This window comes from Sminthopsis crassicaudata, chromosome 3 (genome assembly GCF_048593235.1).
Source record: "Sminthopsis crassicaudata isolate SCR6 chromosome 3, ASM4859323v1, whole genome shotgun sequence".
Classification (NCBI taxonomy): domain Eukaryota; kingdom Metazoa; phylum Chordata; class Mammalia; order Dasyuromorphia; family Dasyuridae; genus Sminthopsis; species Sminthopsis crassicaudata.
Genome location: NC_133619.1, coordinates 181,841,778 through 181,959,825, shown reverse-complemented (window position 1 = coordinate 181,959,825; position 118,048 = coordinate 181,841,778). Strand labels below are relative to the sequence as shown.

Below are 118,048 nucleotides of genomic sequence, written 5' to 3'. Positions count from 1 at the left end.
ATGCTTATCTTAAGTAGAATTTTTCATTCTATTTCTTTCTGTTGGATTTTGTAATTATTTATTGAAATGCTGGTAATTTGTGTGGATTTATATTATATCCTGCAACTTTTCTAAAGCTGTTTTAATTTTTTAGTTGATGCTCCAGAATTCTCTAATAAGTGAGATGCTTTGTTTCTTTGTCTTTGCTTATTCCTTTGATTTGTTTTTCTTTTCTTATTGCTAAAGTTAGCATTTCTAGTACAGTATTTAATAATAATAGTAATAATGGGCATCTTTGCTTTACCCTTGTCTTATTCAAATCCACCCTTAGCTTATCCAAATTACAGATAATTCTGACTCATTTTAAGGAAAGCTTCATTTATTCCTATGCTTTCTAGTGTTTTGTTTTGTTTTTAACAGGAATGAGTATTGCATTTTTTTCAGAAGTTTTTTCTCTTCTATAGAAATATTTACTTGATTTTTGTTGGTTTTGTTATCAATATGATAAATTATGCTTACAATTTTCCTAATATCAAACCAACCCTGTTTCTGGCATAAATCTAGCCTACTCTGAGGGTTTTGATCTTTGTGATATACTACTACAAGTAAGGCCTCTTATAAAAATGACATTTCAGATGTACCTGGAAGAAAGCTACAAGCTCTAGGAGGCAGGAATAAAGGATATTCCGGGCATACAGGACAGTTTGTACAAGGACTGGCATGGGAGAAATGTCATATATGTGGAAAAGCAAATAACTCAGTCTGACTGGAACATAGAGTGCATGAGTCTTAGTTATGTGTAAAAAACTTGGAAATGTAAATTGCAGCTGAATTGTGAAAGACTTTAAATGCCAAGAAAATTTGTATTTTATCATTTAACCAATAGAAAACTATTAAAACTTTTTAAGCAGAGGAATGACATGATCAAACCTTTGCTTTAGGGATATCAATTTGGAAGTTGTTTGGAAAAATGATTTGGAAAGGGAGAGATTGGATACATGGAAATCAATTTGGAAGCTATTGCAGTAATCCTGCAAAAAATGAGCCTGGTTTAGAACAGTTGCTATGTGAGTGAAGAGAAGTGACTGTTATGAGATATATTTGAGATGGAGGATCAACAAGAATTGTCTCCTGATTGAATGAGGTATAAAGAAGGAGGAAGAGTGGAATATGATTTTTAAGATTATAAACCTGCATCATTGGAAGAATGGTGATTTTTTTCAGCAGAAATTGGAAAGCAATGCAAAAAAGAGAGGGTATTGTGTAATATTCTCTCTAAAATGTAATAATGTTCTCTCTTGAGGTTTTCTAGGGGTCTCTGGAAACAGCCTTCATTTCAGTTCAGTAATCACCACAAGTGCAGCCAGGGATTAAAGTCCAAATCCTTTATTGTCTCCTTCAAAGTCTTGTCTCCTTCATATGGGGCTCTGCTAGTTTTTCTGGAGGCCTACCTTTCTCCTTGGTTCTGAGAGCTTGAGCTCCTGCCTGCCTTCTCTGGCTTCTAAACCTCCCTGACTTCAAAGGTTAATGCGTCAGCCTCCAGTCACCACAAAGGTGAACGATGGAATGAATCTGTCTCAGCCTCCTGAGAGCTCCTCCTTATATGTTCCACACTGAGAATACATCAATCATTACATCACTAGAAAACTATTATTTGTTGTAGGATTAAATCAATGCTAAACTAGATTTAACCATTGTCTCCTTAATTCCACTTAGTACCTTGTTTCAAGTTCTGACCCATAACATCTCCTTGTAGGATCAGATCAATCATGCAGAATCATACTAAATTAGATGATTATTATTTCTATCAATTCTACTGTCTTAGTACCTTGTAAGAATCCTTTGTTTCAAGTTCAGGGTTCTGGCCCATAACATATTGGGAAAAAGTTAATGAATTCTGTTTTATGTATGCTGCATTTAAGATGCCCATAAAATGTTTAGATGATATCAAGCACACCTTTGGAGATCGAGGACTGGAAATCTGGAGAAAGATAAGAAATGATTTTTTTTTTATGATGATCAAAACTTTATAAAATATGTAAAACTCTTACTATTCTAAGTGTGATTCATATTAAATTCCTTTCTCATAGAGGTTATCTATCATTGTCACATTAAAGAAAGATTTTAGCAGGTATTTGCTTTTTTAGAAGTCACGATCACAACTTATTTCCAATATGTGCATATACTAGAAATTTATATAATTATAATAGCTTGCCCATCTATTTCAACTTTGTCATTTACAAAAGTTATTTCATTTGATATTCACAACAGTGAATGCTGCAAGGAAGTGTTACTATGAGGTGTTCAGGACCAGTTTTTTGTCCTGACACTTCTGGGTATCTAGGGAAATGAGCATCTCTTCTGAGCTCTACAGACTTCCTCTAAGAATCTGGTTTGTGATTGCATTAGCTTAAAACTAAGAACTGTTAACTACAACTGTTATTAAGGCATTGAAAGAATGGAAAAAGGATTTGACATCAGAGAATTTAGGGGCAAATTCCACTTCTGCTCCTTATGGCTTTGGATAAGTCACTGAATTTCAGGACTCAAGTTTCCTCATTTATAAAATTAGAGTAGAACTAGATGATCTCAGAGGTGCTTTCTGACTCCAAACAGAAAATAGACAATTAGGAGAAATGCTCCTAACTGGGAGGATGGATAACTTCATGTCTGGACATAATGGACATTTATTCAATAACTAAGTATGGATTAAGGGCCCGCTATGTGCTCCAGGAATTTTTGGTTTCCTGATTATTTTGACGTCAGAGAAAACGCAGCCAATTACCTCGCGTTCCGTTCTTTTTATTATTTCCTCCCTTTCTCTGGCCAGTTCATTAGTGTTTCTGCTTCTTGTTTATTTTTTTTAAAATACCCTTAAAGCACCACGATCTACGTACATGTTATATTATGGAAGATCAGTGTGGCGAGTTCCCATATAAACCACAAACCCGTGCTGTGCACAAGCCGTATCAGGGCCCTTGCCAGCCTGGGCGGAGGTAAAACTTCCACATTACCAGGGTCACCCAGTCTCAAGGGGAGCGGGCGGGGGCGGGGCGGAGCGAGACTTGCTCAAGGAAACGACCTTGCCTGCCCCGCCCCCTCACGTCACTTCCTGCCGGGCTTCTTTGCTAGGCATTGTGGGTGGCCGGCCGGGGTCTCCTGGAGACGACTATGGCCGGGGATGCGGGAGGTCGTGGTTGCCCAGGCTCGGAGATGCTCCTGCACCCGGAGCTGCTGTCCCAGGAGTTCCTGCTGCTCACGCTGGAGCAGGTGAGGCGCCCCCCGGCCAGCCCTGGGAGCGGGCCCAACTCGAGAGTGGGGTCCTCCGCCCCGCAGGCCGCCGCAGCTCTGGCCCTCGGAATGGGTCGTGATGGCGATCGCAGCCGCTCCCGGGAGCCCCAGCGGGCGTGTTCTCGTGTTCTCGCCCGAGGCTTGCGTGGCGACTTTTGCCAAACCCCTCGGCGTCTGAAATGGTTTTCTGGACGGCGAGGGGGTGCGGGCCTCCTCACTGTCATTCGCTCCACTTGAGCCTCCGGGTGCCAACTGCAGAGGCCCGGGCAGGCCTGCGGAAGGAGGCCTGTTAGGTGAGAATGGAGGTAGGGAATTACCTTAATGCTAAGAGTCCGCCTATCTGTGCACTGCCTCAGCGAGCCCAGGAGGTAGTTGATGCAAGCTTTATATCCCGTTATCCTGGGGAAGAAACTGAGGCTCAGGGTCTTGAGGGAAGGGCTGGTAAGTACGACTGAGTCCTGTGTTCTAGACTTTAACTCCGGCACGTTTTTTTACTGCATCGTGTTGCTTCACGGAAAGAAGGGAGAGTAGGAGCCGGGGAAGAGGGAGAAAGCAGAATAAAAAAGAAAAACTAAGGGTAGAAAAGGGGAGGATGGTAGAAAACTACTCAAAATGTGTCTATCTTTGGGTAGCCTGCTCTATCTTGGCCTTGTGTTCATTCTAGGACTTTCTTCCTAGTGATGCTTTCCAGTTTATCTCGTAGATATCTACTTTTTTGTTTTGTTTTGTTTTGTTTTCCCCCCCCCTGAGGCTGGGTTAAGTTAAGTGACTTGCCCAGGGTCACACAGCTAGGAAGTGTGTCAGAGACCAGATTTGATCTGGGGTCCTCCTGAATTCAGGGCTGGTGCTCTCTCCACTACGCCCCCTAGCTGCCCCAGATATCTACTTTGTACCTGGTAGTTTGCCTCATTTCTCCCGTGACAGATCGTGAGCTCCTTGAGAGGGGACTATCTTACTTTTGTCTCCCAGTCAGTATTTAATAAATTGACTGACACTTGGGGTTATTTTTTTCTCTACCCAATCTTACAGACTTAAATTTAAATAAACACAGTGTTGTAAGGTGAATTGGATTTTAGAAACAGGATTTAGAGTCAAAAAGATTTGGGGTTCATTTCTACCAGTTAAGTTGTTTTGAAACTAGGCAAATGATTTGACTTCTTTATGCCTCCGTTTCATCATAAGTAAGAGGGTAATTTTTACATTACCTAAACTATGTGACAGGCTTGTGATGAAATGACATAACATCTGTAAAACACTTTGTAACTACAGATTTTACACAGTGTGCACTTTTTATATTATGGCATATTAGTGGAGATCTGGAATCCCATGGTGGTGTTTTGTTTGTCTTTCTACTGTTTTTAATAAATATTGATCCAAGTTGATCCAACATAGAGGAAAAGCTAGCACGGAGCACTTTGTGTGCATTTGGAGAAATAGCCAGTAGTATGTTTAGAAGCGGGTGATACTTTGGACAATTGTGTTAAAAGATTGCTGCACTTACAGGCCTTCAAAAAAATGTAGGGTAATAGTACACTTAATTTCACCTTTGAAATTCAGCCTCAATTCTTGAATCAGCTCTGAAAAAATAAGCATTTCAGCTTCTTAGCTGGATTTTTAAGATTTTGAAATTGCTCTGTCATGTCAAGCTATGTATTATAGAGCACAGAGGTTGTAAATTTGAGTGAAGGGCTTGCTTCATTCCTTGTGGCGTCACCCCCCAGTGCTTAGCACAGTGTCTGGCACCTAGTAAGGCAGTTAATAAATGCTTGTTGATTTGTTTAAACTTTTTCATTTTTTTCATCTCATAACTGGGTTGGCAGTTGTGTGGGGGGGAATATAAGGTTCCCATTCTATTGATAAAGGGAAAAACTTATAATAATATCTTGTCTTTTGTTTTCCAGAATAGGGAATGAAGTGACAGAGAGACATAGGTGGGGTGTTCGGATGCTGTGTTGGAAAAAGTAAAACAAAACAGAAAAGCAATTGTTGATAGTGTGTACAGAGCAGATTGCTCTGATATACCGCTGCCAACCTCAGAAATAGTTTTTGAAAGTAGGGCTTTTGATTCTAGTACCAACTGCAGGTACCATTGATGAAAGGAATAATGCTTTTAGAAGCTGACATAACTGCTGTACTAGGTCAGACAATTGGTTGTCCAACACAGAATTGAGACTTTTAATGGCAATAAAAATAGGTTTTTTGGGAGGATGAACTACTCATTGTTAAACTTAGTGAAGTTCATACTATTGAATATTATTCTTTTTGTGTTTGTGTGGATAAAATGACCGATGTATAGTGCTAAGCAGTCTTTTTTCCCTTACAGGTAGAGTAGGTTTTAGGTGTAACTACTGTTTGCAAACTTGATACTGTTACAGTACTTCTTGCATTTTTTCACTATGTGTATCTTGATCTTTTATAATTGTTATTTTTAGACTTTTTTAGGAGAGGTGAGGAGGAACTTTTAGATTATGAGAATGGCCTAAAAGCTTATTTCAGCGTCATTTTAATATTAACAATGTTAACAGAAAATATCTTTGTTCTCTTTTCTGCAGAAGAATATAGTTGTTGAAGAGGAAATAAAGATCAACAAAGATGACCTTACTGATCTCTATGTTCAACATGCCATACCATTGCCACAAAGGGAATTACCAAAAAGTAGATGGGGGAAAATGATGGAAAAGAAAAGAGGACAAAATGAATTGAAAAATGAGCATAAAAGGTACTTTTGTAGTTCTTCTGGTTTTCATTTCATATAGTTTGCACCTTTAAAAACATTTAAAATGTTAGAAAAATGTATGATGTCAAGGTAATATCAAGTCAAATGTCTCTTAGGATTGAAGGATTGGAATTCTATAGAATGAAAGAAGTATGGTTTAACACCAATTAGTGTAAGAAATGCCTGGATGATTCTGTGATTGCAAGCTCAACATGGAAGCTAAAGCTAATAGAATCTTGGACTTCATTAAGATATTGGACATCATATAGGATAAATACCTTGGTTGGATCATAGTTAGAATATTTTCAGTTTTGTGAACTGCATTTTAGGAAATAATTTTTTTGTAGGCTGAATCATGCTCAGAGGAAGTTAAACAGGCTGTTTAGAAAACTGGAAAGTGCTGTAAGAAACCCAGTTAAAGGAACTCTATATGTTTAGTCTAGAAAAGAGAAAACTTAGTGCACTGGAGCTATGTGAGAAGAGACATGATAGCTGTCTTAAAGTATTTGAAAAGGCTGTCATGTGGAAAAGAGATAATGGACCTACGTTAAATCCAGAGCATGGAACTAGGAGCAGTAGGTAAAAGATGCATAGATAGTCATAGGCTCAATAAAAAGAAAAACTGCTAGAAATTTAGGGCTGTCTCAGTTAATGGTTTGGATGGTCAATTGGCAAGAATGTTTTAAAGGCTATTCCTGTTTAGATACAACTTGAACATCTTTGTGCTGACAGAGTTGGGCACTGGAAAAATTGACTGTATGATTGGGTCCATCTTTTTATTTTACTTTTTATTCTAGTTCTATGTGTTTTCATGAGAATCACTTCCAGATTGGTGGGAATTACACCAGAGATGATTGCAAATCATAGAAGCCCTTCTAGCTCTATTTCTGCTATGTATCTTTTAATAAGGGCTGACAGAGGATCATCATTTTTTGGTACATGTTGTATTGTAGATTGTGTCTAATTCAGGAAACAAGGAATAACATTCAGCTTCAGTTATAGTACTTTGATGTTTCAAGAATAGTGCCATTAGTTCATTGAATTAGAAGAATTGCTGAACAACATCATTGTTGATATAATTCAGGAAGTTCTGCTCTGTTTCTTAGCCACAGACTTCACAAGAAATCCTACCTGGCATCTCACAGATATATGCCCTTGATCACAAAGTAATAAGACTTGTAAGGAAATGGTAGATTGATCCACAGGAAATTCATTACTACTATTGGAAAGACAACTGAAAGCCCTTGCCCCAGTTGCAGTGTGTTACCAGAGACATCTTGATAACACAAAATCCATTAAATTGTTAATATTAATATTATTATCTTGGTGTCAAACTGGCTGAAAAGTACTATTCCATACATTTAATTTAATTAAATAGTTAGGTCTCTAAGTGTAAAGCTTTTTATTTGCCTGGTAGTGAACATGTTATTTTAACTCTAATATATCAACCTTTGTCTTAAGAGTGATGAAGCATAGAGGTCATGTGTCGCTATTGGTTCTCAGTAATTTGTAACATATGTGGTGGCAGTCATTTTAGGGTTGTTAATGAAAAAAATTTTTATATACATCTTACTGTAGTTGCCTGTTTTGATTTATGATATCAGTCCTCACATGATTCTGCTCTCTTTTCTGAGCAAAGATTTAATGATAACATAGCTATACTTAAAGAAAATCTGCTATGTGAAAGTCCAGATTTGCACAAAAAATTGATAGGGGGTGATTTTGGTTTATGATAGGCATCACAGTATAGTTTTCTTCAGGTTCTCATACATTTAAAATTATTTGATTTATTAGAATGAGCTAGCTAACCTTTTTTTTTTTTTTTTTTTTAAATAAACAGATTTCCATAAATTTAAACTCTTTATTGTGTTAGCTACACAAATGAATCTCATGATCACTTTACCATTAAATCACTTTATCATTAAATGTATAGATTAGCTACCGTCAATTAAAATATTGCAGACATTGGATGTGATGCCACTAATAAGGCTTTATAGCAAATACACAATTGCTTTGTAGATCTTTTATTTAAGGAAATGGAATTAGTATGATACATTGACGATAGATTTTGTTAACACGTCAAAATCTTAATGTATTCGTATAATTACTATCTAATCTAAACTACTGCACAAGGCAAAGGCAGCAAAAGAAGTAAAACCTATTTCTAAAGAATTAGGAAAGTGTCACTTATCTAAATTTTTGGAGAAAGTCTGATTCTTAGTGTACATTTTCTTTTTTAAGCAATATTTTACTTTACATGCACAATTAAGTTGAGTTTCATTGTGTTGCTCATGTATGTACAAAACATTGGGATAAATTATTGATAATTAATTTTTTACATTTTGCAAATGTAAACCTAGTTTTTAAGTACTAGTTAGACATAGTTTTATAAATTCCCTTCACACATTGTTTCATACCTTCTTTGCCCATTTTAAAAAACAAAATATCTTATTTTGCATTTTAATTTCAGTTAATTGATTTACTAGTCTAGATGATATTTTTCAGGAGTTAAAAGTTAAAAGTTCTGTATTTTTCAGGGATATAAGTGTGGAAGGTTTACGGAAAAGACCCCTCATTGTCTTTGATGGAAATTCAACAAGTACAAGCATAAAAGTCAGAAAGACTGAAAATGGAGCTAATGATCGTCTGAAGCCTCCATCAGTAGGCATTACTAACAGTACTTTTAGGAAGTTATCAAATTCAAATGCTTCCTCCTTTATTCTGCCTTCCACCTTGCCTACAGACATTAAAGTGGAAACCAATAATGACACTAAACAAAACCATGTGTTAATGACTAGTAGGAGTACATTGGCCAACGTGAAATCACCACCTTTATCTCCTGTTGGAGGAACTACTGTCGTGAAATTAAAGAGAACTGCTCCAAAAGAAGAAGCAGAATCAGTGGTAGGTATATGATGGTTTTCATATTAAATAAGGGACCTGAAAAGTGAATGGTGAGGCTGGATGTCACTTGTTCATCTTGGATTTATAATGGTTCTTTTTCTTTCTTATTTTTGGATACTTTGGAAAAGTAAAAAATAACCATGTTTAGTGTCTTTAAAAAAAAAATCTCATTTACTTGTAGTCATTTATAATATGTCTTTACAAGAACTATTTTAGATTTTTTAAAAACTGAATTCTACTCTTAATTCTAATTTCATTTGTTTTTACTAGCAGAGAATTTTTTGAGGAAGGCTGTTTAAAGAAGTCAGTGTTATGCTTATTCAATTAATATCATTTAATAACATTTGAATGTTTAGAATTATCATAAGTTGACAAAGTTGTTGCAGAAGTATAATATACTTAATAATGCATCTGCTAGGATTTTAACTATTAAGGTGAATTTTTTGAGATGGGTTATTTATCTAGCTAGGTAGTTTCTCTTCATAAGAGTTTATTTTGTAATGCTCATGTGTGTATATACATGCATATGCATATATATGTTCACTATTTAGCTTAGCTTATTTCCCTAATTTGTTTCTTATATTTGTTAGAGGTATTTTAATTCACAACAAAGTCTTGTTTAATAAAGATTTCAGATGGGCAACTTGAAGACGGGCAAGAAATCTACTACAAATATTATGGTATATGATGATATAGTCTTAGCATTTGTACAAGTAATATTTTTGCACCCACCATGTAGTTTCCTTTTTGAGAGAGGGAATAAGAAAAGTTCTACACTTGTGATTTTTATTGGTATAGGAAGCTTCTGGTGAGGAAACCCCTTTCTACTCATGCAGATTATTTACAACTTAGTCTTAAAATGTTGTTAAGTGACAGTATATCAAGTTGGATTTGGAGCCAGATCTTCCTTACTTTGAAGCTAGCTCTCCAGCCCTATATCATACTACCTCTCCTTAAATTAGAGTCTGCTGTTAAATTTTCAGTTTTTTTGGTTAACTCTGTTGTGTTTTCCAGTATCTGTGGCATATGCTAAACATGAAATAAAATGCATTTCCACCAGATGGCAGTAGTAATCTATTGCATCATTATCTTCCTATATCTGTGGCTTTTGTATGTGAGCTTTTGTTTTCCATTGAAATACTTACAATAATCTGTTTAACCATTTTTCTTTTCAGAGTGAATTAAAACCAACAGAAGCAAAGAGGAAGATCCAACATGTTACATGGCCATGAATGAATGGGTTTCCCCAAAATGTAAATATATCTTATAACCATAGATTTCATTATAAAAAGGTCACATTTATTGACCAGTTTAAGTACTATATTTACAGGGGTTCTAATTGCTATGGAATTTTCTTAACAGGTTTAAGACTGCCTTGCAGATAAGTTCCAAAAATTTACCTTCCTCTTAAACATTATTCTTTGTAACCCTTCTCTCTCATACACTAGTAATCAAATAGGTAAAAATCAATATTTTTTTATTAAAGACCTGAAATGTCATTAATCACCTTGGCAAAATGACTATTTGCAAGTTTGATAATAGGCTTTCTGATACAGCACAGAAATAGCTTTCACCTAACAACTTCAGAATATGTGACAAATTTCTAAATTTTTGTTCATTTCCCATTCTTTATTATAGACTGGATTTCCTCTGTCAATGTGGAAGAATGTCACATAGATGTATCAGCACATATTCCTAATAATTCCCAAGATATCACCTACTAAGGTGATTTTACAACATGGTTCTAAATATAATCAGAATTTACCTACAAATTGCTGTTGCTTTTATGGTTTCTTTTAGCCATAGGTGACAAAAGGAAGCATCTATTCCTACTTTCATTGCTGGAACTAGTAATAATGGCAGACTGGTTTCGTTATGAATTTATTGGGTATGATAATGTTTAAAATTTACCCCTCTGTGGGAATTTACGTGTCATCCTTTGATCTATTGTCATGACCTGATAGTTGAGAAAATACAGATAATACTCACTGCAAGTGAATTTGAAATTAAAGAAATTTTGAACATATAAAAATGATCAACTCACATTTAATCTAAGGGCCTATTAAAATCGTAGCAGCTGTTGACAATATGTGCTATGGCAGGTACCCCTATTAGACATTGTCAATATTCCTGAGTAAGGGAAAAAAATGTATTAGTTGTATGTAGAGGTAAAGAGAAATAGTGTGGGATGAATAGGAGAAAAAATTTTGGAGCTAGAAATTTGCTACATAGGAAATATGAACTGCCTGATTTAACTCTTAACTAGGTATAACACTGCTGGTTATATTTTAATGGCCTGTCATATGAGTGGCCATTGTCTTAACTCTTTAATCACCAAAACGTATTAATTTATTGAATAATTTGTTTCAGTGGATATGCATATCTGATTTTGTAGTGGTAAAGAAGGATTCACTTTACATTAATATGCTTTACATCTAACTTTTCTTGAAAACATTGCTTACGTAAAGTTACTTGTATGGTTGATCTTCAACTTGGGGTAGGGTTTTTCCACCATTCTGTAGAGTAGAACCATTACCTTTTGATGCTGAGCTTATTTGCTTGAGTTTAGTTCTTAAGGAGCCTTACAAATTGTAATTGGAAAAACATTTTATTAAATTCTAATCCATGATTTCTTTTTTTTAAACATATACCCTCATCTAAGGCTGTATAACCTGTACTATGTATAGTAAAATAAATAAAGCTAGGTGGTGTTGATTTTTGGATATGTGATAATCTGATGAGCTGATTTATATGATCTTGGAGGGCAACTACATTCATAAATGTAAATGAGTATTTACACAATTGGAAATTTGGAGTAGTATGATAGATTATATTCTGTAGTCACATTTAGCTTTCATTTCCATTTCTCTCAGTTGAGTGAAAATTATCCTATTGGCAATTCTTAGTCAATGGAAACATTGTAATTGCTTTTATTACTCGATGAAATTAATTTCTTATTTGTGTGTTTAACATACAGGTTAAGTTGGTAATAACAGCTGAACTGTGTAACACCATTGCTTCAAATTGAAGTTTATATTATGATCATTCAGAGTAAATGCACATATGGCAGCACATTATTAAGCTATTTTTTCTGTTTGAAACATTGTGGAGAAGTCAGAATAGAAGAGTGCCATACCACGTACGTATGTAATATGAGCATCTTCTCAAGGTATAGATGCATTTTCTCTTTCTCCACATAATAATGCACGTTAAAGGACAGGTATTGGGGAGTAAAAAGTGTTGGAAGCTCTGTTTAATTTTTTGTGTAATGTGTTTATGTCTCTTTTTATGATGGTTTTTAAAGGATTTTGGAAAAACTTGATTTGAACTTAGAAGAACTTCTTTCCAGATATTCCTTTATTCAGTGACATTTTTTTCAAGTCTAAGTTTACAACTCATGCTACCATCCATGAGAGCCAGATTCTCTTAGTGTAGGGGTAGGCAATATGGTATTGGTGTCACTATGTTGTGGCCTGATGAAATTTTAGTGGCATTGTGTCACTTCTCTCATCACATAATATCTTTTTTCTTTGATTTTTTTTTTTTTTAATTCCTTTTTCCTTCCTCTTAAGTTTCCTTTCTTTTTCCAATTTTTTCCCTTTCTCTACTGCCTAAAGCTTGAGTCTTTCCAATGGATCGCTTGGGCATTTGACCTATTGATGACATTGAGGGCAGAAGGGATTACTTGCTCCTTCCTTTTCTCTAAGCTCTGGGTGTTGCTTTCATTTTTGAGCCAAAAGGCTCCTGTAACCTACAGATAGCATTGTAAAGAATATAAAATAGCATCACTGGTCTAAAAAAGTAATGTACCATTCTCATATCAAAACCTAGAAAGTTACTAGGCACTAGGAGAAGCTGGCTCAACTAATATTATGACCATGTTCTGTATGTCTTTATTGAAGCTCTTCACAATGTGCTTCTTGGGAAAAGGGTCCTAAAAGTGATCTGAAAGCTCACGAAGTAACAATTATCTTTTTAAAAGTTTACATTAAGTAAAAATACCAATAGATTGTCATAAATATGTATTAGCTTCCTTTCTTCACTATTGTGGATTTTCAATTACATTTAAATGCTGTAAAATGGTCAAAATGTTCTTTTTTAAAAAATGTGCTCTTTTACTAAATACTTGTGCAGGTTTTGTACTTCAGTACAGGAAAGTTTAATATTGTAATGTACATTTTTTTGTATGTAAAGATTCTTTTAAGTAGCCTTATCCTTATTTAAATAAAATTAATTCAACTCTACTTTCAAAGAAGTCTATTATTTGTAAAGCATATTTTATAATATGAATATGAGGTGACAGTCTTTTTTTTATTTTAATAATCCTAAAAAATAAATGCATAATTTTTATAGCATATTTTGTTTAGAATATAGTCCAAGTTTCCTGAAATGCCAGTAATCTTGACATATTTCAAGTCCCACTCTTCAGCTCTCAGTAGAACCAGGTATAAAGGATTGAGAGTAGAAATGCATACAGTGATAGAAATTGTCACACGGGACCTCGTTCAGCCTCTTTATAATTCCAAAGAAATGGACTGGAGAAATGTCTTTGTGTAAACCAGTTTACTCAAGAAAATAATAAAAAATAATTGAGAGATACATATATGAAAGGGAGACAAAGTAAATTATTTGCTCTGCATCTTAATTTCTATTCCAGAATTTTAAGATTAAAGGTTCTTTTATGTATTTTAATTAATTAAATAAGCCTTATAAAAATTCTTTTCTCTCTTCCCTTTGGAAAGGGAAGGAACCTAGTAAGAGATATTCATAGTTGATAATGCCCAAAGTGCTATGTAATTGTGTATATCCTTTGATCCAGCAGTGTCATTACTGGGTCTGTATCCTAAAGAGATCATAAAAGAGGGGAAAGGACCTACACGTGAAAAATGTTTATAGCAGCTCTTTTTGTGGTGACTAGAAACTGGAAATGGATTGGATGCTCATCTGTTGGGGAATGGCTGAATAAGTAATGGTATATGAATGCTATGGAATGTTATTGTTCTATAAGAAATGATGAACAGGCTAATTTCAAAAAAAGCCTGGAAAGACTTACATAAAGTGATGATGCTGAGTAGAGTGAGTAGAATCAAGAGAGAACATTTTGCATAGTAACAAGAAGATGATGTGATAATCAATTGTGATGGACTTGCCTCTTCTCAAACATAAGGTGATTCAAGGCAATTCCAGTAGACTCGGGATGTAATGCCATCTGCATCCAGAGAGAGAGACTTGATGTGGATCAAAGAAAGCATAGTATTTTTACCTTTTTCATTTTTTTTCCCCCATTTGGTTTAATTTTTCTTGTACAATATGACAAATATGGAAATATGTTTAAAATAATTGTACATATTTAACCTATATCAGAATACCTATATCAGAATACTTGTTTTGGAGAGGGAAGAGGAGGTAAGGGAGAAAGGAAGAAAAATTTGTTGAAACGATCTTGACAAGTATTTGGAAAAATGAAATATTATTTAAAATAATTTTTAAAAAACAACAAAAATGCATAGTTGAGCAAAAAAAAAATCCCACATTTACTATATGATTCTCATTCTGCATCCAAGGCTTGGAAATGGATAACATTTTCTCCCATCTTACAGAATTGTGGCCATTGTATTGATCAGAATTCTTATGTCTTTCAAATTTGCTTATTTTTACAATATTTTATAAATTTGATTCCGTTTACCTCATAAGTATAATGAAACCATCCTTATCATTTCTTATGGTATAATGATGTTTCATTACATTACAATTGTGTCAGACTCAGGCAGCCCAGTTCCCTACCCAGCTTGAACCAAATTAAAATGCAAAATCAAAATTGGGAGATGTTTAACAAAATACATAAAAATACAATGTAACACATAATGTTAATTTGAGGGTTTTTTAATGTCAAAATGCTATGGGTTCCAAAGTAAGAATTCCTATTTGAATGTGACACAACTACATTTATATTCATATAATTTGTTCTGTCTTATACCATTTGATAACTTGCCCCCTAGTTTCCAGTTCTTTGCCTCTGTGAAAGAATTACTGTAAATACTTTTGCACATATACATCTTTTTCCTCATATCTTTTGGGGCATAAATCTAGTACTGGTATTGTTGTGTCATAATACATGCATACTTTACTAAGTTTTAGCTAGTTCCAAATTGCCTTCCAGAGTGGAAAGACCAATCATACTAACTGGGCATTAATGTATTTTTCCTGCAGCCCCTCTAATAGTTGTCCTCGTTTTGTTAGCTTTGTCAGTCCAGTAGATGTGAAGTAGTACCTCATAGTTTTAGCTTGCAATTCTCATTATTAGTAATATGGAGCATTTTTTCATATAGTTAAATATGAAGGTTATATTTCTTGCTTTACAAAATTGCTTATTTGTATCCTTTGATCATTTATCAATTGGAGAATGGTTCTTAATATAAATTTAAATCAGCTCCTTATTAGAAATGAGATTTTTATTAGAAAATCTTGTGGCAGAGTAGTGTGAAGGTCCTTTTGTTTATATAAGATTACAGGCTGCTTCATTGTATTCTACATTTTTAGTTTTTTGATGGATCTAGATCCATAATCTTGGTAATATGGCCCCAAATTCCCTCCAGTGGTACAAAGTAAAACACTGAGTTTAATTAACATAGTAGAGAAAAAGCAATATAATGACAAATTAATAATTTAAAATTAATGAAATAAAGCTATTCTTTAGACAACTCATTTATTTTTGTGTTGGAAATTCCTGTCTTGTTGAAATTTAGGAAAATGTCACCAGCTGTACTGTTAGAGAAATATCTAAAACAACTATCATTTATGTAAGCCTATTCCAAATATTTTTTACTTCTACAAAATAAAGTTAACACTATAGTGTTAATTGAAGTTATGATGAAGGAAATAACATTTATCTTAGTTTGAACCTCATTTGAATTTTGACTACATATTCAGAAAAATAGAATGGAAGCCAATGAATGCATAAATTTGAGTATCTGGGAGCAGACATGGTTTTGATGTTTTATGCATTGCAGTGGTTACTTTCTCTTGGTGTTATTTCTTAATACTTTAAATTACTGATCAGGTTATTAACAGGTGAGACTAAAAAGATAATTCCTGCACTGCCCTCTGAATTCAAATCTAGACTCTGTTGCTTAATCCCTCTGTGACTTTAATCAAATTTCTGAGTTCTCTGGGTCTCTTTCCTCATCTGTAAAATTGAACAGCTTGCCATTTTAGCATGAACTGACTGTGATTTTAATGTAAATATCTTAAGAAAAAATTTCAGGTCTTAAAATGTCAGCTCCTTAATTCATATACTATTTTCAAATATGTAGTTTCTAGACTGACACTTGGCTCCCAAATATCAGTAACATCAACAAAAAATTATAAGTATTCAATTCATTTTCTCTTGATCAGTACAGGGGGTAGAGTGCCAGCCCAGAAATCAGGAATTCATTTTCCTGAATTCAAATCCAGCCTTAGCTCCTGGCCGTATGACCCTGAATAAGTCCTTTAACCCTGTTTTCCTCAGTTTCCTCATAATGAACTGGAGAAGGAAATGGCAAACCATTTTTGGTATCTTTGTCAAGAAAACTCCAGTGGGTCACAAAAAGTCAGACATAACTGGAAAAAAATGAACAAAAATTGTTTAAAGAAACTTTAGTCCATCCTCCTCATTTTGCATATAAAGAAACTTGGGCCCAGAGAGTTATACAATAGGTTAGTAGCTACACTGGCATTTTAATTTGAGGTTCTAAGGCCAGCATTCTTTTTTCTTTTCTTTTCTTTTTTTTTAATTTTTTTATTATATAGTTTTTTATTTACAAAACAGATGCATCTTTCAACACTGACCCTTACAAAACCTTCTGTTCCAAATTTAACCCTTCTTCCCCCATCCCCTCCCCTAGATGGCAGATAGTCCAATATATGTTAAAATATATTTAGATCCAATATTTGTATACATATTTATAGTTATCTTGCTGCACAAGAAAGATCTAGAAGGAAAAAAAAAACCTGAGAAGGAAAACAAAAATGTAAGTAAACAATAACAGAAAGAGTGAAAATGCTGATTGTGGTTCACATTCAGGTCCCATAGTCCTCTTTCTGGGTGTAGATGGCTTTTTTCATTACTGAACAATTAGAACTGGTTTGAATCATCTCACTGTTGAAGAGAGACATGTCCATCAGAATTGATTATCGTATAATCTTCTGGTTTTACTGATTTCACTCAGCATCAGTTCATGTCAGTCTCTCCATACCTCTCTGAAATCCTCCTGTTGGTTGTTTCTTACAGAACAATAATATTCCATAACATTCATACACTATAATTTACCCAACCATTCTCCAATTGACGGGCATCCATTCAGTTTCCAGTTTCTTGCCACTACAAAAAGGGCTGCCACAAACATTTTTGCACATGTGGGTCCTTTTACCTCCTTTAAGATCTCTTTGGGATATAAGCCCAGTAGAAACATTGCTTTTTTAGCATAGTTCCAAATTGTTGTCCAGAATGGTTGGATTCGTACATACTTCCACCAACAATGTATCAGTGTTAGGGCCAGTATTCTTGCCACTGTTCTATACTGCTTCTTAATAGCTTATGGTTTAGACTCTTTGCAAGTAATTTGCTCTAGTAGACATTTTTAAAAAAAAGAAAAAAAACTTGAATTTGTTGATTTGAATTAGTTTGCTTCATAGATAAGACATTTATTACTTAGGTAACTAAGCTTCATAGACAGCATTTAAAGGTGACTGGTGATAAGTTGAATTACCAAAGTTAATGGGGAGTAGAAGATTTTAGCATAATAAAATACAAGAAGATGGCTTTGCAGTTATATTCAGAGATATTACCTTGTGCCCAACCTTTACTCTTTAATCTACTATATACCCTTAAAAGCTGGGCAGTGAATGACGCAGATTTCAGGTCTATATAAATTGTGAAACATAACAATTCATAGTGGATTTTAAGCTTACAAAGCACTATGGTAAATTAAAGTTAATTCAAGCTGTATGAAAATAATTCCCATATCTATACCTCTTTCTTCAGCCTGTTCTGAACTCCTCGGTCCTTGAACTATCTACTTGACATCACTAAGAGGTTCTGCTAACAATTTAAACTCAAATGTATCTAAAACTGAACTTCTCTTCCTTTCCTCCCCAAAGCTAATCTTCAACCTCACTCATCTTGTTGATGACACTGAGGAGTCACCCACATTTGAAATACTGAATACAGCAGTTAGTTGATAAATCTTTCAAATTTTATTTTAGAAATATTATTCATTACCGTCTACTCACACTATGACCAGTCAGTCATGTTATGCTTCTTAGTTTATTGTTCCATCTTCCTTACCTCCAGGCTCTTCCTCATGACAATCTGTCTTTCCCACTGCTGCCAAAGTAATCTTCCATATTCACAAGATAATCATGTTACTGTCTTTGTCAAATATTTTTCGAAGTTTCTCATTGCATACAGGATGTAATTCACACTATCCCGGCAGGAGGAGCCTTCCAAAATCTCACCCCAACCTATTTTTCTAACATTCCAGCTAAAACTTATGTCCTAATTTTGATCTTACCCTCTCCCATATCCATGCCTTTGTTTTTGCTGATTACTATCATACTCACTGCTCTCCTTGAACTTGTTTTCCATTTCATATCAGTTCCCAATTCTCTTAAAGCCCAATTTAATTATTACATATTCCAAGAATGCTTCCCTGGTGTGCCACCCCACTGCCCCTCCTTTCCCCCACTAGAAATGTTCCCTTCTCACTAGAATTTCTCACACTGCTCTTTTTGACCTTGGAACATCAGACATTTATTAACTACTCAGCATGTAAAAGATACTTTGCTAAGCAACAGACATATGTAGGTGGAAAATGACCCTGTTCTTCTCTATTGCAGCTTGAAGTTGTATGGGAATAAAGATGTCTTGTGAAAAAAGCACAATAACAATGTAGGGACAAAAAGATTCAGACAAAGTGCCATAAATAATTTGAGGAACCAGAAATTACCTAATGCTGGTAGAGTCAGAGAAGATTTTATGAATGTTATGGCACCTGAGTTGGACCTGAAGGAAGAAGGGAATTTATAGAATTATTGAATTTGAGCTTGAAGATAACTCAATAGCCATCTCATCTTACCCATACCCTAGAGAAACTCTCCACTAATCCTGCTTAAGAGCTGGGGCTACTACATCTAGAGACAGTCCATTTAATTTTTGGAAAACTATGGGCAGTATCAGGAACAATTAGTTTTGAAAAGATATGAAAGAACTGAGGGAAAATAGGTATACTAATGTGGAGCTTCAAACTAATAAAACCATTCTGGAAAGCAATTTGGAACTCTACCAAAAAATCGTCAAACTCTATATATCCTTTAATATGGTTAGAGATCAATGATGAAAAGGGTGCAGAGATACATTTATAGAAGCTCTTTTTTGTAGTAACCCAGAAAGGATAATATGGTGCTAGGTGCTTACAGTATGAGTGGAGAAAGTAATGAATGATATTCTGAAGGTATAATTTATAGTATTTAGTAACTGACTGATGTGTAGAATAGGAAAAAGACATCAAAGTAAATGATGGCTTACCTGTTAAGGAATAGTTAAACAAATTATGGTATACGAATGTAGTAGAATATTATCATGTCTTAACAAACTTGATGGTTTCAGAGAAACTTTAAAAGACTTATATTAATTGATGCAGAGTAAAGCGAGCCTGTGAAAAAGATTTTCACAACATTTTGAAGTAACTTTGAAGGATTTGAAATGACAAACCACCATTCCAGAGGACTGAAGATTCAGAATGAGTCAAATAGTTTTGGACATGGGCAGTGTTGAAATTTGTCTAATGTACATGTTTTATTTTTTATTCAGTTATAGGAAGAGAGATGAAAGGTAGAGAAAAGAATTGCTTAATTGGAAAGAAAGTTATATGTTAAAAACTACAAAAAGACCTCTATCTTCACTCTACTGTTTCCTCAAGCTATTATTCTATATCTTTTCCTTTCTCCTCTAAATTGGGGGGGAAAAAAAAAAAAAAACTACATTTGCTCTACTTGCCTCCACCTCTTTTCCTCTTTCTACCTTTTGCAATCCGAAACTGCTTTCTCCAGGCCTCTCAGTGATCTCTTAATTGCTAAATCTTGCCAATCTTTTCTCAGATTTATTCTTTTTGACTCATCTGCTTTATTTGACCCTATTATCTACTCTTTCCTTTAAGAGGATATTGTATTCTCCTTTCTGGGTTTTAATGACGAGAATTTCTCCTGAAGGTCATACCATAACTCAGCCCATCCTCTACATCATGCCCTGTAAATATTCTCCAAGGCTCTATCTACTCTATATCTTTTTCTCTTCTTCCTTCATACTCCTTTGGTAACCTCATTGGATCCTGAGGGTTTAATTATTATTTCTTTGCAGATGATTCTCAGATTTATATGTCCATTCTCCATTATCTCCCCTGAACTTCAGCCGTGAATCACTAATTATTGAACATTTCAAACTGGATGTGTCAGAGACATCTTAAATTCAATATGCTAATATTGCAAATGTTATTTCCCCTATTCTCTCTCTCCTCCAGATCATCTCTTCTTTAAAACTTTCCTGTTCCTGTTGAAAGCACCACCATCCTTTTAATTTACCAGAGTTAGTAACCTTGCATTATTCTGGAATCCTCCTTTACCTCATGTATTGAATTAGTTGCCATATCTTGTCATTTAACCATATTCTCCACTCACAGCTACTATTTTAATTCAAACCTTCATCACTTCATCTCTAGATTATTTCAACAGTCCCTATCTTATTGTGTCCCTGTCTTAAGTTTCTCTCCATTCTGGGCCATCGTATGCAACTATACATCCAACTTGTGATACCAGATTTTACCAACTCCAATGTGTTCCTATTGCCTCTTGAATAAAATATAAATTCTTAAAACAATCTCTACTTCAGCAGCTTTGTGGATAGTGTGCCAGGTCTTAAGTCAAGAAAACTTATCTTCCTGAGTTCAAATCCAGTCTCAGACACTTTCTAGCTGTGTGGTCCTGTTTACTTAACCCTGTTTACTTCAGTTCCTTATCTGTAAACTGGTGGAGGAAGTGATAAACCATTTCAATGTCTTTGCCAAGAGAACCCCAAATTGGGGTACAGGGTCACACAGCTGAAATGACTGAACCAGAAAATATTTCCAACCTCATGGGACATTACTTCCCTTCTTGCAGTTTGAGATCCAGCCAACCTATCTTTCTATTCGGTACCCAACATTCTGCCTCCTATCTTTATATGTTTGTGCTGGCTATTCCTGAACATCCCCTGTCTGGAATGCACTCTCTTTAACTCTACATAGCACATGCATCAACTTCAACATGGAGATTTTCCTGATCCTCCCAACTGTTAGTGCTGTTCCAACCTTGCTATGTACATATACATATATGTGGATCACATGGAATACATGGAAACCATATAATAGAAATTATGTATTTATAATGTATTTTATATAAATATATATGTGTGTGTACATATATGCACACATATATTTGTCTCCCCTATTAGATTATCATAAGTAAGCTTATCATGAATAGAAATTGTTTTATTCTTTATATGTGTGGTGTGCCTAGCTCATAGCATGCACTTGTTTAGTCGTGTCTGGCTCTGCCACCCCATTTGTTGTTTTCTTGGTAAAGATACTGAAGTGATTTTCTATTTCCTTCTTCAGCTCAGGAAACTGAGGCAAACAGGTTTAATTGACTTGTCCAGGGTGATGCAATTAGTAAGGCTGGTTTTGAACTTAGGTCTTCCTGACTCCAGATCCAATGCAGCATCTAGGGCTTAGCAAATATTAATTGATTGAAGTTTGTTCCAGGAACGGCTTGTGGGAAATTAGTTAGATAAAACATCTTATGTATTACAGGAAAAAACAGTTCATAGATAGGAATTAAAAAGTTGGGAGGTGGGAATAGGGCATAACTGGAATAGTGGTCCATGTAGAATAGGAGTGGTAAATGTCTGGTTCATGAGCCATATAATCATTTGCTGAGGCAACTGCAGGCAACAAGCTAAAAGCTAAGTACAAGAACCTTCTACTGTTTGAGTTCTATAGGTTAATAATTTTGTATGGCCTGTGAATGGTGTTATAAATATCCAATTAGTCCTTGGCAGAAAAAAGGTACCCTACTTCTGATGCAGAGATATCTGTTAGGATAATGGGCCTCAGAATTCAAGAGAGGAGGAAGAGGAAGAGATTGCAGGAGAAAGTTGGAGAAAAGTTACTAGTTAAGTTTTACTAGAAAGTAGAGCGTATGAATGTGAATCAAATGAAATATGATCAAAAAAGGAAAAGAGGAGCATAGCAAAGAGTCTGTGAGGATTTTTTCCTAATGGCCACTGGAGGTACTATTAAAGGTTTTTTGATAAAGGGCATGACATGGTTAACACCTGCACCTTAAGAAGATCATAGGATTAAAGATTTAGAGCTTAATGGTTCTTAGTATGTAGACTGAGATAAGGAACCTTTTTTCTGCCAAAGGTCATGTGAATATCTATGGCATTCCTTTATGGACTATGCAAAATTATCAATTTAACTCAAATAGTGGGAGGTTTTTGTCACCTGCAATTATATTGTCAGGACCAGATCAGATGATTTTATAAGCCTCCTATGGCCCATGGGCAGATGCTCCCCACTCTCATCTAGATGGGCCTGGAGTCAGGAAGGCCTCAAATACTTTACCAGCTGTGCCACTTAATCTGTTTGCCTTAATCCAATGGCCAAAGAAATGGCAAACCAGTTCTTTATTTTTGGATCTTTGATAAAGGAAATCACAAAGAGTCAGACACAAGTGAATGAGTAAGAATTGAAATAGGAGCCACAAAATGATACATAAGGATCCCTGAAGGTCACATATTAACTGAGATAATGATATAGTAACATTATGTCCTATATACACGTGTGTATATGCATGTATGTGTGTATTTGTTGTTTGATGTCAGCCAAAAATTTAAATCTGGTTGGAGTGAATTAGAAAGGAGTATAGGTGGCCTGAGGACAGCATGTTAAACACCTGTGTTTCATTTTGTAGATTAGGAAATGGAGGTTTTCTGGAGGTTAGATTACTTGTACAAAGTTACCCAGATAGTAAGTATAAGGTGGGGTTTTAAACAAAATTTTTTGACTGCAGAGTCAGAAATCTTATTTACTGTACCACATCAGGCTTGTGCATTAGGAAGATTATTTGGGCAGCCATGTAAATGAAGGATTGGAAAGGAGAAGGGAATGAAATAAACAAGATCAATTAAGAGTTTTTTATAAGTTATTTCTAGACTTTTACACTCTTCCTCATCTTAGATTATAAACTCATTGCAGTTTGGGATTGGTAATTTTTATCTATGTATATCCAACGTTTTATAAATAATAAGCACTTCATACATTTAAAAAAATTAAATGCTACATGATTGAACATCTATAATAACTTATATTAAATTGCTTACTGTCTCGGGGAGGGGGCCATGTGAGGGAAGGAGAGAGAAAATTTAGAAGTCAAATAATAAAAATGAATGTTAAAAGTTGTCTTTACATGTAACTGGAGAAAAATAAAATGTTATTAAAAATTAAATGATAAAGGGTTGCTTTTTATTTAGGGCTTTAAAATAAGGTTTTTTTGTTTTTGTAAAGTCACCTGCTACTCTGTATAGTACAAGATAGTGAGATCTAAATGTATAGTTTTCTATTTTCTTATGTTTGTGTGTTTTTAAGTCCAGAAGAAATGAGAAACTTGGGAAACTAAATGGGATATTATAACTCAAAGCCACATAAGAGATAAGCAAAGTTGGGATTTGAATCCAGGTCTGACCCCAAATCTCTATCATGCCACACACCACTTGTATCATCCTGTTTAGTTTTTCAAGTTTATAATTGTCAATTTTGTAACCTTTCTGAACTTGCTTGCTTACCTATAAAAATGAGTGGATTGAAGGGTCTCCAAATTTTCTTCCAAATCTAGTTGTGATTCCATGGCATAAGATGTGACAGAATGATAGATTATAACCTTAGTTCGAGGAATATAATGAAAACTGTCTTGTTTTTGACATTGAATAGAATTCTAAGTGGTGGCTGCTTTTAAAAGACATTATACAGTTATCATACTATTAGAATTTTAGAACTGGAAGGGACCTTAATGGTTTAGCTCAGTTTATTTTACATACCAGAAAAATGGAATCTCAGAGATATTAAGCAAGTTGCCCAATATCATGGGGCTTGTTAGTGGCAATGCTGGTTGCAGAACTTGAGTCCTCTGACTCAGTCAACAAGTATTTATTAAATATTTACTATACATCAGACACTGGGTTCAAGCTTTGGGGAAAAAAGAAAGACAAAAACAGTCCCTATCCATAAGAATTTTCTCAAGGAATAACTAGGTACAAACACACTTAAAAATACGAAGGGGTAGGGGGATACTAGTAGCTAGAGACCCCCAGAAAGGCCTTCTTTAGAAGAGATTTGATTTGAGCAGAGCTTGGAAAAAATTCAGAGAAACTAAAGATAGAGGTGAGAGGACAGAGCATTCCTGGCATAGGGTGTTTGTATGGGGACAGTTAGTGCAAAGGTGCAGAGGTAGTAGATGAAGTATTCTGTTTGAGAAACAACAAGATAGCCAGTATAACTGGCACATAGAATACATGAAGAGAAGTAAGATGTAAGAAGACTAGAAATGTAGAAAGGCATGTGGTATGAAGAGCTTTAAATGCCAGAGTAATTTTTATTTGTTTTTGTAGGTGATAGGGACTTATTAGAGCTCACTGATCAAGGGAATGATATATCATGCTTACACTTTAGAAAGATGACCTTAGGAGCTGAGTGGAAGATAGATTGGGAGCAGAAAGAGGCTTGAGGTAAGAATACCAATTAGAAGGTATGAAATAGGGATAGGAAAAGGAAGTCTTCAATAGAAACCCAAGCCATCTATAGGTATATACAAAAAACAGTCATCTAAATCACCAATATTTAGAGAAGTACAAATTAAAATAACCCTGAGATACCAGTTTATACCCATTGATTGGCAAAGTTACAAAACGAAAAGTGGCAAATGTTAGAGGGCCTATGGGAAAACAAGTACGTTATTGCATTGTTGGTGAAATTGTGAACTGATCTAGCCTTTCTGGGGAGCAGTTTGGAATTATGCCCTAAAAGCTACTAAACTGTGCATATCCTTTAACTCAGCAGCAACTATTAGATCCATGCTCCAAAAAAGATCAAAGAAAGAGGGAAAAGACCCATTTGGAAATTGAAGGGATGGATGCCCATCAATTAAGCAATGACTGAATAAGTTATTTAGTATATGTTTATGATAAAAGGTTACTATACTGTAAAAAATGAAGGAGGTGCCTTTAGAAATGCCTGTATAAACATACATGCAAAATGAGGTGAGCAAAACCAGAAAATAATTTATCAATAACAATACGGTAAAAGAAAAACAGCTTTGAAAGACTTAGGAACTCTGATTAATACAATGAAACCAACTATGGTTCCAGAGGAACCATATTCTTTTTATATCCAGACAAGTGGTAGACTCAAAGTGCTGATTGAAACTTTTTTTTTTTTTTTTTTTTTTTTTTTTTTGTGGGGGAGGCATAGCTAATTCCAAAATTCATTTTACCTGACATACTTTCTCAGTCGCTAAGGGATGAGAAATGGAAAGGAGAGAATTTGTAAATGGAGAGAATGGTTCAGATGTGAAAGCTGTTGTGAAGATAGAATGATAAGATTTGGCAATGGAGTGGATATATAAGGTAAGTGAATAATAGTTGAAAATGATTCCTTAGTTGCGATTCTGGGTGGCTGGGAACATGGTACCCTCAATTGAAATCCTTTCCATGATATTTTCTTTAATTGGATTTTCTTAAGATAAGTGATGTAACACAATGATATAATTAATATTAATCATTAAATTATTATTTTAATATTAAATTTAATATTAAATTCAATATTAAATACATTTGATGTCAGAAATAGTTCGGGCTTACATGTGAGTTTGTGGTATTTCTATTGAACTTTTAAGCATTTAAAATTTTATCTTTCATGAGATAAAGGTGTATTTATGGGGGGAAAACTGGAGCCAACATACACACACAGGAATATTTAGCAACTTTATGGTAGGTCTATAATGGCAACTCTATGCTAGGTCTATAGTCTTTGACCATGAAACAACATTCAAGAAGAGAATAAATCTATGATTCTGATCTCTATCATTAGCTCCAATTAACTGTGGCTTTGAGCTTGTTCATCTCAGACTTTATGTCATTCACATTTCTTCCCTCACTTTCCTTTTACTTGTTTAATGAAGAGGTAATCGTCCTTGCCACCACTTACCCCTCTACTTATACCCTGATCCCATTTCATCTTGTTGGAAATTGTCCAGCAGATTCCCTCTCCTTCATCACAATTCTCTCACTAATAATCTTCCTGGCTACTACCATGTAGAAAAAACACAATCTCTCTCCTCTTTATAGTTAAAATTCTTAGGAAAGCTATCTATAAATGGTGATTTCACTTTTTGTCATCTTTCTCTCTTCTAAACTTGTTGCAGCCTGGCTTCTGTGTCCTCATTATTCAATTGAGACTGCTCTCTCTAAATCTATATTCTTTTTTCAGGCTTTAAACTTCTTAGTCTCTGTAAAGCCTGTGATACCATCACTATTTCTTAATACTTTCTATCGAAGATTTTAGGACCCTGTTATCTCCTATATACCTCTTTGGCTCTTCAGTTATTGGTTGCTTATTCCTTTTCAGTCATCCATGTAATAGAACTAGATGTCCTATATGGATCTTGAACTCAGGATATCCAAAAGTGAACTCATCTCTTCTAATAAACCCTCCCCCATCTTGTGAGCTTCTCTACTACAATTGAAGGTAACAATATCTTCCCAGTTACCTAAGTTTCTAACCATGTGTCACTGTCATTTGCTTTCACCCACATAAATCCCCATGTTCTACAAGTTTTTCCCACTTAATGTTAGTACCTTCGGTTTAATCATATATATATCTTTTATATACGCAGTTATTTGCATGTTGTCACTCATCCCATTAGACTATGACTTCTTTGAGAGCAAGGATTGTTTTTATCTTCCTTTGTGGTCTCAGGATTTAGCTCAATATGTGTTAGCATAATCTAGCACTTAAAGACTGATGATAGTTCAATAATCCACAACTACTCTGAAAGATTTATGATAAAAAGTTCTAGCTATACCCAGAGAAGGAACTATTGTTTCTGAATACAGATTGAAGCATTATCTTTTTTTCTCTCTCTTTCTTTTTAACTTAATTTTTCTTGAAGATATTTATTTTCATTAGGATGGGAGATATGTTTTCTTTCACAACTTGACTTGTATGGAAATGTTTTACTTAACTTCACATGTGGTTTCTTAATTGTGGGTGGGGACAAGGGAGAGAACCTAGAACTCAAAAAACTGTTAAAAAAAAAAAACAAATATAAATAAAATGTGTTTTGAATGCAACTGGGGGAAAATACAAAATAAAATAAATGCCTATTGATTTTACAAAGCTATACATTTTAAGCAAAAAATATTTTGAGAGAGAAACACAAAAGGGAAATTTGAGGTTGTTGGATGACATATTTTTATTATTTTGAAAAAGATAAGACATGATGCAACTTCAGTTAACACTGATACAGTCATTCACCTAGTCATGCAACACAGGAGGTGCTTGTTTCACAACACTTCTGTCTTCAGCGATTAATCATAATTTCACACTGTGTGTGGCACAAAGTTCTAACATATAACACATTCTAAGCCACAAGAATTTGCTCTACACCTTGTATTACATGTGGTTACGCAGTCCATGCACAGCATACTCACTAGAACATTCGCTCATGTATTTTAGAAAGATTTTCAAATCCTACACTGATCTGTTTGCAAACACCATCTGTTTGCATCATTCAATCAAAGGAAGAAATTAGCTCATATTGATCAATTATCTATCAACTCTTGGACCTGCCTCAGTTACAGAAATTCAGAACCACTCCCCCTGCTATAACTTGAAGAAAAAGTATTTGCTGTTTCTTCTGAATTTGTCCAATCTGGGGATAGATGGGTGGGGGAGTTTTATAGATGTGAAACCCATTGCAAAACTTCAAAGAAAGTCTGTATGTGGCTGATTAAAGCTAATACACAACATAGGCATATTTCAGAAAAATATATATATATGTATGCATGTATTTGGCAAGCATAGTTTTCCCCTTGCTTTGAGCTTCAAATATCTTTTCCACATTCTGGACAGAGGATATCATCTCTCTCAGTGAGGAAACCACGTCCAACTAATGACAGAGAACACTTCTTGCAGTTGAAGCAGTCATTATGCCACTGACGTTCTTCAAAAGAGATATACTTTGTTCCTCCAAGTCCTGGTGAAAGGAAAATTTGCATCAGATGAAGGAGTAAAGACATTTGACTAGGAACTTGAACTGAAATGAGTGAAGTAAAAGAAATGTTCACCCATGGCCTAGAGCTGGGGTTAGTTTTTGCTCAAAGGAAATGGAGTCCCTCTAAGCTTGATTGCTTGGTCTTTTCTATTCATCTCTCTCCCACAAAGATCTTTGAGGGAATTAACTGATTGTGACTGAAAAACATTACTCCGTTAGAAAAAAATAGTATTCTTGGGAGAGTATTAAGAAGCACATTAAATTCAGTAATTTAGTCAACAAATTTTTACCAAGCACTTTCTGTTGTGCTTAGCACTGAGACTACAAATATAAACATAGAAGAAAGAATGTTCCTGCCATAGAGCTCACATTTCTAAGGTGGGAAGACAACACAGAAAGAAAAAAAAAAACAACTGAAAAGGAGAGAAAGATGGGAAACAAAGGTACTCCACAAAAATACCTTTAGTTCTGAAATTCTGTGTGCCATCTGGGAAAAAATAATTTGCTATAATTATTTTGCTATTTTTTTTTTTGCTATAATTTCCAAATGGACATAACTTCTGTGCTTAAACAAATTCTAGGGAAATTTTATATGTATTCCTTATGGTTGTAGTTTAAAGCAAAATGTCCCTATAATATTTACGTTAAGGAAAAAAAAATCCACTATTAAATAATGTCTGTGGTTCATAGAGTTCTTAGTGCTGAGTAACTCAAGTAGTTAGATGGGTCAGTGGGTAGAGCACTGGGCCTATAGTGAGGAAGACTCAAATTCAAATCCTGCTCCAAATAACAAATAGCTATGGGACTCTGAGCAAGTTAGTTATATGCTCTCTGCTTCAGTTTCCCTATTTGTTGCTGGACCTTTGTTCTCGAAAAAGACCAGTGACATCAAGAGACTGATATTTTTCTCGACTTGCAAGAGAATCTAGTTTAAGTAAGGCAGAACTGGGTAAAATTAACAGCCTTATTCTCTCTTCCAGAGTCCAAAGTCCAATGGTAATATGTAGGTCAAGACAACTATTTGTAATTTCCCTATTTGTAAAATGGGAATAATATTAACACTTGCCTTCAAGAGTTGTCATGTGGATCAAATAAGATAATGTATGTAAAGTTCTTTGCATATCTTAACGTGACACATACACATACACACAAATTGTGATTGTTGTTCAGTCATGTCCAACTCTTCATGACCTCATTTAGGATTTTCCTGGCAAAAATACTAGAAAATCTCCAGCTCATTTTATATATGAGAAAACAGGCAAATAGGGTTAAGTGACTTGCCCAGGATGACATAGCTAAGTAGTGTCCAAGGCCAGATTTGAATCCAAGAAGATAAGTTTTACTGATTCCAGGCCCAGCACTCTATCCACTGTTCTACTTAGTATGTACACATATGTGTACATACATACTTACGTTTATGTTCTTGTGAATACATGTATATGTATGTGTATATAGGCTAGCTATTATTACTATCAACTGCTTATAGTGAATTTTGACCATTGATTATTTCTAGTCTACTATATTAGAGTATATTAATCCGAATTCTACAACTCTTTCATAATGAGTTTTAAACAATTGAAATCTTTTTTTTTTAATATTACTTTTCACATGAACTTATGCAGAGTAAAGCAGAGTCAAAACAATATAGATAATGACTAAAACAATATACATGCAAAGAACAATTACACACACACAAAAAAAATCAAAAGTAAATGTTGTAAAATTATACAAAGCATGGTTCAAAAAAAGAGATATGAGAGGATTATCCCAAGCTTCCCCTTGAGGAGATAGGAGGTCCACAGGTATCACACATTGCATGTGTTTTTAGACTTTTTCAAAGTATTGATCAGTTGTACCAATTTTTTTCATTTTTTTTAATCTTTAAAAATACTAATTTTTATATGAAAGGGCTCATACTAGGATATTGGAGAACATCTGATGTAAAAAATGATATCAATAAAAATTAATTTTAAAAATTAAGTAAAAGATACACTGTCATTTCCACTGACTTTACTGAGTTGTAATAAATAAAGACCCAATAACCAAAATACTTAGTAATTTTGTTAATTTTTGAATTTTATGGCAATGAATGACCATATATTGACCATATATTCTAAACCAAGAATACATGGTCAAAAAATTATTTTTTCAAATTTTATTAAATTCATTAGGTGTGAAAAATCAAGTTTATATGAACACCATCACTATAAGGTACCTTGAAGTTATCTAATTTATCACAGTTATGGTTTTGAAATCATTTAACCATCCCTTATGCAAGACCTAAATTAAGAGTTCAATGAAAAAACCATTATGTATCTACTTTGTGTAATACATAGATACTGAGGCTGTAACTAAATTAATTAATGTGACTAGGTTAATTGTTTTTGACTGATTGAAAGAAATAAAGAATTTGGATAATATGCAGTTCTTCCTGTCCTCATGGAATTGAGAATAAGACATAAACATATAATATACAATATCTCACAATAAATGCATTGGATAGGTGCCAAAGTTTGGTTTCTCTTTGGTAGCCATTCTTCCCACCGTGGAACAATAGAGAGAAGGGAGAGCAAATCAATCTCATTTATTCCTTTTTCAGTTCCTCACTTTTATATTTAAGGAAACTGAGGCCCCAGAGCGTCTCAAGTTCAAATCTAGCCTACTTTTTAACACTCTATTGAACTGTGAAATCATGTAGAAGCCATTTTATACTTGCTACTTTATTCACTATGCTTCATAGGTTGGAGTCAGTGGGCAAACCCTGAGAAGAGAGATTACAGCTTCCATCCCAATAAAAAAGGCCAAAAACCCCACTGTTGGTCATACTAAGTCTGATAATAAAAGAATATAGCAAAGGAAGCTTGAGGGATGGAAGGAATCTGAAATTAATTTCCCTCTTCATGATAATTTCTTTTTCTAGTTAATATCTAGAAAAGACTTCATTCTTTTTTTTTTTTTTTTTTTTCCTGAAGCAAGTGGGGTTAAGTGACTTGCCCAGGGTCACACAGCTAGGCAGTGTTAAGTGTCTGAGTCACATTTGAACTCAGGTCCTCCTGACTTCAGAGTTGGTGCTCTATCCACTGTGCCACCTAGCTACCCCGAGATGACCTCATTCTTATTGTTACAAACCTTCCAAGTGCTAGATTATTATTATTCCTACAATAGAAATGAAGATGAGGTAGTGAATTCAATATTTTATTGTCCAATACCATGAAATTTTTGTATTAAGAAAGAAATCTGAAAAAGAAACATTGGAAGGTGAATTTCAAATAAAAATAAATTCTATCATTCCTTTTTCTTTATATTTTAATTCCAAAAGGTCTTACTTACCTAGGCTTCAATTTTCTTATCTGCCAAAGGACCAGATGACCTCTCTAAGAAATCTATCCATCTATGGATATATGTGTGTGTGTGTGTGTGTGTGTGTGTGTGTGTGTGTGTGTGTGTGTGTGTATGTGTGTGTGTGTGTGTGTGTGTGTATGGCAAAAGATAGTCCTTGCCCTCAAGGAGCTTACAATCTAAAAGATAATTAAACGTTTGACCTATGTTCACACAGGGTCTAAGTTTTAGAGACAGGATTGTAAACTTCTACTTTTCTAATTAGGGCAACTAAGTGACACAATGGATAGAGTGCTGGACCTGAAGTTAGGAAGATTCATCTTTTAATTCAAATCTGGGCCCAGACAACATGTGACCCTGGGCAAATCACTTAACTCTGTTTGCCCCAGTCCTTCACCTGTAAAATGAGCTGGAGAAAGAAATAGCAAGCCACACTCTTTGCCAAGAAAACCCCAGTGAGATCACAGAGAATTGGGCATAACTGAAATAAATGAACAACTATTTTTCTCATTTTGACTATGTTATGCCATGTTGCCCATTTGATCCTTTGCATGTTTAGTCAACCAATTAAATATTTTTTTAGCCACAAGTGCACACTGGTTTGGAATTTAAAAATAAAAACAAAATTTCATTGTCCTCAAGGAGCTATGAATTTTTCCTTTTTTTGACCTGGACCGGGATCTGAAGCCCATCCACCATTCAGAATGGTTCCTACTCTGCAATTCAGAGTTTCCTGAGGAACTAAAAAGGGTCATATCCTCAATATACATCAGAGAGGGAAATATGAATCCATTTCTTTCTCACCAGCTCTATATCCACTACACCTTATAATTAAAAGAAGTCAATTTGACCTTGAACAGGAGTTCGAATGGAGCAAAGCTGCCAAGTCTAGAATCACTTGCTTTCTTTTATCTTATGTGCTTGTCATATGTTAATAAACAGCAGTGCAGGAAATAATCCAACTTGAAGCAGAAAAAACTCCATGACAAAAGAATTAATAGATTAGAAGTGACTCGACAAGCTAAAGTTGAATTGCAATCTGTGGAAAGGGATAGGTCAAAGAGGGTTTTCCCCAGAACATTAGCCTATGGCTGGGGTTTTTAACTTGGGATAGATAGATTTTTAAGGGATTCATGAACCTAGATGAGAAAAAAAAATCACTTCTTTATTTTCACCTATTTCTAGCTGAAACATTTCATCCAGTTACAAACCATGGTAGTGTTAGGCTGTCCCAGACTACACAAAGAGTCCAAGGAATCCTAGTCTATGGTGAATAAAGTTCAGGCAATGATTAAAATCAGATTAATTTTATAAAATGCTGTGCTTTCAAATTTTAAGACAGCACACGTACAAACTGATCCCCCTCAAATTTATAGGCATTTTCTACTTAATTCAAAGCAAATACCTACCACTGATGGGGTTGGTGCATCCAGCACACTTCTTGGCATATAAATTACAGAAGCAGTTGAGGCAGTAGGCATCCTCATCCCGGGAAGTGAATCGTTGTCCAGACAGCTGCTTCTTGCATTCAGTGCAAACAAAGCATTCTTTATGCCAAGGCTGTTCCCTATAAGTGACTCCCCCGGTAGTAATAGCCTAATATGAAAAATGAAGCTTTTTATAGGGTCAAATTCTTAAAGACAATTGCCTGACAATTGATCACAATAACAAACTTTTTTAGCTATCAATGTTTAGCCCTTTTCAGGATTCTTTTAATATAATATAAGTTAATTTTTGGAAATTTCCCTAATAGATTGCTTCACAGGACTCACCTTTCCTTCTTGTAGCCTCATCACACAATTTTTTTTCCTTTTAATTCTGGTTTTTGTTTTTTTGTTTGTTTTTTAGCTTTAAAAGGGCAATTGAAGTATTTCTAGGGAAAGATGTTACAGCATTCTATAGTCTGGGGGTATAATCAATCTATATGCCTTTGCGAGGGTCCTATATTAGGGGCTAGGATACAATTAAAAAATGAAACATTACCTGCCTGGAAGGGGCTGGCTATAGCATAAGGGATACCCCTGCATTCCAGGATTTAGGTGGAAATACTGATGATTGCAGAATTTTTTTGCTTATAGTACTTCTAGATTGTGCTAAAGAAAGAAGGTGATCAGCCCAAGATTAGAAAAATGAACTCATCATTGTGATGAAAACATTGTAAATAGCTTTTTAAAAGATCTTGTTAATTTTATTGTTGAAATATTGTGAGGCTTAGTTTGTTTTTTTTTTTTCCTTAAAGAGGAGTTGCTTTTAAAGTTCAGTCACTTTTCAGTCATCTTTGTGACCTAATTTAGAGTCCTGAGTTCAAATTTGACTCCAGATACTAGTTGTGTAAACCCTAGGTAAGTCACCTAACTCTTTTTGTCTCAGTTTCCTCATCTGCAAAATGAGCTGGATAAACAAATGTCAAACTACTCCAATATTTTTGCTAAGAAAACCCCAACTGAGGTTACAAAGAGTTATACACGACTGAAAAAAATGACTGAACAAAAACAAATCCCATTTCCAGATAAGGAAACTAAGGTAAAATAACTTTACTATGATCACGTCACTTTTAAGTGCCAGTAGTAGTACTCAAATCCAAGTCTCTTAATTTAAAGTCTAGCATTTTTTTCTATTGTGTATTGTGACAGTATTACTAGTAGCACTGCTACTACTATTACTATTACTACTACTATCACCACAATCACCATCATTACTACTAAGGTTTGCCAAACACTTTACATTTGCCAACTCATTTTGATTACATTATGATTCTTAAGATCCTTTCCAGCTCTAAAATCTATTAAATTTGAGCCCAAAAAGCATTTAATTAGTACCAAAAGGGAGTGGAATTCAAGCTGGAGGTAGGTTGTAAATAGTGTATGCCTTTCTCAAGAATTATATTATGGAATAAGAAGAAAGTCAGGGAATGTTAATCATACTATATTGAGTTAAAGGCCAAAATCATCCAGGAAAATCCAGAATCCCCAGGAGAAGAAGCCACAGGAGCAAACTAACAAAATTGTGAAATGTCTCAAGGAGAGTAAAAATTACCTTCTTGCATTGAACACACTGCATCGCAAATTGCTTCTCATAGCATGGCACACAAAAGTTCTGATCATCCTTAGGAATGAAGCTCTTAGTTCCAATTGGTTGCTGACAGCGATGACAGATGAAGCAGGTCTCATGCCAGCTATTACCCCTGTATTCCATCTTGCGAGTACCTGTCATCAGAACCAATGACAAAATTATTTTTTTATGTAAAAAAAAAATGCATTAACTCTCAATTTACCATGAAAGATTCACTGATTCAGGGACCACATCTTCAACAGTACTTACGTGCTCTGCAGGCACAACTTGAGTTGTCAGTAAAGTATCCCTGCTACTTTCTGGGAAGTACAGTTTTTTGTGAATATATCCAAGAGAAGATGGTGATAAACTAGTCTTACAATTTTCAAATACCACCCGCAGTGCTGCTCGCAACACTCCAAAGTGCAGTCCAACCAAATTAAAATGTAACTGGGAAATGTTTAACAAAACAAAAATACAAAAGAATGTAATGTTAATATATGGATTTTGAAGTCCAAGACAATATGCCACTTCAGGATCCTTATGTATATTTTAGTGGTCTGTTTCTATTTGAATTTGATACCATTGCTCTTCAAAATTAGGTATGTAAACCAAGTTGTGATACCTGTTCTAAGTTTTTGATTGCTATGATGTCAGATAATCCAAAACAGAAGATCTTAATAATTGATGTCTTTTTGTAATTTTATGTATTTCACTTTATGCATCTAAAAGCGTTACCCTGAGGTTAATTTTTTTTTTCTCAGATTCTGTTTTTAAGCATAACCCAAGCTCCTTGAAGCATGGGACAGTTTCACTTTTATTCTTCTATCCTCCAAGACAGTGCCTTGCACATCATAGGTGCTTACTGTAGGTATATTTTCTTGAATTGGAATGAATCTGTGAAATGAATAGGTGATCTCTAAGGTCCTTCTAGCTATAAATATGTGATATGAGATATATAATATAATGTAACATATGCCATTAATCCTGTACAAATGTTACATGTAAAAACATCACATGAATATCACATACAATGTATAAGAATATCACACATGCCATCAATCAATAAATTATGTCAGTAATCTAGGGGAGAAGTAATAAGATTATAAATCAGGGTAATGGCTGATATGAACGAAACATTCCAAGATATATCATGAGGATAGAACCACTAGGATTTTGTAAAAGATATCAAAGTGTGTGAGAGAGAAGCCCCTAGAATAAATAAGAGCTATTTTATGTTTTATTATAAAAATATTACTTTATAAAGACATATACATATTTATAAATTTATATTTACATGATTTTATATAACTCTTTAAGATTTACAAAGCATTTTAGGGATATGGCTTCAGTTAACTCCAATGTTATCATCTTGGGTGACTGGAAAGAGGATGGTGGTGGTCACAGTTGAGAAGGAAATTTGGAGAGAAGCACATAATAGGACAGATGTTGAAGTCAATTTTGGGGAGGTAAAGGTTTTTATTTTATTTATTTTTTAAGATGCTGATTAGACATTCAGGTGGAATGGGAATAGACATCTAAGTGGTAGAGTGAAGTGTTGGACTTGGCATCAGGAAAACCTGAGTTCAAATCCTTTCCTGTTCATTTACTAGCTATGTCCCCTGGACAAAACACTTATTTTCTCTCAGCTTCTGGTTTCTTATCAATAAAATTCAATATCAATTATGGTAATAATAGCAACTGCCTCATAGAGTTTTTGTGAAGATCAAGCGAGATAACATAAATGGTAAGTGAGATAATATAAAATGCTTTGTAAATTGAGAATACTTTATAGATGCAAGATATTTTCATCATCAGATAATTAGTGTTGCAGGACAGGAATTCACAAGAAAAATGGATAGTTATGTAGCTTTGGGAAAAATCTGTGTAGAGAGGAAGATTGAACAATCCAATGACATCATGAAGAGAGTACATAGAAAAAGAGCAAAGGTTCTTGGAAGAAGCTCTAAGGAATACCCTTGGTTTAGCAATAAATTATTAACCAGCAATGGAACCTGAAAAGAAATAATCAGGTAAGTAAAAGAGCTGAAAGAAAATAGTGTTATGGAATCCAAGGTAAAAGAAAATAGTAATGAACAATATTCAGATAGTCCAGAAAAACAAGGAAGATGAGGGCCAAGAAAAGACTATTATTGTTTACCATCTAAGAGATCTTTGGTAACCTTGGAAAGAGTTAGAAGCAAGATGGTAAGGGGCTGAAAAGTAAAGGAATATACCCAAGTAGAAGAATTTGGCAGTGAAAGGAAGGAGAGTTAAAAGTTTGGTAACTACCCACACCTACCACACACACATACACACCCCCCCCCCTATATCTTTATAAATCAGTGTGATATAGTGTCTGACTTTGACTCAGAGTTCAGTAGTTCAGGAGTAGAAAAGAAGAGGGATGTGATAGGGGCGAGAATTGATAGGGAATGAATGAATTATGGGGAAAGCCAATTCAAGATCTAAATTAGTTATAGGGTCAAGAAATGACAGACTGGGAAAAGAGAGGGATAGAAGATTTGGAAATCATGTTAAGAATGATCTGAGACGATCTTGGAATTTATCGTCATGGAAATCAAATAGTTTTGGGAAATGGTGAGATCTGTGTGACTGTGCCTTTGGAAGCACATACATCAGAGCAGATATAGAAGTCAAAGGAATCAAACAAGTTGATGATCTCTAAGGAGCAGTTAGAATGCCCAGTATGGAGTCAATAAGATTCATCTTCTGGAATTTAAATCTGACCTCAAACACTTACTACATATATGACCCAAGGTAAATTACTTAATCCTGTTTGCCTCATTTTCTTATCTGTAAAATGAACTGGAGAAGAAAATGGCAAAATATTCTAAGATCTTTGCTGAGAAAACCCTAAAAAGGGGTCACAAAGAGTCAAATATGACTGGAGCTGAATGTCCTAATTTTGAAATTTTGTTTTACATCACGACTCAGGTCATGAGTTCAGCTCATAGGTATTACTTCACTTACAACTCCAATTACATGGTGATTGGAAAAAATAATTTTTGTGATTCCATTATTCCTCAGTGTACTGATAACTGAAAATTACCTGAAAACCAAATAAGTGTAAAACTCCATCAAAACACAATGCCAATTAGGGAATAACAGATAGAAAAGTCAAAGGTAAGGACACATTTGACTCCAGCTTTGCATTATCCTTCTTAAAATTAAGGACTTAAAATTGAATAATATATCACTACACTAATACTTTTTCAATATTTAAGATGAATTTGACCAGTATAAAGTGGTACTAGCCTATTTCATAATTGTTGAAACTTTACTTCTGTTAATCCAGGCTAAGAACCTTTTTAATTTGGGGGCTGCCATACCACACACTCATTTGAGCTCAAAATTAACTAAATTCCTAAAAGCCTTTTTAATGAGCTGCTTTACATCCATATCTTCACCATATCATACTCATGTGGTTAATTTTTTTTGAACTCAAGTTAAGAACTTTACATTTATATCTTTTAAGTGATATTTTATTAGATTCAGAAGGATGATTCTAGTTTATCCAGGGTTCTTTTTGATTCTAATTCTTTCACTCAACATGTTAGCTATTCTTTCCAACTTTGTGAGACTCACAAATAGGCCATAACCTTTATCCAAGTTAAAACAAAATGCAACTGAACGAAACAGGACCAAGGAGTAATCCATTAGATACTTCCTCTCCAGGCTAACATCAATCTATTGATCAACATTCTTTTCATCCGGTTTTTCAAATTAGTTCTGAATTTATCTAACTATAGATGTAACCGGCCCATTTTTTCTACCTTTGTCCACCAGGAATATCATGAGATATTTTATCAAATGTCATGTTGAAATATAAGCCATATTATATCTCATGTATTTTTGACATCTACAAGTCTAATAATTCTGCCAAAAAGAAAAATGAAGTTAAATAGCTATGAATATTCTCAATAAAAATTATTCTCTCTTTTTAATATTCATAAACTGTTTTGTTTTTGTTTGTTGTTTGGGAGTTTCTCTAACTCACCAGTCTAGAAGTTCAGTAACTATTTGTGACCCTTACTCTACTGCTGATATGCATGGAAGTTTTGTTTGATCTGCTCCATTTCCATTGTAGGCCTGACCTTCCTTAGCCAGTGTGGTGCCTCTCTGCTCCTGGGGTTTCTCCATATTGCTGACAAACCTAGTGTTTGTCGTCTACGCAGTTTTAATCATACTTCAGCCAAAACTCCTAAGTTCACTCAATCTACTAACCTCCGCCTCAGCCTTCCTTAATAGGGCTCATATACTTTTAAAAACTTATTTTAGAGTTTTACCAGGAAAGTCAAGTGCACTGGGGCATAATTTGAAGGATTCATCTTTCCCCCTTTTAGAAAACCAGCATGTTTGTCTGTCTCCATGCCTGCTACATTCTCCCTCAAGGTCACAAGATCATAGATGTAGATTCAGGAAGGAATCCTGGAGGCCATCTAGTCCAATTCTCTCAGTTTACAAATAATGAAGCTGAGGGCCAGGAAATTAAATGATTTGCTTATGGTCACATAGTATCAGAAATGAGATTTGAACACAGGTCTTGTTCCTAGTCTAGTATTCTGTCTTTACCACTGTGCCTTCAAGTTAAGATGATAAATTCATCAAGAGCTGATAAATAAGGAGACTGATAAGACTTTTTTCATATTCCTCTTAAAATTTTTATGTCTCTCCTTCCTAGAAGGAAGATTATTCTCTGTGGTAGAGGAAAAAAAGAAGCAAACTAGGAGGTGAGTAGTTATACAGTTTCTCTTATATCATATTGTATGTGTATTCTGTTATTTAAACATTCTAGACCTCAGTTTCTTCTTCTGTAAAAATCAAGTCAAAAGCAATTGTTATTTGTGAAATGAAGATATTAGACATAATAACCATTAAGGCCCATTCAGTTCTCAAATTTTATGATTTAAATATTCAGATGCATTATGGGCTAGCTCATCTTATGTATAGACCATTCTCTTCAACATGAATTAGAGAGGAGATACGGCCTAATGGGAAGCAACCCTCTACTTGGAATCAAGAAGGAATTGGGCTTGAAACTTAGCCCTGACATTGGCTAGTTCAATGACTGGTTAATTTATTTATATTATATATGTCACCTTCTCTAAACCTCTGTTTTCTTATTTTAGAAATAGGGATACCACTCAGTCTTTCTGACTCAGAATTGTTCTGAGGAAAGCATTTTGTACATCTTTAGAGCATAGTCGTAAAGGAACTTAGTAATAACTTCAGGCAGGAAATATATTTTCTCTGTCTTGCAGTGTCACCGCTAAACAAAGAACTCTCACATATACTCTTTTTCCCTTGAGATTTTATCCATTCTAATAGCTTCAGTCATCATTTCTGTAGATATGAACAACTCCCAAAATTGTATCTTCTGCCTTAGTCTTACCTGTCTCTTCCAGTTTGACATTTTAATTCGCTTCTTGTGCATCCCTATTTAGATATCTTGCTATCATGTTAAACTCAACATGTCTGAAAACAAAACAGTCTTTCTCTCCTAAAACAGCTGCTTCTCTGAACTTATTTCCCTTAGGAGTATCAACATATATAAACCATCCATGTAAACTTTGAAATTATCCTTAATTTTCTCATCTTCTGTCATCAGCAAACCTTGGGGTAGTTCTTTAATATTTTTTCCTCAGTTTTGTTCTGACCTTCCTATTCTCACCCCTATTATCTCAATTGGAGCCCTCACAATTGTTTCAAAGAGGATTTCCTGCTTTCCTTATATTAGCCTCTTTCATCTATTCTACACATTACTACTAGGTTAATTTTTTGTATATTGACATCATTCTGGTGTTTTAGAAATACCTTCAGTGGCTTCCTCCTAAAATCAATCTTCTCAGAATAGTTCTCTGTAATCTAGTCCCAGTTTACCTCTCTTGTCTTATATTCTATTTACATGTAAAAAAAAATTTTAACATTCATTTGAAAATTTTGAGTTCCAAACTCTTTCCCTATTAATCATGTAGTAGAAGACAAAACATATCAAAAGAAAAAAATACCAAAAAAAAAAAAAAAAAAAGAAAAACCCCAAAGAAAGTAAAAATAGTTTGCTTCTTATCTTCAGATTTAATGAATTCTTTCTCTATATGTGAATAGCAATTTTCTTCATGAGTCTTTTGGACTTGTCTTGGATCACTATACTACTAGGAATAACTAACTTATTTATAGTTAGTTTATTTATTTATTTATTTATAGTTGATCATTGTACAATGTTATTGTCATTGTGTGTACAATGTTCTCCTGGTTCTACTCATTTCACTTTCTTGCCTTAAATTCTACCATTTCCTTACACAAAAGTTCAGTTCTTCATTGATCTATTGCCAAAATATTTGCCAAATAAGAAATAGTGTTTTAGGCATTGAAAGAAATATCTCATTATCTCAGCTATCCAAGCTCAGAAAGAAGTGATTTTTGGGATATCCTTCACCTTCATCCAGGGAGGAAACTGGACTCAGCTCAAACTGTTCTGGTGAAATCACCAAAAAATATATATATATATATTTTTTTTTTTTTCTGAGACAATTGGGGTTAAATGGTTTGCCCAGGATCACATAGCTAGGAAGCATTAAGTTTCTCAGGTCTGATTTGAACTAAAGTTCTCCTGACTTCAGGGCTGGTGCCCTATCCATGTGAAACCCAATTTTAATATTTAATATTGGAAAATAGCAAACAATATAAGTCAAAGGTTAATTTGCTATTTTTTGATTGCCTAGACTTAAGAAAGTGATGGTGAAAATATTAATAATTCAGACTACACACCCCTATCTCATAGAACTCTTTGTATTCCCAGCATACAGCATGGTGCCTTGCTCCTAATAAGTACTCCATAAATGCTCATTAATTTTTAATGGTACTCATAATGATAATCAAATTCAGAAAATATTGGATTAGATTTAAAGTAAATATGCCAAGAAACTTTAATTAAAGGGTTCCTGGGAACCTTCAGTTCCTCCCCCCCCCTTTTTTTTTGCTGTCAGGGAATGGAAAAACTGAATCAAAATCAAAATTCAAATAACCTTGAACTGAATCTATAAGTAAAAAGTTTCATTTGGAACCGGTCTAAAAGTACATAAAAGTACATACAGACTTCTATTTTGACAGCACACTAAACACAAACTATAACTGCTCACAAAACCTCAAATATTTCTACAAATATGATACAGACATTCTGGCTCTACCTGGCTATATTTGGGAAATACTGAAAAACACTTATTTGTAAGATGAGTGTTTGAAAGCAAATCTCTTCCACATGGAAATCTGTTTGATTTAGACTAAGGAAAACTATTTTTTAAAAGGTAAGAACCAATGAATGCTTAATGGAGAATATCATTATGAAACTAGCTTCCAAATAGAACTTTCCTCCTTATAACAGTTTGTACAAGCCAAGAAGAGATGTCTTCCTCTTTCTTTTTTAGAAGCAAAAAAACCTAGGATTTTCATACCACGGGTATGAAATTATTATTTCTGTCTTGGGTTTCTCATATTAAGAGGAAGTAGCTTTCAACTTTTGAAACAGTGTCTTAGACTAGGACAAGGAAAATTATATGACCATAGTAAATTATTGAATTTTGGATTGAGTTTTCTTTTTTTCTTTTTTTTTAAATTAAAGCTAATTATTTTCCAAACATATGCATGGATAATTATTCAACATTGACTCTTGCAAAACGTTGTGTTCCAAATTTTCTCCTCCCTCCCCCCATTCCATCCCCTAGATGGCAAATAATCCAATATATGTCAAATACGTTAAATATATGTCAAAAACCAATATATGTATACAAATTTACACAATAATCTTGCTGCACAAGAAAAATCAGATCAAAAAAGAAAACAAAATAAAAAAGAAAATAAAATGCAGGCAAACGCCAACAAAAAAGTGAAAATGCTATGTTGTGATCCACATTCAGTTCCCACAGTTCTCTCTCTGTATATAGATGACTCTCTTCATCATAATAAGATCATTGCAACTAGCTTCAATCATCTATCTCATTGTTGGAAAGAGTCATGTTGGACTGAATTTTAAAGAGGTTGTAGAATCTCAATGTTGTTTGGCATCGGAAAATTTCTTCTTGTTATGAGAAGTGATTTGGAGATCCTCTGAATTGGTGAATTCCCAGGGAGCTGGATTTCATCTTGACTACTTGCTCAGAGATATTCATAGGAAACTTCTGATGAGTTTACCAGCACTTTGGAGTATAGGGAATTAACAACATATGGCCAAGTATCAGAAAGTTCAGACTCTTATTGAAGAAACATCTTCCCTGAGCTAGTCTATAAGATATGTAGAGATAATTCTACCTTCCTTCTTAATTTAGGTTCTTTTCTCTCCCTTGAACTTCCAGTAAGAGAGTAAAGGGGCTTTCTCCTTATCCATGTAGACCAAAGAGAAGAGGAAAAATTTTTTTAGCAATCATCTGTCGTTTCTGATTACAACCCTTCCACGCTAACTTATTAGTCACCTTTAGCTCAAATCCCTAGTCAATAGGACCCAATCAGCAGTTCCCTGGCCTTTCCTAGCATCCCTCAGCCAAAGTCTAGCTTCATGGAAAGTGTTCTAGTCAAGTTATTTAAGGGTTCCCCTTATCATTGCTGATCTGGTTTTTTAAATCTTAATTTTGATGCCTGCTGACCAAAGGTAGGACAGATGTGATGATTTCTCAAGCCTCCTTATGGCTCTAAGGCTTTTCAAAATTTACTCTGATTGGTATTATGTCTGAAAGACTAGTCTATGTTAGCAAAAGTTTAATGGGGGGGTAGCTAGGTGGCGCAGTGGATAGAGCACCAACCCTGAAGTCAAGAGGACCGGAGTTCAAATTTGACCTCAAACATTTAATATCTCCTAGCCGTGTGACCCTATAACCTCAATTGCCTCAGCAAAAAAAAAAAAAAAAAAAAAAAAAAAAGTTGTATAGAAGTGGTGATGTGGGTGATGGTGATTTCATTTAAATAGTAAACTTCCTTTATCAATTCAAATGAGCATTTTCTCTCCAATAGTTTTAGAGACTTACCTAATACATTGAGATGTTAAATGACTTGTTCAGAATCATGAAGCCAGAATATATGTTAGAGGTAGTACTTGAAACCATTCTTTTGACTCTGAATCTGGCTCTCACACAGTAGTAATGATTTTGGGGGGAGGAAGGGTTACCTCCCCCAACCTTCATCTAATTCTATCAGCCTCTGAACATTCTCAGGCTCATCATCTTCTTCCTCATCAATAAACATGATTTCATCATCAAAATTCAATTGTTAGTGGAGGATAAAAGAGAGAAAACAACCTGACCCCGAAAATATATTTAGATGGCTTGTGCTTAATAATTAGTTGTTTGGTATGATCATTCCTTTAGATGCAATGAAAGCACACATCCACTAAGTAAAGGTGCTGTTCCTAAAGAGCATGACCCAGTAAACCCCACCTGCTTTTTCTGGGTACTTAAACTACTTCTCAGTAACCAAAAACCATAAGCAAAAAGATGTACCTAGTCAATCTGCATATATCTCTTGACTAAAGACAATGTACATGACAGATCAAGGTAACTTTCTTATAAGGGCACAATGTTAGGATTATTAAACCCATTCATTTGCTTTCTTGATGGCATTCAATTAATCCTCTTTTATTTAATCCCTTTTCTGAAATAGAAAGCAATATGTCCTGACCTGGCATGATTGTCTTCTTGCACTCTGAACATTTGGAAGAGTATTCATTGGAGTAGCATTCAGTACAAAGGAGATGCTCATCTTTGGCAGCGAAAGGCTTGTCCACTAGAGAGTTCTTGCATTGGAAGCAGTGAAAGCAATTCTCATGCCAGTGCCGATCCTTGTAGGACAGATCCTGCAGAAAACCAAACCACAAAGAAAATGGTGAATATTTGGCAGAATTAAGAGTCAAGGAACGATAAAGACATCTGGGCACAATTCCTAACTGGAGTTTATAGTACAAACCTCCAATGTGAAACAATCAAATGTCCAGGATGAGGACAGAAATTGATGGGGGGGGGGGGGGTTTGAATCCCTGCCTGACTGCTAAAAAGAGAATAAAATTATTCATTTTAAGTGTCTATTTAAAATAATACTTTAATTATGACCAACACATTGACCAAGAACCATTCTAGGGGAACAATGATAAAGGATGGTAGTGACCTGGTGACAGAGAAGTAATGGATTTAAGATACAGAATGAGACACTTTTTTTTTTTTTTAACATGATCAATGCAGGAATCTGTTTTTCTTGACTACATTTATTACAGTGAATTTGCTTTACTTTTTTTTCAATGGGTATGGGTAGGGAAGGAGGGAAAGTAAATATTTGCTAATTGAAAAAATAAATTAAAATTTAAAAATAAAATAGCATCTCAGTTGGATTTTAAAAAAACAAGCAGAACTTCACTTAGGAACCTCATTTTTTAAAAAGTAAACAATGTTATCAGTCTTTATGATGGATAACACCTGTGATGGTGACAATTTAGAATACATTTTTCATATTTGGGAGGACCATTAAAGCTCTTTGGAGCCAAAAAGCAAAGATAATTTATTAAATTGCATTCTAGTTTTTTTTTTTTAAAGTTAATGCATAATAAAAAAGTCAGATCCAATTTTGTCCTGCCTTCCTCTTATGATTGATATTTTTTAACATTACTTTTTCCTTTGGGTTTTTATTCACAACTGACTATTTATTACTGAAGAAGAGACAGAATGATGAACTAGCAGCAAGTTCTTTCATGATACTTTCTATTTCCTAGGTGACCCAAGCTACTAGGCAGTAGTAAGCAAAGGCTGCCTGTTAAAAATATCCTTTTCAAGGCATTTCTATTACTGAGAATTGCTAACAAGAATCATGTTGAGAAATTGCCATATGCAAGAAGGAACCCCAAAGCAGCCCACTTTCCCTACCTCTCTCAAATGTAGAAGGTGCTTAGATATGTAGAAAAAAGAGGACTGGCTCGGGATTAAGAGGACCAAAAGCTTCTGACACTAAGTAGCTTCCCTTAGCCTCAGTTTGCTCAGATATAAAATGAAGATGATAGATTAGATAGGCCTTGAGGTCCCATTCAACTCTAGATCTACGAGTTAGTTGGGGTGGGGGAATGCTAGAGTGTTGAATTTTGAACTGTACTGACTTGGAGAGAAGAAAGTGAATTTGGATGAGGCCATAGACCCAAATTGGAACAAAACCATCTTGCTGGGGTGTAAACTAAAGCAAACTCATAAATGCATTTTTTTCTGATCTATAGTCCAGACCAAAAGTTTATTTACAGAGGTTTGACCATCACGTAATGACTTTTTTTCTCAATCCTAAAACTCATGAAGACTGTATACATAAGTAGGCATGAAAATGTTGGGATCAGTATTGGTCTTAGGAGCACTACACCAAAGGAATCACAGATCTTTTGATAATGGTAAACCAAATTATAGTCAATTGGTTTGCTTTTCACTTACCACTTGGTAAGCAATTTGAAAAATGTTAATACTTTGCAAATATGATTTTTATTACCTGCTATAGCAGTTGGGGTCCTGGATAAAGTTTAGGATGGGCTTCAGAATCAGGAAGGCACTAGGCCAAGTGCAGTTTCTGACACATACAGTCTACATTACTATGGGCAAGACCCTAAATCATAGGTACTTACTATCTCTTCATCTCTATCCCCTTTCTAGATACCTATGAAATATGGTGAACTGGACAGATGGCTGGCTTTGGAGTCAAGAAGACCTGGATTCAAATCATATTTTTGACACATATCAGCCCTGTGACCTTAGCAACTCACTTAACCTTCTAGTGCCTCTAGACAATTCTAATAGTATAAATGACAGTTGACTATAAGGTTGCATTGCTTCCTCGTTAAATATTTGTTAAACCAATAAAATCATAGGTCTATACCAAAAAAACCTCAAAGGAACAAATCCATTATCTCATAATTATATATATGAACATATATCTGAAAGTATAATCCTAATTCTAGTCTTGATTTTCACATTTTCCTTCTTCACATTTTGGGAGGACACTTTTTTTACCCAACAGTTTGAAGTAGTTGGATAAGATAATCATAAACCTGTGCCAGGACATTTTTGTAGGCATTTTTTTTCGTGATGTCTCTTGTACCTTTGCATATTTGCACAGGCCTGGAATACTTCCCCCTCTCACCTCTACATCTTGGGACCCCTAAATTTCTTCAGCTCTAGTGTGATCTCCTTCAAAAGAAATCATTGGTCCTCATTGAGAACAGAGTGAACAATCTTCAAGAGACCTCTTGGTTATGAGGATATGGTTGTTGATGGTCCACTCCAAAACACTTCACTTTTATTGTGTGTGTCTATGTATATATGCTTTATCTTTTTATTTGTGAACATACTATATCACCTCTAATAGTATTTAAGTTTGTTGAGGGCAGGGACTGTTTCATATTTGTATTTGCAAGCCCAGTTCTTAGCACAATTCCTGACACATAAAAAACACTTTAAAATGTTGTATTGATGTATTGTATCTTGATGTATCTTCTTGTCCAGATCACAGTTAACCCCTGCATGACTTGGGTTCCTTTAAGATCAATAAATGTATCACATATCATGATAACTATAAAAAGAAAGCAAGATGACGTATCTGGTCTTTGCTCCTCTTACTATAAACAAAAAGGGGGAAAAAACCATGAGATGCTAGAAATTTGGAACATCATGATACAATGTAGTATTCTACAAAATTGAAATGTATACAAACTCCTTCAGCATTCATGTCTTTCAGTCGACCATAATACATCAGCAGACATCTGTACACTCAAAGAAAGGTTTCAGGTCTTGCCCTATGTGTATAAAAAGAAACCTTCACAGGTATTTTCCTTTATCTGCATGTTTTAGGCATATCCTAATGTTCATATTTCCCCTTTTTCAGGAATGGTTTTGTATAATGAACTCTGTTTTGTACCATTTCAGTTCTGGAACAACCAAAATCTCAAACCTTTCAGCATCACACATTTTGCAATAATTAATTTCCCCCCCTCAACAATGGACATAGGGGGAGCAATCTTTTTTTTTAATCTTTTAATTAAAAATGCAAATTAGATCCAATTGGGAGGAGTTGTTTTTGTTTGTTTAAAACTGACATTTTCCTTCTCTGTAAAATGGGAATGTTAATAGCATCTACCTCTCAGGATAGTCATGAGAATATTGGCAAAGTACCTTGCAGACCTTAAAGTACTATTTAAAAGCCAGCTATTATTACCATTTGTGGAAAGAGCACAGGATTAGATGACAGAGACCTATGGCTTTGGTCAAGTCAGTCAGTTTTCTCATTCTGCAAAGTGTGGGGTGAGAAGAGAGATATTGAATTGGGTGACATCTAAAATCCTTTCAGCTTTAAGTATATATGACTAAACTAAACCACTGTGTTTAAATTTTTCCTGCTTGGCTTTCTTTGGTCATTTGAGAAGCCTAAGAAAACTTCTTTAACGAATGAATTGAAAGCTTAAAGTGATACTGTAGTCCATCTGCTCCATTTCCTTTATTTGACAGATGAAAACTGAAGCCCAGAGTGGTTAGTGATTTGCCTAAAGTCACACAGGTAATAACAATGCCAGAAAGGACATTCCCATTCAGATCCCCTTGCTACAAATGCAGAGATTCTTTCCACTATCCTGTCTTAACTAGTTGATTACTTTCTTTGAGACGAAGTGAAAAAATTTATCTTCAGTCAACTGTTTCTTCTATATTCATCATGTCACCTGATAAAATATTGCCCTCCCCATAGTGGAAAAACGGCAAAATGCTTTCCATATCCAGTGATTCACCCCATAGCATGAGATGAGAAACCCAGGAGCAGGGGAGAAAAGGGGGAGAAATGTTAATGATTTACATGGTTTGATGCTGGTTTGTTTATACATGTTAGCTACTCAGCTCAGAGGATAAACCTCAGGCAGAGACCTGGGATACAAGTTATTAATAGGAGGGGGGGGGGGAAGAAAAATAAATTGAAGTTCAAGGGATTTTGCCTTTTTAGGCTGAACTTCAAAAATTTTTAAGAAAGAACCTCCAAGCAAAATATCATAAATACTGAAAGCCAAAAGGACTTCATCATGACATTCTGTCTTGCTTATTTTGTCCCCAGCAACCACTAAAGGATCAGTTCAGGGTGAAGAAAATAAATTTAATAGACCTATCTTTCCTCTTGAATTGCACAAAGAAAAATCACTTTAAGCTTGTTACATTTCTTAGTATCTACTAAGTGCTCTTTTATATAGCATTACTTGGATCTCCCTAACAATCTTGTGAAGTGGAGTAGGTACCATCATTCCCCAGGCAGCTAGGTGGTGCAATAGATAAAGCACAGTTTGGAATCAGGAAGATCTGAGTTCAAATATATAACTTTAGACGCTTACTTAGCTATCTGAAACTGGGCCACTCAAGGCTGTTTACTCAGTTTCCTCATCTGTAAAATGATGTGTAGAAATGGCAAACCACTCCAGTATTTTTGCCCAAAAAACCTCCAAATAGGGTCACAAAAAGTTAAACATGACTGAAACAATTGAACAACAAATACTTTATTATATCCAATCTCCATAACAATTTTGTGGAACAAGCAGGATCTCTCTGTAGAATAAGACTCCGTGAGCTTAAATGACTTGCTCAGAGTCACTCAGCTGATGTTATATCAACAAGATTTAAATCCAGACTTCAGATTCAAGACTGATGAGCTTGACTTAAAATTCTAGGCAAATTTTCAAACATCTGAATGGAATGATTAGGGACATCTCAGAAAAGAAGTGTTGATCACTAAGATCAACTTAGAGTTGATAAGAACAAATATTAAACTAACCTAATTTCTTTTGTTCACCATGTTATTTAATTAGAAAATGCTAGAGTTATAACTCAGATTTTAGCAAGACATTTAACAAAGATTTCCCTTTTTTTCTGGGAAAGATAAACAGGAGAAATGGATTAAAAATGATTTTCTAATCCAAAGGATATTTATTAAAGGTTTGATGTAACTTGGAAAAAAGTCTCTAATGGAGGGTTCTAGAGATATGGGGCAGGTCCTATGCTATTTAACATTTTCATTAATGGCATAAAGTGATAGATGACAAAATTATCGAATTTACAGATGACACAACTCTAGAAGTGATAGTTCATACTTTGGATCATGTAGTCGAAATCCAAAAAGAATTCTATAAGCCTTCATGCTAGTCCGATGAGATTAAATAATATGAATTTTAACAGAAATAAATGTAGGGTTATCTAGAACGGAACTACTGAATTTAGATCCTCATACTATAGTCCTTGAAATACTGTTCAAAGAAGCAGAAATGGTGCTAAAGATGAAAACACTAGAGTAAACCCAGAAGTAGTATATGTTATAAAACTATACTGTGCAGAAATAGGGAGAAGATCATCAAAGGAGACACAATTTTGAGGAATATTCAAAATAACTGAAGGGAAAATATCAAATACTAGAAAAAAACCATAAAGGTCATTACTATGTTTTTAAACATGCTATCAAGAAAATATCTAAAACTACTAACCCATATGGCTCTATGTGAGAATAATCTACACTTGAACCCAACAAAGATATCTAATGACAATGACAGCAGGAGAACAGGCAGATTTTCATAAACAAAATTCTAAAGTAAGCATATCCTTAGTTACATAATTGCCTGAAAGAGACTCAGAATACCTGATTATGCTGTTCTTAGTTTTTGTTGACTTTTTTTTTTCATAGCACTTGATTTGGGAGAGCAAAATGCTGCCTTTTCTCTTTTCCAACAAAATGTCCCCCAAGCAGGTGCTAAAGTTACACAAGAGATATAACAGTAGAAATAACTTTTTGGTGATTAAAATCAAGTAAGGCATAAAACAAAATGAATGAATTGTAAAAGAGAAGTTAATCAAGGAACAAGGATGAAATATAGCCCATGGACTGGAGGATCTATCATCACTTGGACTTAGCCTTCATAACCTAGTCATCTATGACATCAGCTGCTACTATGATTTCATCTTAAACCTCAATCATGTCTGCTATTGACCTTCACCTTAGATTCATAATATCAATGTAGCCCAGTCTTTAAAAGTTAGAATGGACCTTAGGATAGACCACCCAGTGGAGGATTCTCCTATAGGAGATCATGAACAATTGCTGCTTAAAAAAAGAAAAGTATTGCTGGGTTGTGAGTTATCTCTTTGGATTTTGTACCCACATTGCCATGATCACAGATCTAGTATAATATTAAGGAGTCAAATCTTACATTCATATTCAAAATTTTAATTTTACAATATAAAATGAAGGTCTGGTAGCTAAACAAATTCATCTAACAAAGATTTTGGGGATTGATGGTTAGTACTTTACAAGCCCAAGAAATCAATAGCGAAAAATGGCAGCGAAAAACATTAATGTGATATTAAATTTCACTAAAGAGAGTTATACTACATAGGACTAGGAAGAAGATCTATCCTGATTGTTATACTCTATCCTAGAAGACTGTAATTAGATCAGAGATAGAGGGAGAGAAAGAAACTATGCTCAATCAGCTTAGTGAAATTTGTTATTTGAGATACGATAGTAAAAGCAGTTTTATATTATTGGAAATTTAAAGCTATATTTGATTTGATTTCAAGTTAAAATATAGATTATTAAAACAAAGTTCTAGCAACTTATCTTAGGGAAGATTATGTTTGCATCCCCCTAATTAGATGGTATGTTGCTTTCTGAAGTGTATATTGGATAATTTGCAAACCCTTAAAATTTTGTCAGCTCTGCTGGATATATGTTAAAAGTTTTATGAAATTTGGTCCAAAATTAAAGTTTTTTAAAAAGTGATTTAAAGACAAGGGACAAGAAAGATTGATTTGCAAAAGCAATTAATAGTTTAAATGGAGCATCTAGTTAGAAGGGTTATTGGTTTTGAAGCATGTTAGAGAAGGAAAGAGTACGTTGAAATTAGGAGGAAGAAAGAGGAAAATGGGCATGTGGAAAGGAGATACCCCATGAGGTTGGGACACATCTTAGACTGGCAGATTGAATTCTGGAGGACTTAGCACCCTAAAAAGTTTAGCTATGAGAAGTGGAGGTTGGGAAGTGTGGTGGAGTTGGAAGAAGGGCTGTCATGTAGAGTAAAGGAAGGGGTAAGAGGAACTTGTCAGGTGACATCCTAACTTCCCCACCACTCCCCCACTAAGTGTGGCTGCTTTTTAACAAACTGCAGCAGTTTGGAGCTCCCTTCCCCCTCTCCCCCTTTGCTGATTGAAGCATTAATTGCTTATATTGTTTAAAGAAACAGCCTACATTTACATGATGCTAATAACTGAATGTTTTATTTTTATTTCAAGTCTATAGCTGCTCTAAGATGTTTGTTTGGAACCACAAATTTTCTGAAACTGATTTCTTTCTACTAAGGTGTCCATCTATCTTCAGTGAATTATTTAATGTTTATCTAAGTTCATAATGATCTCCTTATTTAAGGAATATGATAACAAAAATTAAAGCAGAATTTTAACCTGATTTGATAAGTTCATAGGGCTATTTCCAAAAAGTTTATAGGGACTCCTCAATTGGAGGAAGCTGACAACTTTTTTTTTAAGAATCAAGAAATTGTTAATTCTGATAAGATTAATTGATTGTACTGTGTCATCTTAAAGTTGTACCCGTTATTTAAATGCACTTTATTTAGTCCCTATTTAAAGGAAATTTATTATTCTCAGAGAATAATAGTTTTTGCCTTTGTCCCTTTGAACATGTTTCTGTTATGGACAATATGCAATTTAGAAGTTTTCTATGTATCCTTTTCTTTCTTCAAGACAAATTTCAAGTATCAAGTAAGTCTTTCTCTATTCATCTCCCTTTCCATTTCCCATTCTCCAAAGCTTATACTTTCCCTTCATAACAACTTCTTATTTATTTTATATTTATATATTGTTCCACCTTTTCCTCCTCTAAGTAAACTAATTTAAATAGTTATTTCATTCTATGGAGATCCAGTGGCTGGCACAATTTGTGATACATAATAGGTGCTTAAATGCCAATTTGTTGGTAATTGTCTTAAGTTTGTAGGTTACAAATAAAGCCATTTTTAAAAACTCAGCATTTCTATTGTTACTAGTAAAACCTAGAGAGAAGAGAAATTCAATTTTTGCCCTACTGAGGAAGCCCACAAAGTTATATAGAAAGATTCTCACTTACTCATGGTTGGGGCCTGCTAATATAATAAAATGACAATGCTAACCATATCAATTTACAAATTTAGTAATATACCAATCAAATTACTGATAGGTTACCTTTTTTTTTTTGATAGACAAGTTAGCAAACAATTTAGAAGAACAAAAGATATAGAATTTTAAAGAGGATTTGAACATACCTATAATAGTATTATTGTCTAATTGTGTCTGACTCTGTGACTCTGGGTATTTTCTTGGCAAAGAAAACTATAGTAGTTTGTCATTTCCTTCTCTAGCTAATTTTATAGATCAGGAACTGAGGAAAACAGTGTTGAGTGACTTGTTCAATGTCACACAGCTGATAAGGGTCTGAGGCTAAATTTGAATTCATGAAGATGAGGATTCCTGCTTCCAAACATAGTGTTCTATCCACTGCTCCACTATAGCATATCATAGTATTACTAAATTAGAAAACAGTAATCATCAAAAAATATTTGGTGTTAGTTAAAAACAAAAATAGATGAGTAAAAGACACTTGATGATCAAGGAATATAAACAAGCTAAAACCATAGTGCAGTATCTGATTAATTACTAGGGGAGGTAATTTAACAAGGATAGTTAGAAATTAGAAACTGATTTGGCAAAAGTTAGGTTTAGAACAAGATCTTGTAACATAAACCATAGTATGATTAAACCTGATCGTAGAGAGTCACACTATAAACAAATTAGAAGAGAATGAGATGAGGTACTTTTCACAACTATAGAAAAAAAGAATTCTGACCAATGAACAGAGATCTAAAAAACAGATAAGGATAAAAATAGATAATTTTGACTACATAAAATAAAAATGGCAGCATCAGGAATTTGGATAGAGATTTGGCTTTGGAGCCAAAAAGATCTGGGTACACAATTGTTTAAGATTATGCAGCATGTTGCAATGCCTAGATTATCTGGCATGGAATCAGGAAGACTCATTTTGCCAGGACAGGGAGAGAGGGTTCAAATCTGGCCTCAGACGAGTACTAGCTATGTGACCTGAATAAATCTCTTAACCAATTTACTTCATTTCTCCATCCATAACATGAGCTGGAGAAGGAAACTGCAAACCACTCTAGAATCTGTGTCCAAAAAATAAAAAAAAAACCCAAATGGGAGTTGCAAATAGTACAATATGATTGAAAACAACTGAAAAACAACATACATTATAGAGAAGATGCTAAATTGCTTTTATAGAAGTTTTTCTCTGGAAACTTCCTATTTAATTAACTGAATTAAACTTAAAAAATTAAAAGGCTAAGTTAAATTCCTACCTTAAAGTTATAAAGATTTGGTACACATATGATCAGTGAAGATTTTAGTGACAAATATAATTTACATTATTTTTATTATGACCTTTCAAATTGTGTTACAAAAATTCTATGAACTTAATTTTATTGGAAAAAATTTGAACCAAGATAATTAGTGAGTAGATTGCATTATTTAAAAAAATTAATAGAGAGGAGAGTTTAACATTTTTTTAAATTGGTTTTAAAAATGAGGTATTATTACATGGGGTTTGAAATAGTCTACATTATCATAGATAGACATCTTTCAGAACTAAACATGAAAAAACTATCTTACCCATTCAAAACAGCTCATTATACATTCCTACACTTAAAAGGATTCTAAATTTGTACTCATTAGAAGGAAAGAAAGGGAAGTTAATAAACATTTTTTATAGTATTTAATGTGTTGTGCACTTTGCTAAATGATTTATAATTTCACACTAATCATACAAAGTAAGTGCAGCTATAATTCCCATTTTATAAATGAGAAAACTGAGGTAAATAGAAGTTAAGTAACTTGCCCAGGATCACACAGGTACTAAATGTCTAAGGGCTTAGATTTGACAGTAGGGTTTCCTGGCTCCAGGCCTAGAGGTCTATTCATTGTAACTCTAGCACCAAACTGTATCTAGAAGACTATGTAAAATAATACATCTATCTGAATGGCTTCCTATTGGAATTCCATCTCAGGGGAAGCCATGAGAAAAAAAATAACACAAAACCTTATAACAAGAGGACAGTAACTAAATGCTTGTCGGCTTTTTTTTATTCACAATCTAGAGTTGATGTTGACGGCTCATAATTTCAACATATGATGCAGGATTTTAATATATTTTAAAATAATAAAGCTTAAAGAAGCTAAAAATTAAAATAATATATAAGTAACTTTATTTGCATGAAATTGTGTTAGGTAAAAATAATCTATTTGTCAATGAAAGATTTCTACCCAAACTTTTTCTGCTGCTTATATAGTATGAGTTTTTCAGTAACTGATCTGAGAGTTTGCTGCTGCTTTACTTGCCAAATTAGCTTTATACAAGAGAGTCAGCATGACACAAATGAATAAAGAGCTGGCCTTAGAGTTATTAAGCTTTACTTTTAACATATATAATAGTGATGTAAACCTGGGCAGATAATTTAATTTCTTAGTGTTCTAGGTAATTCAATATGATCCTTATTCTCCCCCTACACCCCTCAGCAATTGGGGTTAAGTGACTTACCCAGCAGTGTGACCACACAGCTAATAAATGTCTGAGGTCAAATTTGAACTCAGGTTCTTCTGACTCTAGGGTGCCCTATTATTGGTGTTCTTAACCTATATAGTCTATGGATAGATTTTTAGAAGGCCTTTTGCCAGAGAAAATGATTAGGAAGAACTGCATCCATATGTTTGTGTGTGTGTGTGTGTGTGTGTGTGTGTGTGTGTGTGTGTGTGTGTGTGTGTATTTCATTCTTAGTAACCCTCGATTTTCCTGTATTTAAAAACTTTATTCTGAAAGGGCCCACTGACTTCACTAGACTGCCAAAAGGGTCCATTTCACAAAAAAAAAAAAAAAGGTTGAGCCCCTCCTCTAAATATTTACATATTTAATATTGCAGAGAAGTTTCAGACTGCTAGGAGAATTTTCTCATTTGTGAGTTTCCAATATCTGGGGGCCTTTCTCTAGTCATCAAACACCCACCATCCCTGACAGTAGAGTAAAATTTACAAAAGATACAATCCTTGGAGCTTTAATTGTTTATAATAACTAGCATTTGCATAGTATTTTAAAACTCATAGAACATTTTACATATCTCATTTGATCTTCAAAAAACTCAGGTACTATGGTCAACCTTAAATGACCACAAATGAAGAAGTTAGAGGTTGTGACTTGCTGAGGGTCATATGACTATTACATGTTGGAGGCTCAGGTTCTCCTAACTCCAAGTTTAACACCCTACTCACTCTCTCACTTACCAGTCTAAATAAAAATACTTAGCATTTACATATATCTTTAAGGTCTATCTATAAAGTATTTTTTTATGTTATTCCATTTGCTCCTAACATCAACTCCATGAGATTGGTGTTATCATCTAGGACAGAGTTACCTAATTATCTCTGAATTTTATAATCATTTATTTATCTTCCAGAAACTTAAACTATCCTAGTTATATGTGGATATATGTATGTAAATATATGTGTATATATTTCTATATACATATACGGACACATATTAATATATCCATAAAAGGAGAGCTTTAAAACCGCATTAATCTACTGGAAAAAAAATACTAAAACAAATCTGGTGCCTATAAAAATCTTCTAAATTAAGAGAAGAATGCTGATAATTTAATAAGATCGGGACCAAACTCCTCTTTCAAATTTCAGAATTTTTCATTTCAGAAATATTTTAAGACATGAAAAATGATTTTTTAAATAAACTAATAGCTTTTTATTTTTCAAAATATATGTAGATAGTTTTCAACATTCACCCTTGCAAAACTTTGTGTTCCAAATTTTTCTCCTTCCCCTCTTCTCCCCTCTCAGAGATAGAAAATAATTCAATATAGGTTAAACATGTGCAATTCTTCTAAACATATTTCAAATTTATCATACTGCACAAGAAAAATCAGATCAAAAGGGGAAAAATGGCAAAGAAAAAAACAAGCAAGCAAACAACAACAACAAAAGGTGAAAATACTATGTTGTTATCCACATTCAGTCCCCATAGTCCTCTCTCTGGTTGCAGATGGCTCTCTTCATCACAAGTCTATTGGATTTGAAATGAATGACTTCATTGTTGAAAAGAGCCAAGTCCACCACAATTGATCATCACATGATCTTAGTATAACTGCTATATACAATGTTCTCTTGGTTCTACTCACTTCACTTAGCATCAATTTATATAAATCTCTCCAGACCTTTCTGAAATCAGCCTGCTGATCATTTCTTATGAAATAATAATATTCAATTAATTCACATATATCATAACTTATTCAGCCATTTACCAGCTGATGGGCATTCTACTCAGTTTCCAGTTCTTTGCCACTACAAAAAGGACTGCTACAAACATTTTTGCACATGTGGATTTTTTCTAGTCTTTTATATTTTCTTTGGGTACAAACCCAATGGAAACATTGTTGGATCAAAGGTTAATAGTCCTTTGGGCAAAGTTCCAAATTGCTCTCAAGAATATAGTTGGATCAGTTCACAATTCCACCAACAATGTATTAGTTTCCCAGTTTTCCCACATTCCCTCTAATGTTTTTCTTTATCTTTTCCTATCTTCTTTTGTCATAATTTGCATTTCTCTATCAGAAATGGCTTTAATTTCTTCATTTGAAAATTGTCTGTTCATATCCTCTGCCCATTTGTCAACTGGAGAATGGCTTGTATTCTTATAAATTTGATTCAGTTCTCTGTATATTTTAGAAATGAGTCCTTTGTCAGAAACCTTGGATATAAACATTTTTCTCACTTTTCTGTTTTTCTTCTTATCTTGGCTGAATTATCATTTTGTTTGTAAGAAATTTTTAAATTTAGCATAATCAAAATTATCAATTTGGCATTTCATGATGTTCTTTTGTTCTTTGGTCATAAATTCCTTCCTTCTCCATAAATCTGAGAGGTAATATTTCTAACTGGAATTTGATAAGCAATGCCCTTCTCTCAAAGGACAACTAATCCAGAGCCAATGATTTAATATTAACTGGATTCCCATATAAAGGGCTATGATTAAGGTTGATTTTCAGGCTGAGGTAAAAGTCTTTCCCTGAACACCTCTGTGTAGACTTCCTTTCAGTGACAGCCTCTGTGCTAGTCTTAGATTTGTAAAGGGTTTTCCCTTCATTATTTTTCCTTCACAGTAATCTTGCTTATAGGTTTGACTCTATAGTACCTCTTACGGGACTAGAAGGTATAGAAACTCTTAAATTAGGATTAGATTTTAGAGAGCTAGTGACCTTACTATTTTTCTGAATTTACCTGGAGCTGCCCATCAATCTATATTACCACCCTGCTTAGTTTTCCTGACTTCTTTCAAGATTCAACTCAAGCTCCATTTCCAGAAGGTTTTCTCCCTCTCTTTATCCACCAGTGCCCTGGCCTTTTAGATTATCTTTCTGTTTACTCTCTTTTGTATTATATTTTCTAGTTATTTGGTGGCAACTAGGTGCCAGTGGATAGTGTGTTGGGCCTAGAGTTAGGAAGTCCAGAGTTCATATCAAGCCTCAGACATATATTAACTGTATGATCCTGGACATACAGGAAGTATGCTGAAGAAGTAAATGGCAAACCAATCCAATATCTTTGCCAAGGAAATCCCATCCAGAGTTGCAAAGAATCAGTCATGTCTCCTCCATTAAAATATCTGCTTCTTGATTTTAAAAAAGTTGTTTGCGTTAATTTGTAGGCCATAGTAAGCATCAAAACAAATTTGAGATCAAATCTGGTCTCAGATATTTACTCTGTGATTCTAGAAAGTAAAATAGGGATTATAACAGTAACTACCTTTAATATTTTTTTATGAGGGTCAAATGAGAGAATATTTGTTAAAAAAAAAGTATTTAGCATAATACACCATGTAATAAGCTCTACATAAACATTTGCTCCATTTCCCCTTAATAAATGCTTAATAAATGCCTGCTTCAGTCCCATTCATTCACTTCTCTGCTTCTCTACTGTGAAACTATCTAGTGTTGTTAGTCAGATAACAAGAACTATGTTACTAATGGCAGCAAAGCCCCATAAAGTCTGGGGGGAAGTGGCAAAGTCCTTATTTATCACTGCCTGCCCCAAAGCAGAAAAACAAGAGATCTTTCCTTTGAGAATTACTACATTTTTTTCAGAGTTCTGCACAGGACAAAACCTGTGATTTCATTGATATAGGACTTCCTGATGAAGAAATGCCTTCTAAAGGTTGGAACCATCTTCTGCAACTTAAAATTTTAGTTGTCTGGGGCTCTGAGAAGTTAAGTGATTTGCATTGTGTAACATATCCAACTTGTGCTTGAGGCAAAATTTGAGCACAGGGCTTGAATTCACTATCTATTACACTGAAATGTCTATTAATACATATAATTAATATAATAATTAGAGTTAATTAAAAATAATAGAATTATAACAGTAACATAGAATGAGCTTAAGGAACTCACAAGGATGGACTATAAGCATATAGGAATAAGGATAAAATTTGAAAGTTCTGAAATCTCTCCCTCTGCAATTCTACATTTGCAATTACCTATCAGACATCTTGAACTGAATGTCCTATGAACATCTTAAATTCAACATATCTAAAACTGAACTTATGATTGTTTCCCTCTCTATTACTATAGAAGATATCACAATTCTCTCAGACAACCTAAGTGTCTCTCAGCCTCTATGTCCAATTAGTGGTCAAGCACTGCCATTTTTATCTTCATAACTTGGTGATATCATCTCTCATGGATTTGAGTTATCTCAATGCAGGTAATTCCCAGATACAATTACTCAACTCTAATCTTTTCCCTGAATTCCATTCTTGCATCTCTAACTACCTCTAAGACACCTTGAACTATTCTTGTGTCCAATGTGTCCAAAATTAACTTATATTCTCCCATCCCAAGCTCCTTCTTCCTCCTAACTAGAAAGATTTGCCATCATCCTTCCCTTTACCCTATCTCATATTCTACATGTAATCCTTGACTATTCACCTTCTTTTCCCCTGCCATTTATACCTTCATAACATCTCTCATACATACCTCTTTCTTTCCCTCCATATTGCCATATGGTTTTCTCATTACCCCATGCTCAGATTATTGAAATGACTTGCTGTTTGGTCTCCCTGTGTCAAGTGTCATCCCACTACAATATATCCTTCACTCAGCTATCAAATTGAGTTTCCTAAAACACATCTGACCATATGGCTCCCTACAACTTCCAGGATCAAATCACAAAACTCTCTGACCCTTATAGCTCTTTATTACCTAAACTTTTCAATCTTCTTGTAATTTATTCCTTTCTGCATATATTCTTCCATACATATACTGGCTATTGTTCATTGCGTACTATACTCCACCTCTAGACTCCATGCATTTTCCTGACTGTCCCTCATGCCATCTATGCGCCCAGCTTCTCTGACTTTCTTCCAATCTCATTTAAAATCTCACTTTCTACAATAAATAGATCTTTCCTAGTCCTCTTTAATCTTAGTGCTCTCCCTCAAAAATGATTCCTAATGTATCTTATATAGCTTATTTATACATATTCGCTTTTATGTTGTTTTCACCATTAGATGATAATCTCCTTGAAAGCAAGGACTGTCTTTTGCCTCTTTTGGTATCCCCTTCTGCTTAGCAAAAAGACTGGCAAATAGTAGGTGCTTAATAAATGCTGGTAGACTGACATACTGACCCACACTCAAGTCCATAAGCCAAACTTCATGCTCTTAAGCTTGTTGATGTTTTTAAATACTATGCCTGGGTAGGAGTAGGGGATAAGGGGAAGAGACTTATGGGATATCTTGTTATTTTAAGAAAATTGAAATGCAAACCAGATTTATCAGTTCAATTACTCTGCTGGGTATCTTGCCAGGAATTTTTGCTTCATTTATTGAAAAAACAGACCATTTTTCTGTAGGATTATATTCTTCCTCCCCACTCCCCCCCAATTAATTTTATTCATTTTTAATATCCTCCCCAAACAATTCTAATATTAAAAAATTCTCCAAACTGGGTGATCTAGCCCCAGTGATTTCTTTTTGCTTTAAAAATATAGAAAGTCATATTGAATAATAATACCACATTTCTAAGACCTCTAAATCCAAGTTGAAAAGTTCAGGCTGATTAATTCCTGACTTTGGTAAAGACTTATTGATTTTGGCCCAATTCAGTGGGATTTTTGGTCATTAACACATAAAACATTTCTTGAAGGATTACTGTTTAAAGAGACTTTAAACTAATTCATATTCACAAGACAGGGAAAGTCATTTCAATTTTTTCATTTTACTTCACTGGCTAAGGGAGATTAGCCCCAAGTATTTATAACTCTATCTTTAAAGAGCTGAGCTTTCAAACTGATGGACTTCTCACCCATTTGAATTATAAATTTTATCCCTTTAATCTAAATGTACATTTTAAAAAACCCTGAAATTTCCATATTAGGAACTCAATAGTGAAGGATAAGGGTTTCATGATATGTGCAAAGGAAATACCCTTCCTCCCCAAAATCATCATATTTAGTTACTTTGGATTTACTTTTATTGATTCAGTATATATTTATCTTCTATATATATTTTAGATATACTGGATATCTCCCCCATTAGAATGTGAACTTATTTAGAGCAAGGGTAGTTATTCTGTAGTTCTATTTCTAATGCCTAGCATATTGCCTCCCACAAAACTCCATTTAATGAACATTGGCTGATTGATTTATTGAGAAAGAGTACAAGAAATCTCATTAACCATCAGGGAAATGTAAGACAATTAACAGAAATAAGTTTTTGGATGAGCTAGGTCAACCAAATTTTTGCAGTCTCTAAGCCCATCTGAACTCTTCAAAGTTTACACAATTAGTATTTTATATTTTTGTTTCTTTTATATTTGGCATCTCACTTCTGTGCTATAGCCAGAAAATATACTGCTGTAAAGGTCTAGAACTGAGCAAATGCACTTGGATAATGGAGCATGTGAGACTAATTGCCAATTGGACGGTTCTTTATTAACTTGTTTGAAGGTTGACCCTCCCCAGCTGTTCTGTGCTGACTTGATTGGTGGGACAAAGAAGGGGAAGTGACATGTATGGGTGAAGTAGGAGGAGGAAATTGGAGCATTCTCCTGGCAGTGGGGAGAGAGGAAGGTGGCGTAGAGATTGCTAAATCTAATCTCTTAACGATGATCACAAAAGACCAAAAATAAAGATTTTTGGTGATCCTGACTCCTGATGATTTCTGGGAAGACAGAGTACTAGCATGCTGCTATAGCTTTGTTTCATGAGATAGAAAAAAAGACTATGTTTCACAGTATTCATCTCATTTTTTTCTTCATAAGACTACCTGTGCATGAGAGTTGGGAGAAGGAAAGAGCAGGATTATTGCTCACTTGTCATCTAACATTTAGTAGTAGAAGGCAACAAGATAATCCTGTTAGAATTATCTTTCCTAGGGACAACTTGATAAATAAAGCTAACAGTAGCTGAGCAATATTAGTATCATCTAATTGTAGTATCTTTCCCTTTGCCCATTGATGAATTTGGTATTTATAGTCTTAGGGGATATATGATGACCTTCCCCAAAAATTTTTAGTCACAGGGAAGAGCAGCAGGACTGAAAGATGGCATGTGAAATTCCATAAATAGGGCAAAGCCAGTACTCCTTGAGTTATAAACCAGGAAAGTTCAAATATCGGCCTGAAGTATTTTAAGAAATAGGGTCGAATTCGTATCTTTCATACAACCTGTATGATCTTGAGCAATTCTCTGGGCCTCAGTTTCCTCATCTGTAAAATGAGGAAGTTAGACTAGATGATCATTAAAGCTTCCAGTTCTACATTTCTATGTTTTCTATGTGCCCAATCCCAAATTAGGTGCTGGAAGAGAAATGTGAGATGATTCTTGTCCTCTGTAATCTAATAATCTAGCTAAAGCTATAATTCTAACACATGCAGGACATAATAGTACACAATATTCCCCGATGATTGGTCCAAGGAACTAATTGGTTCAGTTCAGCCTGACAGGGTTTCTCAAAATAAAGCATGAGCCTAAAGTACCTTGCAGTCACAGCCAATAGGTTTTTTGCACTCCTCGCATGTGTTAGAGTACAGGCTCTCAAAGCACTTCACACAGTAGGGATCCTCTTCTCTCAGGATGTATTTCCTTCCAAACAGGGATTCATTGCAGTGATGGCAGTCAAAACGTTCAGTCATTTTGACACGTTAGTTTCCAGCTGCCTGTCAAATGGAAAAAAAAAAAAAATCAAAGCCCCATTAACGCTTCTTTGTCACCGGGCACACTCGGGAATCTTAGCAGAGTGATCTTGGTATCAATTTCAGTCAAGTGGCATTCTATTTCCAGTTGGTGAATAATTTCACATTGGCTAGTTTAAGTAACAACAATCTCATTTAGGAAACTAGTGTGCAAGGAGGAAAAGTTCTTTTCTCTCCTTTAATGACATATATTTTCCCACAAATTCTCCTCTATAATCTATTTTTCTTTACTATGTAAGATTTTATCAATTTGGGAGAAAAGTTAAACACTGTATCAGGGTTCTTTAATTGCTCTTGCTTTTTACATGTGTTTTAAATATGTAACTATTATAAATCAATTCTTCCTCTTCTCCCTTTCCCTGAAATAGATGGGCAAACACTTAAAACAACATTTTCATTTCTATTAAAAGATTTTTCATGAGCTTCTTTTCATGATTTACAAGTTTAAATGTTAAGAAATAGCAGTCGTAGGGGGTGTTCTAGTATTAGGGAACAGTCAATCTGAGAGAAAATGGGTACAGTATCTTCTACTGTGAGGTAACGTTAGGAAAAACATGAGCAAAAGAGAAATGACCCAAATGTTTCATTTGTACCAAATTTTAAAAATAATTCAGGTTCATGGCATTACTGGAGCAAGGAGGTGGTAAAGGGCTCTCTTCAAAAATACAAAGACAATTGTACAGCTTCAAAAGCAATGACCTTGAACAGTGGCACTCACGGGCAATTCAGGGCACATTTGAAAGAGAAGCAAGTATGAATCTCCGTGCTTTGGCAATATGACAGTCATGGTGAATTTTTCCAGAATGAATGTGCGTTGTGCCTGTCTACTGTGGAGGTGGGGTGATGGGGAGTTGGGGTGAGGAATGTTTTTCCTTGTTCCTCACAGATTATCTTATACAGACTTATTAAGATTTTTCCATAGATTTCTGTGTACTAAGTCAAGATTTTCAGACTGCTGGAGCTATCATTAGGATGTAACCTAGTCCATAGATCTTATTTTAGAGATGAGAAAACTGAGAAAAGGTGAAGTAATTTGTGTAAAGTTGCATAACTAGTTAGGAGTAAAGACAGGAATCATAACATCAAATAATTATAACTGGAAGGAACTTGAAAGTCCCTAATCTGACATATAGAGAGAAAGAACAGAACATCTGTAATGTGCCCAAATTCTCACAAATAATTAAATGGCAGAATCAGGAATTGAACCCAGGTTTCCTGAGTCATAGTTCAGAACTCCTTCCAAATATTTTGTTGCATTATGACTGATGCTACATGGCAGGAAATTTTTTTTCCATTGTACTAATAATACTTGACACAGTTTATTTTTTTCCCAACAATACACATGCACATTTATGTATCTTTTTCTTTTACAAACAAATTAAGAGGGATGGTTAATTTACTAAAAGCAAAAGGGGAAAAAAAGATTAAGTAGGTTAGACATTACCACATGTGACCAGCTGTATGTTAAAATTTATTTAATGAACAGTACTCTATAAATGGAAAATGGCCAAGAATAAGTTTATTAAAAGAAAAAAAGGATTCCCTCTGTTTATGGTTATTGAAGTCCTGATTCTGAGCTTGAAACAAAACAAAACAAAAACATCAAACATCAATAAATATCGATTTGTGCCATATAGCTGACTAAAGTTCAAAAGTATAGCCAATAATTGACTTCTGTTTTACTTAAAAGTTATTGAAGTGACAAGAAAGTTACAATTAAGGTAAAATTAAAAATACCTGCACAGCTTGTAGTGACAGCCTATGGGAAAGGACCCACTTGATGCTAATGGGTGCTTGAAGCTTCAATAACTATAAGCAAAAAAACTGCCATTTTTTTGTGTATTCATTCTTAATTATTCTTGAATTTATAGGATACTATTCTTTTAAGGAATCTAGACATATAGTTAGACACATGGGGTATTGTCTACCACAATTAATTCTTCTCCTTGGAATCAAAGAAAACATTGTTTGGACATTTTGGGGATAGCATCAATGTGGACCTTAAATATTTTATGTCGTTCTTCTAAAACTCATTGTGCAAAGATCCTTTGTACCTTTGCCATCTTGCCCTGCAGTGATTGTGCTGGCAAGAGATTTAATAAGTTCCTTTAAGTCAATAGTTATTGGCAAAGTCAGAACTAATCAGGTACATTTTTGTCAATGGCTTTTCTAATATGCAAGGGAATATTTCCAGTATTTCAAAGGAAGACTGCAAACTAACTGGATGTAAGAAGGGCAATACATACATACACACACACATATATATATGAATCATCGGCCCTCATCTAAGAAGAGGAATGAATATTCTACATCAAAAAGATTAATTGACTTGAAAAGTCTGCTATTAATATAGGTATTTAATTCTTTGCATAGTACCTTTTCTATGTTCTTTAGCAGGAGGATCTTTTTTTCTGGCAAGCAAATGATCATAGTATATACAATTAAACATTTACTAAACTATATAATAAACAAAGTACTAGAAAACTTTATCACAACTGATATTCACATACTGCTCTGTGTTTTACAAAATGCTTTTTATACATTTTCTTAATTCAGGTACAACATATATCATCATCTTTATCTTGCAAGTGAGGGAATCCAGGTTCAGAGTTGCATAGTTACAGAGCTGAGAATCAGAGTTTCAATTAAAACTCAACCCCTCATCCCAGCTTTCCTGACTGAGTTCCTTACTCAGACATACAGATGTGATCACATGACACATAAGTGCCATAAAGTGAAACTTAATTGGACTTGGAGTCAAAGGAAAGGGAGACAAATCTCAGTTCTGTTATTTACCAGTTCTGTGAGCTTCCCCTCTGGGCCTCAGTTTTTTATCTGTGAAATGATGTGAGGAGTCAAAAATAATACCATGAAAAAGTCTTCCTTGGTTTAACTCTCCCAAGTTTTGTCATGTTGTAATTTCTTCTGATTCTTTTTACATAAAACCTCTATTAAAATTGGAAGGGAAAAAGCTTTTGTTAGATGCCTACCTTCCACCAGGCACAATACATTTCTCATTTTACAGATAAAAAATTGTGACGAAGTTTTCCAGTACTTTGTTTAGTTATATAGGTTAAACGTGCAATTCTTCTAAATGTATTTCCACATTTATCATGCTACTTAAGAAAAATTATATCAAAAGTGGAAAAATGAGAAAGAAAAAAGCAAGCAAACAAACAACAAAAGGTGAAAAACTATGTTTTGATCCACATTCAACTGTTTTCTCTCTGCTTGTGGCTCTCATCACAAGTCTATTGAAAATGCCTAAGTAGGGAGCATATTTTTGCTGTTATTTGTATCCCTGGAAGTTAGCCCAGTGTCTGGTACAAAGTAAGCACTTACTCCCTCTTGGCAGGGTCTCATAACTCAACAGTTACCCTTACCCCAAAAATAATAATGATAAAGTAATCAGACGATAAAGTGAACCCAATCATATCCCGTAGAGCAGGGCTTCTTAAACTTTTTCTACGTGACCCTGAGTATATAGGTATATTAAAATATGTATACACGTTAAGCATTTACTGATGATAAATCATAATTTCATGACCCCCATCATTCCATTACAAGATCTCATATTGAGTCATGAACCAGAAGAAGCTGGATACTAATATAGTAGTAATATAGTAGTATGCATATAGGGAATATGTAATCCAAGCAAATCATACTTCTGGCTATGCACGGTCCTGATGTCTTTTCTCTTTTACTGCTGTTCTATTGTTGCTCCCCCAGGCACTGTTCTTTCTGTGATGGTTTTCTGTGATGGCATTATGGCTGATAGAAGGGGATAGAGAGGAAGAATGATTCTGCTACAGAAATGAGAATCATTTCCCCTCAAGAGCTGAGTTCTTCTTTCATAACTGACTCTCTTTTGAGGAAGGGGAAATCTTTTCTTTCATTTGTAATTTATTCAATAATTACAGCAAAATGCTTGAGTGTACTGGCTAAACAAATTTATCATTACTAAAATGAATTATAAACAAAGTAAACATTTAGGGGGAACAACAGACACAAGCACATAAGCTACTGATCACAGCTCAAAGAGCATAGAAGGAAACAGGAAACAGGAAGTGAATGATCAAGAAATAAATGGGAAATAATTACCCCTTCCCTATCTATCTTTTGAGGATCAGAAGGGGAAGGAAAATGGTGTAGCTTGGGTTTGGACCAGTTTGGACCTACCGTTTTTGTATGCTTGTGCTCATGCTGTCCTTGGCTCATACATAACTTCCATCAGACAATCTTGAATTCTCAATCTTGATTCTCCACAAAACTTTGAGATAACTATTCTTTGTAGTCTGGCATGATAGCTCCAAAGGCTATCCTGCATGTTTCCACTCACTATGACTTCTCTAAGAAGTTCATTAAGATTCAAGGAACTGACTCTTTTCTTAACCATCAGAACTCACATTTCTCACACCTATCTCCTGCATTAATTGTTTTCTTAAAAAGAAGGGCTTAGTTTTTAAAAGGTCTATGAGAACTTTAACTGATCCTTCTAATTTCATAAAGCTTGACTGAAGAATTTCTTCACACCATTTAAGGGGTTAAGAGAGTAGACAATGTAGAAAACTTTTTGCTCTTTAAGGTAGAAGCCTTTTTTAGTAAAATTCTCAACTTCTTTAATTATATCAAGGCATCTGGAAGAAAATCAGTTGATCAGGATTATCCCTCATACTATTTGTGATTTGAGAATAAGGTGGGTTTATTACATTAAAGGAAGAAATAATTAAAAATGTTGTGGTACTCAAATAATTTTAATAAAGAGTATGAAGAATACTTCCATTGCATCCAGTCCTACTCGATAGAAGGTTTATATAAGGATATGGTCAAAAATAACATAGGATGATAAGGTATGCATGGATGGTGATCTGCATGGGTAAATGGAATATCCACAGTGATGAGTTCATAGATTTAAATACAGAAGTAAAAGTACAAGTGAAATCCATTGGTTTGATCTATTTTTGATAGAACACTGGTCTATGGGATATCCTATGTAATCAAGAGAGTGAACCAGTAAACTCCTGGACAAATTCACATGGGAAGACTCACCTTCTTAAATTCAAACACTTACTAGTTGTGTGACCCTGAGCAAGTTATTTAACTCTGTTTGCCTCAGATTCCTCATTTGTAAAATGAAGTGGAGGAGGAAATAGCAAACTACTGTAATATCTCTGTCAAGAAAATCCCCAGAGGGGCCTTTAAGAGTCAGACCAACTGAAGACAACTGAACAACAATAAATTTGTGTGTGTATCTGTATATACTGTCCACTGTGCTCCAAGAAGCAGCAGTAACTTAAGACCAGCTAAGGATTTGTAGTCAAATAAGGATAGATATTAAATTTGTCATTTCATTAGTGGGCAGGACACTCAAGTGAGGAAACTTTTACCAAAGCATTAAGAAGTTAAATGTCTTGCTCGAAGTAAAAAAGAAAATCCAGATTTTCCTGACTACTCCATGCTGACTCTCACACAGTTAAATATTAAATATATTGGACTCTGGAGCAAATGGTCACCATCTCTAATGAAGAATATGTTAAGATATATATTATTTGGTGAAGTGATTTTTTTAGTAGTCTAGCAATAATACCACCATTATACATTACCATAATGTGTGATTAACATTTAGCCTAATTCTTATAATGACCATGTGAGGGAGGCAGGACATGTATTTTTAAATTCATTTTACAGAGATTTTTATGAGCCTTAGGGAAGTTATAACTTGGCTAAAACTATGCATCTGGTTTGGGAAGCAGTCAAGAGAGGTTACTCCTTGTTGCTTTTGGATAAGATACAGAGTCCTTAGATGCTTTGTATCTAAAGCCCTTCCTAACTGTAGTTCCTGTGTATTGTATATTACTCTTTTTTTTTTTTTTTTTTGGCCAAAATGGTGTTCTGGCCAAATTGGCCTTATTATTATTCTCTATATATGTCACTCTCTCACTCAAAGTCAGTTGGATGAAATCTAGTTAGTGATAGACTTAGAAAATTTGAACCAATATCCTCTCCTACTTTAGCAATCTTTCCATTGAAGAGGTTTTTATATTTTAACAATTCTATTGAGCACACACATGTTCCAATATTGGGTTAGATAATCTACAAGTCAAGGGGAGACGTAAGAGTTCCTTCTTTCACATCTAAATAGTTTAAAATTAATTCTTCCTTTCCTTTTCAAAGTGATACTAAATAGAAAATCCAGTCTCAAATAGGCTTTTGTTTATTTTTTGTCTTGCACTTTATCCACCTCCCCAAATTCATATTTCTCTTAGATTATTTTAGAAGATAAGATTTAGCCATGAGATGAAAGGTAGACAAAACTAATCCCAGTGAATCTTCCTTTTTACTGCAGTATAATATGCTTAGGAATAAGTGTGCTCTTATTTAAATAGGACACCAGAGTTTTCATGCTCTTTTTGAAGTGAAGTAGTACCATGGAAGGTCAACCAGTTATATCATCTTTACTACCTATTACTTAACTCAGAGGAATGTGAAAAGGATTAAGCAATGAAGACTCGGGGCTACAAGGAGACAGGTATCATACAAGCATGAGGTATGACTGCTGCAATGTTATTTCTATTGACTCTAATCCAAAGTACAAATTCACAAATTGTACTTTATAAGGACTGAATCATGTCCTGATGTCATTTCCCAGGGCTGTTAGAAGACTTCTGAACAACCAGAGTAGGCAGGGCATCCTACTCACCTTCCATCCTGTATATCAAAACTCTACATTTAGCTGTTCTTTTTGGGGACTCATTCAATGAAGTAGCTAACCAGTAATACAAAGTCCTACCTATCCACCCAGCTCAAAAAAAAACAAAAAACAAAAAAAAAACCTCACCAAGTCAGCAAGCAACAGTTTAAGTGTAGCCCCTGGAGTTTTCCCTTATAGGTTAAAAGCTCAGGCAGCTACCAACCACATGAACCAACAGCTTTGGGTACATGGAGGCTTTGTAATTTGGATCACTGATTTATAGTTGGAAGGTCATCCAGGGACCATGTGCTAATGGGCCACATTGAGAGAATTGGACTAAATGACTTTCAACTACAAATCTATTATTTTGTGAATGTCAGGATTAAGTATGTATGAGGTACTTTCTGAGCAGTGTTTCTCAACAGTCCTTGACAGATTTTCACTAACCATCCAGAATCCCACTACATAATTCTCCCTATTCACTATATGACTAGGAACACAGTGGAGAACAGGCAAGTATGAGATTTAGAGAGTAAGTTTGTTATTATTTTTTGGTCAATTAGTAATGTCTATCTTTTTACAACCCCATTTAGAATTTTCTTAGCAAAGATACTGGAGTGATTTGCCATTTCCTTCTCCAGAAGCCCCATTAAACAATCATAACCACCTAGTTTATGCTGTCAGTTTTTCATTGCATGTAGCAACCCAAATTAGGCTAGCTTCTAAATGTCTAATGCCCTTTTGCCAAAGCTGGGAATGTTCCCTACCAATTTATAAGTAGTAGGATTCATTTCTTAAGAAAACACTTAAATATCCCTACTTATGGGTGTATCTGGATCCAAACAATGAGTCACTAATGGTATTGACGCATGAAACTTTTCTCTCTTCTTCCATCCCCCCATTAATGAGTTAAGGAGTGGACTATTACTTTTACTGTCATTCTCCACCCCTCTTCAAATGAAGGAACATGAGAATTTTTTTTTTTTTTTGTAAATAAGTATCATCAGGGAAGAGAGGGTATAAATTATTTTGTATTTCCCTAGTACCACATAGAGTTTTTGTATCTAATAAATAGCAGTTGGATGAATCACTAAAATGTAAATTTGTTTTACATAAGACACTTCCTTCAATTCTTTTAGGATGAGAGATTTCATCCCTGTGGGCATTTCTACCAAAGTATACTGCAGATCCTCTTCTTAGTATCTATGGCCAAAAGTATTAATCACTCATCATTCATCATTTTTCAATGCTTAGGTGATCGTGGAATTTAGTTTCACTTCATCCAAGGGCCTTTCCAATCAAGATCTCTCTAAACATGATAGCCTTTGAGAACTCAAGGTCACCCTTTCCACCATGGACTAACCATCTGATGTTACAAATATCTTGAGTCAAGTATCAGTTCTGGCATATAGTGACAATATGGTTTTACGACATTTAACCTCTTGATGACCCTGGGTAGGTATTCCTAACATAAAATGGCTAGTGTTAAATACTCCTAATTCAAAGAATGTAATACAACATACTAAGACTAATTTCCTTTGCTGTCCCTCCATGGAGATGTCGGTAAGTTTTCCCCACAGGAGAGAGAAAGCATCTCTTCAAGTAGTTCCTAATGCCCTTGCCAAAAGCTAGGGGAGCTATCATGATTTGATTAATGTCAATCTATCATAGAACTAGCAAATTACTGATAGATGAAAAAACTCTGCTCAGAAAGTGCCATCATAAATACCTGATTCTGACATTCATAAAATAATAGATTTAGAGTTGAAAGTCATTTAGTCTAACTCCTTCATTAAGTATATGAAGAAGCTGCTGCCCAATTGCACATCCTACCTGAGTGACCTTCCAACTATGGAAATTCAAATGGAGGTGCCTAGGACAAGAAGTTGTCATCAAAAACATTTCTTTGAGGCAAGTAGGTGGTCCAAGAGTACCAGCCTTAGAATCAGAAGGACTTATCTGCACAGACACATATTTTGTACACTTTCAAAGCCATGGAGATCATTTTTAAAACACTGAAATTTGGTCAAGGAATATTCTTCCATGGAAGTAACAACAGTGGAGATATTGGAGAAGGTGTTCTTCATTTGGGAATGTTTAGTGCACTGCTAGAAGTTACTATCCTTATAGTTGCTTACATTTTTATCTGTCCCATAGATATTTCTTTGATTCCATTAGAGTAAAATTCTTCCATATCAACCCAGTTTAATTCAATAAACAATGATTAGGCATCTGCTAGGCATGAAAAATACATAGACAAAAATAGAATAGTCCTTTCATGGAGTATAGGGGAGAAGATAAGTTATATTTTGAAAGGTTACTACAGGAGATCATAAAGGAGTTATTCAGGAGATAGTTGTTCACATATTTACAACTAGATTTCATGAGGGAGGATAGGAGTGAGTTGAAGAGTTGAAGTCACTTACCTAGTAATGGTAACAAAGCTTGTAAAAGCTGATAAAATTTCCAAATGAGGAATAGAAATTAGGACAGAGCCTAAAATATGGCCATGGGCTGTATCCCACAGTCTCCTTTGCTAAGTTATTTTTGAGACAGGTGAAGAATCATAAAATAGGGTCATAGAAGCCAAGCAAAGTGAGTCTCCAGGAGGAGTGGTTAGCACTCTTGACAGAATGAAGTTAAAAAAAAAAAAGATTAAAACTGAATAAGACATTATGGATTTAGTAGTTAAAAGATCATCAGAGATCTTGGAGAAAGCGTTCTTGGTCAAATATTAGGGAAGGAAGTTATGTTGTACAGAATTAAAATATGAATAAATGGTGAGGAAGGCAAGGAAGTAAAGACTATTATTTCTAAGATTTTGTCAGTGAAAGGTAAGTGAAAGACATTAGGTTAAGGAAGTGGCAAAGTTATGTCAGGTCTAATATGACATAACTATGATCTAACTATAATCATACATATAATACATAAATATGATCTAACTATGATCGTGGCAATTCATTTCACAATACTTGGTTTGTTGGTGCTGTCATATTTCCTATAAAGAAAGTACCATTTTTGCTTTGTGCATATAAATAAGATTGACATCACTTACTAGGAAATGTATGCACTTATTGGGAAATGTAAAAATACATTTTTATTTGGCTGCTAGTCTAGCTCATAAATGCAAGACATCTCAATATATAGAATATTGAGCTAAAGGACCTAAGTGAATGCTTATCTGTTCATCACACTGTTTGTATAGTGGCTCAGGAAAACTGAGTTAAATCAGAAAATTAAACCATGAATAAATATAATGACACTTTTGATCTTTGTTTAAACATGTAGTCCATGGACACTTTGCTGAAAAGTAATCCTCTGGTCTCTGGGAATGTTTTAAAGAATCCAACCAGGGTCACAAGAGTTAAAGCTTCTGTGTCAATAAGAGCAGGCCCAAAGTTAGTTGTGAGGTCAGTCAAACACTCTTTCTGCCTTCCCTTTCTATCTCCTTTGACCTTTCAAACAACACTTTTCTCTACCCATCAAACTGCCCTAGAATCTCTAGAATTTGAGGAAAATTAACATAGGTCAGAGATCACAATATTCTAGTATAAAAAAAGAGAAATCTTAGAAGCCATTATGAAGATGCTATATCTTGGCTTCCTCTGTTGATTTGTAGCATTCTTTATCTCCAGCTACTCTAGGGACTTGAACATTTGTTAAAAAATGTCCTTCAATTAATTTTATTTGGATTAATAAGTATTTTTGAGTGGATTACTTTTTTTTCTTCCCTAATGTGATCACCACCTTATACCACCATCACCAGAAAACAAACAAACAAAAACATTTGGAGAAGTATTTGCCGTCAAATGTAGGAGGAAGAATGAATCTTTCAATAATGAAGGGGGAAAGAGCCCATGAATTCAGAAAGCTAGCATTAATTCAAGCATAAAGTAAGTTTTTGTTTGTCTTGTTTTGTGGTGGTGGTGGTGAGAGTAAGGCAGATCCAAACATATTGATAGGTACTGGAAATAGTCAGTATTCAGGGAGAGATAAAAAAGAAAGATAGTAAATAATAGTTAAAACAATGAATGCAGGACATGGGTAGGGATGAATAGAAGGCCCCAGCTAAAGAAGCTGGCAAGGAGATAAGTTACCTATTCCTCTTGAAAAGGGGTAAAGGCATTGTTGGTGGAATTGTGAATACATCCAGCCATTCTGGAGAGCAATATGGAACTATGCTCAAAAAGTTGTCAAACTGTGCATACCCTTTGACCCAGCAGTCTGGGCTTATATCTCAAAGAGATCTTAAAGAAGGGAAAGGGACCTGTATGTGCAACAATGTTTGTGGCAGCCCTCTTTGTAGTGGCCAGAAACTAGAAACTAAGTGGATGCCCATCATTTGGAGAATGGCTGAATAAATTGTGGTATATGAATATTATTGTTCTGTAAGAAATGACCAACAGGATGATTTCAGAAAGGCCTGGAGAGACTTACATGAACTGATGCTGAGTGAAATGAGCAGGACCAGATCATTATATACTTCAACAACAATACTATATGATGATCAATTCTGATGGATGTGGCCATTTTCAACAATGAGAGGATCCAAATCAGTTCCAATAGAGCAATAATGAACTGAACCAGCCACACCTAACGAAAGAACTCTGGGAGATGATTATGAACCACTACATAGAATTCCTAATCCCTCTAATTTTGTCCGCCTGCATTTTGGATTTCCTTCACAGGCTAATTGTACACTATTTCAAAGTCTGATTCTTTTTGTTCAGCAAGACAACTGTTTGGAATACATATATTGTATTTAATTTATACTTTAACATACTTAAACGTGTATTGGTCAACCTGCCATCTGGGGGGGGGGGAAGGAGGGGAAAAATTAGAACAAAAGGTTTGGCAATTGTCAATGTTGTAAAATTACCCATGCATACATCTGGTAAATAAAAACTAGTAAAAAAATTAAAAAAAAAAAAAGAAAGAAAGAAAAGGGGTAAGGGATAGTTGAAGGTGTAAAGGTTCTGAGGTATGGAATATATGGAGGAAGGTAAGGATGTTTGGTATCCTTTCATAGAAGACAAAGACATTTGCTGGGAGAAAGGGTGTAGAGAAGAGATTGAAGCTTTAAAGAAAAAAGAGAAAGTTTATAGTTCCTCTCCTAGCCCACTCCATGGAAGGAATCACAGAGAAATATGGTATATTTATCCACTACAACAGGTCTCCTGACCTTAAATCTAGCTGTCTTTTTTTCCTTTACATTACATTGCCTCTTCACAAGGACACAAGGAAAAAGTAAAAAGAGTGTCTCCAGGTAAACTGTTAGATTTCAAAGATGTTAAGTAAGTATAAAACTTTTTTTAAAATTCTTCAGAAATATATTATACAAACAAAATCTGACTAAACAAAAAATATTTTTTCAAAAATATTCTTTGAATATTGACTTGGAAATGAAAAGTGAATAATAATTCAATCATACTGTATGAATTGTACATAATTTTGGAATGACTGTACTCTAGAATCATGTAGAATTTAAAATCCACAAAAGATATTGACTAGTACTTTATTCTCAAACACACCAGATCAATAAGTAGAAGACAGCTATAATCCTAGTGCTTAGAATCACTGGTATCAGACAAATCTTTAGATAGGTTCTATCATGAAGCAGGACACTATTTTCCAGCTTTCCCATTGATTTTTTTTTGATTCATCCAGAAAACTTATTTATACTTTGTTTCTTCACCAGCTATTAGTCTTGCAAAAGAAAAGTCTATTATGGAACCAAAGGCTTCTTTTCCAATCCTGTTCTTGGTCTTTAATTCTATCTATGGATCTTATATTTAGTTTTCATTTGATGTACAGTTTTTCTCTGTGCATTCCTCTGAAGGTAATATAATGCCATGTGAGAACTCATTGATGAAATTGGGAGCATTTAGCCTGGAAAAAAAAAAGACTTGAGGATGATCACTGCTTAAAAATATTTGGGATCTAATCATGTGGAAGAATGACTAGACTTTTTCTGCTTTTATCCAGAAGTGGCGGAATTTATAGGGAAAGATAGTTCAGTTCAATATAAGGACAAGCTGCTTAACAATGATATACATCTAAAAATAGAATGGGCTGTCTCAAATAGTTGTCAGTTCTTTACAGTAGAGTTCTTTGAGGATCCGATGGATGATAACTTGCCAGTGATAACAATCATGTTTTAAAGAGGAATTGGGTTAGCAATTTCTGAAATCCCTCTTGACTCTTAAAATTGTTTAGTAAGTTTCATCAGGAGTTAAGATTTCACCAGAATCATATATAGATGCCTATAAACACAAATAACACGCTCACATACATATATATATATATATATATATGTATACATATATATATATCCATATGTTATATCTACTTATCCATGGCTATATACATATATTTTCCCCTAATTTGTTCTTTTGTTCTTTCTTAAAGAATTACATCTATTTCAGTGACTTGGGCTGAGTGTGTGTGTGTGTGTGTGTAAGCAACCTTGCTTTTCCATTTCTAGCAATTTTAAATGTTACACCTCCTGGCAAAAGCCTCCTTGATCTTCTCCTTCTTTCATTGCTAGTATTCCCTCTCACCAAATCTCCTGCCTCTCCCTGAATTACTTCCCATATACTTTGAATATATTTTGCACTTATCTATTATATGCTGTGTCTCCCTATAAAATATAAACTTTTTGAAAGCAAGGATTATTTTATTAAGCCAATCAACACACCCCCTTTCTTGGTGGCCAGATTTTTCATTCCAGGTTATTTTTCCAGATAAGCTAGAATTGATTTACACTAATGAAGATGAGTTTTGAGATACAAAATTAGCAATGATGCAAGGATACTGAAAGTGAGAGCTAGTGGTCAGAAAACTGTTGTTACTGTCCTTTCCAAAATTCTACTGGACATACTCTTTGGTGACTGCATGGCACAAAAAGGTATAGAGTGGGATGTAGCTTTTTAAAAAAAATTGATATTTATTAAGTGCCAACTATGAGCATGACCCCCAGAATTAAAGGAGAACAATGAAAAAAAAATCCTTGATATTAGGGAATTTATGTTCTACTATATTACATACTCATCAAATGAACTAGCCTGTTATAGATATAATAATTTGGATTATTCCAAATATTTTTAATCTTAAAATTTCAAAATATATATTTCAAGTGTATTGTTTATATTCAGAAAAATATGGGTTCTTTTAAGTTTAGTTTTTTTTTTAAATTATAAATTTAGCATCACTGAAGAGGCTTCTATTTGATAAAACTATGGAGGGGCTAGACTATTGGGAAAATTACATCAAATAATTATTGAGTAGCTACTAAGTATGAAGGCCTATGTATTAGGAAGATGAGAAGAAGTCGTCTTAGAATCAGTGAATTTGCTGCCTAAGAAGCAGAAAAGAAAACATGTATATAGCTTCTCAAAGCTGGATGACCCAGGCAGAAGTCAAAAGCACCAATTTTTGTCCAAACATGGGGTAGACATATAGAGAAAGAGTTAACTAAACTGCCATGAATCCAGATTAGCCTCTAGTCTAAACTCCAGTATAAAGGAATTATAAAGGAATTTATAGCTAAAACCTCCCCTTCCCCCCCCAAACCCCCCCCCCAATAACAACAAAACCAGGTAGATTCAAGATAAGAAGAGTATTGAGAAACACAGGAGAAAATCAGGTTAGTTTATTCTCTTTACTTTTAGGCAAAACCTAAGGGTCTAACACTATCTTAGACAGTTGACTATCTCTCATGTATAATAACCTCTTTCTCACATTTCTTTTGTTGACTTTTTTTTTTAAATAGCCCTCACTTTCAGGAAATTCTTCCTCATATTTAATAAAATTGCCGTATGGATTCCTAAGTAACAGGTGTGTTATTACTCTTGACTACTTCTAGTCATGGAATTGCTTTGAGAAAAAAATATATATATATAAAGGATAGATAAAAACATGAGGATGTCTTTGACCCTTCAGAAAACTTCATTCCAACATGTTGTAAAACAAGGGCATTTTCACTTACCTAATATTTAAAACAGAAGTGTCATGTTTGTATATTCCTATCCAATTAAAATCTATACAAAATACCATTTTGAGCTCACTAATATGAACACTCAATACAACACAAGCAGCAATGGCACCAATACATTGGGATGAATTAGATTTTAGCATCTGCTTTTGGAACATACTTCTCTACATATTGTCACTAATACATTCATTTTAACTTAATTTAAAATTCTATTTTTCCAAATAAGTGATTCAAGTGGACACCTAAACAAAAACACATGTGCTTTACATTATCTCAGTAAAGAGTAAATATAAACAATTATGATTAAAGCAAAAGCATGAAAAAACATGCAAATCAGTGATTTTCATTTTATTTTCCTTCCAATGATCACAGAGTAATCAGAGATAGTTATTAATGGAAAACAGCTTAAAATTTGTTTTTCATTTGAGCTGAGAACAAAGAAAGATTCTGTATTTGTAGGTTTTGCAATTTCTTTCCCCGTAAGAACTTTTCTGTCTTCAGTACGTTTTTTCTTCCTATTTACAAGAAAATATTCTTGCCTTAAGCAGATGGACCTAGATAATTTCCTCCGTTCTCAGACACTACTTTGGAGAACAAAAATTAAGCCACTCTTTTGTTGAGTTTGGAAGCTCAAAATATGTACGGGGATGTTAAGGACATTGAAACTCGGGATCTCACGCCAGACGCCAAGGCATCAGACCATCAGTATCACACAGAGTTTTGTTCAAATGTTTACTAAATTCATGACACAGTCCTTTTCTATCATCTAATAGCGATCCAAAAGGTTTCATCTGCCCAAGGAACCCTTTTTCCTGCCTTTCTGTACCATCTTTTTGGTAAGGTGAGGCGGTGAAGGGAGCTGAACCGGAAACCCTCTCAGACTTGTAATCTGCAAAATCCCAACCTTTTTGTCCTTCCTCAGCGGATCAGACTTCTCTCCCGCCGCCTTTGTTGTTCTAGTTACACACCTTCAGCCGTACCTCCAGCCTTTCTTTTCTCTTTCAGAGAGATCTGGAATCAGACTTAAGTCGATGGGGGAGCGAGTGAGAGAGGGAGGAAGGAGCAGAGGGGGAGAAGTCTACTTACTGAGCAGCCACTGCCGCGTTAGTGTGACTTGCTGGACCAGGGATGGGGAGTCACATCCATGGGCAGCCTAGAAACGAGCACAATGGCCTGCGTAGAGCGGACGCGCAGGAGGCAGCCGCCCGCGATCCCGCCACCCTGCAAGCGGAGCAGAGGCGGCTGCACGGATTTCGGCTGGGCGGCCGGGAATGTGTGGATACAAGCTGCCTGCCTTCGCAGCCTAGCGAAACCCCCACCGTATCATTTTACCATATAAGGAGACAAAAGCATCGGAGACACTCACTCTTTAAGGCTCCCAGCAGCTGGCATTCAACACTTTCTCTCGTCTGTAGTATGTGTGCGTGCGTGTATGTGTTTTCCTTTCCTCCCAAACACTCTGTCAGGCTCTTGCTTCAGCCAGACTCACTCCTCCTTCCAGCCTCCTTCCTCTCATCTCCTGCCACCTCCATTCCCACCCCCTTTCAACTACCTCTTTTCATCATGTTTTCTTTCTTTTCCTTTTAACCCAATGATGTCTTTATGGGAAACAACTTGATGAAAACCTAGCCGTATCAACTTACAGAGAGTTTTGCACTCAGGCTGACACCAGCATTCCAGAACTCCTCACCTGGGGTAGAGTGCCAAGCCCGGGGCTGCTGCTGCTGCTCCTACTCCAGCAGTTATCGGAACCTGGTCACAAGCGGATGATTCTGTCAGCCTAAACATTCACCTTCTGTTTACAAATGAGGTGGGGAAGCAGACAGACTTGGGGAGGAAGGGGGGGATTGGGGTGAGAGCAGGAACAGTAAACCAAGACATTTGCATACTTGGAGCTTCCCTTTAGGAAACTTTTCAGTTCATAAAAGAAAGTAGTCCGGTCAGGCAGTCAACCAACTAGCATTTATTAAGCGTCTACAATGTGCCAGGCACTGTGCTGAACGCTGGCAATACAAAGAAAGACAAGAACTACAACAATCAAAAAGCCATTCCCTAATTGGCAAGGCGCTCAGAGTCTAAGGGGGACCAAAACGAAATGAAAATGTAAAATCTTTTCTCTGAGAAACGAAGGCAAAAGATCAGCCCTTAGTTTTCTTTCCACTAATAAAAAATCAAAACTTTAGGTGATAAATGAAAACTCTGCAGATAACAAAGGATTACAAACTCTACTGGTTCAGATCCATTCATTGGAAAAAGTCAACAACTCGACCCCCAGGGAAAGGAGGTTGAGTAAGTCGGTGGGGGGAAAGAGGGAGGGAGTTTGCATTGAAAGCTAGTCAAAGGGAACTTTGGGATTGCAATTGTTTCTTCTTGGGTGGGTAAAGAAAATTCAAGTTGTGAATTGTAGATCCAGGTCAAAGAAGTTTAGTTGATAACCTGTACTGGATGCTGTTAATATGAAATATAACTGAGAGTAGTACAATTCAAAGATTGGGTAAAGTTCATCATAATCCATGCTCTGAAGATAGACAAAGGCTGAATTGGAGAGCCAGATACCAGGTTCAAATTCCTGTTCTTCCGCTTACAGTCTATGTGTGTATAGGCAAATATATGACGTCTCTGAGCTTTCATTTTCCTTATCTCCCACTGGAGGGACTTGATGAGATGATCCCTAAGGCCACATTTATGTTTTATAATTCTGTAAAAGAGATGCTCACTATTTTCTTGTTGAGCTCAGAATTCACCAAAGGACCCTCCGAATGATTAAGAGAGATAACCCAGAATCAGCTTTTCATTTTATAGGTCAGCCAAGTAAATCACAGAGTTCATTATTGAAAGAATCCAAAACTCTTGACTCTCCATGAGGATAGGAGATTCTTATTTGTTTGTATAGAATTTTAAGGCTTAGAAACTATTCAGTCTTATTTGATTCTTCATTACCCCAAGTGGAGTTTTCTTGGCAAAAATACTGAAGTGGTTTGCCATTTTCTTCTCCAACTCATTTTACAGATGAGGAAACTAAGGCAAATGGGGTTAAGTGACTTGTCCAGGGTTATAAAACAGTTAGTATGTGTCTGAGGCTAAATTTGAATTCAGGATGATGAATCTTCCTGACTTCAGGCCTGACACTCTGTGCACTGTGGCATCACCCAGCTGACCTGGAGGTAACCATATAGATCATCTAATCCACTATTTTCATATTAGTCTCATGTTACTTAGTTCCAGAGAAGTTATGACTTGTCTAAAGCCATATAGGTAGTAAGTAACAGGGCTAAGGTCTTCATCAGGCACTTCATACCAAACAGATTATTACACCCAGAAACTTCAGAGCTAGAGAGGGATTATGAGTTGAACATGGTAAAAAAAAAAAAAAAACTAGATTAAATATTAGAGACAGAATTTGAATCCAGGACTCTGAACCAGAGGTCTTTTTTTTTAAAAACTATATTTTGATACTTCACACAGGCATTCAGCTAAAAATCATAATGGGTAAACATATGGAAAACCATAACAAAGCCAGGTATACATTACACTCATCAGGGCATATTGAAGAACTTTGAGAAAAAAAGTAGGAAGTATTATTGCTGAAGGAAAACAGCACAGTGACTCAAACTCTGGACTCAATAATTTACTAGTGACACATTATGGGGGGGAGGGACAATCACCCTGGGGGGTGGAGTAGGGTTGGCAATATTCTAAATATAGGCATGGAATCAGGAACTCTGAATCCTCACTGCAATTAGCCTTTCAATTTCCTTAAGTGAAGGGAAGCCTCTCTTAGAAAAACTTAAGGAAAAGAAAAAAGTCAGAATGGCTGTCTTTAAAAAAAAAACAAAACAAAACACCATAATTAAATAATTCACAAAAATTTCAAAGGGAGGATAGCTTTTTTTTTTCCTTTTTTTTTTTTTTTTTTGGCAAGGGCACTTAAGAATACAAGTGATTGTTAAGTATGTACTCTCACAGCAGATTTATGGATCCATTCTTCTAAGCCTAAGTATGACTAGATCCACAGGTGATTGAATATTGTTTGTCCTTTGTTCTTGAAGAGGACCATGATATCAGGCAGGTGATGCTATGACATGCAAGTGAATTGGCTTTAAGTGAAGGAGAGCTTAACAAGTCACCTGCCTCACTTTCCCCTCCAGAACCATCTGGGTCCAGTGGTCAGATATAGAACAAAACGACTAGAGATGATCCTGGATGCAGTGGAAGACCTTGGTCTTTTTAAGCTAAGGTCTTCAGTAAGTCTGTTTGGCCGAGGCAATCCGTATTCAGTGATTGAGGCTTGGTGGAAGTTGAAGCAAAGAATGGCCTCTTTCACCTAGGTCCCTCCTCCCCCCTAAAAAAAAAATAAATCTAAGTAAATAAATAAAATTTGAAGGGAAGACCTTCAGAGTTTCTGAACAAAGCAGAAGTGATTGCTTCTTACATTCAATCTAAGTGATTGGCTGAATAAAATTGTGGCATATGAATGTTATGGAATATGGAATGTAAGAAATGACCAGCAGGATGATTTCAGAAAGGCCTGGAGAGACTTACATGAACTGATGTTAAGTGAAATGAGCAGGACCAGGAGTTCATTATATACTTCAACAACAATACTATATGATGGTTAATTCTGATGGATGTGTTTCCCTTCAACAAGGAAATGAACCAAATCAGTTCCATTTGTTCAATAATGAATAGAACCAGCTACACATAGCAAAAGAACTATGTGAAATGAGTGTAAACCACAACATAGCAAACACCCATCTTCTATTCCTTTACACTTTTGTGGAATATCTCTTGTGCTAATTATTGTGAATAAGTCATCATTGGAAATACAATGAAGTCTAAATTGTGTATGCCATTCATTTCTCCTTTGCCAGTTGGGTCACAACTTTGATTCTTGGAGATTGTGATGGATTAAGATTTGTAACCCTATAACATCACCAGGAGAATATTTATGTTAAAAAGATGGCCTCTATAGTATTCCTTCTAGGTTCAAACACAAACTTCTCACAATTTGATCCCAACTTATCTTTCCAGTCTTAAGACATATTTGTGTCTCTTCACACCCTGTGGTTGAACAAAACTGGCCTCCTTGTTGCTTATACTTGATCCTCCATCTCTTATTTCCATTCTTCTATACTGTCTGTCCTCCGTTCTGTATTTCAATTTCTGTTCACTTCTGCCTCTTAGCATCCCTACTTTCCTTTAAGATGCAGCTCAAGTACCATCTTCTACATGAAGCTTTATCTAATCTTTCCTAGTGTCTCCCCTACATTGTAATATTATATGACTAGATTGTAAGTTTCTCAAGGGTAAAAAAGAAGGAAGAGGAAAAGAAAGAAAAAAGTGAAAGGAAGAAAGGGAGGAAGGAAAGAAGGAAGGAAAGAGAGAGGAAGGAAGATAAGAAACAAAAGAAGAAAGGAAAAAAAAGAAAGAATAGAGGAAAGAGAACAGCTTTAGATCCTCATTACTCTATTTTTTTTTTTTGCCTCAATATCTACTAGTCGATACCTAATACGTATCATTTATGAACCAGGAAGGAACCAGCACAAATCACTTTCCTGATTCTCTGAGTGTTATTGTTGTACCTAGAAAGGTTAATGGGAGTGAAACAACAAAAAGGGAAACAAAAAGAGAAAGAAAAAGAAAAAAGTTTAAAAAGTAAGGAGAAATGAGAGAAACAAATGATTAAGCTAGGATAAGAAGGAATAGGGAAAGATCTAATCTATGAATAACTTTGTATCTGATCTGCCTTTATGATAACATTTAGGTTCCAAAGGAACTGGGTGAAGGATCCTGTGTAATGACTCAACACTAAAATTATCCTCACTTTGTGAATATTACTCAGCACAAGGAATGGATCTGAGAAGAAAAGGGGTCTTAAGAGAGAATGTCAGGAACTTGTGTCTGGGGGTGGAGGGTTGGGAAGGAATGCAGGATAACTGCAGGTTTCTCAGGATAGCAGTGGGGCTGAGTAGCAGCTTAAGATGAGTGTGTTCTATGTGAATGCCTTCAGCATCAATGTCCCAAGATAAAATAGATTTTTTTTAGTTGAAACCATGGCTTAATTCTTATTTTCACTGTTATCCCTATTATTTCCTTTCTATGCATATAAATATATATGCCTTAAGTTTTCTTTCTACATTAATTTTCTACATAACTTGTGGTTATGTGTAACACACTGTACTTAGAGAAATTATGCAAAAGTAATCAAATATATTTCCTATGCTCAAGTAGTTTATAATCTAGTAGTACCTTTGCTGATGTTTACTAATTTTTATTTTCTCCTGGGCACATATAATTGTCAAGATTGTGGTTAAGTAAAGGGGGAAATGGAAATATAAGATCAAAGATCTAATCTAGAAGAAAACTTAAGAGGCAATATTGTACAACCCTCTCATATTACAGATGAGTAAACTGAGTCCCAGAGAGATTAAGTGATTTGCCTAAATTCACACAGGCAGCAAGCTTTAGAAGTAAGACTTTTAGAGGTAAGAAAATACAGATTTTCTAAGGAAAGAATCAGGACTGTCTCTAGTGTACCATATATTGTTTCTAATGTACTATATCAAAATGCAGATTGCTCAAAGATTCCCCATATCCTGATTTTCATCATAGAGCTATTAGAGAATTTAAACCCCAGAATAATACAGGTTATGGAGGAGGAAAAAATAACCTTACTTTTAGAAGAAAAATTACAGTATGGGAAATCTTTCTTTTATATTCTAAAATGATACTGTGGGTATGTAAGTTCCTGGTACCTACAGGAGTGCAATGACACATTTTAATGTGTGATCTGCAAGTTTTACCACCTAGGAAATGTGAGTCACCTCCACTTGTTAGCCTTTTTTGATAGAGCTAGTTCCTGTTATTTTCTTTGTCTTGAAACAAGCATAGTTTGCAGCTCTGCCTCTGTTTGCTCAGAGGAAATGCTCAGCCTACCATGAAGTCAGTTTTTATAGTCACAAAAAAATAAACAAAAGGCCAATATTCCTTATCTTCTTCTAGTTAGAAGGAAAAAAATTTGGTTTCTTTCTTAGGTTTCCATATCCAATTTCTTTCTCTGAAGAAAAAGGAAAAAAAAAAGATTAAATGGATACAAATTGTCAATGTTTAAAGTCTCAAAACATTCCAGTGTTCTGGCCAAATCCACAAATAACTATATGGTCCTCAAGAATTTGCCATTATATTGTCAAAAATAATTCCAGTTGTATTTGGTTGTCCTTAATACAAGTTCCCATCACAGTTTTGAGAGATCATTAAAGAAAGTTGCTATTTGGGGATAATGTATGTAATCTTGCAAACCCAACATTTCAGCCCAATAGGGTTCATGTGGCAGTTGGTTATCATTACATATTGAGGGAATTATTCTGTCTTCCTAATATTAAGAGCAGGCACTGTCTTTTGCCTTTCTTTCTATGCCCAATATATAGCACATTGAGTGCCTGGCACATAGTAGAGGCTTACTAAATACTAGTTAACCTACTGATTTAATTCAAAACATGATATGAAGTCAAGGAAAAAAAAACCTTAAAAACCCATTCTTGTTTCTATGCTTTACTGGTGCTTCACATTTCAGCTCTTATTTGTAATAATCTGTTCATTCATATTGACTTGGAAATTGTTTTACTTTTGAGTGGAGGCAATAATTAAAAGAATTCTTTTTTCTTTAATCAGCTATTCTGAAATCAACTTTAAAGGTGCATTGGATAGGATGGAGGGGGGAGAGTAAATTCCTAGGATTGGTATAAACCTGGTGAAATCTTATTCTAATTCAATAATATTTGCTTTCTTAACATGCCTGAATAGCTTTCACATATGGTCTCTAACAATTATTCCATTGGTTCACTGAAACTGGAGAGTTTCATCCAAGATCAGCTATTTCTAAGAATGTTTATCTCAAAGTGCATAACTCTCAGTTATCTACACTATCTTATTTATTTTGAGGACAACCGCTGCAAAATTTGTAATCCCAGGTTGTTTTCCTTCTGCTATGACTACTCCTTGGTTCTATTTCTTTTTTGTTCAGATATTACAAGCTTATTTTGATAGAGAGGCATTATGAAATGGTAGAAAAAACAACAAACAAAAATCTATCTAGACCAAGATTCAAGTAAGTCACTAAGACTCATAGAATTTTTTTTGTTGTTGTTTTGTTTTTTCCCCCGAGGCTGGGGTTAAGTGACTTGCCCAGGGTCACATAGCCAAGAAATGTTAAGTGTCTTGAGACCAGATTTGAAGATTTGAACTCAGGTCCTCCTGAATTCAGGGCTGGTATTCTATCCACTGTGCCACCTAGGTGCCCCAGATTCATAGAATGTTAAAGTTTATTCTCATTTAAAAAAAAAAAAGTTTTATTATTGTCTTCAGTTTTTATACCATAAGCAGCTAGATAACATGTTAGAATGCTGGACTTGGAGTCAGAAAAACCTGAGTTTGAATCTTGCCTTAAATAATTGTTAGCTGTATGACCCTGGACAAGTCATTTAAGATCTGTTTGTCTCAGTTTTCTTGACTGTAAATTGGAAATAAAAATAATGCTTCTTTCAAAGAGTTCTTATGAGGACTTGAGAGATGATATATGTAAGATAAGTGCTTTGCCAATTTTAAAGCTCTATATAAATACTAGTTTTTCATAATTTTGAATATTATCTACTCTTTCTCACCAAGAATGGAAACCTCCCTTGTAATAACAGTTTAAGAAAAAAAGAAAATTGATATGGTGACTGTCTCACAATTTATCATTCTTCCCCCATCATAATAATTGCTTCTTTGTTGATACATGAGATATGTATTTCATTATTTATTTTCTAGGCCACAAACATATGCGTGTATGGATATGAATATATATGTATATGTGCAGTACACAGACACACATACACATGTATGTTTACTACTCACTCATCACATTATATAGACGGACAAACTAAAAGGCAAAACTACTTTGGTCAAGTTATACAGTTAGGCACAACTGGTAGAAATTTGGACATGAATCTTGGCCTTCATAGCTCTAAAGTCTTTTTGTTACATCCCATTGCCTTGCTGGGTAACTTTAGGGCATAACCCCTCTGTTTCAGTCTCCTCAGCTACAAAATGAGAATAAACCCATCCATTCTATCTGCCTTATGGTATGGTTGTGAGGATTAAATGAGACAATAGATGTGAAAATACTTTGAAAAGAAAAACAAAACCACATACAAATGTTAAGGTTGTATTATGGTAGCTCAGATATAATAGAATTTGAAAAGAAGCATCAATCTGCTCCCACTGCTAAAAAAAAAACTTGTTAAAAAACAAAATAGCACCAAAACTCTTTCTTCCCTCCCCCAACAACTCTCATCATCACAGCTGCTGAAATTGCTACTGTTTTCAGTTATGAATCACTGTTTCTATTATCATGTGTAATTAAGAGCTGAATATACTTCAAATGTTATCTTATGCAGATCATTAATGAACTACCAAAAGACACTGAAAAATTCACTGACTTCTAGAGGTGAAAGGAGCCTTATAGGTGAACTAGTCTAACCCTCTAATTTTTCGGAAGAAACTAAATCCCAGAGAGATGAAGCCCCTAGCTCCAAGGCCATGAAGAAAATTAGGCAGACAACTAAGACATTGCAAAGCCATTGAGATGGTATATGGAATGCATATGAGGAACATAGAAAAAGCTACTATTTCTAGATTGTAGAAAACAGGAAAGGGAATAATGTACTGATTTTATAACCCGGCTGTGAAAGGTTTTAAAAGCTAAATAGAGGAGTTTATATTTTTTCCTTGATATAATAGGAAGCCACCAGAGTCTGTTGAATAGAAGTGTAAAATGGTCACATCTAAATTCCCCATGCTCTTAAGGAAAATCATTCTGACAACATTGATCAAAATGAACTGGAGAGGGGAGAGACAAAAAGACCAAATTAGGTAAAGTGCTGAGTTAAGATAACAGTCATGGAAACAGAAATAAGGAGTTGGATTCAAGAGATATTTTGAAAATAGAATCAGCAAGATTTAACAACTGATAACATTTGACATTTGGGATTGAGTAAGGGTAGGGAGTTGAGGATAGCGCCAGAGTTATGAACCAGGGAGACTGGAAGAATAGAGGCTTCTCATCAGAAATATGTTAATTTGGAAGAGGACTGAGTTTGGGATCAACAAGTTCACTTTGAGACATACTGAATTTAGATGTTTATGTTTATTTAATTTATGTAGGGACTGAGGCTCAAGGGATAGAAGGGTGAGTAAATCATCAGGATAGAGATTAAAACTTATGATCTGCTAAAGTTATTATAATGATAGAAAAGAATATCTAGAATAGAACATTGGGGAAAAATCACAGTTCAGAGAAGAGAAAAGGGGAAAGAAAATGAGAGGAGATAAGAGGAGGGGAAGATGACTTTCCACAAAATATGATTCCTTGGTCTTAGTTTTAATAACATATAGGCTCATAATTTTAAAGATAATCTAGTTCATAGGTTGCTCTAGTCAGAGAATTCAACAGTAAGTTGTTAGCCTGCTAGTAACAAATCTTTATATACTTAGCTGGGAGCATAAAGAGTGTGGGAGATACAAGGTCTTGCTCCAAGATAATGAAGTGGTTTTCCATTTCCTTCTCCAGCTCATTTTACAAATGAGAAAACTGAGGCAAAGAGGGTTAAGTCATTTGCCCAGAGTCATATATCTAGTAATTGTCTAGGGCTAGATTTGAGCTCAGGAAGAGTACCCACTATCCACTTCATCACCTAGCTGCCCATTATCTACATATCAACTATCTAACACACACACACACACACACACACACACACACACACACACAACACAGGCACACGCACACGCACATGCATGTGTGCATACACACAAGGCACATAAATGATAGTGAATAGAGTACTGGATCTGGAAATAGGAAGGAATACCAGAGTTCTACTTCTAAAATGGAGTCATACTAAAAAACTTTTAATATCCCTTCAGGTCTGAATCTAAGTTCCTACATTGTAATTTGAATTGGTATGACTTTTGGGTTTTCATTCTCCAATGGGAGTGGTAATCATAGTAGTAGTACTCTGCCCAATGTGAAAAAATAAACACAGATTCATTACCTTCTATTACAAAAATGTGTACTGTTGCATTCCTTCAACTTCAAAATAATTATCTTTCACTGGATTATCTTCTTGTTTAATGATTATAATCTAGGTTAGATCTTTTATATTTTAAGCTTCAGAAGTAACTACTTCTCAGATCTTTTTCTAGTATTAACAGCATAAGGGCTGCCCTTCTTTTGATTTACAAGCCTGTTTCATCTTTGCAAGCATAGAATCCACCTTACTTAACCCTTCTTATCAGGATCTTGTTTAGAGAGGTGTATTAATGTAGGGAATTCCCCATACTGAGGAAATCATAGATCCTATAGTCATGCAAGTTAGAAGGGATTTTTCTCACCTGATTGTGGGTTACTCTGCATGTGGGAGTTTTGTGGATTGAATGAATGCTCAGTCTGGAGTCAGATCATCAAGTTTTGTTTGGAGAAATCATTGCCCTAATTTTATTTTTCCCTCTTATAGGCAACTCTAAGACTGTAAATTGCAGGGACATTGTCAACTTGCATTAGTACACAGAATTTTCTCACCCAGGAGTTCTATTTATTAGTCCATTCACAAGTCATCTAATCCCTATCCTACATTTTCCTCTGGTATCATAGTAGACTTTGTTGGGGAAGGTGACAGAGGCAAAAAATTAAAAAAAAAAAATCTAGTCTCAAGAAAGTCCCCAAAAAGCTAGGTGCAATTTATTAGCTTCTTACACCATGCTTAGGATACTTAGAATGGATTTATATGTTTAGTGACAGAACTAGGCTGATCAGAAGATCCTGGTGATTCCAAAAAACTGTCCTCAATCTGACTGACTAGCAGTGTTAGTTAGTATCAGGGATCTGGAAGTATTCCATTCATGCTACAGTTGTAGCAATCTATCAGTTAGCCTTTGAATAGTAAGATTGGCCTTTTAATGGTTTAAATCAGGGATTCTAAGTCTTTAGTGTGTCATGAACTCTTTTGGTAATCTGATGTTTAAGATAATGTTTTTAAACCCTTTAAATAAAATACACAGGATTATAAGAGTAACCAGTTATTTTGAAATAAAAATGACAATTTTTTTTCCTCATCCTAGTTAACTGTGAATTTAAACCCTGGTTTAAGAACTCTTGTTCTACTGTATCAGATTGTTTGCTGTCTTGGGGAGGGGAGATGTGGGAAAAAGGAGAAAAAATGTGAAATACAAAATCTTGCAAAAATGTATGTTGAAAATAATCTTTACTTGTATTTGGAAAGATAAAATACTACTGTGAAAAAAAAAATTGAAAACATATAAAAAGAAGCCTTGGCCTAAAGCTGCCTTGAAATAGCTTAACTTTAATTCGGATTTTTAAACTCCATTTTATATTTTGCCTCTAAGGGCAATGGAGAGACACATGATGGCCATAAATAGGATCCACCACATTAGCAATCATGAATCACATGGACAAAACAGTGTAAGAAATATTGTTAAAGATATGTATGAAAAAGGAATGAACAAGTCATATAGTGGTAGTAGTAGTGGGAGAGGAGAGATAACAGATGAACCCTAAAATGTTGGGCAGACACTCCTCTCTCTTTTGGAAGATTTACTGGAAAACAATGTAGATAAGAGTCATACAGAATGAGAAGATAGGGAAGGGGATAAACTGGTATCATAGATTTTGTTGGGTGAATGGGATAAACTGAGTGAAAACCTCCCATAAGAATGGAGCCTTGATCTATGCCCTAATGGTGACTTGAGACTTTGTAATAATAAATTGAGCTATAGCTAAAAGCGGCAGGTGTTTGATTATCTTAGATAAACAAATATTTCCCTCCTGTCCCCCCTTTCTGACCTTTTCATTAGCATTTAAGTACCTAATACTATAAAGAATGTGCTATTGACTAACAGTTTTTGTTTCTGGGATAGATATTTAGTCTTTGAATATATTAGAATTCCCAGACAGCGATAGAAAAGGTCAGAAGAAAAGGGTTGGTGACTTCTACATTAGGGTTTTGCAATTTGTGCTTTGCACTTCTCTACTGACACCTTGTCTATTGGGAGTTGCCCTTTCCCTACAAGATCATAATAAACCTTTTTTTTTTTTTTTTTTTTTTTTTTTTGCTTTTTACCTTGAGAGTCTCTGATTTTAATTTGGGTTAGGGTCACAGTCCCAGACATTGGGGAAGGTGACAGAGGTAAGAAATAATAAAAAATTTAGTCTTACTTTTTCTCCAGTCAAAAAAGTTGGAAGCAAGTTTACTTGCACTGATAAGGACTTATGTCCGTTGTTGAGATCATAGATTGGTAAAAATATTTAAAAATAAAGAAAAACTCTCAAATAAATTTTATCTTAGACTCAAGATTCATTTCTATTTGTCTTAATAATGATTGTAAACAAATCTCTGGATTTGTATTCCCAGGCTTAACAAGACAACAAAAACTGATTATAATCATTCTAGTTTTGGATGAATTATCACGTTACAGGAAATTTATTGGATCTGAATTATCTATAGATTATATATATAGTTTATAGATAAACTAGATATCTTATGAAGAAACAAATCTGGCTAAATTTTATGTAGCAGTTCTTTTCATCTAAATGCTTTTCATAGTCATGTATCTCATGCCTGGCACATAGTAGATGTTTAGTAAATACTTATCATTTGGTCTAACTTATTACCTACACTTTTAAAAAAATCTGTTTTTATTGATATGTTGTTTTTGCATCATCTATAGCAATTTCTTATAGGTAAAAGTTAAAAAGAGAAGAAAAATATTTAAGCAAAACAAAAATATTGAAATAATTTGGGAATATACACAATGTTGAAGACCTATTTGTTCCTACTTCTATGGGACTAAGGTTGACAAAGTTACCAATATATAATTTTATTAATTTTTTGATCTCTCAATTTTGTTTTTTTAGGGTTTTTTAAAATAGAATCTGAATCTATTTTTCTCTTTCATCATTTTTGATGTAAAACATCTGCAGAGAATTTTCTACTGAATAGTCTAGTGACAGATAGACCTGTATACAAAAGAAGGCAAAAGAAAGCAGACCAAGGAGTAGTAATTAGTCAGGAAAGGAGAAAAACCAGGGGTCAGAAGGAAACTGAACAGAAATAAAGGAAATGAAAAATCTTTTGAGTAAACTATCATTAATTTCATGTATATGTTTAAAATACCACAAAGAATAAGGAATTTGCTCAGGAATTGATTCATATACTCAGTCCTAATTCCAAAGGCTACTAAAAAAAGTGACTTTGTGTGTGTAGAAAGAAAAAAATGGTTACTCAAACTACAATAGCTCTCCTTCTATTAGTACTAGAGTCCAAATCTTTAGCACCCTGAGTGGATTACCCACTCACATTCCCCATTTCACTCTATATTCTACCCCAATTTGGAAACCGTTCATGCAAATCACACAGGATAAAAAAGTATCATTTTCATTAAAGCACATCTCTTGTCATTTTCTCTTTCATGAATATGACTCCATTCTGGGGCCAGAACTATGCAATGATAGGAGACTAAGCTAGATTGCTTAGGGCTTTTTAAATTGCATAGTGCTTTCTATAATCTTAAAATATTCTCTGCTGAAAAAAACCTATAATTTCAATACCAATATTCTCACAGAGATGCTAGGATGTCTGCAGATCCTGGACTATCATAATTTCAAAAGAATCAAAATTAGAATGAAAGAAAAACAAGGGACATTGGAATAGTAATAGCTGCAGAGTACTGGGGGAAATAAATATTTAGATAAAAACAAGTATTCTATCCTTATGGAATATATAATCAATTAAGGGGATAAGAGAGAATTATAACATCATGTTTTTGTTGGCTGAGGCAATTGGGGTTAAGTGCCTTGCCCAGGATCACAGAGCTAGGAAGTGAGGTCAAATTTGAACTCAGGTCCTCCTGACTTCAGGGCTGGTGCTCCATCCACTGCACTACCTAGTTGCCCTTAACATCATGTTTTCTTATGGGTACAAAACAAAATACTGTGTAATATCAGAAGAAGGTAGGAAATCTACATGACTAGCAAAGACAATGGGATTTTAAGAAGTGTTAAAGATTTTACTGAGAAAACATCCATCCATATATATATATATATGTAAAAACATGCAAACATGCTGCTATGCAGATAGCTTGAAAAAGAAGTGAGCTGGTTATTAAGTGAAAGAGACAGCAGAAGTACAACTTGAGTACCATTAGTACCCTTTAGATAATAAAAAGATACAAAATGGATTCCATTGTATTAGATCAATCCACATCCATTATGGAGAAATTTTGGTAAAGGTAGAAAAGGTACAGAAGATATGGAGGGCTTTCAATCTATGTAGGTGGATCTATACCGATGAAATTGTAATACATTTCAAAGTACCAAAATTAAGACTATAATCCCCATATTCACAAAATAAGTACTAATTATGAACTGGATGCTTAAATGAAACAGTTCTTATCCAAATTCCTTATATAAATTACTTTGTATATATTTTTCTTCATGTTGTTTTTCCCATTAGTCTGTATTTTCCTTGAAGGTTCTTTAGTGATTTCCCTAGGGCCACATAGCTAATAAATGTTTGATGCCACATATGAACTCGCATCTTCATGATTCCATGTACAGTGTGCTATATTGTGTCATCTGGCTGCCTTCTAATTTAGAATCCCACATTAACATTTATGTGTATGCATGTATACACTCATAAACACACATTTGTGTATTTGTGTGTATATCCTTGGTCAACCTTCTTCCCTGTAAGATCCTGACAGTATGTAGCATCAACCCTAATAATCCGACTATATGACAGTTAGATAGATAGTGGAAAGACTACTAGACTTAAAGTCAGAAAGATGTGAATTCAAATCCTATTTCAGACATGAACTAGGCTATATGATTCTATGGCAACTCACTTAAGCTCTCTTGACTTCAGTTTTCCCATTTGTAAATTGGGGATTACAATAGCACCTACCTTGCTTGCTATCATTATGATTTATTCAATTTATACTTCTGGTCAAGGGATCCTTCTCTTTCCCATATTGGTGGTGGATGAATTATTAATTATTCCCAGATTCAAGGGAGAGAGTAAAGATGGGTGAGTATGTCTCTTGTGTTATCTGCCATTTTAGAAAGTACGTTTCCCAAATTTATATCTTGTCATTTAGCACCTCATGTAGTCATGGAGACTCAATAGAAATTATCAGAATTTTAGTGAATAATTTATTTACAGTTTTAAAAAACAAAAGATTATGGCTTCTGCTTTTAATTGTTGGTTTCATGTCATCTAAATAACTCTTAGTTTGATTCTATCCTCCAAAACCAAGCCTCCAAATTCTCTTACTCATGCCGGAAGGATTTCTTGGCATGAGAAACAAGTGGGAAGTGTGTGGTATGCAAGTCTTCTTGTATCTGCTTGTATTTCTACTATTCTGGTGACCAAAATGGTCCAGACAGGTGGGAAAAAAGCTAAAAGATTAAAGGTGAGATCCCAAAATGCTTAATCCTTTCAGATAAGGATTAAGTGTCTCAAAACAAACCCATAGAAAATGAGGAACAATACTTTTAGCATTTATATAAGCAAAGAGTTTCAGACATGCTTAGTTATTTTAGGAAGTTACACAGTACATGTTTAAATCAACTTCAGAAGTTGCTGGCACCTCTGCCTCCTACCAATGTTAATGTTCATTTTGGCATGAAGTCGACCTTTCAAGAAGTTTTAAGGCATCACTTGAAATGCTTGTGTGGGCAGATTGGTAACATGACCTAATAAGGTATTTGCCATATGTCTGGTACAGAAAAGACCTTCATCTCAGGGTTCTAATGTCTCCCCTCCTCTAATACCATTGAAGTTCCTTGTAGATCTAGTTTTCCTTCCTACATTTACATCGCCGTGTTTCCATCTTAAATTGAATTCTTATGAAAAAGGGGGCCCAAGGAACACACAGGAATGCAAAGTATTTAATTTAATTCAAGAAACATTTATTAAATATATGTCATGTACTATGCTTCTCAAGGGTAGGAATATGAGGAGAAAAATCAAAAAATAATTTTCCCTCAACCAATGACCAATAAGCACATATTAATCACCTACTATGTAAGGCTCTATGCTAAGCACTCAAGGAGTTTACAATTCTATTAGGAGAAAATAATATGCACACTATAAACAAAAAGGAGGCATGGGATCATATTTCCAGTCCAGGTCAGCTTAGAGAGACAGACAGGGAGGTCTTCAGATAGATTCTAGCAAAGAATAGCTGAGCAGAGCATTCTAGTATAGGGAGAGACTGTGCATCAGGCCAGCACAGAGGAGCCTACACTTATGTAGGGTGAAGGAGCATGTGCCAATTGGCAGCTCTGTTACTCACAGCCCAGTATACAGAACAGTCTGAGAAAGGAACATTTACATAGAGATGGCAACAATAAATTCTTGTCTCTGGTTATTTCAGCCCTTCTTGTCAGGTTCAGAGAGGAGTGAGGTTTGTACCCGCTCTCCTAATTCCCTCCTCTATGCTTGTATGCTGTTCTTCTTGCTCACCCCAATTCTGATGAATAGGAAATTTCAACAACCCTCTTCCATTTCTTCCCATAAGTACTCCTTTTCCCATCTCTTTTCTTTCCTCTCTTAAGACTTTCAAAACATAACAAAACCATGTTTCCCTCTGTTTTATTTAACTCCCTTTCCAACTTAATTAAAATTTAAGTATATAATCATTATTTAACCCTTTCTAATTTCTCAAATATATTGATCTTTTATTTTATCTTAATAAATTACTGTTACAAAAAGCTATTAGAGACGCTTGGCTGACAAGCAATAGGGAATACATCAGTAGGGATTGGTGAATATGGTTGTAGAAACCCCAGTCCCTTAGGATTTCTCTTGGATTTCTGATGGAGAAATAGCTAACTGCCCTCTGAGATCACAGCCCACCAATTGGAGTGGGAGCTGGTGAAGTAGCTTTGGAAGGCGTGCTACATATGGAACCATTACAAATATATAAGAGATATTCCCTAAATAGTCAAAGGATGTGAATAGGCTATTTCCAAAAGGAAAAATGAAAACATTCTAAAAACAACCAAAATGTTCCAAATTACTAATAATGAGAAGAATGAAAATTAAAATAAGTCTGACATCCATGAGAGAATAATGGTACATCTACCAGATTAGCAAAGCTGATCCAAAAAAAAGAATAAAAATTGTTAGAGGAACTGGTAATATACTGTTGGCAAAGTTGTAAATTGCTCTAAGTGTTCTGGAAAGCAATTTGGAGCTAGACCCAGAAAGTACCTTAACTTGATGGAGAAAGCTCTTGACTCAGGGCTATTATTACATATATATATATATATATATATATATATATATATATATATATATATATATATATATATATATATATATATATATATATATATATATCCCAATAATTAAAGACAGAGGGAAAGGATCCACGAATGCAACAATATTCATAGCAATACTTTCTGTTATAATAAAAAAATTGGAAACAAAGTGTAAGTCCATCAAGTGGGGAATGACTGAACAAATTGTATGAGAATGTATTATAATATTACTGCTTTTTAAGAATTGATGAAAGGGGGTGATGACCTAAGAGAATCCTAATTCTGGCTAATGGTGAATGGAAGTTAAGTGTTACAGACAGATTTTGGGTATCCAAAGAGTCATAATTGCTGACTTTTTTGTGCTTTAACAACAAAAAAAATTTTTTTAATCTCATTTGAGTTTCACAATAGCATTGTAAGATAGATAATGCAATTACTTTTATCTCCACATTAAAAAATAAGTCTCAGAGAGTCTCAAGGTCAGTTATCAGAATAGGTATTCAAATCCTGTACTTCAATCTTTAAACCTAATGTTCTTTTCACTATACCATAGTGATAATAAGAGTATCTAATAAACATTTGCTATTGATCAGTAGTTTTTCAGTTTAGTCTTAATCTTTGCGACTTCATTTGGGATTTTCTTGTCAAAGATATTAGAATAGATTGTCATTATCTTTTCCATCTCATTTTGCAGATGAGGCAACTGAGGCAAATAGGGTTAAGTGACTTGCCCAGAGTTATAGACAATGATGTCTAAGGTCAGAATTAAACTCAGGAAGATGAGTCTGATTTCATGTCCAGCACTATCCATTGATCTAGTTACCTCTAGTGAATAGAAAATGTTTTGGGTGAATTTGACTAAAAATGGCCAGTCAGGTTTAATGGATTTCCAATAATTTCTTTAAAAATTACCAAAACACGTTTTAAGGATAATGTGGAAAAGAGAATAGTGGGTGAGACTTAGAGCTGAATTCAAATTCTACTTCCAGCATTTATTAACTAGTTGTATAACTATGGTTAGTCACATCATCTGAGTGTGAGTTCCTTCATTGGGAAAAAAAGATGAGCCAGTCAATTTTGTTGAGTTTCTATTGGATGTCAGATACTATTTTAGGTACTTTTAAAACAAATCATGAGTGATGTCTTTACTTGCCTAGAAACTGGATTAAAGTGAGTCAGAGTTGCTCAGTCATCAGTCTCACTGTCTCTTCCAGAATCATCAAAGTCCAGTGATAAGGCAAGAGTTTTAGGACACCCTCTATAAAACATGAAATCATCCCTCTTTTTAAGGAGCTCATATTCTACCTGTGGAGGCATATAGAAGTACAGGCAGAATAAATATAAGACAGTCAAATACAAGGTAATATAAAAAGACATTAGCAATTGGAAGAGGGGAAATAAGGAAAGATGATCTTTATGTTGTCTCATGAAGGAAGAGAGGGATTCTATGAGACAGAGGTAAAGAGGAAGTACATTTTAGGCATGAGGTATGGCCAATGCAAAGGTATAAAGATGGGAAATGGTTTGCAAGTATGTAAGGGAAAGGAAAAAAATATCTGATGTTATCAGAGAGTACAAAAAAGGAAGGAATATTGAAAAAGTAGATTCAGGCCAAGTTTTAAAAGCTTTAGAAGTCAAACAGAGGCATTTATATTTTAACTCAAAGGGTGCCTTTGGAGATTCAGTAGGAGAATGACATAGATCTCTGGTTAACAAAAATCACTTGGTTGTTTGACTGGGAAAGATGAGGCAGAGATTAATTAGGACTCAGGGATTAATTAAATAATCTAGGATAATTGTAATGAAGGACTAAATTAAGATGTGAGATAAACAAGGGCAGTAATGACTGCAAATTAAAAAGATATTATAGAGGTAGAAATCAGTTCTGTCAATTTAAATGTGGGGAGAGAGAAGCTGAGATTACAAACTTGGCTTACTAGAGGAACAATGATGTCTTCAACAGAAGCACGGAAGTTTAGAAAGAAGTGGATTAAAGAGGTTAAGATAATGAGTTCTGCTAGGGATCTATTGAGTTTAAGAGCATTCCACTTGAAATATCTGTTTTTTGACCTTTGCTTTAAAAAGAGGACCAAGGACATCATGAGTGATGTCTTTACTTGCCCAGAAACTGGATTTAAGTGAGTCAGACTTGCTTAGTCATCAGTCTCACTGTCTCTTCCAGAATCATCAAAGTCCACTGATAAGGGAAAAGTCAGGACAACTGTCAGTGGCTTGGGATGGAGTAGATGACCATGTTGTCTTCAATATCTGGCCAAGCTTTAAGTGTTCCACAGTGCATTCTTCACTCACCTTCATGGCTGAGTTCTCATCTTTCCATTCTGCCAGAAGTCATCATATGCTTGGAATGGAAGGACTTGAGGCCTTTCAGTTTAGTTTTTCAGCCTAGTTTAGCCCATCAGTTGGGACAATTTTTTTCTCCTTTTAATTCTGTTTTATTTTATGCATTTACAAACATTACCCTGAGTGGGAGATACAAGGAATTCACTACATTGGTTAAAGTGTCCACAACTCATCCCCTTCCTGCAAAAGTTACAAATCCTTGGTTTAGATTTAATTGTTTTCTATTTAACAAACATTTTTTGACTTTTAAAACATTTTTATTTAAAGTTTTGAGTTCGGAAAATGAATGGATGCCCATCAATTGGAAAATGGTTGGGTAAATTATGAATGTTATGGAATATTATTGTTCTGTAAGAAATGACCAGCAGGATGATTTCAGAGAGACTTGGAGAGACTTATATGAACTGATGCTGAGTGAAATGAGAAGAACCAGGAGATCATTACACACTTCAACAACAATAGTGTATGAGGATATGTTCTGATGGAAGTGGCTATCTTCAACAAAGAGAAGATCTAACTCAGATCCAATTGATCAATGATGGACAGAATCAGCTACACCCAGAGAAGGAACACTGGGAAATGAGTGTAAACCATTTGCATTTTTGTTTTTCTTCCCAGGTTATTTTTACCTTCCGAATCCAATTCTTCCTTTGCAACAACAACAACAAAAAATTCGGTTCTGCACATATATAGTGTATCTAGGATATACTATAACATATTTAATATGTATGGGAATGCCTGCCATCTAGGGGAGGGGGTGGATGGAAGGAGGGGAAAAATCAGAACAGAAGGGAGTGCAAGGGATAATGTTGTAAAAAAAATTTTTTTTTAATTTTTATTTTATTTTATAATTATAACATTTTTTTGACAGTACATATGCATGGGTAATTTTTTACAACATTATCCCTTGCACTTACTTCTATTCAGATTTTTTCCCTTCCTCTCCCAACCCCCTCCCCCAGATGGCAAGCAGTCTTATATATGTTAAATATATTACAGTATATTCTAGATACAATATATGTGTGTAGAACCGAATTTTTTTGTTGCACAGGAAGAATTGGATTCAGAAGGTAAAAATAACAGTTTACATTCATTTCCCAGTGTAATGTTGTAAAAAATTACCCATGCATATGTTATAAATGTTATAAAAATTAATAAAATGTTATAAAATTAATAAAAAAAATAAAGTTTTGAGTTCCAAATTCTGTTTATCCCTTCTCCCTCTAGTGCCCCCTCCCTGAGATGGCAAACAATCAAATATAGACTACACATGTGCAATTATGTAAAATATTTCCATTTTTGTACAAGGTACCTCAAATAAAAGAAAGAAAAAAAAGAATTGAAAAATAGCATATTTTATGCTGTATTCAGTCAATATCAGTTCTTTCTCTGGAGACAAGACAGTATTTTGCTTTTTCATTAGACCTTTGGGATTGTCTTGGATCATTGTGTTGCTGAGATTTGTCACTTACAATTCTTCATCAACCAATATTGCTATTATCATATACGATATTCTCCTGGTTCTGTTCACTTCACTTTGCATCACTTCATGTAAGTCTTGTTAGGTTTTTCTGAAATCATTTCATAGCACAATAATATTCCATTAAAATCATGTACCACAGCTTGTTCAGTCATTCCCCAATTGATGGGCATCCCTTTGAGTTCCAGTTCTTAGTGACCACAAAAAGAGCTGCTATAAATATTTTTGTATAAATAGATCCTTTCCCCCTATTTTAGATGTCTTTGGATATAGAGCTAGCAGAGGTATTGATGGATCAGAGGGGATGCATAGTTTTATAACTACTTGGGCATAGTTCCAAATTACCCTCCAGAATGGTTGGATCAGTTCACAACTTCACCAACAATGCATCAGTGTCCTAGGTTTTTCACATTTTCTCCAATATATGACATATTGTAGGATTCTGGTTTTTAATCCATTCTGCTACCCAATTCTGTTTTATGGGTGAGTTCATTGCATTTACATTTATAATCATGACAACTGTGTATTTCCTTCCATGCTATTTTTTTTGCTTGTTTACCTCATCTTTCTATTACCATTCCCCCTCAACTCTTTTACTTCTTACAAGTCTTTTACTTCTGATCACCTCCTTTCCTAATATACCTCCCTTTTATCGATTCCCCCATCCCTTCTATGATCTCTGGCCTTTTTTACTTCCTTATAGGATTAGATAAATTTCCATATCCAACTGAGAGTATATATTATTCTTTCTTTAAATCAATTTTGATGGGAGTAAAGTTTAAGTTTTGCCTGTCACTCTTAGCCCCCTTCCATTATAATAACTCTTTCATGTCTCTTTTATGTGGAGTAATTTATTCCATTCAATCTCACCCTACCCTCCTCTTCCAATGCAATTTCTTTCTCATTCCTTTATTTTTTTAAATTATCATCCCAACAAAGTCATTTTTTATCCATTCCCTCTTCTATATATACTTCTCCCAATTGCTCTTACAATAATAAAGTTGTTAAAAATTACACATATTATCTTGCCATATAGAAAAATAAACAGCTCAACCTTACTGAATTTCTTATTTTTTTCTCTTTTTTTGTTTCTTTTCCATCTTTTTTATGTTTCCTTTGAGTCTTGTATTTGTACGACAAATGTTTTTTATTTAACTCTGATATTTTAATTAGAAATGCTTGAGAAGACTTTCAAGTCATTAAATACCCATTCCCCTCCTCTCTCACCACCTCCCCCTAAAAGATTATATTTAATTTTTCTGGATATGTTATTCTTGGTTGTAATCCTAAATCCTTTGCCTTCCTGCATATCATATTCCAAATCCTCCAGTTCTTTAATGGGGAAGCTGCCAAAACCTGTGTAATCCTGATTGTAACTCCATAATATTTTAATTGTTTTTTTATTCCTGGAAGTTTTCATTTTTGGATCTCTTTCATTTTGGGGACTGGTAGATTCTTTCAATTTTTATTCTGCTTTCTTTTTCTAATATATCAGGGCAGTTTGATAATTTTGTAAAAGATATTGTTCAGGCTTTTTTTTTTTTTTTAATTTAAATCATGGTTTTCAGTGAGTTATTCCTGCCCTGTTGGTAAGCTTCTGGCTCTGAGATCAATTCTGAGGTGGTTTTCTGGTTGTTGGAGAGGAATTCGGTAGAGCTTCAAATGGTTCTTTCCTCACTCTATCATTTTGTACGGGAAGTTGGCCAAGACAAGGATGCAGCTGCTGTCCATGCTACAGCTTTTTGGAGTCACAGGTGGATGAATAGACTTGAAAAGGTTTTGGCAAGCCCTCATATCAGAGATGTTAATCCTCCTTGAACATCCCATAGTGTTGTGATTGAAGCTCAGGGCTGGATAGACTTTAGCATTCATCATTAAACCCATGGTTATTGATGAGGTCAGAGAAGGAGAAGAGTTAGAGGAAATGGATGATGAGTCAACAAAGGAAACTAGGAAGGAACAATTCCACCTCTGATCAGTTCTGGCTGTGCATGTCAGTTAACTTCTAAGGGCATTAGACAACTCTCTTATACTATAAGGTTGCAGGATATGTGCTGATATGTATTAGTAGAAGGTAGCTAGGTGACACAGTGGATAGAGCACTAGCTCCGGAGTTGGGAGGATTAGAGTTCAAATATGACTGATACTAGCTTTGTGACTCTGGTTAAGTCACTTAACTATGTCTGCCTCAGTTTCCTCCTTTAATAACTTGGCCAAGAAAATGGAGTCAAGGAGAGTTGAGCATGGCTGAAACAAACTGAACAATAAAAATATATTGGTAGAGGGTGTTTCTTTACCAAGAGTCCTCTAAATGATCTGGACAGAAAATCTACCTCAACAGGTTTGGAGCTTAAATTAAATAATACACATAATCGAATCTTCATCTATCAAAATGTTAGTTATTATATGTGAATCATCACGATGCATTTTTACAAATGTAATGGTCTTTGTTTTCTAGGAAGGGTAACTGAGGTACAAAGCAAGGAAGTTTCTTGAATCTTAATGAAAAACTCCAACAATTTCAGGAATAGGTTTAACTTGTAGTCTTTTTTTTTTTGCAATTGAGGAAACAGTCTGAGCAGTTAAGTGACTAGCCCAGGGTTACATATTAGTATGTGTGTCTAAGGCAGTAATTAAACTCAGATCTTCTTGACTCCTAGTCTAACACTATGTTCACTGTACAATTAATAAACTTTTCTGGAAAAACAAAGTCACATCCAGTAAACACTAAATCCTTTCTTCTTAATCTCTTTCCAATATTTTGCCTCTAGACCTCAAAATGGGACATGTATTATATATGTATATGAAATCTCCAATAAATTGCAGCATAATTTATCTTCATCAAAAGACATAGCTCCATAATAACTCAAACATTAACCAAATGAATGAAAAACACATGGTTAAAAAATGGAACCATCCTGTGCATTAATTAAAATTCCTTTACAGCTTGCTTTATCTTCACTCCCAGACATCCTGCCCAAGTCTACTCCTTTCTGATCTCCACTAAATTTCACCTCTCTTTCCTTCCCTCTAGCCATTAGTGATAAGCAATCTTTGATGTCAGGGAGATTATTGGTCCTTCCCTTACTCCCAATCCCCCTCCACATAATTTCCTTTTTTCCAAATAATGGGAAGAATCTGGCTGATAGGGCTGTGGTATTTCAGAGGCCTCAGATTTCCTGTCCTGCATCTCTTCATAGAAACCCTGCTAAAGTCGCAAATATTCCTTACTCAAGTATTTTTTACCTGATCTTATGGTCTGCATGAAGGTAAAGAAATATTCACACATCTGCCCACATGTGTAGTACAAACACATACACACACAGATGAATATACAACGGTGCAGGTGAATATTCTACCAGGACTAAAGGCTTTGGGAAACGGGAATTGAAACTAGAGGTCAAAAAGGTATGGAAAATGTGATGATGGGAAGGAAAGGTAAGAATAACAGATGAGCTAATCATTTTACAATTTTCTTTTAAATGTCTAAAAACTCATTCAATTCTTCTCTATTCTTCCCAGTGCACATTTCTAAATCACTGCAGTTATCAGATAATTCTAAAAGAGTTCTTAACCTTTTTGGTGTCATGGACCCTTCTAGTAGTTTTCAACATGAGGTCAATTAACTTTTAAAAATCAATATTTTGACAATTATATTTCAACATAATTGGTTTCCTTTGCAATTATATATATATATATGTATATGTAAGTATATGTATATGTAAGTATATGCATGTATATAAAAGATACATGCAGTGTAAGTGGAAGGTAATATGAGAGGAGGATAGGACTGGGAAGAGCCTTCTGAATAGGTAGGTTTTGAGCTGAATCTTGAAGGAAGATAGGGAAGATAAGAATGAAATAAAAGAGGAGAACATTCCCAAGCATAGGAGAGTCAGAGAAAATGTTGAATCAAGAGATAATAGTTTCATGTGTGAAGGATGGTCAGTATATAGCTGGATTATAGAGTATATAGAGAGAAATAAAATTTAAGTTGGTTGCAAAGGCAGAAAAAAGTTCAGGTTAAAAGGGTCCTAAATAGCATAGAAATTTATATATGATCCAGAAGTTATTAAGCAGCAAATTCAGTCTATTGAGTGGGTGACATTCACTGGGTTAACATTCATATTGAAAGGGGTAACACCAACAATTTGCACTTTAAACAAGTCCCTTCATAGTTAAGTGGGAATAGATTAGTTTTGGGGAGAAACCTGAGGCAGGGAGAGTAATCAAGAGATTTTTGCAATAAATTTGGCAAGAAGTAAGGAAAGCCACTACAAGACTAATGACTGCATGGAAATAAGAGAATATTTTTGAAGACAGGAAGATAAATGTGATAAAATTTTACAATAAATCGGATATGTGAAATGAGTATATAGATTGAATGTATATTCATTCTATACTGAAATGAGTGAAAATGAAGAGTCAAAAAAGGCACTAAGATTTTGAGCCTGAATGAAATGGTGGTTGATTCCTATTCTTTAGCAGAAAGAAGAAAATTCAGGGAAAAAGTTTGGAGAAAAAAATGACCTCTGTTTGTAGATGCTAAGTTTGAAATATCTAAAGGATACCTAATTTGAAATGACAAATAGGCAATTGGTGATGCAGAGCCAGTCCTCTAGACAAAGATTAGATCAGATTATACAGATTTGGAAATTATCTGCAAAGAGGTGTGGTCAGATGGGTAGGAGGAGAACTCCCCTCTGATTGAAGGATAGAGTCCTAAACTCTCCCCAATGTTTTTCTTTATATAGGACAGAAACCAGACTTCCAGCTCACTTCATTCCCCATCTGCAGCTCTGCTTGGTTTCAATTCTATGAAACAGAATACCCCAAGCTAGGTATGCCTTGGTGTCTCCCCTTTTTCTAGCTTCCTTTTATCTGTGATCTTCCCTCAACAGAGTAGGGCAACTGGTTGTCATAGTGGAGAGACCTGCAGATCTGGAATCAGGAAGACCTGAGTTCAAGTGTTATCTCTGTTATTTGTAAGTGCAAATTACATAACCAGTAATTATGGGCAATTTATCTAACCCTGTTTGCCTCATTTTCCTCATTTATAAAATGAATTGGAGTAGAAAATGGCAAACTATTCCAGTATTTTTGTCAAGAAAACCCCAAACGGGATCACTGAGAGAGACATGACAGGACAACAAAAATGCCCTATTAGATTGTAAGCTCCTTGAGCTTTTTTTAATTTTTAAAAAAATTATATCTGATTCTTTGCATGGTGTCTGACACATAATAATTACTTAATAAATATTTATTGAGGTGAATTGAATTAAAGCAGGATATCGTTTCTTGAAAACTTAGAAAGGAGAGGCTGGGGGAAGAGGCAGAATAGTGAAACAGAAACTATACTAGAGTAAAGGATCTAGACTCAAATTTTCACTGACACAATATTTGTGAGACTTTGTAAAATAAACAACTTAATCATGCTGTTTCTCTAGATCTGTTTCTTTAATGATAAAAAAAGAGGATTATATTGGATGGCCTCTACCATCCATACTAGTTTTACATAAATGTCTATTTGTGTGAGTCTACATGAACTATGTTAAATAGTTTGAACCTTATCAGCCATTTTGGTTTTTGAAACTTAACAAATAATTCCTTAGGTTTCTTTTTTGTGAATGTCATACATCAATTACTTTATACTGGAATAATTAATATGAGATATTTATTATATTTTTGATCTTTAGTTGAATGGAGAGAGGGATAAAATAGGTGGTATTGTCTACAATTTTATATAATTGCACCTGGGATTTTGAAATAACACAATTATTATCTGAGCTGGTTTTTCTTTTCCCCAAATTGGATCCAACTGAAAATTTGTTTTACAGTTTCTGGTAAATGAATAAGTAGTCAAACATTTGTTGAATGCTTATTATGTGCCGGGCCCTGGGTTAAGTGCTGCTTCTAAAAAGCTTCAATACACAGTAGGAAGGATTCCCCCAAGTTATTTTAAAAAGATACATATTGAATGATCTTTAAATAAATAAACAAATAAATAAATAAATAAATAAGTTCTGCATTGGGATGAAATTTTCTAGGCAAGAAAAGAGACACCTTAGATATTCTTTATCTTTTCCTTTTCCTGAACCTGTGATTTTATGAGTCTGAGGAACTTTTTAATATGTTATATATAGTTGTTGTTTGTTTGGTTTGAAATGCAATTGAGATGAAATGACTTGCCCAGGGCCACATAGCTATTAGTATATAGTATTAGGTGGCTAAAGGCAAATTTGAACTCAGATTCTCCTGACTCCAGGGCCAGTGCTTTATTCACTGTGCCATTAGAATATATATAGTTTTAAAGAGTTGTCTGTGACATTGAGAAGCTAAATGATTTGTCATTTAGGTAGTCTTATTCAGGGAAAAGACATGAATTCAAATCTTGTTGCCTTTATCTACTATACCAGTAACTTTCAAAGTGTGATCCAGGAATCCATGGGGTCACTAAGACTCTCTCAGAGGTTTTGCAAGATGATTTTAATCTCTAATGTGGTAAATGAACCAAGTAAACAAAATCTTTTAGAGGTTCTCAATAATTTTTAAATGTAAGAGAGTCCTGAGACCAAAATGTTTAGGAACTACTGCATGATATCACACGTCCTCTCAAGAAGACTTATATATACAAGATAGCAATATGTATATTGTACAGGTAGTATAATATATACATTGTATAATAATATTGTATATGTTATGATAAACAAAAATGTATATTTCATATTAGCTAATATAGATAGTAATCTCAGATATGCTATAAACACGGATTGTTTTGATGAGAAAGAAGAGAAGATATCTTATGGTAGAAAAAGATAATATTATAATGAAGAAGACCAAATTGAATGAAGAAAAATTCAGTAACCAACTTAAAATTTTAAAAGATATTTATAGAAGATGAAAACAAGGGCAAAAATGGAAGATAAATATAAATGGGATGCATAGTACTTTAAAACCAATGATAAGGGTGGAAGCTCAAAGTAGCTAAAGTCACTGATGAGCCAAAATGAAACAAAAATAAGGACTTTTAAATTAAAGGCAAAAGGATGAACAAAAAATGGGATAGGACCAATACTTAGAAATGATGATAATGGACAAAGGGGAAAAGTTAGTCATACCAATCTAATTTTGCTTTTAGCTTGAGTGGGGTTTTTTTCTATCATCAAAAAAAATTATCTTCACACTGTTCAAGATAAAACAAACATAACTAAAAACTGCTTCCCAAGCCAAGTGTGGTGGCCAACACCAGTAGTCCTAGCTACAAGGATGTTGAAATTGGTATATTGCTTGAGTTTGGGATTTCCAAGCTTTACTATGCTAAGTCTGCTTGGTATATCACTTAAGTTTGGCAACAATATGATGATTTTTTGGGAGCCATGGGCCACCAAGGTGATGACAGAAAAGTGAACTGGCCCAGGTTAAAACACAGAAGATTAAAGTGTCTCTGTGAATCAGCAATTAGATCAGATCTATAAGTAGCCTCTGTACTTCTAGCCTGGGTGAGATAGGGAGATTCAGTCTTTAAAAACAACAATAACAACAACAACAAAATGACAACAAACAAAAACAATTCTAGGGGAGTCTTTCCCTTTTAGTGCTTTCTTCTCCAAAGTTAGTTTATATTTGATTTATATATTTGTACCTATATACACAATGTTTCCACATTAATATATAATCTTTTTCTTCCTTGAATTTGTGAGAGTTTTATGCCTTAATACATGATCAACTTTTGTGAAGGTTCTATGCACAATTGAGAAAAAGGTCTATTCCTTTCTATTCCCATTCAATTTTGTCCAGAGGTCTATCATATTCAAAGAATGTAAAGTTTTTTGGGAGCAAGGATTGTTTTGGTTTTGTCTTTGAATTCCTAATGTCTAACACACTATCAGCACAGAGTAGGAACTTAAATAAAAGATTGTTTGATTTGAAAGAGAGTGTCTAGCTATCCAGCTCAAGCTACTAGGACCAACTAAATTATATATGAGGCTATCAAAAGGCCTGGCAGATGTAATTATTGAATTGCTCTTACACATCTTGAAAAGATTGGAGAACTAGAGAGGATGCTACAGGACAGAAGAGAGGTAAATAAATGTGGACCTCTAATTCAGAAAAGGGAAGAGGGTAGAATAGGCATATAGTCTGTCAAACTTTTGTTTTGGCAAAATTCTAGAACACATTTTTAAAAAATTATAGCTTTTTATTGACAAAACATATGCATGGATAATTTTTCAACATTGACCTTTGCAAAAATTTCTGTTCAAATTTTTCCCCTCCTTCCTTCCACCCCCTCCCCTAGATGGCAGGTAGTCACATACATCTTAAATATGTTAAAGTATATGTTAAATACAATACATGTATACATATTTATACAGTTATATTGTTGTAAGAAAATCGGATTTAGAAAGAAGGTAAAAATAACCTGGGAAGAAAAACAAAAATGCAAGCAAATAATAACAGAAAGAGTGTAAATGATATGTTGTAGAACTCATGCTTTAAATACATTTTAAGCACTTGGAAAGGGAAGTGGTTGTTAATAGAATTTTAGAAGTTTATTCAACCTAATTTAAACAAAAACAAGTTTTGTCAGCTTTACCTCATTTCATTTTTTGATGAAGGTACTGATGAGAAGATAGAGGAATGCCACAGATATAGATTACCAGTTCCTCTAGTTATTATTATGGATGAAATGGAAAGATGTGTATTAGAAGAAAGCATATAGTTAGGTGAATTTAGAACTGGTTTTATGCATTAATAATGGATTCAATGTCAAATTGGAGAGAGATATATATTATAGATTCCTGGAATCTATCCTTGGCCAAGTGATATCTAACATTTTTAACAAAGGCATATTTATAAAATTGACATATGGATATGAAGCAGAGATAAAAGGTTCAGTTCCAAGTAAATAGGCTAAAATGAAAGATCAATTTTAATTTGAGGAAATTTAATAGGGAAATGTATATATTTATAACCTGTCATTTAGATTTTAAAAAGCAACTTCATTGGCAGAGCACGTATGATCTAATTTATCTTAGTTATTTGGGGCAGCTGGGTGGCACAATAGATAGAGTAGATAGGTGCCTTAGGTAGTCCTGGAATCAAGTAGACTCATTTCTATGAGTTCAAATCTGGCCTCACTTGCTAGCTGTGAGAAAGTCATTTAACTCTGTTTGCCTCAGTTTCCTCATCTGTAAAATGAGGAGAAGAAAATGGCAAACCACTCCAGTATCTGTGCCAAGAAAACCTCAAATGGAGTCATGAAGAGTCCTACTACTTGACTGAAAAGTTTGTCGACAGGTCTTACTCCTTTAAGGGCAGCTAGGTGGTGTAATGGATAGAGAGATAGGCCTAGAATCAGGCCCACTCATCTTTGAGTTCAAATGTGACTTTCAACACTTAGTAACTTTGTGACCCTGAGCAAATAATCTAACTCTGTTTATCTCAGTTTTCTCATCTCTAAAATGAGCTAGAGAAGGAGAAAGCAAACCACTCTAGTGCCTTAAAAAAAAAAAAAAAAAAAAGGATCACAAAGACAGAACTGAAATGACTGAAAAATAACAAATATAAACTAAATGTAATTTAGGCAAAATAAATAAACTTCAAAGGTAGAATATTTATATTCTAACTTACATTATGGTTATGGACATCTCTTATATGAACCCTCTCTATTAGGTTATAATTTCCTTGGAAATAAGAACTTTGTCTTATTTTTTTATCCCCTCCCTCTGGTGTTTAGCATAGTGAATTGCAAGTGGTAAGTGCAAATAAATCTTTGAATTTAATTGAATTAATGAGCAACAAATATGACTTAACTTAAGCTATCAGGAGGATCTTTCCATTCTGTTGTTTAAAAACTGAACACATTTAACATAAGCAGAGTAATTGGTAGTTTCTATTCAATGAGTTCTTGAAAGGACATGATTGAACTCATAATGGATGACTATTTCTAGGTGAATTTTATAATAAATCATTCTGTATTTTAAGATAATGAATCATGATTTTTCAACTGCTTTGGTAGGCTTAAAACTAAAAGCAATAATACTGATCTCAATATTTCTTACAGAACTGAGCTCTGATAAACATGCAGTTGGTGTCTTAGAAGAAATAGGCTATCAGTATCCTGCTGTCCTTCATTTTGTGTTTGAACTAAACCATAGATTGACATTAAAATTGTTCTAGATAGATCAGCCTAAGTCAGAGCCCAAGTAGAGAACATTACAAAGTTACAATTAATTCACCACCTGTGAAAACCAATGACTCTCTACAACTTCAGATATATCCACCTTCTCTTCTTCCAATGTGATGTCATAGTCAACTATAGAAATGCACCAAAATAGAATTATTGTATTTTTCACCAGGCTATTTCCCCAATATACACTTTAGTTCTCTTTTTCCTCTACTATAGGTATTTTTCTAAATTTGAACAAATATGTTAGACCCAAATAACCATAGCTTATATGAATTATTTGAATGGTTTGATGACAACATTAACTTGTTCTGATTTCATTTGGCCATTTTTCAGCATCAGTTATTAACTAGAGAAAAAGATTGCTTAAAAAAATGAACAAAACATAGCTTTTCTTCTTTCTCCATCATTACTCCCAAACTTTAAAATGATCTTTCTAGTGTAACAGCCTTAAGTTCTAAAAATTCTCCTTGTGCTAGAAAAATTTTGTTTTTACAAGATAGCATTTTAAAAAATAGCATGACATTTATAAAATACATCTGTTAAATACCAAATTCTTCAAAGCATATGTTTTGTTACTTTTAATTTTCTAAGCATGATTTAAGAACCTTTGAGAATACAATTACAGGAAGCCAAACTAACCTGGATAGAAAATAAAATTAGATGTTTGGTGACATATAGACTAAACTGCAAGTTATTAAACTAAATTTTTGCTTAATTGATCATTTTTTAGGGTAGAAGTAGCCTCATAGTACCCTGGCACAATTTTATTCTTGTACATTAAACAAGGATTAAATGAGATAACATATCTGAAATGCTTTGAAAACCTGAAAGTGTTAATATTATTATTATCATTGAACTAACCTGATTTTGAATTTGAAATTTTGTATTAGAATTAATGACCTCTCATTCATTCAGACTGACTTGGGAAAAGGTGCTGGTTAATTTTATATTCTACTGAATAACAATTTGTAAAGAATTAAAATGGAAAATATATAATTAATAAAAATACTATGACAATCAGTTGGAATGACAGATTAATGAATCACTATAAGTGTATATATGTATGTATGTTTATACACTTATAAACATATACATTCATATTTATATACATACTCATACTATAGATATATACATACAAACATACATTGCATGCACACACATATACACATATGCACACATATATGTATATGTATTTTTTAGGCAACAAAAATTAGAGAAGATCTGGGCTCTGAAATGAATAAGGGGGAGTCAGGGAGATTGGATTGGAAAACTATGCAGCCCTTTCAATGTTTTCAAGCTGTTCACTTTTACAAAAATAACTCTTTTTATTACCACCATAGTGGATAGAGCCAACCTCTAAAATCAAGAAGACCGGGATTCAAGTCTTACTTCTGACAGTATTGGTTTTCTGTGAATCTAGACATGTCATTTAATTTCTCAGTACTCCAGACAACTCTCTAAGACTGTAAATTGCACATTATTTGTTGATCTGCATTTTATATTTGTATACCCAGTGTCTGCAAGAGTACATGGCACATTTTGTTATTATTGTTGAGTTATGCCTGACTCATTGTGACTTCATTTGCAATTCTTTTGACAGAGATTCCGAAGTGCTTTATCATTTCCTTCTCCAGCTCATTTTACAGATGAGAAAACTGAAGCAGAGTTAGACTTGCTCAGTTAGTAAGTGTCTAGGGTTGGGTTTGAACACAGGCCTTTTGACTCTAGGCTTGGTGTTCTTTTCACTGTGCCACCTAGCTACTCAGCTGCCTGGTACATAAAAGCATTTAATAAATGATTGCATTACTGTTGACTATCCTGATGGCTGTTCAGTTTCCTCAAAACAGTGTCATTATATACATGCAGAGTTAGTTCCTCTGTACTTAAGAGCACATTGTCCTTCAAATTCAACCACATGTGTACTTGCTGCCTGGGCTCCTGTGTCAAAACTTTTTGATATGTGACTATGTGTTAATTCAGTCTATTCATTGGAAGATCAAATACTGAAGCTGAAGTTTAAATACTTTGGCTTCATGAGAAGATAAGACTCATTAGGAAAAAATCCTGATGTAGAGAGAGATAGAAGGCAAAAGAAAAGGGACAGGAAAAAATGAGATGGGTAGATAGTGTCATGAAAACAATGAACTTGGAAGATAGTAGAGGACAGAAGGACCTGGCGTGCCCTGATCCAAGCATCACAAAACACAACCGAATGCCTATTTGTGTTCAACAATAAATATTATTTGCAATAAATTCTTTTTTAAAAATTATATCTGGCCATGATCTCCATTATAGAATAAGTACTTATCACAAGTAATTGGCTCTACCACTTGTCCATTCCTCCTCCCTCAACATTGCTTAAACACCACCACAAGTACTTAAAACCTCATGAAATATGACTAGCTTTATAAAGTAGATTTAGACTTGGCCCCCCAATACCAAAGTCATAAAGAAGTTTCACACATAGCATTCTTTTATAGACTTGATGTGGGAAACAGCACTTGTGTGACTTGTGAGCAAAAGATCACTAAACAGCCGATGCCAGGTACCAAGTAGTTGACTGGGCTCTAGTATTCATAACTCCGTCCTAGGCACATCAGACCCGAGTATACTGCAAAAACATGACTGCATTTCCTTTTGAAAATCCCACAATATATTGTGCTTTCATGCCTTAAGTCAAAACAAGTCATTTTGTTTAAACATACTTTCCCAGTGTGTAATCAGTCTCATCAGTAATTTGCCTTTCACCCAGAGGCATCCGCAGGCCATCAGGAAATACTGTCACGGAGCAAAGCAAAATGTAATGTGGAGATTTTCATTCCTATTTTTTTTGTTATCATTTTGGAATTTTCCAGTTTCCAAATATTCAGTGTAATGAGAAGCAAAAAAAAAAAAAAAAATCAAGGTCTTTTCCATGAAATTTTTCTATTCAAATAGTAAGTACGTTCACATTGAAGGAAAAACGCTCCATTTTTTCACAACAATCTGCTGAGGGATAGCATTTTGCTAATGTCAGGGGTAACACTGTATAATGAGTCCAGCTATTTAGCACCTGGATGACAGCCTCAGAGTGGCATTCATAAAGAGAAATTATGTAGGCAGAAACAGCTAGAGGGAAAACTTAACAGTTTTTAATGCTTTCTCCTCCCTACATAGCAAAGCTTTCTTAAGTATTTGATATCTTTTTGGCAACCTAGGAACAGTAGAGGAAGGAGAGGAAAAGAAAATGACTGTGGATCAAGTAATTTTGTCCTTACCTCCGCTACAACCCAGTGGCAGCTCCTCTTGGTCTGCTCTTTTGCCTGAAATAAGAGAACAGCGGCCAGTGCAGGGTTTACTGCTTTATTGGATTACTACTATGTCTTTAGTAATTAGACAAGTCTTCTCTTGCCAGAGGAAGCTATAAATACAGTATCACCAAAGAAACAACCATCCACAGGAGATAAGAACTGCAGCACTTCTGCTCTGGAGGCCTTTTAAGGCATCCAAATTAAGGCAGCACAGCCTTCGCATTGAAGAGGGGCTGCCAGGCTCCCCTTTTAGTCTGTTTACTCCAAGGACATACTAGACCTATGTAAATATCTCAGCAAGCAAAGTGCTGGGTAGAAGGTAGGGGATAGGGGTAGGGAGAGACTTTCAGCTTTATCAAGCTATGACAGATTGTTAGGCTGCCACAACTGTGTGTGTCAGGAACATATTACAGGTTTGGAGGGCCAAGGACAACTTCTGAAGTCAGGAAAGGAAGAATCTTTAACTTAGTCACCATAAAACGAATCGATGAGGGTTCTTCTGTCATCTTCTAGTGATGAACTATAAACTTCTTGAAATACTATCACAGAAATCTTTCTTTAATATTCATGGGAAGATTCACAGGGTGAGAATCTTGGCATCATACCCTTGCATAGCTTGGAGGAAGGGGGAGGAATAATGAACAACAATGTTTGTAACTCCTGAGCTAAATGTGTAAGCCAAAGTTTTTCTAAGTTAATTCCAGTGATTTCTGGAACCATAAATGGTTTTCTCTTAAGTATTCAATAAGAAAAGAACTAATAGGTCAAATTTTTATTTTGTGGCTATGCCTAAAGTGAAAGTGAAAGGAATGGAAGGAGAAAGAGGAAAAGGACCTATGAATATGTATTGTCAAAGAAAATGTTATAATTATAAAAATTAATTTTAAAAATTAAAAAAAAAGAAAGAGGAAAAGGAAGGAGAAAATTAAAATGAGCATAGGGAAGGAATGGTGGAATGCTACCAGCAAATGCTTATAGGATGCTACTCAATCAATAAGCACTTCTTAAATGCCTACTATATTCTTCAGCACCAGAAATTACATAACCTTGACATAGTACACTACAATTTAACTTATTTTAAGATATTACATCAGTCCAAATATTTAAAGAGCAACTTTTGGTGATCATTTACTTTATTTCATGCTTCCCTTTGATGCCTCATAGTATTATGGAGGTAAGAAGATAAGACTAGGTTCATTTAGTATATGCTCTGGAGGCATTGAACATATTGTAGTTTGCAACATGGGAGTCCTGTCTGAATCAAATTAAAATGAACAACTGATGAAAGTATTCAGCATTTCCTGTAGAGTTATTCATTGACTTGGTATTTCTTGGAAAGAATGAGTTCCAGGGTCAGAAAGCTCTTGTTCCTAGGTACCAACACTACAATGAAACACTTTACAGAAAACTATATGTGTAATTGTAAATCTAAGATGGAAGTAGATGAAGAGGAAGGAAAGAAAGGGAGAGAAAATTATGTATAAATTATTAATTAACATTAATAATTAAGTATGAGTTAGTAGCCCTTATTTTAATTTGAGTTTGAAATGTCTGCCTTCGAAGGTCCCACCCATAAAGCTAAAAAATTTTCATAAGATCATGAATCTAGAGTTGGGAAGATACTTGGAGGTCACCAACTCCAACTGTCTCATTTTCTAAGTGAGGAAACTGAAGCACAGAGAAGTGTGATTTTCAAACTCAAATCTTTCTGATTCCAAGAATTTAGACAAAGAAAAAATTTCCAATAATGTTATTACTGGGAATGAGAACTATGGAATGCTATAATTTCAGAAGAATTAAAGATGACTGAAAGAAAGATGGAAAGATGATGGTCAATATAAGTAGGCTTCTTTATGTACTATAATACATAATATAATAGTTTGATATTGGGAGTAACACATTGCCTTGTCCTTAGTAGGAACTTAGATGCTTGGTAAATTGAACTGAGAACAGTAGAGGACTGATTGATGGTCTGTCATTTAAAGAATAGTTTAGTTTGAGATCCTGGAAATTCTGAAATATTTGATTCAATTAGCTGGCCATAACCAATTCTGATTATTTAATTTAGAAAAGTACATTCACACAAAGCATTTTATTCTTTTCAGATGAATATGTATGGGATAATAAATAAAAATAAATAATAAAAATAATAAATAAAGTATGGGATGAAGATAATAGGTATGAAATAATTGCTCATTGATTATATATAATCACAAAACTATAATAAAACCAATTTACATGCATCTAACAAGAATTTTCATGCTCTTGCCAAAAAGCATGGTAATTTTTGCCCATTTTATGCACAAATTTCTAAATTAGCAATGAGCTAAGTTCTACTTCTCAATCCAACTTTCTGGACCCAACAGAAGGTATAATTCCCCTCCCCCCAAGTTTTCAAAAGAATATAAGAGAAAAAGGAGAGAAATGACTTTGGACTTCTTTAAGATTATACATTAAGACACTGTCTGAGTTAAGTAAGATGATCTGCTCCTTGAGTCCCCAGGATTATCATTAACTCATACCACATCCAACACTGTTGCTACCCAACAGTGTTATGGAGTGGAAAATTTCATGTAGTCATGGAGCAGGGCAAAAGTAATAGGTTTTTGCCAGGAAATTTTCCCTTCATTCCTCTCCAGCTTGTACCCTGGACTTTCTCTATCATGCCTGAAAACCCTTTTCATCTTGGAAGCGCCCTTCAGCCCTGAAATTTACAGTGTTAGTACTCTCCATCCTTGTGGCCTCTCTCTCTGATTGGATGGCTCTTCCCAGAAGCTCTATTTAAAGAGGGTACCCAAGCCTGCCATGTCTCATTTCTCTCCAAGCTGTATTCTGGATTTTCTTTATCATGCTCCAGAAATTTCTTCATTATGGAAAATGAGGAAAAAGAACCGGAAGTTAAGCCACTTGTCTGAGGTCTCACAGGTAGTGAAATGACAGAGCTTGGATTTAATCCAATCCACTAAAACGCAGAGTTCTTTCTACTTCAACTCACTGTTTCATTAATATAGTCCACCTAGGAGTTTAGGAGTGCTCCTTTTAACATGGTCATATGATAAGTAATTTTCCTTCTCATATTGATGGAGTGATGCAGAGAAGAGGGTTGGCGTGGAAATCTGATTAGCATATTCATATCTATCTGGTTAGAGGACAATGTACCACTAAAACAGTGTTGTCAAACTCAAATAGAAGATGAATCCCTGTAGCTTAACTTAGAAAACTACAAATTAGCATTATATATGTTGACTTATATTTTATTTATTTTGTCAAATATATCCCAATTATAATTTAAGCTGGTTCCAGGAGTATTGGGGGAGTTTTTCTGACAAAGGGGAGTTTGATATAACTGCCCTAAAAGGTAGGTAATGATCATTTGCACAAGAATTCAAAAATTTGTACAGCATTGACCAGTTACTATTGCCAATTATTACTATTATTATTTATATTGCAAATTAATCAGGGTTAGTTGACTTGTCCAGGGTCATATAACTAGTAAATGTCAACTATCTAAGATTGGCTTTGAACACAGGTCTCCCAGACTCCAACGCCAGTGCTCTACCCACTGTGCCACATAGCTACCTTTCAAATATTTATTATTTACTATATGCCAGATTCTGGGACAATGATAAACAATAAAGGAAAACAACATGTGCACAAAAAAAGTATATGCAAAATATAGGCACATAAATGAAGTAATTTTGTTGGTGCTGCTGGTGGTAAGGACAAAAGTAGCGTAGTCTACTCCTCAAGAAAGTTACATTTTATATTTTATTTTTATTTTTTGTTTTTTTTAATTCTGAATTTAAACACTAAACACTATGATTGCTTCCATTTACCTAATGAAACAGGCAAAGAATTATGTGAAATTGTGACTCTATTATGTACAGTTTGCTTTTCTTTTAAGATATATAATAAATTCAACATGTAACTTCCGTGCTCCTGCTTGTCTATATTTTTTCTGATTTTCTTTCTATACTATTTTGTGCATTAAAAATATATTGAAGAATGCTTAAATGACCCTCCTTTTTCTTTTTTGTTAGCTTTATGCCTAGCCCCCTGCTACTTCTGCTCCCTTTCCATCCCTAAATTAAAAAGAAAAATTATTGCAATAGTTTTTGCATAATCAAGCAAAATAAATTCCTGCATTATTTGTGTTTGAAAGTTCAACTTTTACATTCCAACAGGTGGAAAAGATATATTAGAAATCACTTGGGGATGGTGTTGAAAGGGAGAGAAAGATGAAGTCTTTTTAGTATGTCATGAAGAATGATCCTATATTGTGGGATCTTAGATTCAATGGAAAACCACAGCAGGAAACATGATAGAAAGAGTATTAGATGCTGACTCAAAAGACTTAGGTTCAAGTCCCAACTCTAAGATTCAATATCTATGTGACAGTGGGCAAATCACTTAATTCTTATGAACCTCAGGCAGGTAGGGACACACTTTTAATTTTGTGGCATATTATTAAGCATTTATTAAGTACTTAATATGTGCCAGTCATTTTGTTATATGTTAAGGATACCAAAAAAAAAAAAAAAAAGGTTAAAAAATTTAAATTAAA

At 34.6% G+C, this 118,048-nt stretch overlaps 2 protein-coding genes and 1 long non-coding RNA gene across 9 annotated transcripts; 2 read left to right on the top strand and 1 right to left on the bottom strand.

The window, feature by feature from the left end:
- The first annotated feature begins 3,088 nt into the window (after positions 1–3,088).
- C3H2orf49 (chromosome 3 C2orf49 homolog) lies at positions 3,089–10,922 on the top strand. 2 transcript variants are annotated; one of them, XM_074299702.1, is made up of 5 exons: positions 3,089–3,249; positions 5,823–5,989; positions 8,524–8,890; positions 10,066–10,143; positions 10,529–10,922. In XM_074299702.1, the coding sequence occupies exons 1-4, from the start codon at positions 3,151–3,153 to the stop codon at positions 10,120–10,122; spliced, it is 690 nt and encodes a 229-aa protein (XP_074155803.1). In that variant the 5' UTR covers positions 3,089–3,150; the 3' UTR covers positions 10,123–10,143; positions 10,529–10,922. The 2 variants fall into 2 exon arrangements, with proteins under 2 accessions (XP_074155803.1, XP_074155802.1); XM_074299701.1 differs by having other exon boundaries at positions 10,066–10,922.
- Positions 10,923–27,475: 16,553 nt separating this feature from the next.
- On the bottom strand, positions 27,476–113,593 carry FHL2 (four and a half LIM domains 2). Of its 6 annotated transcripts, none has more exons than XM_074299694.1 (6): positions 113,452–113,593; positions 62,889–63,068; positions 44,372–44,546; positions 34,670–34,839; positions 33,043–33,229; positions 27,476–28,276 (listed from the first exon to the last, which is right to left on the bottom strand). In XM_074299694.1, exons 2-6 carry the CDS (start codon positions 63,042–63,044, stop codon positions 28,125–28,127), a joined length of 840 nt encoding a protein of 279 aa, XP_074155795.1. In that variant the 5' UTR covers positions 63,045–63,068; positions 113,452–113,593; the 3' UTR covers positions 27,476–28,124. The 6 variants fall into 6 exon arrangements, with proteins under 6 accessions (XP_074155795.1, XP_074155800.1, XP_074155801.1 ...); XM_074299699.1 differs by lacking the exon at positions 113,452–113,593 and adding an exon at positions 79,479–79,595; XM_074299700.1 differs by lacking the exon at positions 113,452–113,593 and adding an exon at positions 79,432–79,567.
- Positions 35,480–47,766, top strand: LOC141560904 (uncharacterized). Its single transcript, XR_012487881.1, has 4 exons — positions 35,480–36,153; positions 39,390–39,438; positions 44,354–44,575; positions 46,366–47,766. It is a non-coding gene; the product is annotated as an uncharacterized LOC141560904 (long non-coding RNA).
- Positions 113,594–118,048: the final 4,455 nt, after the last annotated feature.

Excerpts from the sequence above, each read along its gene's own strand:
- FHL2 (XM_074299694.1), bottom strand. The coding sequence starts at position 63,044 with ATGACTGAACGTTTTGACTGCCATCACTGCAATGAATCCCTGTTTGGA. Across the intron at positions 44,547-62,888 it reads CTATTGGCTGTGACTGCAAG|GATCTGTCCTACAAGGATCG; the intron begins GTACTTTAGGCT and ends GGTTTTCTGCAG. Across the intron at positions 28,277-33,042 it reads ATGCACCAACCCCATCAGTG|GACTTGGAGGAACAAAGTAT; the intron begins GTAGGTATTTGC and ends TCCTTTCACCAG.
- C3H2orf49 (XM_074299702.1), top strand. The coding sequence starts at position 3,151 with ATGGCCGGGGATGCGGGAGGTCGTGGTTGCCCAGGCTCGGAGATGCTC. Across the intron at positions 5,990-8,523 it reads TTGAAAAATGAGCATAAAAG|GGATATAAGTGTGGAAGGTT; the intron begins GTACTTTTGTAG and ends TGTATTTTTCAG. Across the intron at positions 8,891-10,065 it reads AAGAAGAAGCAGAATCAGTG|AGTGAATTAAAACCAACAGA; the intron begins GTAGGTATATGA and ends TTTTCTTTTCAG.